At 39.5% G+C, this 144,179-nt stretch overlaps 7 protein-coding genes across 8 annotated transcripts in view; 4 read left to right on the plus strand and 3 right to left on the minus strand.

Annotated features, from left to right (window-relative positions):
* Window positions 1–391: 391 nt before the first annotated feature.
* On the minus strand, window positions 392–5,911 carry LOC135481828 (ribulose-phosphate 3-epimerase-like). Its single transcript, XM_064761553.1, has 5 exons — window positions 5,669–5,911; window positions 4,451–4,558; window positions 3,518–3,652; window positions 2,843–2,929; window positions 392–1,193 (listed from the first exon to the last, which is right to left on the minus strand). Exons 1-5 carry the CDS (start codon window positions 5,909–5,911, stop codon window positions 1,071–1,073), a joined length of 696 nt encoding a protein of 231 aa, XP_064617623.1. The 3' UTR covers window positions 392–1,070.
* A 1,257-nt stretch (window positions 5,912–7,168) lies between these two features.
* Window positions 7,169–20,849, plus strand: LOC135461670 (IQ calmodulin-binding motif-containing protein 1-like). The gene is made up of 14 exons (XM_064738860.1): window positions 7,169–7,340; window positions 8,208–8,367; window positions 8,666–8,798; window positions 10,042–10,141; window positions 10,813–10,912; window positions 11,558–11,653; window positions 12,311–12,385; window positions 13,117–13,225; window positions 13,634–13,743; window positions 14,341–14,483; window positions 14,919–15,067; window positions 15,417–15,548; window positions 18,991–19,147; window positions 19,414–20,849. Exons 1-14 carry the CDS (start codon window positions 7,229–7,231, stop codon window positions 19,602–19,604), a joined length of 1,767 nt encoding a protein of 588 aa, XP_064594930.1. The 5' UTR covers window positions 7,169–7,228; the 3' UTR covers window positions 19,605–20,849.
* Window positions 20,850–20,879: 30 nt separating this feature from the next.
* On the minus strand, window positions 20,880–28,017 carry LOC135461671 (zinc phosphodiesterase ELAC protein 1-like). The gene is made up of 10 exons (XM_064738862.1): window positions 28,002–28,017; window positions 27,606–27,708; window positions 27,220–27,338; window positions 25,695–25,889; window positions 25,114–25,208; window positions 24,520–24,615; window positions 24,288–24,387; window positions 23,771–23,951; window positions 22,353–22,447; window positions 20,880–21,025 (listed from the first exon to the last, which is right to left on the minus strand). The coding sequence occupies exons 2-10, from the start codon at window positions 27,694–27,696 to the stop codon at window positions 20,909–20,911; spliced, it is 1,089 nt and encodes a 362-aa protein (XP_064594932.1). The 5' UTR covers window positions 27,697–27,708; window positions 28,002–28,017; the 3' UTR covers window positions 20,880–20,908.
* A 10,679-nt stretch (window positions 28,018–38,696) lies between these two features.
* LOC135474677 (N-chimaerin-like) lies at window positions 38,697–60,115 on the plus strand. 2 transcript variants are annotated; one of them, XM_064754234.1, is made up of 12 exons: window positions 38,697–39,201; window positions 46,050–46,105; window positions 46,551–46,582; window positions 49,286–49,402; window positions 50,654–50,942; window positions 51,646–51,714; window positions 53,808–53,892; window positions 55,035–55,208; window positions 55,643–55,720; window positions 55,951–56,094; window positions 56,426–56,537; window positions 57,237–60,115. In XM_064754234.1, exons 1-12 carry the CDS (start codon window positions 39,048–39,050, stop codon window positions 57,421–57,423), a joined length of 1,497 nt encoding a protein of 498 aa, XP_064610304.1. In that variant the 5' UTR covers window positions 38,697–39,047; the 3' UTR covers window positions 57,424–60,115. The 2 variants fall into 2 exon arrangements, with proteins under 2 accessions (XP_064610304.1, XP_064610312.1); XM_064754242.1 differs by lacking the exon at window positions 46,551–46,582.
* Window positions 60,116–60,481: 366 nt separating this feature from the next.
* Window positions 60,482–100,713, minus strand: LOC135464482 (angiotensin-converting enzyme-like). Its single transcript, XM_064741910.1, has 26 exons — window positions 100,449–100,713; window positions 93,427–93,588; window positions 92,875–92,959; window positions 92,314–92,457; window positions 91,793–91,984; window positions 90,976–91,070; window positions 89,161–89,333; window positions 87,709–87,833; window positions 86,352–86,450; window positions 85,691–85,835; window positions 85,157–85,255; window positions 84,571–84,696; window positions 83,959–84,214; window positions 77,388–77,600; window positions 71,506–71,667; window positions 70,291–70,375; window positions 69,231–69,374; window positions 68,702–68,893; window positions 68,074–68,168; window positions 67,164–67,336; window positions 66,251–66,375; window positions 65,891–65,989; window positions 63,716–63,860; window positions 63,298–63,396; window positions 62,197–62,319; window positions 60,482–60,902 (listed from the first exon to the last, which is right to left on the minus strand). The coding sequence occupies exons 1-26, from the start codon at window positions 100,650–100,652 to the stop codon at window positions 60,638–60,640; spliced, it is 3,825 nt and encodes a 1,274-aa protein (XP_064597980.1). The 5' UTR covers window positions 100,653–100,713; the 3' UTR covers window positions 60,482–60,637.
* An 18,794-nt stretch (window positions 100,714–119,507) lies between these two features.
* Window positions 119,508–122,379, plus strand: LOC135464493 (homeobox protein engrailed-1a-like). Its single transcript, XM_064741922.1, has 3 exons — window positions 119,508–120,074; window positions 120,131–120,209; window positions 122,054–122,379. Exons 1-3 carry the CDS (start codon window positions 119,508–119,510, stop codon window positions 122,377–122,379), a joined length of 972 nt encoding a protein of 323 aa, XP_064597992.1.
* Window positions 122,380–141,476: 19,097 nt separating this feature from the next.
* The window catches only part of LOC135464504 (homeobox protein engrailed-1-B-like), a 4,825-nt gene continuing 2,122 nt past the window's right edge, over window positions 141,477–144,179 (plus strand). Inside the window, exon 1 of the mRNA XM_064741932.1 lies at window positions 141,477–141,954. Coding sequence (XP_064598002.1) covers window positions 141,477–141,954 — 478 coding nt within the window. The remainder of the gene's footprint in view (window positions 141,955–144,179) is intronic.

Consider the following 144,179-nt stretch of genomic DNA (forward strand, 5'->3'; position numbering starts at 1 on the left):
TCCTTTCCTTGTAGCATACCGGCCTACACAAACATGTATGATACTTTGTCAGATGTAAAAAAATACTCTTGGATGTTTTTCTTGGATGCTAACAATTTCCTTTCACTTCTTTCCTCTAATAGGTTGTACTCAAGCAAGTTCTTGTACATAATGCAATAGGTACCAAATCCCTATGCTTTGAAGAAGTAAATAACCCTTGATATATTTACTGCTCACGTTTCAGTCTTGTATTTGAAATGCTGGGGGCTTTAAGGTCATTCTGTGATCATTTTGTAGATGCTTTCTGTCTGTTGCAAATACTGCTTCACTTATCTACAGCTGCACAGATATATATATATATATATATATATATATATATATATAAGGTGTACATTTTGACTTAAATGTGATTATGGTGAATTGAATTTGTTTTCTTGAATGAATTTCTCAAAATGCTATGTATATTCCTTTCTTTCTTCCAAATTCTGCACACAGAACATGATAATTTCCAGTTATCCTTCTGATATAGATGTTCTGGTAACCATAAAACTATCATGAACCTTAAATCAACCCTTACAGAAATCACTCCTCAGAGATTTAAAAAATAAAGATGTGATGCCATCAAGGGAAGATAACTGTGGGCATCATTCCCCCTAACAGTGCTTGGCAAACTGATAAATATACACAAGTTCTGTCATGTTAACCAGTGCTAATCCTGAGAATAATTCTGTTCGTGCTCAATTTTTCTATTATTTCATGTCCAAATTTATGCACTTTTAGAATTTCAATTTGGTGCCAATTTCAGGATTTCCTGTAACTTTTCTTGAGCTACTTGCTTGTCGCATGATCAAAGCTGCCACTCAGGTATCAGCTACACCAGCAAGTGCTGGATTCGACAACGTAACCTCATTGTACATGTGCAGATCAGTTACTACCATGTATGAATCTCGAAAAGTTGCAGAGCTATACAGCAGAACTATACAGCAGAATGACAAAACCTGCCATGAGTCTGCACTCCCCGGAATGGAAGTATTATAATTTCATATTCATACATGTACACATTTAATACAACTCTGAAAGTTCTCCATGAGTCATCGCTCTACCAATGGCTTGGGCATTGCCTCCTCCACCACCTGCCGCATCATGCGGATTGTCTCCTTAGGGTCATCACTCATAACCACAGCACTCCCGGACACAATTACGTTAGCACCGGCCTGTAAATACAGTCAGGGGGTTCCACATAACAGTCTCAAAAACAGGTAATAAGAAACAGAAGGTAGACTTTGTCAAACTACTATCCTGTACTTGACCTCAAATTCTGTCCTTAACTATGTTACTCATCTGGCCTCATTCTGTTTTGAATGAGTGCGTCCTAGTGATTGAAAGACATGTTCCGCTCTGCCATGACCACTCCCAAAACCTGAATGATCTATTTCTATACTAAAGGTACATGTACAAGATGTACTGTCAGACACCAGCTGATGTCAGCATAACTCATAATAAACATGTAGTGTTAGCTGATATCAGCATAACTCATGATGAACATGTAGTTCCAGCTGATGTCAGCATAACTCATGATAAACATGCAGTTTCAGCTGATGTCAGCCTAACTCATAATAACAATGTAGTTTCAGCTGATGTCAGCATAACTCATGATAAACATGTAGTGTTAGCTGAGGTCAGCAAAACTCATGATAAACATGTAGTGTCAGCTGACGTCAGCATAACTCATAATAACCATGTAGTGTTAGCTGATGTCAGCATACCTCATGATAAACATGTAGTGTTAGCTGATATCAGCATAACTCATGATAAACATGTAGTTTCAGCTGATGTCAGCCTAACTCATAATAAACATGTAGTGTTAGCTGATGTCAGCCTAACTCATAATAACCATGTAGTGTCAGCTGACGTCAGCATAACTCATAATAAACATGTAGTGTTAGCTGACATCAGCATAACTCATGATAACCATGTAGTGTTAACTGATGTCAGCATAACTCATGATAAACATGTAGTGTTGGCTGATGTCAGCAAAACTCATGATAAACATGTTGTGTCAGCTGATGTCAGCCTAACTCATAATAAACATGTTGTGTCAGCTGACGTCAGCATAACTCATAATAAACATGTAGTGTTAGCTGACATCAGCATAACTCATGATAACCATGTAGTGTTAACTGATGTCAGCATAACTCATGATAAACATGTAGTGTCAGCTGATGTCAGCATAACTCATGATAAACATGTAGTGTCAGCTGATGTCAGCACAACTCATGATAAACATGTAGAGTTAGCTGATGTCAGCATAACTTATGATAACCATGTAGTGTTAACTGATGTCAGCATAACTCATGATAACCATGTAGTGTCAGCTGGGGTCAGCAAAACTCATGATAAACATGTAGTGTTAGCTGATGTCAGCATAACTCATGATAAACATGTAGTGTCAGATGATGTCAGCATAACTCATGATAACCATGTAGTGTTAGCTGATGTCAGCATAACTCATGATAACCATGTAGTGTTAGCTGATGTCAGCATAACTCATGATAAACATGTAGTGTCAGCTGATGTCAGCATAACTCATGATAAACATGTAGTGTCAGCTGATGTCAGCATAACTCATGATAAACATGTAGTGTCAGCTGATGTCAGCAAAACTCATGATAAACATGTAGTGTTAGCTGATGTCAGCATAACTTATGATAACCATGTAGTGTTAACTGATGTCAGCATAACTCATGATAACCATGTAGTGTCAGCTGGGGTCAGCCAAACTCATGATAAACATGTAGTGTTGGCTGATGTCAGCAAAACTCATGATAAACATGTAGTGCCAGCTGATGTAAGTAAACCTCACCTCAGCACACTGATGAATAGTTTTGGGACCAACTCCTCCATCCACTTCTATGTCTAATGTTCGAAAGTTTTCTCGTAGATACCGAACCTACCGAAGAAAAGAAATAAAAGAGAAACATTTTTAATATTTAAAGGCTTTATCCTGAAATTAGATCAATGCGAAGACACTAGACAGCAGTGTGACAGCGCTGTGATTTGTAAATTTAATGTTGTCTATGTCCCTGACAAAACTTTCATTATGAATAATACAAGAGAAAATGAACAAATTAATGCTTATTTTTTGTAATATTCCACTGTTAATGGGACTAAAAACAATGCACACTGGGATCCTATTCTACTGCACCTTAATTTCCAGCAAACATTTATTTATTTATTTATTTGATTGGTGTTTTACGCCGTACTCAAGAACATTTCACTTATACGACGGAGACCAGCATTATGGTGGGAGCAAACCGGGCAGAGCCCAGTGGAAACCCATGACCATCCACAGGTTGCTGGCAGACCAGACCTTCCCATGTACGACCAGAGAGGAAGACAGCATGGGCTGGACTTGAACACACAGCGACCACATTGGTGAGAGGCTCCTGGGTCATTACGCTGCCCTAGCGTGCTAACCAACTGAGCCACTCAAGCAAATATGAATACTACACTAAGATCAGTGGAGAATGTCAGTTACCTTTGGCATCATATCTTCCATGAATTTCTGACCCCCAAAGCCAGGCTCCACTGTCATGATGATTACCCAGTCTACTTCCTTCAGTAAGGGCAACAGACTCTCCACAGGGGTACCAGGCTTAATCCCCACCCCAGCCTACCGAAGACAAACAAACATTGATTTATTCAGTAATATTCGCATACACAGTCATTATTACCAGTTACAGTAAGTTGGTTGGCAATTTGTTTGCCATAAAAGTATACATCCGTTTGTTGGATGAAGTGAGAAAACCGTGAATCGGTTCAAATTACACATGGCTAAACGAATTAACAAATATTAAACGAATTTCTCTCTCGAAAAGTTACTATTACAACACATTTAAGCAAACAAGACAGTTCTGAAAATGCAATAATGTTGATAAGTTGAGGTGACTCATACCTTTAAACATCAAATGTGGAGGTATGATGATTTATGTGATTGGCATGGTATTAAACACTATACTGATTTTTTTCTCTCCTACAACTGGAGTTTTTTGACTGAGGAAACTGGGTTTCCCACAGCATATCAGTCCATGCAGTTACCAGTACCACACAGACTTCCTGACTTAAAGCCACAGCATGGGTTGTATTAAAGACTGCAATTTTATTTTTAAGGTGTTGATCATCAAAACGTAAAAAATCAGATGTACCTTCAATTATGAAATGTAACACATGACAAGTATTAATACAGTATGCATGAAGTGGTGTTCTCCATGTGTGTTATAGATTACCGGTGGATCAGCCTATAACATACATTTAGTACTGAGGAAATTGTTTGCTTTTATCTTTTGTTCCTGCACTTGAATGGCAACCATCTAAATTATGGGTGGAGCAAACAAGACTGAGCCTTGTGGGGAAGCATTACTATTTTGCCGAGTACATAACAAGATAAACATATACACTATGTTAATCATACCCTCATTCCCGCTTCCTTGATCTTGCGAATGCATGTCATTGGGTCATCTGAGCCCTCAATATGGAAGGTGTAGAGATCTGCCCCTGCATCAGCCATCCCTTCAACCCACTACAAACAAATACATGTAAGTCAAAGTCTTACACCTGACATACTAAGTAACACATATTTAAATAAGTAACTTCGCAAGAAAGCCAGTATGTAGGTTTCCTTGAAATTGCTTTTTAACATAAGCTACTGTCAAAGTGAAGTTCACAAAGTCAAGTGTAGTTAAACTAGATAGACTCTATGCGCTGTTTTAAATTTCTGACTTTTGTTACTATTAATTACAGTGTCTTGATACAATGCTTTAACCTACGTCATGCCGTTAACACTAGTACTGAAAACCTTTGATTCATCAAACTTTATTAATATTATGATCTGTTCACTGGGCACTGTAACCATATATTTTTGAGTAAAAATAAAATCAAGACAGAGTATAAACTGTCATTCAGTGAAAGCTACTTCATATCGTACAGTCTTCTCCTTTCCCTTTAATACATTACCTTTTGTCAGAACTGAAAGCTGGATACATTCAATAATTAATGATTCCAGGACGAATCTGCTGCTATTTTTAGATATCTTTTCTCTTGCTCTTTAGTACCGCTGTTTTTTTTTTTGTTTTTTTTTGTTTTTTTTCCTTTTTTTTTCTGCTTGTTATTCTGTTGCGGAAGTTTCAATTTTCTTTCCATGAATAAATTGGTGTGTGTTTTTCAGGAAACTGAGTGTTATAAGGCACAAGTAGTGAAAAATCCTGTTTCACCAAGCTTTCACCTTGGGGTTGTTTTGGTTTTTGTTCAGATTTGGAAATCACATAAAGTAAATGGAAAAATAACTGTGGATTGTGCCTAACTAAAGCTAAATGATCTCCTCCTCATTTAACATTCTGACATTTACCCTGTAGATCTACTGACCGCATGAATGTCAGAAATATAAAATATGGAAGTAGTACATGTAACGTGGTTGAATTAAACTGACCAGCTGGTGTCGTAATTTGACAGCAAAGGGAGACAATCGACGAATTCTTTTTAAGTTCTGGCATCTAATCACAAGCATCTTTTAACCCATTTTAAACATAAGCTTATGCTCCAATCCAATAAGGCGGCATATAACAATTGGTGTTCTTTTTCCAGATACGCGATGGCAATGATACGCGCCTGAAAACAGTATAGATGTCTTTACCTTTTCCGGGTTGTTTACCATCATGTGCATTTCAAAGTACACACCCGGTAATTTGGGTCGCAAACATTTCACGACAGGATGACCAAATGTTAAATTCGGAACAAAATGACCGTCCATGACATCAAGATGCAGGAAATCCGATCCAGAGTCCATCATTCGCTGACATTCTGAGGCCAAATTCGACAGATCAGCGTTGAGAATAGATGGACCAATTTTGCAGCACGTTCCAGTGGGGGCCGCCATATTGAAACAAGCGCGAAACAAGCGCCCCATTAAAAATTTACCCTAGGTCCTTTATCCACTTTTCATCATTTGGAAGGAACTGACGAGTCTAATTTAGGGGCTCCATGCCACAACATATCTATTTCACATTGTCTGCTATAGAGTATATCATTTCATTTGCATTTCATTTTGCATGCTGCACATGGTATAATCAAATCACTGATTTCCTTGCTCTCTATCCTTCCATTTGTTGTTACAAAGCCTTTTCTAATATAATTTTATTTACTCAAGTTTTATGGTGAAGTAGAAGAGAAGAGAGTAAAATAGACTGATGTTATGTATGTCTGTATAGGCCCATACGATTAATGTACATGCATGTTATACTGAAAGTTGTTCTATTATATATCCAGCTTAATAAACATTTTGTTTTGCTTTCCAATTTGTATTATTTACCTGTATTATTATATGTGGAAATGACCATTGTTTATATAATTAAGTATTTTGTTAATTTTAGCCCACCCAAGTCATATGAATAAATATACTTAGAAATGCATATTGTGGTAAATTTTTTAAAAATAAATTTACTTTTAACTTCCAAATGGATTTAATTTCTACTGTCACTCTTATATGTCTGCGAGGATTTTAAAGTTGTGTCAGACTTAAGCTTAATTTTTAATCTGGGAGTTATTGACGAGAAAATATTGTGTGGCCTGTTCTTGATATAATTCAGTACCCGGTACATGTTACTGAGTCTTATGCGCTTATCAGCAAGAGGTATTATAGCTGAAACAGGCTACCCAATGACATGTACATAAAAAACATTCTTTGTGGGGAATGAAACATTCAGTTTTGTTGTTCTTGAATCATTCAATTTTTGAAACTTAAGTATGTTTAAAATAATTATATTCCTCACTAAATGTTTCAGCTTTTAATGACTGTGGTGCAAATTTTACAGTCGTTTGTATCATTTTCGATACATCGCTTATTCAATTTACAAGGGGCGGCAACTGCGATTGTGACAAATCCTACCTAGGTGATTTTTCCACCAGGGTATCGAATTTTCCAGAGATGTAGTCACAACGGTTTCGCATTATAAAAATGCCTTAAATAACAAATATGTGTTTACCCTACAAGAAAATGTGATGAATCATTCAATTTTTTTGTAATTATTTTGCGATTTCTGGTGACAAAAGTAAATGCTGATGGCAATGATTTAATACGAAACTATAATAAATTTGACAGTACAGGAACCACGGAGACGAAAGCGCAAAGTGTGAAACGAGGTGCATTTATGTTCTTCAATGCACCATCCGAAATGAGACCGAGAACAGCATAAAAATGACCGATACACGGAGCCCTGATAAGCGGGACAAGCGGATCGTGGCTTTAGCTGCAGGTGTAACTGAAGCTCAAGACCGCAAAATCCCACAGGTTTTACTGGGCCTTGAAGGTGAGTATGCATGAATGGAGTGCTGCCAATTCGTGCTTGTCTCAACTTGCTGACAACTGACATGCTGAACGCAGAGTGATTTCCTCTCGCGGCCCCTGGCACTGTGTGACAGTTTACGTCATGACATTAGTTCATAAGTCCTTGATTAAAATGGCTATTTCCTCAAACGCACTCGCATGTAGTAGTGCAACGTTGATGTCTATTTCAAACAGATATCAAAAATTGTTGAAAAAATAGACCTCAGCTGTTAATTTAATTGAACTATCGATGTAGCAGTCAGTTACGGTATTCTAAATAAGAAACTAAGCTGTTAAATAATTAAAATTTACAACTCATATAAACAGCCAAACAGCTGAGTTTTGCAGCTTATAAAGTTTCATCTACTACAGGGCCCTGGAAGTATCATATTTGAAGGATATGGAAACATCTAACTTGGCCCTACCATAATTGTTTCTCTACAAGAGTCAAATCTTTAGGAAACACAAGGCATAGGCTCAAATCCAGCCTTCGACATGAATTTGTAGGTTTCTGTGCTCTCATTTTTCATGGGTCCTCGGTGGCAGTAAATCAGTAGGCCTATAGGCCTACTGTATCCATCAGTATATTGTTCACAGATGTATGTGTTTGTCATGTATTATGTTTGTCTCATATGTGGGAAAGTTCATCTGATGATCAGTAAGGGGCATTCCGGCTTCCTCCATTGTGTGAACGAAAAGTTCTTCAATTTTTGAGCAGTGAGATATAGGTTTGGTTTCAATTCCTTTAGAAGACAATGCTAATCTAAGGAGCAAGTTACTCCTCGTATCACATAGAGTGTTAGGGTTTATTACTGTACATGTATGAATGTGTATGTGTTTTACTTTGCAGAAATCCTTGTCTCTGTAGAAGGGACAAATGAGGCTGTGAAGATCAAGGAAGATGTATGGAAGCTGGACCTGCTGCCTGTACTATTACTGGTGCTGAAGAAAGATTACAGTCTGACTCCTGGAGGATGGAGGACAGCGTCTCGACTTGCCAGTACCCTGAGGTGAGATGATTTCAGTTGTCAGATCAGATCAATGCTGAGGAAACGGTAGAGGGCTACAAAGTGTGCCAATAGTGAACTTGTGGCACTGCACTGTGTACACATGCACCGTTGAGCCTGGCTGGTTCTGATACTGGTTTTCTGTAGAAGGGAAGTACAAAAAACAGATTTAACAATCTTTGTTAGAATAAAATAGTAGGGAATATTTTGTACGAATTTTGAAAAATGATATAAAAACTGTATTTTTAATATTATTGGTATATGATACTGTGTGAGTGTGTTATGTTTATTGTGGTTTCAGCCGTGTCTGCTGTGGTCTTCACCCACACACCTCAGAGGAGTACTACAACAGACAACTGCCTACAGCAATAGACAACATGTACATCATAGCTCGCAGAGTTCAGGCCAGGTTCAGCCAAATTCCACACAACATGGTGAGTCAAATTCACTAACACTACACGATTTTTCACCTGTAATTAATGTTCAAATCCCACACAACATGGGTAGTCAGATTCAGTAACAATACACGATTTACCACCTGTAATTAATGTTCAAATCCAACACAACACAGCGAGTCAGATTCACCACCTGTAATTAATGTTCAAATCCAACACAACATGGGTAGTCAGATTCACTGACAATACAAGATTCACCACCTGTAATTAATGTTCAAATCCAACACAACATGGGTAGTCAGATTCACTGACAATACACAATTTACCACCTGTAATTAATGTTCAAATTCAACACAACATGGGTAGTCAGATTCACTGACAATACAAGATTCACCACCTGTAATTAATGTTCAAATCCAACACAACATGGGTAGTCAGATTCACTGACAATACAAGATTCACCACCTGTAATTAATGTTCAAATCCAACACAACATGGGTAGTCAGATTCACTGACAATACGCGATTTACCACCTGTAATTAATGTTCAAATCCAACACAACATGGGTAGTCAGATTCACTAACAATACACGATTTTCCAAGAATTTACAGTTTACCACCTCTAATTAATGCTGCGTGCAAGTCCCTTCATTTTGGTGACTTTCCCTACAAGAACATTAGTACATTGTAACTTTTATATACGTGTAGGTTCAAGTGTAGTTCAGCATCGTTTACATGGAGCTGGAGGATGTCCTATAAATAATAGTGATGTACCAGGCCCTACTACATTCTTAAATTGGGGGCACTAACATTGATTTGGGGCCATGCTATGGCTGATCAACATTTTGCCAAATCTAATGTTTGAGGAAACTTGGAATAAGTAAGAGTAGATGTCGTGTGGTGTACACATGGAGTGGAGTTCAGCCACAAGGACCAAAGCTCCTAAAAAATGTATGAGAATCAAAACAGTGAAGTGCCCTCAACTGCCGATTCCACCCACTGCCCTTCGGAGGCTAGATCAGGCCCTATGTACAGAAAACAGTAATTGACGACTGTGTGACTGAACAATGTGTAATCTGGAGCACGTGTCATGAAACACACAGAGCATAATGTACAGTGTAACTACTGACAAAGACATTGTAATGGTAGTTTTAGTTATGTCAGCTTTGTCAGACAAACCTAGTGCAGGAATTCATTTCTGGACACAGTTTTAGGTAATTGTATATGTATATGTATATGTCTAAACGTGAAATTGTCTGACATTTCCCTGTTTCATTTGCCAGGCTATTGCTCATGGGAAAAGCGAGCTGTTATCAGATTTCCGCTCTGTCCTAGACTCAATGCTGCTTCTCTACACTGCCCACCATCACTTGCGAAACCATGGTAAGAGTTCTCTCCCTTTTATGCCTATAGTCATAACTGTGTTACATTGTTATGTTAAAGAACTGGAGTATTATTTATGTACATTATGCATTGATGATCATCACTATATTATCCCAGACGAGCCACCCTTAGTATGGCCAAACAAAATTTGAAACTCCTGCATGGCTACAACCTACAACATGCTTGGGGCTATTGAGGTGACTTTCAGTCTCTGTTTCAAGCTGTTCTTTTCTAACTGCCTAATTGTGGAGAGTAATGATTTACGAAACGACACCAGGAACTTCTGAAAGGTTCTCACACTTTCAGAGGAAGTAATTTTTGATTTTGAAGCGATCATGCTCCTCGTCATAGCGTGGAGTGTCTGGGATAGTACACCCAAAAGCCAGCTAGCTGCAGTAATACTATGACATTGACCAAGACATTCCATCATTCTGGTTTCCATGCAATAATCCACACATTCACAGTTTGACTAGCACATGTACAAATTTCAAATCTTGTATGTTTTATACTAACATGTATGGCTAAAGAATTCTAGTTAATTGATTTACTGAATGACATGAACAGCTAAAATAATTCTGAAGAAATGCATTTTGATGATGTCAGCATGTGTAATTAAATCAGCATAGGAGAAATGTGAAGAATGAGACATTCTGAATTTCCAACTGTTTCAGTCATCCAGTCACCCTGGTTACTTCAGCTGTTGATCAGTGATGATATAGAGACAGTGGTCATTGTTATGAATTTCCTGACGGGCTTAGTGAGGACCAACAGGTAATGAGCTTCTGACATGTACATGCCACAGACCACAAACCACAAAGGTGGACTCCTGTCTGTTCTCACACATTGGTCTGTGTGGATGTCTCTTTTTCAGAATCTTCCAGGCAATGAAATCTTTCTTATTCTTTGGTGCGCATTGGAACCCATTCTGATTTAGATTCTGACCATATGTGAAAAGATCTGCTAGCAACCTGTGAATGATTGTGGGTTTCAGCTTAATGCTGGCCAGTAGTCTTGAGTATGATGTAAGACACTAATCAGATAAATAAATAAATTCAGATTTGCAGTACATATATCTGTACGTGTACATCTAACATGCCTTCTTCATATTTTGTGCAGGACTGACATGCTACGTCATTAAATGTATGCAAATAATATACATGTCTGCAGTCTGAGCTCATTGTGTGCAAATGTCGGTCAAAGAAAGTGTAGCGTCATCACATATGTGTTGTTACACAACAAAGGCAACATTGTTAATGTCACAACGTATGTTAGGTCTTGTACAACAAAAATTGAAAATGTAAAGAATATCTATTAGATGTACTACAGCAGGAAGCCTTAAATAGTAACATCGTAGTCAGACCACAGTTACAGCAGGACTACTTTTCCACCTTTGATGCATAATTTTCTTTGTTGTAGTGATGTTCTGAGAGACCTCCCAGAGAAATTCCGGCAAAACATCATCGATGAGCTGATCTATAAATTATCTGTGAACAGAGACCCAACAATAGGAGGGTAAGACAAACAAAACAATATAACATTGTGCTTTACAAACCAGCAAGTTGTAGGTCCATATGGCATCTCTTGTAAGGGTTCTCCCTCTTCAGAGACATGTACTCAACTGCCAAGCTCAAGACTATTATTCATTTTCTGTCCGTCTACTTTGATTGCCCAACGGTTAGAGCATCTGCCTCAAAGTCCTGGGATCAGACCCTGGTCTTCAAGCATTGGTACTTCTTGCTGCCTCGCTTGTCACTGGGCCCTGACAGCATACGACAAGGAAACAGGACTGGTTGGTCCTTCAAGAGTATTAGTTTTATGCTACAACATTTAGATGGTTTTTAATCCTCAAGAAGGTAGACTGACATGTAAGTTTGTGTTTATATTTGATCCTCGTGCTCATTTTGCTATTAAAGCCGACCATCGTTCTTGCGTAAGCTGATTGCCCCTGACTGATGAGGTTCCTGGCTCAAATCCACTGGCTAGATTTAGAAGTTAAGAGCTTTGCCAGGTACATCTACCTGTGAGAGGGTGAGGGTTTAGCATGAGCAGTACTGCTTCTTCCACAGATATCACAAATATACCCAACTACTGCACTACTAGGTCTCGGTGAATTAAGCTTTCAACACCATTTACATACATAAAAAGTTTTGTTATATTTTCTGATTTCAGAGCTGCCATGAAATGTGTGCTGAGATTGTGTAACTTCTACAAACCTCTGGTTGAGTTTTTGTGTGTCAGATACAGGTAACTTGCCACTGATGCATTTGATATGTGAAGCCAGCTTTATGTCAGCCATGATTGATGAGGAGCTATTGTTTATAATTGAACATACATACAGCAAATGAAGAGACCAACCTAGTATTTGTACAAACATGTATTTAAGAATTAATTTGGGGAATGAATTAACGACAAAAATATCCACCACACAAGCCTTATTTAATGAACTGAGTTTGATGTGTTTTATAAACATAAGTGTAGCCTTGTGTAAAGGCTGTAGAAGTGCAGCAAGGAACACTTGCTCTAACTAGTTGAATAAATCATGTCATTTTCACAAAATTCTCTGTATTTGTGCATCATATGAATTTTGCCTGACACACCTGACACTAACTGCTATACATGTATATGCTAATTGCTAGGGCACATGAGATAGAGGTTCAAACCTTAGACAGGGAATTTGTAAATTTCCCTGCTCTCTTGCTTGGGTGCAGTGATGACAATAAGCAGGGATAATGAGGCTCCTGTTGCTATTTGCGCCCTCTAATGTTGGTTGAAAACCACTGGCCTTCCACCAATATGGCAGGCATATCTGGCTAAGGTTGGTGGGTCCCTTCACCCATATAACTGACAACCATTGTGTAAGCGAAAAATTCTTAAGTATTGCATTAAAGCAAGATCAAAGTAAATATAGTACATACATATGCATCAGTTCTAACTCCTTTCAAGACGTTGGCTGTCTATTTGTTGGTGTACTATAGGGGGCTGAGACCTCTGCTCACCAAATGGACAGGAAAGGGATTTGGGCTGGAGCTGAAGGAATTACTCATGCTTCTGGAATCTGGCAGTTCAGAGCGGGCTGAAATGGAAGTATGTGATTTAACGTTTAATCAGAGTTAATGTGGAGATGAAGAGCAGTGCCATTGTTTGGAACCAAGAGAAGAAGTGAATTTGACAGCCTTTTTGGTTCAGCCATCTCTATCAAAAGAAAGAAATTTGCCAAAAAGCACTTCAATTTAAAACAAACTCCAGAACTAGGCAGACATTGTCATTTTCTGGAGACAATTATGGTTGCAATGTACCATCCAAACATTATTATATTTTCAGATCTGGTATTAGCATTACACAGGAGTCTAAAGCTTTTTAGTTGATATCGTAACTTTGCAAGATTCAAATCATATAAGTTTTGAAGGAAAATCAGGCAAAGACCTGTACATGTGGATATTAGTGTCGGGAATATAAGTGTGAAAGGTTCATTATTTTTATCTTTCCCCACAGCGATTTCACAGAGCAGCCACGACCATTCAGGCTTTGTGGAAAGGTGTTCTGACGAGGAGAAAGCTGAAGAAGGCAGACAGGTCATTTGCCAAGTTTCAGAGAAGTTTCAGGTAGGTCAAGGTGGCAGGGCCCACACAGCATTGAAGGAAGGACACTTTCTCTGAACAAACTATACATTAGCTTCAGTCCACATTTTTCTTCTTTTATGCAGGTATGTGATAGCTGCATGTAACTTATTTCTTTCAGTTATAAGTCTTGTTATATAAATACTTTAATATGTTAAAGGTGAACATATCAAGGTGAACATATTACCCATGCATATAAAGCCTGATAAAATATTTTAAAACCTGGCCCCGGGATCACTAAGTGATCTTTAATAGACTTAAGTCGAAATTTTAGTCATTAAACTTGGTGTGCTCCTTTCCGTTAATTTGGCTGAAATTTGTTTTACAGTAACTTACCCAGAATTTGTCAAGCAATATTTTGACCTAGTTACGTAAGAAATAACAGTTTTCATGTGATTTGAAGTTTTGACTTAAGTCTAAGATAGCTTTGTATTCCGGAGCTTGTACATAACGGTGTTAATTTGAAACAAGATGATCAGTGGCCAACTTCAGTATTGCTGTGCCCTACTGGGTAATCTAATCTTGTGTACAATCTAACCCACTACATGCCCCTGGCCTGAAATGTGAGTTTTCTGACCACAGGCAGAAGCTGGAGACCACAGAGCGGAGGAAGGAAGAGGAGAAGATGGAGAAAGAGCTGGAGGAGCAGCTGTTAGCTAACAGAAGAAAAATCATGAGGGATTTCCATGAGAAAAGACTGCACTTAATAGAGATCTTACCTCCACGTATGTACTCCTTTGAGATAGTAGCTTAATTTCATTTATTTGATTGATTGATTGATTGGTGTTTTCTTATGGTGTACTTCAGACCTAAGGATTGTCATGAGTTTCCGCTGGACACTGCCTGGGTTCCTCCCACCACAATGCTGGCCGTCGTCTGTTAGTGAAATATGTTTGAATATGGCATAAAACACCAGTCAGATGTGTATGCGTTACTCCAATCAGTAGGTGTTGCAGATAAATATCCCTGTTAGGATTTATATGTAGGTTAAAAAAAAGTTAAAACACCAACATGCTGAAAGTTTTCAAACTAAAGTCCAAGTGTGTGGTAAAATAAGATGAACTTAGATCAGATTCAAGGCCAGAACAGTGGACAACATGGGAGTTCAAGTCCTCACATGAATACTGAAATAGTTTATCATCATTCCCATATGTTGACAGAGATGTTACAAGGTTATATGGAGAAGGAGAATACCCAGGCTGCAATTAGGATCCAGAAAACTTGGCGGGGTCATCGAGAGAGGCTGAGGAGAGAGGACCGGCGAGACCTTGCCACACGTTCACGGGCTGCAGTCTTAATACAGAGGACGGTCAGTAAACAGGCCTCTGTACTCCTTAACACGGTCACTGCTGAGAGAGGCTTAAGTTGAAGAGAATGTAACGATATCTTTGGGAGATAAAAAAGGGACTGTCATTCTAAAATCTTGCTCAGAAATATGACATGTGATTTATGTGATTTATTACATACATGCACTCTGTAAATAAACTGTGAATATTTGTTACTTAAGTACATGTTGTTTCTCTTGTATTCCTATTCTTGTGTTGTAAACTGAAGTGAGGTAAATTGAACGGAAGGGAGGTAACTCCAAAGTTCTTCCCAGATAATTTTTCAGCAATAATGAAGTCATCTTCAATACTGATCATGTCAATCACATACAGGTACGCCGGTGGCTTGAGAGGCTGGACAAAAGACGGAGAGATACGTCCAGATTTCAGAAGCCACCAGGGCTGACCGATGAGCGACGAGTGCAGTTACAGCAGGTTATTTTGGAGAGACGAGAAAGTAACCCAGTAAGTGTAGCCCACACATTTCAGGTTTTATAACTTTCAGGTTACTTAGTGATTGGATGCGGAAATATATGGTGTAACCTCATATCCATTTTCCCTGTATATACTAAATAAATTAATAGGTAAGATTTCGTGTTCGGGCTATAGCTCCCAACTGTTTTATGCATACGGTTTTCAGCTTTGGTGGATACACACGTGCACAGATGATGATGATGTCGCGACTCACATTTGTCCATTTGCACGGTAGTCATGGTTACCAGATTGGCATTTTCCCTATATATACTACATCAATAAATATGATTTCATGTTCGGCCTATAACTGCAACTGTTTTCTGCGTGGAAATTTAATTTTTAGTCGGTACATACATCCTGTTACGGTATTGAAAACAGCAACAGAAAACAGACTCAGTGACTCAATATTACAATGTAAACAATGCTTTATATATAAAATGAGACGTACAGTTTTACAGACAGTTCAACAACAACAACATAAAAAAACATACACATCAGTATTACCGGTCTTTAAAAGTTTCCAGTTCACCTTTGCATCCCAAGGAACGTTTTCCAGGAGATCCAACGTAAAGACCATGGGATAAACACACAATTCACATAAGTCACAAATTGTCCCAGTCAGGTACTTCGCTAGGTTAGCGAACGCGAACACAGTACACAGGTTACACAGAACTGGAACAGTCAAGTCTTTGAATGACGTCACACCCGCAGAGCACAACACAGGGTAAATCCAGGCATAGAGGTATCCACTTTAGAACAGTCACAGCTCCCGCAGAAACTCACAAACGAGCCGTTCAGAGACGTAGAGTAATGTCACCTTGTGGCAGAACGAACGTCCTTTGCAAAACTGAAAACTTCAGTTTAGAGTCCGTGACGACCTTGTCGGTCAGGTGAGGTCAGCGTGTTAAACAAATTACACAGTCAACACTGTATAATCATAATAAAGATCCGAACACCAATAAACGTGACTTCCGCAGAAATTCACTTAAACCAGACATCAGTACAACCGTGGTACACAAACGGTGCCGGCATAGAAATCTGTCCTCCCAAACGAAACTGGCATCACCAGCTCATATCAATATAATGGACTCGATACGAGAGCGTCGCACACTCTCCTGGCTCCCAGTGGATGCAGCAAAATTACCTCCTCTCTGCACGGAAAACACGGCTTATATACGTTCCAGGTGGATTCAACTATTCTTAAACACAGAATTAACAGCCAATGAAATAAACAAAGCATTGAACAAGGTGCTTTCGATCCGGTCCGCGCTGTACACATATAACAGGGTCCGCAGACTAACAGTACATGAAAACGTTAAATAGTCATACATAACAATCCACAGATGATGATGTGTTGCGACTCACATTTGTCCATTTCCACGGTTGTCATGATAGCCAGATAACCATTTTCATTGTATATGTATACGATATAAATAGACATGATTTTGTGTTCAGGCTATAACTCTAACTGTTTTCTGCAGAGAGTTTTCAGTTTTGTTAGACACATTTGTCCACTTGTGTGGTTTGTCATGGTAACCACATATGGTAAATGACATAAAGTTTCACTCTGTGACTCCCAAAGAGTATCCCAGGATTCATTGTGTTGATCTTGGTGTTTAGTGACTGAGCGCCGCGGGAAAGCATCAGGAGTAGTTAGGGGATTATACTGACAGTTCAAGAATGTAATGAACAAGCTCGCGCTTCACTGAGCAGTTAGTCTATGCTCCAACCACTAATAGTTCATGTTTTAATCATAATAATTTTAGTACATGCACTTCGCAACAGGTTGTTTGTTTTTTATCATTATTTTGTGATAAATGGGAATTTGAGAGAAAAGTGTGACTACCCAGTACCCTTGTGCATGTGGAGTGTCGTGTCAAATAACCGTTTTTAAACTGCAGGGCTCTCCGTATACAAAGCTGTAGTAGAAGTTAGCACACCGCGAATCCATACCTGCTAACTAGGCCTACGATCAGACAAGATGAAGATGTTCAATGGTAATCAAAGCAACATCTACACACGTGCAATTGCATGGCAGGAGTTAAGCATTTCTTGTTTATGCTGGTGTCATTTTGTCATTTGGTGTCAACTTCCTCCCATATTTTGTAAACCTGAAGTTACATAATATTCAATCGAGTCCCCTCAAATGAAATTTTAGTCATACAGATTGGTTATACCTACATGTAGACACATGTACACACCACTTACAATCATAGGACTCGAAATTTCCACGTATGTTTTCTGTGTTTAATGGAAGTTCCCCATTTAAAAACGTAGGAAAATAAACTCTTGTGGAATAGGAGGACAGTTCCAACTGTATGTGTAGACTGACATACTAAATTGGAAGCACATGAACATGGGAAGCTGTTGATTTTTCTCATTGAAATTCGTTTTTAGCTAAATGCATCTGTACACATATCTGTTGCATAATGAGGGCTCTCGGCAGACAACTGTTCACCAGATAATGGTGTGAGGTGAATTCAACCCAGGCCTAACCCAAATAATCGTTTTTTCTGCAGTGTATATTGTGCATGTACATTCCTTGTTTAGCGTGGTCATGCTTTCAAACAGTGTTTTGAATTTAAAGGTTTGTAATAGACATCGCCTGTCTTAATACTTTCTTCTATTTCATTCATGAGTATATTTATGAGATGTACATGTAGGCCTAATACTCAGGAGACCTGCACACCTCACTGTCAGTGACTTGACTCCATGTGGCAAGGATTAGCAACCAGAGCTACTAAGTTCCATGCAGGGTAATGAAATGGGCAGGGAGCTGATCACTGTCTTCTGTCATCTTGTCGTCAACTCAGATCGTGCGAAAGTAAACTACAATAACTCTTCAGCAAAGCTTCGGGTCATTTATCATATCTATCATCAACACCCATGAAGATTCCCCTCAACAGATATACTCACCATAATGCTGCTGGTATTCATCAAACATTCCAAACAAATGCATTTGTTAGGGCGTATGTTGTGTTAACCTGAACTCTTGTTTATGTATTGTAGGGATGTGTCCAGCAGAAAGATAGCTTTGCGAATGTGTGCTCTTTGATGTTGTTTTAAAAAAAAACAAATGTTTATAATGATATCAAAATCTTGTTTACAAATTAACTACAGTGTATCACATTAAACATCAGCTTTCAAACTGTTGTAAGTCAGTAATGCTTTGAGTTACTTGAAGTACATGTAACTGTTAGATTGAGTTCTTTATTTGAACATGTAAATGGTAAATAACCTAAAATTTCGCCATGATTAAATTGCATCTTTTTCCTGATTACTGAGGAGAGTGTTTTCAGTTTCTTTCCAAGATAGGATGATGTCCTGGTAGGAAAATATGGGTTTCATTACCAAAAGGAATATTTTGTGACATTTATTTGCCTTTAAAAATGTGATTCTATTTTACCGTATGTTGCTTCCTGCTGTATTTCAGCCCAAACCACGAACCCGTGAAGAGCAGGAGAGTTTACACCGGACAGCCCAGGAATTGATGGCTCGTTACTACATAGGCTGTAAACTAACACGAGGGAAGCATCAGCAGAGAGAGGCCCTGTTGGCCAGGCTGGAGACCGATTCAGAACTTCTCATGTGTAAGTACTATGTCAACAACCACTTGTTCAATATCAGTCAAGTCTTGCTGAAGATTTAACCATCGGTAATCAAGTAGAATGCATGAAGTACTGGTCAACTGGTGTTAGTAAAATGTGACTCCACAGCATGGTGTTCCAGTGAGGCAGCACTATGCATATGTTGGCATTGGGTCCAACCTATTACATTTATGGCATGAGATGATAATTTCTACGTGTATGTAAAACCATCTGTTATTTCATGATTCTCTCATACCTCGTGTTGACAGATGCCCCTCCCCTGAAGGACCTGACAGACAAGGATGTGGACATGTTTTCCAGCAGATCTGTTCCCGTGGCTGCGAGGGCGCAGCAGGCACACAAGGAGGAGCTACGACTGCTCCGTCAGCCCTGGTGGAGGAAGTTAGGAGATGAGTACCAGGACCAGCTGTATGAGGAAGAACAAGACCTGTTGTTCTGATGTATGAGGGGTGTAGGACAAAGACTTACAAATGTTGTACCAAAAACCTCTGGAGCAGGACCTGTCGTTCTGATGTATGAGGGATGTAGGACAAAGTCTTACGAATGTTGCACCAAAAACCTCTCGAGCAGGACCTGTCGTTCTGATGTATGAGGGGTGTAGAACAAAGACTTACAAATGTTGTACCAAAAACCTCTTGAGCAGGACCTGTCGTTCTGATGTATGAGGGGTGTAGAACAAAGACTTACAAATGTTGTACCAAAAACCTCTGGAGCAGGACCCGCTGTTCTGATGTATGAGGGGCGTAAAACAGTAAGGTCACGAATGTTGTACCCCAAATCTGAAGAGCAGTACCGGTTGTTCTGGTGTCTGAGGGGTGTAAAACAAAGAGCTCACGAATGTTGTGGTACCAGCAACCTGAGGAGCAGGAGCTGTTGTTCTCATGTAAGACGGGCGTAAAACAGTCAGGTCACGAATGTTGTACCCTAAACCTGAAGAGCAGTACCGGTTGTTCAGGTGTCTGAGGGGTGTAAAACAAAGAGCTCATGAATGTTGTGGTACCAGAAACCTGAGGAGTATGACCTGTTGTTCTGATGTATGAGGGGTGTAAAACAAAGACATACGGATGCTGTGGTACCAAAATCCTGAGGAGCAGGAGCTGTTGTTCTGACATCTGAGGGGCATAAAACAAAGACTTATGAATGTTGTGGTACCAGAGTCCTGAAGAACAGGACCTGCTGTTTTGACGTATGAGGGGTGTAGAACAAAGACCTTGTGTTATGGGATTGGTTCCAGAAAGATGAAGAGTATGTGGGGCATGAAACAGATTCCTAAGTTATAAATGTATAGGTGTAAGGGCTTTTTAAGGCTAGACAGACTGATCTTGTATAGAAGCAGGGGAGAGAACTTCTAAATACAACTTATTTGTTTGAAAAGAAAAGTTCAATACATGTCCAGTGGTATGTCCACAGCTAACTGTGTAAAAAAAAAAAAAATTTCCATCTGATTTTCACCAAGATTAATGTGACCATAGTTAAAACCAAAACACCAGAGAAAGACCATGCCGTCCAGTTTTACTTGTAACTTGTGGATAATTATTTTATTGTACACATGCTATATAAATGAATATAAATATATGTACATGTATGTATATTTCATGTTACATTTTTTATACCTGTATATAAATGTATACTATTACCTGAAGATGTATAGGCTTTGAGTCATACACAGTCTTGTAACTTTAACACCATTTCAGCATCTTATGTTGGTGTCCTAACATTGGACTATGAACTCACAGAGAAGGCTCATGCTTTTCTAGGAGGAATAGGAATGGTCAGGAAGTCCTCTGCACATATGACTTTACCCTTCCCCAACACAGCCTCTGCCTGCTCCAGTAACACTGACACTGACTTGTCGTCTTTCTGTCAACAGATCATAATGACACTGATAATGCTGTGATGCTAAACCATGTCCAAAACATACACCATCTGTTTATTTTTCTTTCACAACATTTTTTTTATCACACTTTTGGAACTTGACTTTTAATGTATTGTACTTATAAGTATTGAAAAAAACATTAAGTTCTGCATTCTGCTTTTGAGTATTATTACAAATATAACAGGAAAAGACATCAATGGTTACAAGCTGTGCCTGTATCAAAAGTTTTCATGCATAAAGTAAGCATGATACATGAAGTCCCAAACCCAAGTTTCCTGGAAAGTCGTGAAAGTAGGTGTGTGAGTGGAATAATGCAAATGGACTGACGCACTAATACTCAAATGGATCAGCTGATGTACTCAAATCAGGAAATCTGGGAAACATATATTTGACAGTTGTTTAACATTATCCTGAAGAATTCTTACACGCCCCCGCCATTAGGCAGAGCGTATTATGCTATAACGATTTTGTCCGTCCGTATTTGTGTCTAGGCTATATCTTCAATTGCTTTCCACGGAGAGTTTAACTTTTTTAGTGTTCGCGCTACAACTCCAACTGTTTTCTGCACAGAGTTTTCATTTTTGGTGGATACATACATACACAGAAGATGATGTGTCGCATTTGTTCATTTCTGTGGCTGTCATGGTAACCAAATAACCATTTACCTTATATATACTATTAAAGATAGATTTTATGTGCGGTCTATAACTCCAACTGTTTTCCGTGTAGAGTTTTCAGTTTTGGTGGATACATACATACAAAAATGATGATGTGTCGTGACTCACATTTGTCCATTTCCACAGTTGCCATTGTTACCAGATGGCCATTTCCCTATGTATACTCACCACAATGCTGCTGGTATTCTTTTATACATTTCAAACAAATGCAGTTGTTGGGGCGTATGTTGTGTTTACCTGAACACTTGTTTGCTTATGTTATGGTGGTCACTTTTTATTCGTGGAGTGCCTGGGGTAAACCACTGACCTTTTGGTGAGTTACTTACAAACTTTGCCTCAAGCTACATGTATGTACTTGCCACCTGTTATAAAGTTGATACAAAATGTACAAATAACACGCAGCATGAGTATTCACATGTCTCACTGACGATATCTCGGTCTCGTATATACAGTGATTGATACTTCACAAAAAGTGCTTTCTTCGTGGCTTGTCTTGTGTAACCTACTTTGGTAGCTTCCTTGTGTTTATTATCATATCAACTCCATGGCACCAACTTTTGTAAGATTAAAGTATGTATAATGAAAAAGAACCATGATGCATTTCTTTAATCTTGGCCGACACCAATACATGTACCTCTGTCACTGCCCCCAGAGGTTTATATCTCTGACTGTAGTGAGTCAGCACCAGCTTTCCCACATTCAAAGACTTCCCCAATACTGCTGCCATTTCTGTAATTAACAAATGTAAAATAAAGCAAAGATCACAAAACTGAAGTGTAGAGCTATGGTGCAAAAGATATATCATGATGAAATATGTCAGACTTCAATTTCAACATACATGTATACATGACATGTAAATTACTAAAAAGGTGATGCTACATTTTTCCCTCGCTATGTTGCTCCTCAATATACCAATATGATATCGCTTATAGCACAGTCAGTGGCCTGATGGGAAAATCCCTATAATCCCTATTAAATACATAATGCCATAAGTGCCCTCACGACTGAACAACATCTATCAAAACCATTAGTTTTCCCCTGCTTTTATTTTGACAATAAGTTAAGAAATCATATGCAATGACTCCATGATTTAATTCATAGTTTGTATTCGATGGTAGAACAAAATCTACTAGTATTAACACATTACTTTTCTGTTTGTTCCTCCAGCGAATGCAAACTAGATCATGTAGTCACTGCTCTTGGTTTCTTTTACAACCCACTGACACCAACATAGGCCCAAACAAAAATGGGCATGTCTTGAAGAAAAGTGAAGATGTCTGGCTGGAGTTCAGGCATGGCACCAAGAAAATGACTTACATCTTAGTTGTTCCTAAATGTGTCTTCATGTAACTCTTTTAATTAATTCAGTGTGTATCTACCTATTTAAAGTTAGCTGTGCGAGTGAGACACTGAAGATGGACTGATGCACTCATACTTACATTTGTAAATGGTACTCAATTCAGGACAGTTTTTCACAAGTCCACCAGTAATTCCAACATCATTAACGTCATTAGATGTGTGTACATGTACTGTGCCTTCTTGTGGTAGGGCTAGTCCATGCTGCCAAAGTGCTGCCGTTAATGAAGTATCATGCCGAAGACACCAGACTTAAAGTCTTTAGTATGACCCTACCTGGGTTAGTATCACCAAACAGATATAGATCTCTGCACTGTTATTTTCCATCTAGTTCAAATGTATCATAATTTTGTCTGTCTGGAGAGAAGTAAAACCTTTTGACCAGTATTACCACTCACCACCCCAAAGGTTACCAATGTTATGACTTAACTTCCAGCAATAACAGCTCAAAAAAATGGTGGTCATGCTAGTTGGATTTTGGAAGTAGACAGGCTGCATGTCACTATGGTTGTATGACAGGAACCTACACAACAATTTGTAGGGGATAATTGTTGTTGGGGATATATTTTGGTCGTTGAAGTTTACCAATTACTGCATAAATATTGAGGAAAATCAATGCGCTTGTTAAACCTTCAAGTCCAATAAGGGGAGTTAATGCAGTGTTGTTTACACATGTTGTAAAATGGATCTGTGTACCTGGAGTAGAGTGTCCATTCTGTAAGGCCTGTGCTAAAAGTTCATTCTCTAGAGTGGCTTCATGGACGAGCACGTCAGCATTGAGCCCCACAGACATGAGCTGTGAGGAGTCAGCTGTGTCTCCCATGATAATGACCTTTCTCCCAGGCCTTGGAGGGCCCAACACGTCCTCTGGTCTTACCTGTTGACAGGTGAAATCTAAGGTATTCTCAACACTGATTTTTCCAGATGAAACGAAAAGACAAATTCAAGGACTTGCACACCAATGATACATCTTTCAAAAACTTTTTGAGGCATTCCTTTAATAAGCTCATATATAATATGTTTACATTCATAGATAAGGCTATGAAAGTATAGACTACTTCCTCTTCCATTATAAAGTTTTGTACAAGACGTATTTACCACTGCACTTTGCACAGAAACCTGGAAGTACAATTATTATCTCATAAGAAGTTACAAGTACAGTGAACTATAACACAAAACTGGAATGGTGCCAAGAATACAAAGTAAACATTACCTCTTCACCTGTTGGGGACATAATTGTCTCCCCTGATTTTATCTTCCCATACAGAGGCCCTGGTGGAACACCCATTGACCTTAACATAGCATCGTTGAGCCTGTGAAGACAAATGCTAAGGCATTTATACTCTTTATTCCCATCTGGTGTATTCATTTTCCTACTTTTTCATCAATATAAATATCCGGCATTTCTGTAATATAACAGCATAACAGAATCACACAGTACTCACTTTCCTTGGGTTGGTTTTTCTTCAACACAAAATCCAAAAGATGGGATTCGATGTTTCAGCCAGACTGCTTTCACAACAAAACGGTCATCTTCGATCCTACAACAGTAAAACAACATGCACAATGATTCCAATATGATAAATGATAAGACACTATAAAGTCATATACTGGTAACAAAAACTTAGTCAAGAATCTCAGTAATAATAGTAACTAAACTACATGTACGTTGCATGTATTTGTTGTTCAGGTCTTAGGTATTCTAATATGTATATCTATACAGCCTGCTGTAAAAAACAGTAGGGGTGTTTTGCTTCATAGGGTACTGATGCGATGACGAAACATTCCCATAGTGTTATTGTGCTTTACATGTACATATAGTACTTTTATTGAGCCACTTGATACCAAATTTAACAAATTTGTTATCCAGCCCATAAGAGTTCCTGAACAATGTGGCTTTAATTTTTATTTGACATGGATGCTCAGGGTATGGTGTAAGTAACACCTGTACTTTGTTCGAGTGAGCTAATATAAATAGCTAATTTGTATGTAAGTCTTATTGGCACAAAATATTGTTGCTCCTCCTGATTAAAGCTCACAGGTTCCAAACACCTTTCTCATCCGGAGAGATCTGCTGACCTGGGTGTTCGTTGGGGTGGAGACTGCCTTCAGCATCATGGTTCACAGTCCAAGTCTACAAAAGACAACTCTGCTAGTACACAGGTATGCAGTATGTGACCCACAGTGTATGTGCGTGATACTAGTCGAGTGTAGTCTCCTCCACTAAACTTATTTGTCAGCTCTCCATCATAATGGTTGTTTACAGAATTTTTTGTTTTGATTTTTTTTTTTTTCGTCTGTAACGTACATAGGCCAATACATATTTTGACTCTCCAGAGATCTCCCTTTGTAATGTGAGGAAATGATATTGCCACATGGCCAAACTGAAAACGTCCTTATTACGTGCTGAGGTAAAACTGTAGCTGGAATTTTCAAGCCATTTAAAAGACAAATGGAAAGACAAAATGAAATGTTGTTAAAATGAAAGAATTATAACAGTGCAAAACATGCACCCTGTATTAGTAACTGTGGCCTACCTAACAATGCCAAGTGATGGCATGACAATTGGGACACTGTCATTCCTCCACCACAGGTGGGTATTAAGACTACAAGCACTTACATTCCACTCAGCAGGCAGCTGTTCCTCCACAACCTGCAGCTCATGTACCACGTAATTATAGGTGAGTTCAGACCGTGACAACTGCAGGCTACAGCGAATGAATCGACGTAAACCATGAGGTCCATAGAGCTCTAACTGACCGGTTTTCTGGTTGTTCTGACTTACAGTACACATCAATCCTGGCAAACCAAACATCTACAAATACAGGAAAAGAAGTTAATCTGAAAAAAACAAACATCTACAAATACAATTGAACAAATCAATCCTGGCAAACCAAACATCTATAAATACAAGAGTACACATCAAGACTGCCAAACCAAACATCCACAAATACAGAAAAACACATAAATCCTGGAAAACCGAACATCTACAAATACTCTTACATGTAACACATGACATACCAAACCATTTACACATCAACTCCAGTAAACCAATACAAAAAACAGTACACAACAACTGTTGCAATCTACACATCCACAAGTTTTACACAACAGTAGGTCTGCACATCAGCCCCTGGAAACCAGAGTTGTACAAACACAAAAGTATATATCAGTCTTGGATGATTTGGCATATTCTACACAAATAAAGCAGAACATATCCATTGTGTCCTCTCCATTAAGCCAAACATCTGCAAATTTAGAAAGGACATGTATTAAAAGGTACAAAACTTGGTTAGTAGTTAAACAAAACAAGTAATTATTGATATGGTGGGGCCTCTGTGGCCTTGTGGTTAGTGTGGTAGCGCAGCACAACGACCCATGACCCAAGAGCATATCCCACCAAATCTGATCGGTGTCAGTTCAAGCACATGCTGTGGAAAGGTCTGCCAGAAACGGATAGTCATGGGTTTTTCCCAGGCTTCCTCCCACTATACTGCTGGCTGCCCCCATACAGGAATGAATGAATGAATGCTTGGGGTTTTATGTTGTGCTTAACAATTTTTCAGTCATATGACGATGAAGAGTTATTAGGTGTGTGTACATATAATGTGTCTTCTTGTGGCAGGGTGAGGCCACCAAAATGCTGCCACCACTGAAACATTATGCCGAAGACACCAGACAACCCACCCAGTCAAATTACACTGACACCATGACAACCTGTTTCCCTGCTCTAAACCATCTGTGCTGAGTGCCAAGCTAGGCAGCAACAAGAACCGTTTTTAAAAGCTTTGATCCTGACTCCAAGGCAAATGGCCTAACCATTAGACCACCGAAGGTGAAATACTCTCATGTACAGAATAAAACACCAATCAAACAAATTATTGTCATAAATGCAAAAATGCTGTAAAGTAAATATTAAACCCCTTAACTATTTATTCTTGTTACAAGCACAGGAGAACCTAGAAAACAATAAGATGACACAAAAGTGGAGTGACAGTTGTTGAGCTTTGTCAGATATTTTGGTCATGAGTTTCTAGACCCAGATATAGAGCAGCACTGAGCCGATGATCATTTCCATGAAGTGAAAGAAGCAACAAATGTTTAGCTTACAACACTACTCTTGATGTATTTTCTATCATACTCACATGGTCACCATGGAGATGTGTGATGAATATCTTGTTGACCTTGCTGGCCTTCAATAAGCTTCTCATTAGCTGAATCTGGGAGCCTTCACCACAGTCAAACAGCCAGATCGATCCATCCTCTGTAAATAAGCAATAAACTCTTAATGTAGTCACTGTAATTTCGTTTCATTTCTTAAATTGCAGTTATTCCTGTAATCAAGATTTGTGCAACTCTTGGTATATATCAGCGTATGAGAGACAAACCGGGCAAGAAAAGAAGGCCTGAAAAAAGGCCAGTACATACTTATTGAACGAAAATACTAGTGAATTACTTTAAAGCCGGTGTTTAAAACCTGTCAGTAAAATTAGTTGCGATATACCGCTGGTTCATAAGGTCTCAGTCTCACCGTGTTTGAGGGCAGTACAAGAAACTCCTCTGGTTGGAGACGGGTAGGCGGAGGCTGTGCCCAAAAATGTCAGGTCCATGCTTGACATCATTACTGATAAGCCCTGGAATTTTAAATAATTAATGTCAGTAAATAAAGAATTAATGAAGAGGGCCGTAATCATGTAATGTTGACATATTTCACTGTCACTGTTAGCAGGCCTGTATCGTTGATACATGCAAGCAGCGCTTTAGATATCAATCATAATTACACACTATTAATGATTGCGTGTTACTGCGTTGTCGCATATCTTTATGTCGCGACAGAGAAACAATAAAACACTCACACTGACGTTTGCATTTGAAATTGAGTTATTTATCAGACTTTCTTGGTGTAAAAGTATTTAAATAATCCTACCGCATTTTCAACCACTTTCAGCCTTCAGCTGACATGCTAGAAGAGCTATTCAAGGGGAGGTAATGCATTTGCCCAGCGCAAACGACCCTTGGCTACCCCAAAAATTTATCAGGCAAGACGGTATCATCGAAATTAGAGAGTTTGATGGTCTTTATGTGCACGATTTACATGGGTCATATTTTTCTCTTACAGCCCCCCTCCTCCACCCAAAGCACCCCTACATGCAGGCCATATTTTCAAGTTGAGCCTGGCGCATTTTTGCTAAACTCACGTCTATGGGCGTTGGCCTAGTCGGGAGATTAGTTTTCATATTAGGGAAGTTTTATGTCAGCCTACCGTTTTGCATGTAAAAGCTGGCGTAAAGCCTAAATTCATTTAGGTGCAGGCTTCAAAATTTTGCACTTTCAAAGCTCGACTGGCCATGAAATACTAAAATTCAATTACAATATATATTCTATGGGCTATGCGGTGACCCACTTAATTTTGGATTAGGCCTTGCCGGGAGTAGGCCTACAATTAGGCGTGGCACTCTACATGTAGGTCTACTCACGTGCCATATCATACATACTAAGTATATACCCTCTAGGACTGGGCTAGTGTAGGCCCATTCATGTACAATGACAAATGTACAGTGTAAGACATTTTGCGATATCATGTGAGGCGAGGAGAAATAATCCACGCACATATATAGGCCTATATAGGCCAATCGACAGGGTAGGCTGACTATATTTAATTGTTTGAAAATAATATTTTGTGTATGGTAACGTCAGTATGAAATATAGGCCTACGTTTCACAGTTTTTGAAATTATATGGACTACATTCATGAGGGATAACGCTGGTGATCAAGGTAATGTCGACCAGCAAAATAGAGGGTCTGCGTGGCTCAGTTGGTTAGCGGGCAGCAACTTGCGGATGTTTCCCCCAAGCTCTACCCGGTTTTCACCCACCATAATGCTGGCCGCCGTCGTATAAGTGAAATATTCTTGTTCGGCGTAAAACACCAACCAAATAAATAAAATAAATAAACCAACAAAATATGCATTTATGGGCGCCACGCCGTCGTAATAGGCGTTATTGAAGATACCATTTCTGTATTCATTTCACTGTGGTATGTTTAACGCTACCCTTAAGGACATTTCCGATAAACCTAGATATATGTACAGTATAGCGACGTTGGTGAGGTTAAGTTTATATACATGTCCAAACCACCGCCATGAATCATGGAAGTCCATAATTAATTCGTAAACCTCTTAATTCAAGGTCACAACCGACTCAACAAGAGCTGGCTTCTATATAGCTCGTACATTTGTCGAAGGCCAATCGTCTGTAGTGACAACAACTCTATCTTCGTCTTAATGATCCAGCGAGAACCTCCGTCATTATATGAGTACAGAGACTTTAGATGGCAAACAGGTATAGTATATCTACATGAATCGCTACACTTGGTGGGTCCCCAATTCATAAACCAGACTGTATGGCGCCGTATATAGGCCTAGATGAATGTGGAATAGATTTATCAGTATCACATATAGATTATTTATCAATAATTTCCCGCATCCAAATGATCTCATTTGTTTAAGGACTAACTTTGTTCGTTGTTTTTTTTTTTAAATAATAATAGATGAACTTAATAGGTATTGTGCCTTGCAGTCTCTCAAAGTGTTTAAATATATACAGTCAGTAAAGCATTCTTTGTTTCGCTGATAATATTCACACAAAATAATTATACATTTATATATAGTGTGCACGACGCTATAGCGTAGAGTTCTCTTGAAAACAACATAATTTTCACGTGTAAATCTACCTAAATTAAGTCATTGGATGAAACCATTAATTTGTATCCACGCAATCAAGTGACTGTTGGCTTATTCACATTAGCTGTTCTGCAAATCAAACTGCCTCAGTGTGTCGGGTAACAGTGAGTCTGAGTGCGACAAATATTATAGTAAGCCATATATGAACAAGCATTTGCGAGTTTAATACTCAAATACGAGTCATGCAACAAAGTGACATATAAAAAATCAATAGACTGTGACAGTTGCAATCGTTGAGTCCTGTTATTCCCCTGGTCGCTGGGTGCGGACCGATTCTCGCGGCACGGGGAACCCAGAGAGCGTGGGAGGGGAGTGATATTTACCCCCAAACTGCAAGCTCTTTTGTAAAAGCAGAATGTTGGCCATTTAGAAACACGCTGGCGCAGTTTCCGGTGAATAATTATGTCTCAGTGCCTAAGAAAGACATCACCAAGGTTACGCTTTTGTTAATTACGTTTAATCACGTGACTTGCCAGCTGTGGGGTACCCGACTTGTGTTGCTGAGGGCCGTTGTTTTTGAGAAGGCGGCCAGAGCAGTGAATAATGAGATGGTTCACTGAGAGTTCAACGAGACCCAAATAAAGCCTGAGAGCAGGACACGATTCATTATACAACAGTGTTCAAGGCTTGCCAATCCAAGCCTGTTTGCAGAACACTGCTTTCTGCGCCATTTTAATTCAAAACCCCATTCGAAATACACTGCAGCCTGGATAGGCCACATCCTCATTGTCACGAGCATTCATACATTTTGCCTTGAACAATGGTCAAAACTGCTAACATATACCTCAAAATATTTCAGAAAGTCACATCTACAGCTTATATTCCTTAATGTGGTTTGTGTCATGGTTGCATGCTATTCTGAACGAAATCCTATAACGCCGCTGGTTAACGAAACAATGTAATAAGAAGCTATACCCTTTATGGGAAGCAGAATGCAATGTAAGAAAAACTAACCCACAGCTTTTAGAATAACTTCTAATTATTCAACTGGACAAGGGTCAAGCAATAATATCGAAGCATTAATTCACAATTACAGGAATCGGCTTGAGTAAGGGTACGGTATTTTTTCTTGATTAGCTCCAGCACAAAACGTTGTTTCTAGAGAGCAATATTCTCGGAAACAGGACGCTTTGAAGAATGGACTTATTAATAATTATAGATTCATATATTCTTTTTCTCATGGCGAGGTACCAAACTTTATTGGCTTCCAAGAAATCATAAATCACCGGCTTATTGATGTATTCAGACTGTGGAACGGAATGCCAAGTCTCCAGAAAACCCAGATAATCTGATGGAAAAACTGTACTTATTGGACTTCGTGGGTTAACTGTACTCCATAGACCTGGATATACGATATAAACACAACGAAGAGATTTTCATTCAATGGCTCGGTGTTTAAACGTTTGTACTTTCTGCTAAATCAAACCGGAATATACTCGTGTGTGAATATATTAATGGCCACTGCCCACTTGTTCTGCCAGAATTATACACAATTAGCCAGCTCATTAGTATCCTGACTGTTAGCTCAATAAAACATTTCTCTCATAAATGTTTCTCCGTTATATCGTCTCTGTTTTGTAAAAGGAGTCAGCAATATATTTTCGCTGAAGGAGGGGATAAAGAATGGATTTTAAATGGCTGATGTAATAGATTAGGCAATCCAGGCTATATCCAACCTCAGTTGAATTTTAGGTATGCCAGTTTTATTCAAGCGTGATCAAAGATTAAAGGTTTAACCCACGGGAAACCCTGTCTCCACTGTCAGCCAATCAGCATCGATTCTGTGTATCCCTTGAAGTAGATATAGGCTGATAGTAATTTTCTACGATTTCCCTTACGATATTTGCCCTTTGGGTATATTTTGGCTAATGTATAACCCACGCTGTGTTCCTGGCTACGTTCTTAGTGTATTTTCCATTGAATGTACAGGTCACGAACAGAAAGGTAGCGTGTCTAATGTCGGATGTGTATTTTTACGAATGTACATGTACTATATATGCATATAGGTTATAAAAATGTCACTTAATAAGGAAACCCCTACATGTCTTAGGGTAGTATGGTAAATTTTGCCACGAATGTACATGCAATGGATGGAGGATTTACTCTGTGGGCTACAACAGGATTTGAACTCAGGTCTGAGATTTATATGCTGCGGCCAGCATAAAAATTGCTCAACACTTTCACCCTTAATGTCAAATCACGCCCTACTCTCTGGGCAAAAGAACATTCGGGGCATAGAAAACGTAACAAAGTTTTACTCTTGGTGCAATGCATTGTAATGTAAATTCATTACTGTTTACTATTACTATAAAAAATGAAGAGCAAAATTATGAGGACATCATGCTTAAGTGCTGGGAAATTGGTTGCTGTAATTATAACGATTTATTAATTTATTTATTTATTTATTTATTTAACTGGTCTTTAACACCGTACTCAAAAACTGACATCCACGAAGGTTAGTTAAGATCACATCGCCGTCGATCGCTTGTAAACAAGGTCCCAATGGATAATGAGAACAAGGAATCTAGAATCCCTTGTCCTTCAGATGTACATATACATATGTGGACCAGGGATATATATATTAATAATGATTTATTTTATTTATTTGATTGGTGTTTTACGTCGTACTCAAGAATATTTCATTTATACGGCGGCGGCCAGCATGATGGTAGGAGGAAACCGGGCAGAGCCTGGGAGAAACCCACGACCATTCGGAGGTTCTGCCAGGCTATTAATAATGAACAGTTGATAACAATATGGTTCATTAAACGGTAACCCACTTTCGGACTACATGTATATATACCAGGTGGTGTGTCGTGTATAGAACTGTTTCGCACACTGTATTGGAATATTGTTAATTATGATCAATCACACTCGCTCATTCCCAACCACTTTATGCAGTATGTAGACATATACAGACAGAAACAATGCGTTTTGAGGCTGCACACCAGCCCCATCCCCAATAGCCTGACCCACATATATTTAGCCTCTATTTATATAATGATAAATTATGTGTTTATGTATTAACTAACGAAATGAAATGCTCTGTACCACAGTCAGAAGGAAATAGGCCCAAATGTACCAGAGGGGGTGGAGGCTATTAAAAAAAATGCTGCAGTTCACGTGAAGGTGGGGAATTTCTTTCAAAGTTACAAGGTACAGTTCAAGGGAGTAAATTCGCTGCAGGCTGCCTACGCGCATGTCGTAAACATGCCTTTATGTTAACGTTCAAACTTTCTGTGATTGTATTTCACTTTTCTTAGATGACAAAGGGCTGATTTGTCAACAAAGTTGACTAATTCCTGTGGTTCGGTGTAAACTTTATAGTTTGTAAAATATCATCTTGCACACGCTATGCAACTCTCCCTTTAAATCCGTTCTAAGAGTGATGACAGATTGAATTGTCGCCGATCAAATTAATCCTTAATCAGGAGTGAATTTATCCCTAAGATCAATGAAAATGCAATCCGTCATCCTCCGGTAACAAATTTAAGGGAAGATACTATATATAGAAAACACTCATTCAACGTATACCCTGTACTAAAATGGTTCCAAAATTGAAAGCGTGTCATATACTAGTCTTGCTACATGAAGGTCTTCTGAAGGTATATTCCTATGTTTTCATCCAATGAAAATCTCAAAAATGACAACACTATTTCTATGCGAGGTGAATCCAATTTAAAGCTAATCAAAATGGTTCATGCCAGCCTACATGGCCTTGCCTGCAAGGATACATCAACTCAGTCAACGTGTAGGTGGTAGCAATGTGCCTAAATGTGACTCTTTCCGGCGAAATCAATACTATACTCAGTGGGACTGACTAAGACGTTGATCTATAGCCAGTTACAGTCACGTGTGCAATCAGTTTAATTTCAATATTATGTACTTATTTCATTTACTGATTCAATTAAGCCATTTTGATATGCCATCTATATGTTTATACTTCATATTCAGGAATATTTCACTCAGATGACAGTGGTCAAGTTTAAGGTTTAACCCGCCAGAGCCGAATGAATCCACCGAATAATTTCTTACAACTTGTTCCCCTGATGTTAGGCTGCAGACGAGTCACGCGGCGAGAGCTGGATTGGAACACGCAAGCAAACTTGGGACCAGATCAAAAACTTAGCAAAGACATTAAAAATGGTACTTGTTACTGCCTCTCTTGTTGCTCAAGAACTTGAGATTAGAGTAAGGAAACAGGCCAGGTTGGCTCGTTGTCAATATAGTGCGATTGGGTGGGATGTCACCATGTGTCTTCGGTATGATACTTCACTGGCGCCAGCACTTTGGCGGCATGAACTCGCTCTACAAGTGGAGGATACAGTATTATGAGTATGTGTACACACACTCAGTGACTCCTCCTCGCCATATGTGAATGAAAACTTGTCACGACGTAAAAACCCAAGCATACATACATACTGCTCGGACAAAGATATCGCGGTGTCCTTGCGGCAATAAGTGGTTGATGGTGCTCTGGTGTGGTCTTGCATGAAGTACCCAGATCACTTATCTCCCACCAGTATAACATGTCACTCAAGAGACAGTCAACCAGTAACCGGTTATCGGTCAGTGCTTTATTCCAGGTACTCTGGTCTTCTTCCCCTATAAAACTGTACGCCATCTTGTAAGTGAAAACTTCTTAAGTAGGCCCTCAGGACGTTAAAAATAATCAAATTAATAAAGACAATGGTTACTTCCTGACATTGCGCGTATATAGCGGCTTGAGTTAATGTTTTACTGACTGACTTAAAAACAATATCCCCAAGTAGGCTCACAGTATTCTTTGACTTGGATAAACTTGGACCACTTCCAGTCTTTATCAACCATGAATGTGCTTTTATACAATGGGAAAAAGTAGAATCATAATGGAAATCGGAATTCCCGGTGGACATGTACATTATACAACGATCTAATGTTACCTAGATCTCTTTTCTGGATAAAAGGTATATATACATAGGAGTCCCCGTTGGTAGCGACTGTACATACATCAGTAACCAGTCATTCCTTACGTATGTCAGCTTTTGCGTTCAGACAGGTATATGCCCTGGTGATATATACGTTTACCTTTAAATATGTTTATGTTACTAATGGCGGGTTATATTTCATATCTCTGAAGCGGCATATATTCTCAAACTAGGTCTGATTTCATATCGTTATGCTTGACAAACGACCGGTTCGGTGGTGGCGCCAAGGATTGATTACTTATTACGTCATCTTATCGTTGACAATCTGTTTATCTTTTGCATTGTACATAAGCCACATAGTTGATATAATTAGCTTACTCTTCAGAAATATCGGAGACTTGGCGCTGCGCCATAACGCTCATCCATCCATTCATTCAGTTTATATTTCTGAATACCACAATAAATATATCAGAAATCGATACGAAATTGATATATACGTTGTCCGTATGTACGTATGTATGTATTTTCCTTCACATTCTTTACCGTACTTAGCACTTTAAAAATGTACCTGGCATTTTGCATAGTTAGTAATCAGAAAATGATATTATCAGAATACGAATTAAACAGTGAATTAATGTAGAGCACTAAGTGCCTATTTGTTCTAGTCCGTTACTATGTGATAAAAAGCCCCAATCGGCAGTTTACGCCATGTTTTATCGCTTGTGTGAGATTTCGCTAAATTAGCGCCTATTGTGAAATAGATTCATTTGTCACCCGGTATTATTTATCTTCTTATGCTAATATGGCGGCCCCATAACCCAAACCAACTAATTAAGCCTATTTATCGAGAGGCTAGCACTGGAATAATTACACAGCGGTACTTGGTGGCTTTTTACAAGGAAATACACTGGGAAATTGCGACTCTGGTTCTTTTATTACCAGATGGGGATTAGGGTTTTTATGCTATGGTAACCCACAGTGAGGGTATAATTTGTCCATCTACAATACAATTGTTAACAGACTACACGAGTGGATTGGGAGTGCAGAATCAGCATAAAAACAGCAACCTCCTACGGCTCTGTTAACAAGCTTTACGCCATTTCTTTCCCACATTGCTCGGACATAGCTGTTAATCCTTAGCAGTATTCCGACAAAGACCCTTTGACAAAGGCTGACCTCGATCAACTGTTAATCGGTGGACAGATCGCCGGATTATTATTCCTCATGTCTTTGGCTGAATGGGTGAAACAATTAACGTCCGGTATAGCGGTTTTGGGGGGCATTCCAGTAAGGAGTCGGCCTAGTCACGACTCCGGCCACACTCGTATTGTCCTGTGTTTGCCCACTGATGACGTCCTATATCGATACGGCTAGTCACCCAGCGACCTTTTACTCGCCAGCACGCGCGGGACATTGTAAACAAACTGAAACGCTATATAATCGTTCCTTGATACCAGAATAGAACGGGTTTGCCATGTGAATTCTGACGGAAGCATCTGTTACTAATTGCCCGAAGAATACATGAAGCAACAATGCTATAACCAGCACAAAATGCATATTTTCTAAACGGCTTGGTGTTCAGCGGTTGTTAACTCATTTTGACTCATTTAACTCATAAACTCATTTTGACTCATTTAACTCATAAACTCATTTTGCTTCATTTAACTCATAAACTTATTTTGCTGGCACCAATTCAGAATATAATTACGTCACCATTACCATGGTGATCTAGCAACTGTTTCTCATACGCTGTAATAATTCGTGGTGCTGTCCATGCTGCTAGATGCATATTCTTTTCGGGTTCACAGACTGGAGATTTCTGTTGTAGTTCCACTGCCAAGTTCCCTAATCATGATATCGTAGGGTCCTTCCCAAGACGCTGCCCCAGTCGGCGTTAGAGCTGTGGCAATTGAACCAGGGGTAATCTCTCAGCTAATGTAATAATTCTAACACTGCAGAGTCCATCTTCGATGATTCATTCCCTAATAACCATGTCTTGTACGATTTTTTTTTTGAGAAGTGCAATATTCTTGATTCTCTGGTTCTGATAGGCATCACTCCGCCCACAGACCTAATCAGCGTTAACCCTTAGTTTCAAGAGCGCACGCCACTTTGGTCAAACAAGGTGGTAGTTGTTCAAAAGTGGGGTTTTAGTGTCACTGGTCGGAAGTCACTCTCTGTGTCGACATTTTACCAAACTGGACATTTGGTGCATATAACCAGTTAGGTAGTCCCATTGGACGCACGGTCCAATAATGAGACATGCATCGTTTATAACAAGCAGGACTCTCCATCAATTTACCATAGTTAACAATACAATTAGAGGAGAATGGCTTTGACGCGCACTCATTTTGCGCAGAGACTTCAGTAGCACCTACCAGATTTTGACATGCAGAATTGCATTAACATTCTATAGATTAGTTATTAATTCATATTTTATTCTAATACTTAATTAACAACAGCCGCGGGCCTAATTGGAGCAAGCAAACAAGGGCTCAATTGTGTTTTGTTCTTTGAAGAGACAAACCATGTGCTGGAAACCTGTTATGAGTTTTTTCATTTGCTTGCGGTAAAATGCAGCTGCACAACGGAAGATGGATTTATTGCAAGTAGTTAGAAGATGCTCAGCATGTATACTCCATATCAAGTTACGTCATTAACGAACTATCTGTTATGACATGGTATTTGTCTTGTGTGTTGGGGTATCGGCCTCTGATAAATGGCAGAGCTCAGCTGTACAATTACAACTAGGGAAATAGTTCCTCGGTCAGCGATAAATGCAAGTGCCAATTCTCTTCAGCTATAAAATATCATCAGCGGGCTTTTCTCGTCCGCTGACCTCTTTGCGTTGATTTGCCTTTATTGCTATGATTTATGTAACTTCTCGGCTTCCAAGCAGCGCTAGGAACGCTTCCATGGCGTGACTCCAGCTTTCAGAGCTGGCAATTTATAAGAGTTAGATGGAATCTATGGGCCCTTTCGCATCCTGGGATACTAACTGTTGACCCAGCTCTAGTATTCGCTTCTCTAGCCCCTCGGTCCCTTAACCCATTTATATTTTAGCTGTGATTGATGTCCGGGGTTTAATTCATCTAACCCCTTTGATCCGTTTAGTCCTCCCACGTACACGAGATTCCCCTAAACATTTCCTCGTCCAGAATTACAACGTGCTAATGACAATCTTAATCGTGTCCCCCTCGGGGCGTATTTTGAACTCAGGCATCCCTTCAGTGTATACCACGAACACAGCATGTCACAACAAACACACGGGAAACCCAGTCTGACCATCTTACTTATGCCAACATGTGCATGTAGGTCAGAAACCCAATTTCTTGATCGTGACATCATTACACGTGTGTATTAAGTGCGCCCCTGTTGAAAGTGACTCAGATTCACACACATTATGTTGCGCAAATTCCCAAGTATTTCAGCATATATTTCGTCTTACTAATCAGCTGACTTAATGTCCGTGTGTATGACTGACGTTGTGGTATGTCTATATGTATACACTACCGTATCAATATATAGCCTACACCCATAACCTTGTGACTCGATTCGGTTTTACTGGTCACGGATGGATGATATTAAACAGAGCGTGGTTTGAGTGACATACAGAGACAATGACTAACAACACCTGCTTGACTGCATGTTGTGCTATTTTAGGCATATTCACTGTACATTATTTATACATGCACATTAACCGCGACATACGTCAGCTCTCCTTATTAAATCGCTCCTAACACATACAGTTAAATGCGCACTTTTGCATAATTCGATCGTAATCCGAAAATTCTCATTATGCATTTATTTATTCCTCTGAAGATCCTGGTGTCGGTATGGACGGTTATCAATACAGCACTGATACTTAGACAGGTCCGTCACCTGAACTGGATGCACGCTCTGCCAGAGTATTGACATTAGCTATTTAGCTTCCTCTAACAGGCGGTCGGCGATCAGCTGCTTGCTGGCTCTCCCTCATTTGTGACTGACGTCCAGGCTGTCCGCCATCAACAGCCTGTACACGGACCAGGCCTCCCTACCCTGCTGTTGGCAATGACGACTTCCATGTGCGGTTTGATTTATGGTCGTGTTACTATAATTGTACCGGATGGATTTCGCCATACGACTTAGTATGATCAGTTGATATGCGCACAAGGAATCACGAACACAAGAGTCATCTGAGCAAAACGAGAAACGACATTCTGTACACACACTCCTGTACACGGATCTGAAATTACAACATCGCAGACCGTGATATAACGTGTTGGGAACATAACACTGGATATGAAGAGAAACAGATTTGTCGGAGGAGATAACTAGAGCGATGAAAAGCCCCTGCATACGACGACAAGGCATGATTATGGATGTGGAGGACGAGACAGACCAAAGCGATGATTATGACTATATGGGATATGATTACACGACGCTTAATGAGGATGCTGCCTTCGCCAACACCATACCGTCCTGGAACTTGTACTGTAAGTAAACACATTAGGCTACTGTGTATAACCCGGTGGACGATAGACCTGTGGCCTGACAGTAGGGGATATGGAACGTAGTCTCCATATACTGTTCACCATACTGTATACAGTTGACCCAGATGGCAATGTCATCCGACTGTGGACGACCTCATTTTGTTAAATTATGGAATTATGAATTGTGTGACCTGATATAGTATATAGCAGGATATAATGTGTTCTCTATATGTTATGTATGTGTGATAGAGCAACGCCTGTAACGGTCACCCTATTCTATACACTGTATGTATTGTTATGAAAGCATATATAGGCGTATAGTCTGTAGTGTCCGGTAAACAAGTAACACATTCATGAAGCCGCCATATACACAGTGTTATTCAGGGTTATTGATTCCCTACCCAGTGGTGTCATTAGTTTGAAATTCGTCTTTCCTCGTCGATAAAATTTGGCAATTTATTTTCAGTGGTGCTATTCCATTTAAATGGTAAACCTCCCCCTAAACGCTGGGGTTATTGTCCAGAAGCTATGCGATTCTTGTATATAGCATTGCCATGACAGTTCGCATGGCAGTAGCAGCTGTATTGTATAACAGATTTTGTCAATACACTGCGCTGTAAAATACGACTTCTAGCTAGGTCAATCGGGCTCTATTTTCAAACTCCATTGAGAGAAGAAATCAATTTTGGGGCCGCGGATGGGGTGTTCTTTCAGCTAGATTACATTTGCTGCTTCATTCCTCACTTAGTCCGCCTGGCTTGTCAGGGGGCGTTGTTCCCAAACCGTATTGCTTGTAAATCAATGAATGTAGAATGAGATGGGCTAACGTTTTCTTGGCAGTACGCATATTTTACTTCCTTTTTTGGTAGATTTTACAGACGACGCTCTATACCCTCGCGACAAGCTGATATGACAGAAGACACGGGCTTTTTTTAAACAACCTGATCAATAATTTCATTTGTTCGAGAGATTGGGCGGTGGAGGTTGTGGCCAGCTGATCATCAAGTATATCAGCTGAGCAAGGGAAAGGGAGAGATAGTCCATGGGCCAAAGCCCAAAATTTCCCAATTTGGTATCACCCAGGGTGGCGAAATCTCCGTGCTGTTTTTCATGATAATCCTTGAGACGTTTTTTCTGCTTTACTGCTGGGATAGTGTGCGCGCATTTCATCCCTAAAGAGCGAATATCTTGAGATCTATCAAACAACGTTTTGGGTGAAATGCTCTGGATGTAGGTGTTGTATCCCTACAAAATCTTCCACAAGTAATAGTTACAAGATAATCACAATCATGTTTGGATAGTACAGTCAAGTCTTTGTCAGTGTGTTTGATAATGCTGCTGAACTAGCAGGCATGTTACTTTACAGAAATTTGTCCATGTTCAAGTCCCGTTGACTGATGTCCACCTCCCGTGGTAGGATGTTCCGCGAACCTAATCTTCTCGCAATATCAAGGATTCAGAGTCATCAAAACAATGGATGATGCCTGGCAGCTCCATTTGCATAGCAGTGTCTTCATCAACGAATGATATTTCCATTAATTAAGAAATAATTTGCTTCAGGGTCCATTCAGTTAATGCATTTATGGCTCTGTACAAGTATGTATGTGCATTTTTATGTTGTAATTAAGCATTCTGCATTTATCAGGTTTCCAAAAACTTATGTGACATCACTGTTGACAATATCGTCAGAAAAAGCAAATGAAGTATCCAGTGTTTAAAGGCAATTTACTAGGTTGTGGAAATTTAAAAAAAAGTATTTCGTCTGACATATAATAGTGTTTCTTTTTCTCTGTTTTGGTCTTAAATCTCAAAGTAGACATTTACACTCTGCCAAGAGTATTACGGAATAATTTAGTCCCTAATCTTAGTATTTGGCGGTACTTGCAATTACCGGTGTTGTTAACTGAGAGTCAAAAAATCTGATCAAAGCTTTGCTCTGGCATTATAGTTTTCGACATGTAGATCACATGTAAGGAAATGACACGAACGTTTACTTACCTGAGCAAATCTATCTTATCTCCGAATTATAATAGGTGTAAATAAAAGAGCTACACAGCTAGGGATATAAACTGTTGATAAACTGTTATCAACCCAGCTGAAAACCAAGCAAATTATACATGTAAATGTACAGATCAACTGAATATTCAGCTAATAAGGTACATGAAACACCCACAAAATGTGGACTGCTCAATTTTCTTTGCTTCCTAAACAATCCCAACCACCCTTTTAAATTGGTCTTACTAACTGAGAGTCCACGACATATTGTTTCTCTTGCTTTTTCTAATTTGTGCCACGCCTTATGAGGTGATTTTTCATTTTATCAAAATATGCGATAAAGCTACCATTGCAGAAAGGCTTTCATGTCTTAATTTACTTCTGCTGACCCTATAAACATGTTTGTACCACTTAGGTTTGGCCACTTCAGGTGCTATCAATGTCATGTCTGGTCCACGGACTAAGAGCGTGTGCCAAGGAGAGAGCGTGTGACACAAAGCCTAACCCAAACAAGTGGTTCAGTATTGGTGCAACGCTTCTGTGTAATGGATGGGTCCCGGGTCAACTGGATCTCTGAGTAACCCCTCCCTGAACCCGGTCATCGCAGATACATGTACACATACAGCTATACTAATATACACAATAATGCCAGGAGCCAACTGAGACGGATTCCAGCTAATCGATTGACACCTTTCTCAAACGGTGCATGTACATCGCTGGCAATGCGAGTTGGGATACTAACCAGCTGCATTAGACATGTCCGCGGATCTAGATAAACGTATGGGGTCACTATTACTAACCGCACAGCTGGGTTAGAGACATCCGTAAATCGTGATATCCTTACTGGTCACTACTGTTTATCTTTCAGCAGGGTTAAAAACATGCATACGTCGTGACAACCGCTCTGGTCACTATTGTATATCACACTGTTGGGTTAGAGACATCTACTTATCGTGACACGCGCTCTGGTCACTGTTGTATATGACACTGTTCAATTAGAGACACCCACACTGGCCACTCTTGTATATCACACAGCTGGGTTAGACATTCATACATCGTGGTACCCACACTGTCCACCATTGTACATCACACATCGGGGTTATAGGCATCTGTATATCGTGACTCCCACACTGCCCACTATTGTATATCACACTGTTGGGTAAAACATCCATATATCGTGGTACCCACACTGGCCACTATCGTATATCACACAGCAGGGTTAGGGACATCTGTACATCGTGACTCCCATACTGCTCACTACTGTATAAAACACTGTTTGGTTAGAGACACCCGTCCATCATGACACATGCACTGGTCACTATTGTATATTATACAGCTGGATTAGAGACATCCGTATACCATGACACCCGCAGTGGTCACTATTATATATCACACTGTTGGGTTATAGACATCCGTATGTCATGACACTTGCGTTTGTCAGAATGGTATATTATTCCGTTACACCGGATGCCTTGGTATATCGAGACACCCACACTAGTGAATGTGGTATATCACAGTGGTGTCCAGTGCCAATTGACTGATTAAGCATTAAGGCTCGCTTTATGAATCTCTCGCCACACTGCGCCAAACTCATTTATCATGGTAGGGTATCCCTTCACTATTTGGTGGTATGGAAATTAGGGGTGGTTCGATTTTCAATCGCTTTGTAAAACAGGCCGCAACTACACAATGTATATCCTCTAATCAGTAGACCCATAGGTTGTATTTATTTATTTATTTATTTATTTATTTATCTGATTGGTGTTTTACGTCGTACTTCCCTATAGGTTGTAAGGCATTCTGTTGGCAAAATGAAAATGATGAAATCTTGCCCATCGTGTTAATATCTGTGCCTGTGAAATGCATCATTCAGCACACCTATGCTTATATGATGCCTAAATGTCCTGAAAGATGGATAAGTGCATAATTTAGATGGAACAGCAAAAAATACAATGCACAGACTTGGTCAGATTTTGCGGCATTTGGGCTGAGAATTTCCATAGCCGATGCAGTCTTACACTTCATTTATCGGTGATACAGGGCACACCCCATTGCCCTTCCACAAGAGTGATTAAATTAGTGCTTGCAATTTCTGTATGTCATCTCTGACTGTTTGCATGGCTTTCATGAGGCAGTTAAGAGAAATGCAGGTAAAGAATCTGAAGCATGTATGATTATTCAGCGCCTTAATCATATTATATCTAACCTAATTAATGCAGCATTATTAATCGCGAAGATATAGGTTACTACACTGGGCGTATATAGAATGGTGTTCGATAATAGGTTTGAAGTGAAAGATCAGAAGAGAACAATCCGACGTTCACGGTATTCCGTTTAGGTCATAAACATTATTAGTGTGTTTAGTTCTTAAACATGAAGAACATTCGGTGACCGTAACTAAAGGTAATGGCCCATATGCCTATATCCACAGAACAACCTTTAACGACGTGCTATGTCGGCCTATCATTCAGCCAGGCTTTCTTCTTTGGTTCTGCAAGGATCCATATGCCCACCAGAACGTTGCTCATGACAGATACTCTGATTTCAATCAATAATTGAATGTACAGAATGCATGATATCGTACAGGTGAAAGGTGGAGCGAAGTAGCCTGAACACCGATAAAATCGGCATGTGTGTTAAACTTAGTGATATGCATACATGCACCAATGAATCAATGTTATTGATTTTATTTCAACATAAGTCATGTTGAAATCGTAGTTTCGAACACTTTTATTAAACATCTAACAAACCAAACTTAACTTAAGGATCTAACTTAACCCATATCCGGATGTGTTCAAGACATCAGAATACATCCTGGTTCATATTAAGCACTGTTTACATTCTTGTATACACTATCTACTTCCTTCAGAACTATGAGCCCTATGCACGTGCATAATTATATGTTCTCAAGGGTCAGATAATTTATCCTTCTGACCATACAACTCGCCTGTAGACTACTACTAAGTTGCATCTTCGACGATACACTTTATATAGAGAAGCTGTTTAGGTGATAAGTGTTGTGGAATCCAGTACAGACGTCTGATATTTATACATGATGATGTCTAAACTATTATCTGTGGAGATACAAATGTCTCTTCTCCGACTTTGTTGTCTATGTCATGCGCTCCGTATTTGGAAGACGTGACATTTCCTGTTTTCAATTTCTGGCAGTTGTCTGTGTAAACATATACAGTATGGCTGAAATATTTCCGATGTGGCGTTAATCGATAATCATGACAAGTTCATGCCATTTCAGACAGATTCAATCACTAATGTTATAGCTGCTTTTGTTAACTTATTACCTATGATTTGTTAACTTGATATCTGAATAAAGTTTCAATGGTTTATTCTGACAATGTTATTTCATTTGATAGCGGTACATATGCGATAAACAGATCAAAGTGTCTCGTCTTTGTCATTTTTAGAGCTGACTAAAGCTCAAGCACTGCTACAGGCTTTGACTTTTACATATACTCTTTATTAATGAGGTGTGCTATTGTTCATAATAATGTGTGTAACTGGGCAATTTATAGATAAAGAATAATAACGCGTCTGCTTCTAAGTCCCCCAAGTTGGTCAGTAGGGACATGTATATGCACCTGAGCACATGTACAGCTTTTAACGCTGGTCTCAAAACACCACACTTTGGCAGCTGTGACTGTCAGCTGTTTGAATTAGTGCATGTACCGGTACATACAAAGAACAGCTTGCATGGTGGCAGTTTCACTAGAGATTTTTTAGTTTATCGTAAATAAAAAGAAAATAACAAAACAATAATCATAAATAATATGATCGGTGACAGATAAAAATAGAATTTGATGTTTGTGAGGCACGTGCACGTATACAGTTATGTACAATGACGCATAGGAAGTAAGAGTTCTCGCACACAGTAAGAAGTCTACGACTATGTGCTAAGCCTCTTTGAAACACATATACAGGGAAGTTCAGTTGAGCCTCAACCACGAAGAAGTATAGTTCTCTGAGTTATATAAAAAAACCAACACATCATTAAATCTCTCACCGCCAGAAGTAGAATCAGAGGTTAGATGAGAGCAGATTCTTGTCGATTATGTTTTACAAATAAATACGAAGAAATTCATTTATGTTACATACTATATTGTGTAAATGTTGTTATAATTGTCCACGTATAAATCGATACATAGAGTTACATATTTCTGTTTTCCTTTATTTTCTGATTGTATTTCTGATTATTTAGGTGTTAATGTAACTGTTGAGATAGAAAACCCCAATCGGTTTTATTCCAGGCTGTTTTTTTTCTATACACTATTCATTTTCTGTAAAGAATATTATCCTAAAGGGAGTAGATGAAGTAATATACATACAGGAACATCAAGTGATATATGTTTATTTCAAATACTTGGATACAGAGGTGCTATCAGTAGCACATACATGTTTCAATGTTGTGAAAAAAGTAATCCAGCGATAATTACAGTAGAGAGTCTGTCTCAAGTTCACTGGTTCTACAATTAGAATGTATTCTCCGTAATCAAGAAAAAAGAGTTAATCTGAAAATGAAAAATCGTTGGCTATTACTGGGGCAATTATCTGATGAGAAAGTTTGACATTATCGAGCTCTCTGCAAAATCCATTTCCTCTTCACAGCAAATTAGCTGGCCAACTTAATCCTTATAACTCTGTTCTGTTAAATATTTGAATGTAAATTCTCTGCACGTACAGGATTTTTTGTTGAACAAAGTTCCGTAAAGTTTGATTAGCAATTCATGGCTACATGTTTTTCACTCATACCTTCTTGTGTTACATAACCCTTATTCTTGAAATTCCATGCGAGGCTGCTGGAATTCTAAATGGATGTTTTATTCCGTTTTATTTTTTAGTGTACTACCTACAGGTGGAGTCCCCAAAATCCAAACCGGTACTTTGCCCTGAAAAGGTATGTGTTCACACAAACTTCATCCCACCACTCAATGTCTGCAACGCTTACCTGTCCAGCTTTAGTAAGCTTAAGCACTGTTCGCCTGGACATGCCCAAGCCGGGTCCATCAGTACGCGCTCAGTTACTAGTATCTCTAAATAATAAATGCGCTCTACCAATCATTGAACAATGCCTTTTAACCGTAACCCTATCGGGGTACCTTTGTTGTGTATGAAGTAAAATTTAATTAATGGGTTAATGTCACAAGTGCTGACGACATGTATACTGTATGTCGTCTTGAATACGAATGTTTTAGTTTGTATAACTAAATATATTCGCAAAACTCACAAATGCTTTACTAATAGCTGCGTACATACGCTTAGCTCATCCATTTGCCGAGTGGCCAATGGATTAACTGTGTACAGTGTTCACAACTGACAATAATTCTGTTCTTATTCTTCAGTTTGAATGTAAACCTGCCCAGTACGGACTGGAGTAAGTGACAACGTTATTTTCTTTTAGCCTTCCTCAGGCAAACAGTGTATAACAAAATTACGAAACAAATCCATCATTTATTACTAGGAAGCCTATTTATCCGATGGAATGTCTAACGATGCAAGCAATGTACAGCTTTGTATGGTGGCTGACGCCCTTCTCTGCAGTTTTGTTTAGCAGTTTAGTGTCGCTTGATTTGAAGCTGTCAGTATCTGTTTGAGCACTTCACAGCATGTTAAACCTACATAAAGTCCTTTTGTAATTCAATATGGGCGTGACTGTATCATATTCAGTGTCATTTATTTACTTATTGCCGAGGGTAGGCCTATTCATAACTCAATGTCATCACTACGATGGCGGTTTTGCTTTTCTGTAGAAATGTATGAATGGATTTTATAGCAATAGTTGGTTCTATTCTGGTTGTAAGACAAGTGATGATGTGGTAACTGCTATCTGTTTGGCTGGTTGTAAGACAAGTGATGATATGGTGACTTCTATATGTATGGCTGGTTGTAAGACAGATGATGATGTGATGACTGCTATCTGTTTGGCTGGTTGTAAGGCAAGTGATGATGTGGTCAGTGCTATCTGTATGGCTGGTTGTAAGACAGGTGATGATATGGTGACTGCTATCTGTATGGCTGGTTGTAAGACAAGTGATGACGTGGTGACTGCTGGCTGGTTGTGCGACAATTGATGATGTGGTGACTGCTATCTGTATGGCTGGTTGTAAGACAGGTGATGATGTGGTGACTACTATCTGTATGGCTGGTTGTGCGACAAGTGATGATGTGGTGACTGCTACCTGTATGGCTGGTTATGAGACAAGTGATGATGTGGTGACTGCCATCTGTATGGCTGGTTGTGCGACAAGTGATGATGTGGTGACTACTATCTGTATGGCTGGTTGTGCGACAAGTGATGATATGGTGACTACTATCTGTATGGCTGGTTGTGAGACAAGTGATGATATGGTGACTGCTATCTGTTTGGCTGGTTGTGAGACAAGTGATGATGTGGTGACTGCTATCTGTTTGGCTGGTTGTGAGGCAAGTCATGATGTGGTTACTGCTATCTGTATGGGTGGTTGTAAGACAATTCATGATATGGTGACTGCTATCTGTATGGCTGGTTGTGCAACAAGTGATGATGTGGTGACTGCTATCTGTTTGGCTAATTGTGCGACAAGTGATGATGTGGTGACTGCTATCTGTTTGGCTGGTTGTGAGACAAGTGATGATGTGGTGACTGCTATCTGTATGGCTGGTTGTGAGACAAGGGATGATATGGTGACTGCTATCTGTTTGGCTGGTTGTGCGACAAGTGATGATGTGGTGACTGCTGGCTGGTTGTAAGACAATTGATGATATGGTGACTGCTATCTGTTTGGCTGGTTGTGCGACAGGTGATGATGTGGTGACTGCTATCTGTATGCCTCGTTGTGCGACAAGTGATGATGTGGTGACTGCTACTTGTAGGTGGCAATATAGTCATTTATCTACAATGCGCATAGCTCATAGATCCTGATTGCGTGATGAATGTTATCCATGTGTCTGAGAACAGTAATATATTCTTGAGCACCTTCAAGATATGGCATGAAAGTACAATCATTCTTGGTTTTAGACATACATAATCAACTTAAATTGAACATTTCGTGACTATACAATAGGGGCCTAAATGTTACTGCCCCAAGGGGTTAGGTTCCCACAAGCGGGAGTTTCGGGCTCTGTCATACAGTGCACGTAAGACAGATTAGTCTTCATAGATGTCTTGTCTATGGGACTGAGAGTACGTGAGAATGGGGTTGCAATTATCTGTGGGACTACACGTGCGTGATAATGGGATGACGGTTATCTGACGGACTGAGTCTACGTGATAATGAGGCAACGGTTATCTGTGGGTCTGAAAGTACGTGATAATGGGATGACTGTTATCTGTGAGACAAAGTAAATGATAATGAGGTGACTGTCACCTGTTGGATGACTGTTACCTGTTGTCTGTTGGGCTGCTAATTGTGGTGTGATAACGGCCATTTAGTTGTTGAATTAGTATGGGCATGGTGACTGGTGACTGAGTATTAATGATGTGCTTAGATATCTGTGCCTGCATGCGAGTAAGTGGTGATGTGGCGACTTTTATACATCACCACTTACTAATGTAACTAATAGTGTAACTAATATTGAGTTATGGCGTGGTTGTCGTTACACTTGACTGTGACTGAATATCGGTGATGCTAAGGCAACTGATGTACATGCTGCTGAGAGTCAGTGATGACGTGGTGACTGTCGCACATTTTACTGAGAGTCAGTGGTGATGTGATTACTATCGCACGTGTTGTTGATCGAGTCAGTAATGGTATGGTGACCATTAAACGTGTGGCTGAGTCAGTGATGGTGTGGCGACTGTTGCACGTGTTGTTGAGAGTCATTGATGATGTGACGACTGCTACACGTGTGATTGAGAGTCAGTGATGATGTGGTGACTGTTACACGTGTGACTGAGAATCGGAGATGATGTAGTGACTGTTGCATGGCGACGGGTGCACGCGTGATTGAGAGTCAGTGATGATGCGGCGACGGGTGCACGCGTGATTGAGAATCAGTGATGATGTAGCGACTCGTACACGTGTCATTGGGTGTCAATGATGATATATCACAACTGTTATTTGTGGTGTAAAGGGTAAAGGGTTATTTGTTGGCGCAGATATCACGGAAACTTGAGCCGAGACCAGGTAGAAGATCTGTTGTCTAAGGCGGGAGATGGTTCATTTCTTGTACGAGATAGTGAACATGGGGACGGGGAATACAGACTGGCAATCAGGTAAGGTCTCAATCACCTCAGTCTCTGGCATAAGTACATGTTGTGACGGACTTCCTTGTCTTATCACAGTCGTAAAATGAGACACCGTCAATTGCTTTGAAAAGTTGTCAATTGCACTGAAAGGTTGTGGGAGTATTGAATTTAATTTATGTCCTACTACGACCATGAATACGGCTTAAGTCACTGGACTGTGAATTACTTCCTGGAATATATAGAACAGTATCATTTTCGCTACAATATCGAGTTTCATGCGCTAATATGCTAACCCACCCAAGTGCCGTTACACAGTGGTAACATTTGGGAAAACACCGCCATAAGCTTCAAAGTCATGTGACTTATTTTTACAGCAAACCACAATTTTGACTGTATTTACGTGGTAATTATCTCGACATAAACTGTTTCACTATTACCGTTTAACAGATTTTTCTTTTGTTATTTTTGCTTCTGGCTACTTAGTTGCTCGAAGTTAAGCATCTCAATAGTTTACAGGTTTGATGCATTGTCTGTAGCGCAGGATATATAGTAGCCAGCTTCTGAAGTCATCATCTCCTGTATCTCAATATATCAACTATTATATTTCATAGGCGTGGATAGCATGTCTCCGATAGAGAACAGGTTCAAAACCGGTCTCCAGGGGAGGCTACTTTGAGAAAAACAGAAATTGTTTGCATTCGTTATAAATATATCCACAGATTAAGATCTAAATGGCTGAGCATTTCACTGAAGAAGTTTGGTTTAAGATCTAGCAGTCATATTATCTACGACCATTCTATGCAAATGAAAAAGAAGTAACTAACCAACATCATTGCCATCCTTAAAGCTGAGAAATCAGTTGGTAATGTCGGTGTGCTTGCTTTCTCTCACAACTATCGATGACCTGTTAAAAAGCTTGAGCTTGAGCGTTGGCCTTTTGAACTTTACTTTCTACTCTTTCATTCAATAGGTTTTGTCCAGTTTCCCTCTGACAGTTTATTGGATGGGAGGTTACATGAAACCTTTACAAAGGTTTCCCCGCCCGCCAGCCTTATCAGTTATTCACATGCAGCTAGCAAATAGAACTCCACTTACGAAACTCACGCCGTGGTATTAGTGTAATTTTTAAGAAATTCTTAAACCCCTATCGAAACAAAAAAATAAAAAAATAAATAAACCAAGTAATTGTCGGCAATGTTACAAATGCCTTGCAAATGTAGTAATTTTGCATGAGACACAGAACATGTTTTACGTTTGATTTCCGTTGTTCTTCTTCAGATTTGATGAAACTGTTCGTCACTTCAAACTGTTCTACGACGGCCAGCATTATGTGGGAGAGAAACGTTTCAATTCTCTGACGGACTTAGTCCAAGATGGCCTTATAACCTTTTATATAGAGGCCAAGGCAGGTTGTTACCTGGACGATATGGCGAATGAGACAGCGTACGCAAACTCACCGTTTGGAAAATTAACGACCCCTCAAGAGGGTCAGTTTAAAGAACTTCTGATGAGGACTGTCCGGAAGACGAAGAACATGATGGCGTTGTTAGGCGCAGTGTCGTGTAAAGTAAGAACGAGAATCTCTTTGAACGCACAATACTGAGTTGTACATGATGTTAGCAGTAGTCCAAAATGCATTAAAGGGTAAACGTTCTGTATGATGCCCAGAGATACTGTATGCGATCGTTTTGAAAATGCTTGTGTCAACGGCTGGATCTCCTGACACCGACGGTGTCTCAGCGCCGTCTCAGCGTCTGTTGTTTTGTGGAGGAGGTTGGCGTGGGGTGGGGGGGGGGGATTCGGTGGACATCATGTCATTGCCTATGTATCCGAGCATCTAAATCCCACGGTTTGACGAAAGAACATATTGTCCTATATCTTAGTGCCTGTAGCATCGGTCTTTGTTGTGGTATTACCCTCTGTGGCTCTACTCACTACATAGTACAGTATATTAACGTGACTCATGCATCTTATGCGCTTGAGAAAAATGATGAGCTTCACGAAATAGTAGAAAGAATCAACTTTCTACGGAACAACCAAATAAAGCCATTTTTGAAAATTACACTGAATAAAGGCTACACCATAAATATACAGATGATCAGGTTGTTCAGAATCGTATGTATTGTGGGAAGCACTTTACAGGTACTTGGTAGAAATAAAATCCGGAGCTATTTTATCGAAGCAAAGTGAGATATGCTTCAAACTATAAATGAAAGAATATATAGCAAAAGCAGTTACTTTTAGAAAGCATCTGTTTTTAACTTTTACAGGATGCCACTGACAGTTCGTGGATGGATGACTGTTCGTCGGAAGTGTATGAGAAGCCTCATCGGTTTAAGGTATTGTACCAAGATGGAGTAGTCCACCGTTTAATATTATGCAGTAGCCAGGGAATGAACTGTACAAAGCTAGGTAAAAATACTTTTCTAGGTTAGAAAAATAAAATCTATAGTTTAACTCCTCGTTGACATAAACTCTGTCAAAAAAGAAACGCAACCCCTGTCCTCGGATATCAAAAACTCGTTCGAATAAAGTTATTGTTTCCAAACTAAATTTTAGCCAAATGTAATGAAATTATACACGTTTTTAATGAAGATTACCATCCAAACAACTGCCTTTTCTCTCCTAAGTGTATTTTATTGCTTATTACGTCACAACGCATGGGGTGACCCTGTTGACTTCGCACACAGAACCATTCACCTGCAAATCATGTCAATGGCAGTTATAGTGTGGGGGTGTATAAAAGCCCATGTGCTTTCGTATTTTATTCATTCATTCGTCGACGAAAGGCAGTCGGTAAAATGCCGCGACTGAGTGCTGCCGACCGAAATATCGCCATTGGTCGTCTTCAAGCCGGAGAAAGTTTTTGTACTATTGCACGACACCTAAATGTTCAGAAAACAACGATATCCCGACTTTGGAGCCGTTACAACAACTTTAATTCGACCAACGATCGCCCGAGAAGTGGAAGGCCAAGAATCACGACCCCACTTCAAGATCGGTGCATCCGGGTCCTTCACCTGCGTAATCGGCATGCCCTACCAACCGTGACTGCCACACAAATACCAGGTTTGAGGAGAGTGTCGACTCAAACGATTAGGAACCGTCTGAAAGAAGCGGGTTTACGTGCCTGTAGACCAGTAGTTGGACCTGTACTACGCCCCTTACATCGACGCCTACGACTCAGGTGGTGCAACAACGTAAGGATATGGACTTTACAAAACTGGAGGCGCATCTGGTTTTCTGATGAATCCCGTTTTCTTTTGACACGTCACGACGGAAGACAGCGTGTGTATAGGAGACGTCATGAACGCTTTGCGCCCATCTGCGTCCGGCAGGTGGACAGATTTGGCGGAGGCAGTGTTATGGTTTGGGGAGCCATCTCGTACAACCAGAAATCAGACTTGGTGATCGTTCCAGGGAACCTGACAGCCCAACGTTACATCAACCACGTGTTACAGCCTCACCTTCTCCCGATTATTGACCGACAGACACAGCTTTTTCAACAGGACAACGCCAGGCCTCATACTGCACGTGCAACAATGAACTTTCTGCAGGATTCCAACGTCAATGTCTTGCCGTGGCCCTCTAAATCACCAGACCTCAACCCTATTGAACACCTGTGGGATACTCTAGATCGACACGTGCGTCAACGTCAGCCACCGCCACAGACGCTTCAACAGCTCGCCGTTGCGTTACAGGAGGAGTGGAGGGCCATTCCCCAGGAGAGAATCAGGCGTCTTATCCGTTCTTGCCGTGCAGTGATTGCAGCTCGTGGTGGTCATACGAGATACTGAGAAAGACGCCCCCTGGTGAGCAACTGGTGTCTGTGAGATGACTTTTGAAAAGACAGTTTTAAACATGACCATCTTGATTATTATTCTGCCAAATTTCTGACTTCTGTCTTCAATAAGAAAAAGTTGTGCCGTCCTAAAACTAAATATTAAAATCTCTAAAATACGGGTGTTGCGTTTCTTTTTTGACAGAGTTTATAAGGCTAATATTTGTAAAAATGGTATATTTATGGCATCTCTTGGTTTCCACATAAGCCTTACACTTTGTTACAAACTGTGTAGTTGACTGAAATTAAGTTAGTGATACATGGTTCGCTGGGGATTCCGACAGCGTTGAAATTAATCAAACTGCGATCAAATCATGATCTTATTTGCATACACAGCGGAGGTAAACTTCCGAAACTCCGCTCACCTTTAGCTTTTGTTTTTATGTGTAGAAAATGGAGGATAAATATCTATGCGACGAATATAGCTTAAATGCTGAAATGTTGCACTTGATAAAATAGAACCCTTTTTCATACTAAATTAGAGAAATGACTTTTATCAGAACTAAATGGTTGACACATTTAGGTAATAGTCGTTCGCATTTCCAGATGAAATGTCAAATATGAATCAATTAATGCCGCTGTCATTTGCAGACGAACACGTTCAAAGGGTTGCACTGGTGTGACTTGTGTGCCAACTTTCTCTGGGGTATCGTTCAGCAGGGAGTCAAATGTCAAGGTAATTATGATAACAACAACTTGGCAACCATCTTGAAGGGATGACACACCTGATGAGAGTTACACTATCCGCTTATAAAATGTGTCCGACGCCACCTCGTATGTAGATATTGAATGTTTTCACAAACTTCATTCACCCATCAGTGAACATTGACGGTTTCGGCAGCTGTATCCACCCAAATAATAGACAGTAAAAGTTGTCGTCTAACTCTCTCCACCCTTGTATACACAGTTAATGTTGTCGTCTAACTCTCTCCACCCATGTATAGACAGTAAACGTTGTCGTCTAACTCTCTCCACTCATGTATAGACAGTAAACGTTGTCGACTAACTCTCTCTACTCATGTATAGGCAGTAAACGTTGTCGTCTAACTCTCTCCACCCATGTATAGACAGTAAACGTTGTCGTCTAACTCTCTCTACTCATGTATAGGCAGTAAACGTTGTCGTCTAACTCTCTCCACCCATGTATAGACAGTAAACGTTGCCATCTAGCTCTCTCTCGACCCATTTGTAGACAGTAAACGTTGTCGTCTAACTCTTTCCACCCATGTATAGGCAGTAAACGTTGTCGTCTAACACTCTCCACCCATGTATAGACAGTAAACGTTGCCATCTAGCTCTCTCTCGACCCGTTTATAGACAGTAAACGTTGTCGTCTAACTCTCTCCACCCATGTATAGACAGTTCCTTTCTGTTGAGACATACCTGCCTAATTTAAATATATCTGTGCATGCAAATAAATTATTTTTGCAGTAAGTAAATCTGAGGGCATAAGGAACTATGTGAGCAAAGTTTCCACATCAAAGTATCCAGCTAATCGTCTTTGATATGATGGCATTTATAACCGAAAAAAAACATTACATTGTTATTATTATATTATAACACTTATGAAAGAAGGTCAAAAATACTCTCTATTTTTCCATGAACATCTAACATTCCAATCTCTATTTTTATGCAAATATCCATATTAACCAATGTGCTAGTCTAGTTTAATACAATCTGGTTTTTAAAAAGTGAGAGGCAAGAAAAATTTCACCATAGTCTATTTTATGGGTTGTCCAGGTGTGACAGTAAATATAACTTTGTGAATATAGCTGTTAAAATTGTCTTTCTAAACACAGCTTTATTGTGTGTTTTCAGATTGTGGTTTCAAAGCTCACGTGAAATGTGCCTTTATAGTTCCTAACAACTGCCTACCAAGTATGAAGTATGTAAAGAAGGTATTCGGAGTAGACTTGACAACTGTGTGTAAAGCCCAGAAAAACACAGTGCCCACAATAGTTCAAAAATGTATCGAGGAAATCGATGCTAAAGGTAAGAGGTAGCCCACAGACAGCGTGAATTATTGGGATATGGTAAAAATTGTACAAAGGCAAAATGTTACACCGCTTATCATACTATAAACAAAAGTACATCATGCTATAAATGTTTGTTTCTAAATTCGAATAAAGGGTCTTCCATAGCCTAATTGTTAGCGTGCTACCGCAGCACATTGACCCAGGAGCTCTGTCACCAATACGATCGCTTGGAGTTAAATTCCAGCCTATGTTGATTCCCTCTCCGCAGGTACCTGAGAAGGTCTTGCAGCAACCTGCGGATGGTATTGAGTTTAAATTCGATTACAATGTGTTTATTATTAAGCTATGCTCCCGACAAAACTATCTGTTAGCTCATTGTTTCAAATTTTATTTAACATTTTTAGCGGAGTCTTTGATTTTGATGAGTATTTGACCGTTTTTTGTTTTTAGGGCTGAATGAGATGGGTATATACAGAGTGGCTGGAGAGAGTTCGGATGTGGAGGCTATCAGGAAGGCGCATGACAGAGGTGAGACGCGCAGGTTCTCGAGTTTATTTTTGCAGTTAAACAACTCCACACTTCAACTCCACATTAAAATTTACAAGCGAAAACTTTACTGATAAGATTGTGATACATTTTATCTAAAGTATCATGCATGATTACATGGCCCTTAACGAAACTTAACGAAAAGACAACGTTAAAGTGATAATATTTTTGTATTGATACTTTTGTTATTAACAATAACCCTCAACTTGCAGACCGGAAATCCGGAGAAGTACCCAAGTTCAAAAGTTCCGGGGACCATATCCACACAGTAGCTAGTGTTCTCAAATTGTTCTTCCGAATGTTACCCATTCCGCTCATCACATTTCATGTTTATCCCAAGCTGCTAGCATCCACAAGTAAGTTTGCACGAAACTGTCAGTGGATCTAGGCATTTTGCATATTATTAAATTAGGCAATGTCATGAAAGCAATAAAACCATGATCTTGTTCCACAAAGCATGAAGACGTTGGTTAAGATAATCTTGCTAAACTACAGGTACCAAGGCTACAAATCTCTGTAACGCCATGCGCTATCATGTAATCCTTACACTGCCTGAATTGTAACTGACTGAATACCAAAATAAGCGACTCCGTGTTTTTTTTTCAACCTAACTCGGTCATCAGGATATGCCACAAATTGCAACACAAATTATGCCCATATTTATATCATCGTTGGTCATACTTGTAGCGCCCAAAACTCTATCTGGAAGCCGGCGAGTACAGCTGATGCGAGAGGCTCTGAAGGAGTTACCTGCCGCTCATTACCAGACCCTCAAGTACCTGATTGCCCATCTCAGCAGGTACATCCTTGTCAAACCAGTTGAAGTTTTTTTTAAAAAAAAGTGTTTATATTGTTGAAATGAAATGTTTGTCAAGATTCGCACATGTATACCTGTAATAAATGTCAGTAAGTTTCAGTTCTTAGTAGGTATTAATGTTTATACGGTCCAAAAGTTCTTGTACTTAACAACAAAGGTGACGTGAATTGAATACATACTTTTAACATCGGGCAGCAACAGATGGTTAAAGAGCTGGATGGGTGCAATGGTCAGGCCGTTGACCGGTGAGGTCGCGTGTTCAGATCCAGCTTTCACTGTTTCCAATGTGACTATGAGCCTGTAGGTTTGTCAGACATTTGGCGAAAGAAGGTGGTTTAGTCCAGGCACTCCAGGTTTCTCAACATATTAACCTCACTGCTGTCATTTAAATGAAAAATTCTAGAGGGCAGCGTTAAACACCAATGAAATACATACATAAATATCCGAGTAAAGTGGGGTGCGAAGCAATTTTAAGAATCATCAAAAATTTATACAATAATTTGAATTCAGTTAGATCAAATTATAACCTTTATCATAAGGTAAATAACCTTGTAAATGAGCAATATGTTTACACGGAATAAAATGATAGAACTGAATAAAAGAGAGATCAGATGTTGAAATCATGCGTCCTGTTTTTTCCCCACGTGCTAAGTCTCGTTCTCTGTTTGTGTGCTGTTATAGAGTGGAGCAGAGGAAGGAAGTGAACAAAATGTCTCCTGAAAACCTGGCTATAGTATTCGCCCCGACTATCATGAGGGCTAAGGACGTGGACGGGGACCCTTACTCTGCCTTCAGGAATCTGGAAGCCGAACACCGAGCCGTTACTTACCTCATTGTTTACCAAAGTAAAATATTCTGTGCGTCGTAAAAACGGTTATTGCTGCTGTAGTTCATATGTGAATAGGAGAATGCATCCAAGTTGCTGATGATCTGAAAAATCCGTGTTTAGCCCAGGTTGTATTTTATCGTGCAATTATACCTCCTCACGTCCTACCACCATAGCTCAAAAAGCTTATTTATTTATTCGCATAGCTGCATACCAGTACCAAGAAACTTTGTAAATCCTGAATTATTTGGGATTTTTTTTATCATTTCTATTGAATCTAACCTTCAAATCAGATCAGTTTTTTTTTCTATGGATAGCTGCTGCGATGAGAGACCCATTTTTGGACAGACGATTTTAAGTAGACTAAAACTGATCTTAAATATAGGGTGAACGTCACAGCAATACTGTCAGCCAGGGAGAGACAGGTGTAAACTGGGGAAGACAGCAGTGATTTTTATGAGAGGTCAAGTCTGGGACTTAATCGGCCTCAAACTACAACGAGTAGAATCTATGTGTATGAAGAAAACTGTGAATGGTAACTGTTCAACTGGCTTTAAAGTTTGTAACATGTTTTAATCTGTGATGGTTCTAATTTGAAACCAAGACGCTGTGCGACTGTAGCTTCCGCCTTTCTGTTGATGTAGAGAATATCTGTCTGTTCACACAATATATTTTACGATGAAAACGTGTAACAATCGGATGGTGTTATACCGATAAATGAACAGTACCTGAGCACATTTTATTTTCAGTGTGCATATTAATGCTCAATGAATTTACTATCATAGTTATGTTGTGGTGAAATCATTTTAACATGACGGAGAAACTATTTTCAAGGTTGACGGTACTTTAACTTTCATTGTATTCTTTTATGCTCAAGTGCAGTGAACAGGTGGTGTTGAACACATACCGTTGGTGAAAGACGTGGGATATAATAGTAAACATCGATCAATGATGTTTGTGAATATAGCAAATCTACTGTAAATATTGTTCCATGTTTAGCTCAATTTTTGGTCTTCTTAACGTATCCCTATGCATTATCTCCTCCATGATGGCTTAGTTCTGTGAGAACGATTTGGGATTTCCCCTCAGGTAGTTTGAGTGCCGAAACGAGAAAGGGGAATTCCCAGTACAACTGGCATGCCGGTAGAACTGTGATGGTCAGAGTAGGGAGCTGGCGACTGTGATGTATCTTTGCGATTCGCCGCTGGTTTCTTTGAGGGTTCAGTCCGTGTTTTTGTGAAGAGAAGGCAGAGTATTTTGTATTGCTCCTGACTCCATCTGTACTCAGTATTGTCTGTAGTGTTGGTCTCGTGTCAGGTTGTGTTTTTGCGAACCATGTGTGCCTTCACCATTAGACACTGGCCTGAGGTGCTGATTAGACCACAACACTCGTCCGAATAGTTTCAACTCACCAGGCACATTTCTACGTCTGTATATATTTTTTATATATTGTTAATCTTTTTTCTGCCTTTCCCCCACCGTGTATTGTTTCTGTACATTTCCTCAGTTTAACTCAAGAATCCAAATGGTAATAAGGCCTTAAACGTTATTTTAAGATCCAAAGCTCTACCATGTGTGAAAATGGTTATTGTCAATGAATTGAGGGGATTACGTATGAACGATGACAGCTGCACAACTTCGTATGGATTGTATGCATTCCCAGTGGAACTCTCTGTATTACATGTTTAAAGGTATTTCTGTTTATGTTAGAACCACTTACGACTCATTTGTCAAATTTGATGTGTGGAAAAAAAGACTCACTTAATAGATTCTAATGTTTGTACCTCCGGACTTTATGTTGAATACTTTTGATATTGTCAGTATTTTTCTAGTATTAGATCAGGGAGATCCCGTATCACCAGCCTTTCTATTGATATAAATTTGCTGCATGTATTATAAACCATTCATATATACGTCCTGATTGAGACTGTTTTACCGTTATGACTCTGTACCTTGTGTATATAAATATTTAGTGTAGCTAAATTGTTTGGCCATGACTGTGCCCTTAGGACATAAAATGACTTCCATATTATCGTTGCGGGTATGATGGTATAATTGATGGCGGTATAAGTTTTCCTTGGTCACTTACAGTTTCATTGGTTTTGTGAGAGTGGAAAACCTGCTAACCACGCAGTTTAGGCCCAGAGCGTACTTAAACTTTGTGGGTGTTGTCATCTCGATGTCATCACATTTTACCAGTTTAATCATTTAATACAAAGCTTGTATTTTCACAACAGGGATTGCGCTTTTGTATAAAGAACGCTTTCGTTGCAAAAACACATTAACTTTTCCAGTGCAAATGATATGACTGGTATCTTTTGTGTCTCGTAATTGCCGGTTTGTATCTGACGTATGAATTACTACGGTCTTTTTTTCTGAAAAAAAATCCTATACAAACAAGACACTTCTGAAATGCTCTGCTGTTGCTCGGGAAATTGTGGCGACAAAATGTCGAGCTTAGGTTTGTATCATTTCCCGTATGTAGTCGTAATGTACATGGCGTTACATAATTGAAATACAACTAAATAGATATGTATTTCCTCTGGGGACAGGTCACATGACAGTTTGATTGACAGGCGACTAGGTTGACCATCGGTAATGTTAGTAAACCTACAAATGTATGCCTACCATATTATGTTGTTTGCGCCCATGCCTGCGAACAAAGGACGCAAGGTGTTTGCCAGAGTTATCGTCCTTATATCGGAGTATAGATATCCAATAAAGTTTAGCGTTGTCAATGTTCCATGGTTTTGTGAGTTTATCGGTGATTCCTTCGTTGTTTGTGGTGTTAGGCACAAATGATTTCATCTCAAACAAATTATTTAATTTGCCATTGCTTTATTCCATTCGTATAAAATGAAAATGCATTTTAGAGTGGCGGCACTTTAGATACTAGTAGCTGGGAGAACCACGGAAAGTCTACCCCGTGAAGTCAGTGAGGCTATTATGGCTTAGTGGATAGAGAGACAATGTACCCCTGTCCCTCAGCCACAGCTGGCTAATCTTTTGAACTTTTGTCTGTACCAAAAACTTTTTTCGAACAAAAATATTGGACTGGCTTAAACAAATATATAATATAATCGTTTACTAGCAAGAAGACGGAGTTGACATTGACAACGCGAACGCGGGAATCTTTAAGATTTTATTCGACCAAAAAGAAATTTTCCAAAATTTGAATTGAATTCTATAAGGAATCGATTACTCATATTCGTACAATTTCTACCTAATGTATTAATTTACCCTTGTGAAAAAAGTATCAGACACGGCACATGTACCAGATTGTGATGAAAGGAAGGCTGTAAATGAGTGTGGTGCTGGCGCTGAGGAATCCCGCTCTCCCATACCCCGGGCAGCTGTCATCCCAACCTCCCTGATCACCCGCTTCAGCATTCCGTTCCTTTAACCACATGATAAGTGGCTCGAAATAATCCAACATAGGCTGGGCGTCCATCTTTGTCTGCCCTGTGAAGACCTGCATGGCGTCCTGCCACGGTTCGGACGAACCCATTCTCAACACGTCACTGAAGCAAGAGAAACGAGGAAGAGGATGGAAATTCACACAACGGTAATGAACAGAGGGTGGTTTAAAATGATTTGTCTAAACCATAATCTGCGCAGATTATCAATACCCCCGGTGACAAATTAAAGTGAACCATCACAAGTAATGTACAAAATTAAAGATCGATCGTACGGGTATTACTTTTTGCTTGATATTACACTATCTGACTCTGTGTATGACAGAATTTAACTCTGAAAAAAGGCTTCCAGCAATGCGAGCTTCGAACCAAAGACGTTCTGAGGAAGCACAGACACTACTTCTGGAAATGATCTGAAACCAGACCAGTCCCGGCCCAGGCTATTCAGTAGCCTGATTTGACGTAAGTCATGAGACATCAGTATGTCACTACCGAGCTAACAATGTACCGCTTTCAGTTGGTTTTTGGTTGATAAAAGACATGGACGCATTTCCAAGATTGATATTTGATGGATAAGAAGAAGGGAAAACGCGTTTATGATTGGACAAAATCAGATCAAAATGGTTGATGGACAGAAAGAACAGAAAACACCGGCGTGCTAGGTGCAGAATGGAATACTTCGAAAACCAGAGATGTATGATATGTCCACGTCCATGAAAGCTGCGGTTAAACAATTAATCCTGCATGCAGTGTGTATAGATTTTGTTTATTTAATATATTTGATTGCTTCATTGTTTTACTGCCCTATTCAAGAATGTTCCACTTATACGATTGCGGTGATTTCAATGTGAGATGGTTTCGGAGTGTCCGGGGTAATAATACATCGACCTTCAATCGTCCCTTCCTCTCCGGCCGTATGTGACAGGGCCTGCAGCAACCTGCGGATGGTCGTGGGTTTCCCTCGGGCTCTGCCCGGTTTCCGCCCACCATAATACTGGCCGCCATCGTATAAGTGAAATATTCTTGAGTACGGCGTAAAACACAATTCAAATAAATAAATAAATACAATTGTTCAGCTACAAGCAAACCTTCCCAAATGTGAATTAGGCCATATTGGTTGAGGCGATCTCCTGAGAACATTATGTAAGACCACACAAGAGTCTCCTCCTTGCGATTAAGTCCGTATGAATAATGTACGCCGGAAAATTCAGAGAATATTACTGAACCGACAATGTCGCTTTATAGCCATCCTACTAGGGACTTAGCTTCAAATATCAGGAATCTTTTTTTCCCTTTTCTTGAGGAATTCCTCTCGAAAATGTATCTCTCTCTGCTACCAGAACATGTATTGACGAATAAGACGAAACACATTTTGTTACAGATTCAACGATAGTCTCACCTCAGTAGATCTCCAGCTTGTTGAGACATGTAAATGTCACATTTATATAGTGGACCGGTTTGGTTGGCCTTCGCACACAGAGCTTTATGGAATTGGAACTGTATTATAGTACTGACAAAATACCTGCAAAGGAATAAAAGGCACGCGGATAGATTACCAATCTGAGTGATGAAAATGATTGATTGATAAAGGTGACAATGAACAATTGTTTCAAAGCGATTGCATGTACCTCACGTATAATAATAAACGTCATCATTAAATCGGAAGCTCATATATGTCCACAGACCCCCATTAGTTTTCCAAAAGCGACAATGTTAACGTTTAGCGCTGTAGCTCGGTCCCAAACATTCCGTGGCCAATAAGCTTTGGTGCACACCTGGCCCAGCCTGTGAGAAAGAAGCCATAAAAATCTTGACATAGGTTGACCGTCAAAATCTGGACCTTTCCATGCCGGCAACTGAAAGGGGTGCCTAGCAACACCAAGGGGACGTTACTCGCAGCCTGATCACCACCTGTCTCCTTGTTTCAAGCTTTCATCATTAAAACTCATACCTGCCCAAAGCTTAGACAATTCTATCATTTTGATACCAAGCATGCACCTGTACACCAAAAACGGCAGGCTGGCAGCAAAAAAAAAAAAAAAAAGACTTTGCACCATAAAATACACAGAATTACATTTGTAATTCGTAATTACAAGTTGTAATGGGGGATCTGTGTCCATATTAACATTTAACTAAACTATTCGCTTTCGACAGAGGTCTCGGTCAACCGTATTGTGATGTGAAATAGTAAAATGGAGTTATCTCCCCTCGTTCAATTTAACTTCAGATATGCTACACTGTATACTAGATCTACCAAATCGCATTATTTCCATTTATAAGACTGAATGTGTATCACTATAATATGTGTCGATGACCTCTGACTTGTAACCAACTAATATACTATCAAGATAAGACTTGGAATGAAGGTGTGTATCGATACTGTATACAAAGGTGTGTATCGATACTGTATACAAAGGTGTGTATCGATACTGTATACAAAGGTGTGTATCGATTCTGTATACATAGAGCCATACGCAAATATTAACACCTTTCTACTCACCTGATGTAGGGTGTGTTTGCGGGGATGTGGTATTTAGCCCCCGGGTCGAAATCATTCTCTGTCCTCTGGACGGGCGGAGAGATACCCTGGTACTTACATCTGTGGGTAGGTAAATACAGGAAGGGTGACAGATAACTAATGAGTTAAAGGGTACCTTAACTTAACACCTTAATAAATGCAAACTAGCGTAGATCCCATCAATACTCTCCAAGTAAATAGCTTAATTACTGTTTGGTCCTATTTCTAGGATAAGAAACATTGCCTGGCGATTACTGGAGAAACACGTCCAGGAAGAATCAAATCGTTAGGATTCATCGGGTTCAGTACAGATTTGTAAAAAATTTAGCAACAATGTTGACATTTATTCATATACGGAACGATGTACAATTGGCATACACAGACTTTGCTCTGTTACTACCTCAGTTGCCACCACTTGTCATTGTAGTTGGAGGCTGTTGTTTCTCCTTTGAACACACTCCATCGCCACTGATCAATTAGGTAGCCGAATGGCAGAAAGGCGATTTTGTCTAAGGCCATAGACATCAAGTAATTGGTGTAATATTCTGTCATTGAAAAAAGTAACATTAATTACATAGTTTCATGAACGATCTAACACAACAGAAGTACAAATGCGTGTGGACATATGAAATTCCTCTTGTCGATCGCAGTCTGTGGATGGCTAAATGCTGTGAAAGTCTTGCCAATTCTACTCTACTGGTTGTCTCTAAATATACATGTACAGCGCTCATTTTGATAATGGTGTTAAATAGTTGTTAGTGAAGCGTACATCACTGCCTTCTTTTATTCATGTAACAATTAACATTATCCATGATAAAGGCTGCGAAGGCTTTAGAAATACAGAATGCATTTTAACAGTACAATCGACAGTTTGGCGGAAGTGTCAGTTACTGAGGAGACACTGAGGTCGGTGGGCAATCCAGTTTTTTAGACCTATTAAACTGACCGTCATGGTATAATTAATAAAATTATTGAATATGTCATAAAAGTAGAATTAAAATAACTAAGTAGCTAAACAAACAAACGATCATTGAAAATGCTTCTAGCTGTCTGCTCACCTGTGGAATGGATATTTTCTATTTGTGACACTTTTGTGTGCATGCTTCTAGTTGTCTGCTGACCTGGGGAATGGACATTTTCTATTTGTGACACTTTTGTGTACATTCTTCTAGCTGTCTGCTCTCCAGGGAAATGTACATTTTCTATTTCTGAAACTTTTGTGTACATGCTTCTAGCTGTCTGCTGACCTGGGAAATGTACATTTTCTATTTGTGAACACTTTTGTGTATATGCTTCCAGCTGTCTACTGACCTGGGGAATGGATATTTTCTATTTGTGACACTTTTGTGTACACGCTTCTAGCTGTCTGCTGACCTGGGAAATGGACATCTTCTAATTCTGACACTTTTGTGTACATGTTTCTAGCTTTCTGCTGACCTGAGGAATGGACATTTTCTATTTGTGACACTTTTGTGTATATGTTTCTAGCTTTCTGCTGACCTGGGAAATGGGCATTTTCTATTTGTGAACACTTTTGAGTACATGCTTCTAGCTTTCTGCTGACCTGGGGAAAGGACATATTCTATTTTCTATTCTATTTGTGTACATGCTTCATTTTGTATTTTGTATTTGTGACACTTTTGTCTACATGTTTCTAGTTGTCTGCTCTCCTGGGGAATGGACATTTTCTATTTGTGACACTTTGGACATTTTCTATTTGTGACACTTTTTGTACATGCTTATAGCTGTCTGCTGACCTGGGAAATGTACATCTTCTCTTTGTGACACTTTGGGTATATGTTTCTGGCTTTCTGCTGACCTGGGGAATGGACATCTTCTATTTGTGACACTTTTGTGTATATGTTTCTAGCTGTCTGCTCACCTGGGAAATGGACATTTTCTAATTGTGAACACTTTTGAGTACATGCTTCCAGCTGTCTGCTCTCCTGGGGAATGGACATTTTCTATTTGTGACACTTTGGACATTTTCTATTTGTGACACTTTTGTGTACACGCTTCTAGCTGTCTGCTGACTTGAGGATTGGACATTTTCTATGTGTGACACTTTTATGTACATGAACTTAAAACAGATTGTGACGAGACGCATTACATCCATAAGCCAAAAAAATCAGTCTAGATTCACCATTTGCCATTCTCTGAGGAGTAACTACAGAGGAACAAAATGTGCAGCAGGCTGAACAAAAAAACAATCCATATTCGCTAATCAAATCAAATTTTCTGTATTTGCCAAGAATAGCTCAAATTATTGCCTTTCAGTGAATATCATTTACAGTGCTGACATGGTTCTAAACAGTGCTAACATGGTTCTAAGGTTTGACATAAACTATAAAGCTACCGCTTTATAAACATTAAGAACTTTATTACTGATTTCAAACGATAACAGGAGTACAAACAAGGCTGATATTTTGGATTTGCATAAGATTAGGTTGCACTGATGGATATTTTGCCAAAAATCCGTGGTATAGTCTTTTTAAGATTTTTCTACACTTATGTGATGACGAACAATAATGTACTGTAATGTCAAGTACGCTAATGTAGGGAACTTGTGACTCACCTTCGTCCTCTGTCGCGTTCTGCAAGAGTCCAATCTGTTGGAGGTGCGTGGGGGTACTCACAGACAGAGCTAACACGTCTCCGATAGCCTCGTGAAAACCTATAACGTAATCATTCATTGTAGTCATTATTGATGCTTGTAAAAGATTTTGCTTGATCGCGAATAGACAGTATTACATGCGCTGGTCAGGGTCAATGTGGCCAGGAAAGGGAAACCACTGCTCTTGGGTAGGTACCTGACAAACCTCCTGTACGAAATTTATAGTTGTGCTCGTCACTATTGAGACTGTAGTACACGATATTTGCGGTATGGTGTTTGATGAACGATCTGATAGAAGAAAGACACAGAAGGCCAACAGACCTGGGTTAGCTCCTTCCCTGAAGGGCATGGGCTGGTCGCTGTACTGCATGTAATACTGAATGTGACCCATTTCATGGTGGACGGTGACCAGGTCTTGCATTGTCACGTCAGTGCACATTTTAATCCTGAGTAAGAAACAACAAGTGTTGTAACGTAAAAGAATACAGGGGTTCGTAGAAAAGGATGACAACACAATGGCATAAGGCATCACAATGGCAGAATGGCATACTTATCAACTTTTGCTACGGGGGGGGGGGGGCGGTTGTGGAATATTATGCTGGTTGTATTCTTGAAGGTAAAATGAAACTAAAACCCAGTGCACAAATATATATACTCGATGATCTCATTTCCGACACAAGGATTCAAATTTGTCATACATAACAAACACCCACATGAATGGTATAATTCCTTACGTACTGTTCAGACAATGCTATTTAAATAAACAAAATGTTTGTGTCAAAGCCACCAGGAATTCCACAGCATCTGAAGTCGGGTTATACGGAAGCAAAAGATCAATAGATATATAAAATGAAGTCTGTCAAATAGGGTGGATTTTATATTCATTGGAATATCAATACACTGAAAATAAACTGTATAAAATAATTTCCTTCTTGATGGTGTTGATGAGAAAATCAAGCAATGAAACGCTCTATATATGATAACCTTGTTATAAAAAGCTTTCTGGTGTGGAGAAGAGATACAAGAAAAACAAACGTTCTTAATTTTTACATCTTTATGTTCCATTGCAGTTAAGATGTTCTAATGTCTCCAGGAACAACATATCAGTTATGAGAACGGAAGCTTACAACTGTATAGATGGAATTGAAGATGTAGAAATTGAGAAAGTTTCCTTCTGATAACATTTACATACAGTTGGACTGAAGGATTATTCTGTAGCCCGGGTTACATGTACCTAAAGTCTGAACCGTTGAAGAAGTCCCAGGCTGAGGCATGGCACACTACCTGTCGCCCATCATCTGGGCGCTCAATCATCGAGTTGTTCCAGAACTCCGCAGTCATCGGCATCAGGCCTAGCGATGTGAAGAATCCTTCTGCTGTTTGAAACATTTTGAGGGGCGTGTAGTTCTGAGAAGGATAAAGCCAACAAGATTGTTGTAGTAAGAATGTAACATTTGTTCTTCCTGTCACATTATGTGATGGCATGCACTGAAAGTCTTTAAGCTGTAGATTTCTTTGCTTAAGTTTTGGATTTGCCTTCTAAACCACACCACGATGGCCTATAATCAGACTACCAGTACTATAATGAGACAAGAAACAAGTAATCTTCAATCGTCAATTTTTTTGGTCAAAAATCTCAGATTCAACGATGGCAGGCTCCTACATGTTGAGCTAACACGTTAGCCACTAGCTCACGAAGTTTTAATGAAAATTTGGCCATAATCAAGGTAACATTAAAAAATTATGAACTGTGACTTCGCAGTTTTATAATTCTTATATACAGCTGATATGAATATCATGACGTCACGAAACAAATAAGATCCTTCAAGAGAAAAGCTGATTTCTATTGTTTCTGATCGGAAGACATTGCCAGAGCCAAAGTGAAATTTTCACCAATGTTGATGCAGGTAGAATTAAAACGGCGATAGGAACTTTAATCTCCCTTTTTCTCACAGATATCTGCATGTATATTCATAAAATCGTCGAAAAGTTGTGCGTTGGTTGGAATGGAATCTCAGGAGATTTATCAGTGATAATACTTCCCGCTCATTAATATTTTTCACATAGGTACATTTAGATTGAATGTTGGACGAAAATAGCATTACATATATTATTGAGGATTGTGACATTAACTGAGTACAGACCTTTTTTTTCATTTCGTCAGTCACATCCACGCTTTGTAAATCATAGGGCTCCACCATTGACAGGATATTCGTCCAATCCTGAGCCCACATATTTCCTACCAGTTGACAAAAGAGTGAGGCAACATATTTATGCTTTAGATATGCCGACAAGTATTGTTAGATCCAAACACATCAACATCTTTGACACAGTCAAGTAAAGTGGTATTGAAGGTTTGAAAATGGATAATCAGGTACCTTTCACAAATCAAGATGGCCATGCATGGAGTTGCGTTTCAAAAATGTATGTGAGGTGTTAGATAAGATCTACACTTTTATAAACTTGTGTTGTCAGGAATGAAACTTTTGTTAAAAAAAACAAGATATGGTATGTACAATGAATTTTATCTTACAAGTTGTCGTGAAAATAATATAATAAAAGAAAAGAAAAAAATTAAAGAATTTTGGAGGTGATATTTTACTAGAAACTGACTTTTTGAGATCTGACTTTCACCTAAGGTATGGATATAAGTATAAGCGTCAAGTCCGACATTCATATACCATTCGCAGTCCGTAAAAGGCGTTCCAAGTCGATAATCGCACGATCCATTTCCAAAACAACGCTTAACACTAACTATGTTGAGTAACTTACCAAGTAGATGAGCAGGTATATGGCCCGTCGTGGGGAAATTCTCGGGGCTGTACGTTTTCTTAAGCTCCCTCCTCACGTACTGATGAAGGCTGGTGTAAAACGGAAGGACTTTCTGCCACAAACCTTCAACATCCTTCTCAAATTCGTCACTCTCGTACCAGGATTTCCACCAAGCACCGGTGTCGACAAACCCTGCAAATTAAAGGTAAGTAAAAAAAGTAAATTACCAACGCTCCTGTCAGTTCTCTTTTCCAATGTACTCTGGACTTGCAGACTCGCCAAAACAATGGAAAACAGGGCAAAAAGCTATTTTGTACTGGAAACGTAAAATAACAATTAAGATTATAAAGGCTGGTATAGGTTATTCTGAACAGTAATTCTGCAAAATATGTGTAATCGCCCTGACATCGTTTGTATTATTACAGTCCAGTAAGTTTGGCCAAAAAGTGCGGACATTTTGTTTTCAGCGAGGACAAATCTTGAGAAAGATTTGCATCTTTAGCATTAGATTGCATATTTTTCATTTTACCATTCGCCTTGATGGCTTCATTACTAAGAGACACGAATTCTTCATAAGTTTTTCTCATTTTCTTCCCCGAAGCATCCCTCCAACCTTTCCAGGCATTTAGAAGTTCGTCATATTCCCGAGAGGTGGCCATCAGGCGAGTTAACCCTACATTGCAAAGAAATACAGAGAAACTTAGAACAATGCATCAACGGTGCTTTGTTTTGTAGCAATTTTAGATAACAGTGGCTGGAGCACTGTGGCCATTATTGATAACTACACGTACATCATATCCAGGCTAAGCATCTTGTCTTTATATTAACAGTTAAAGGGTACACAGTCTAGGGCTGACGACTCAGCCATGTTGGACGACTCCATCATTGATGAAGGAGTCTAGGTTGGTTTACTCATTAATAAAGCGTTTAGATGATGCTAATATTATCGGTGATTATATCTCCTGTGGTTACCCATTGATTGCATTATTATATCCACTGATGATGTTATGATAATCAATTTATCCATATGGTTGGTCATTATTTGGGTACTCAAGAGTCATTCATATTTACGACAGACACTGCATGGCCTTCGCCCTGCAGGTACCTCGCAATTCTGCTTAAAACTGTATTTATTTTCGATCACTTTCCATCGTTGTAACGCTATTTGCTGAGGTCGTACACCATAGATTCCTTATCTTTTCTATAAAACCTGGTACAACGGCTGTCGGGGCGATGAAAAGCAGCCATTGAGCCGCATAGGTGGTCTTAAAGATCACATGCTTTTACACACCAATATATATGGCATACACATTGGGAACGCTCACTGAAAATCTAAACTTCACATGTGCCACAGTTCATTAATCACTTTGTGAAGGCCGACGGTTTGTTCTGGGTTGCTTCAGCCATGACACAGTCCACTGAGGTATAATTTGAATGTTCTTCAGTACACGGTTAAACACCAATCAATCAATCAATTGATCAATCAGTCAAATAACCGACCAAGCAATACATCAATCTCCCATAGAATGTTGGTCTCATTCATGCCAAATATAGTGATGAAGAGCGTTTTATAGTTTACACAGCATTACCGGGTTCCAAATGCATGACGTCTCCACTGATGTTGACCGTGGCCTGGCTGTAGATGCCCTCCATTCTGGCCAAACTTTGCGCCAGCTGTCAATATATCAAGGTCATCGCTTAATTACATACTTTGTTACGAAACCCCGTCTTTAAACATTGTGTTATATTTTTTTAAAATGAATAGTCCACTTGAGAGCAGTCACATTTACTGTCATTCACTGTGAAGGATTTTGCTGGGTTTGGAGATATCGGTTTTCACGCCATTCGAAATTCGTCATTTGTACTCCATTTTCTGTACAGGGCACTTTGTGAGCTTGTGTTTTACCACTTGTTGTTTTTTTTTTTTCGAGACGTTATTTTAGAGTTTGTGTCGCTCATTGTCTCTTTGTGCGATTACGTACATTTCATCCCAGTTTACCCTGAAAGTGACTTTGTATATATTTCTGAGGTAACATACATCTACAGTTCGGCATCACAGACGCTACTTGGCAATCCGCCCGCCCTGAGAAGTTGCACATTCACAGGCAGTGTGGGAATAACGACTTTTCGGACTGAGAAATATTCACAGGCAGTGTTGGAATAACGACTTATCGGACTGAGATATATATATATATATATATATATATATATATATATATATATATATATATATATATATATATATATATATATATATATATATATATATATATATATATACAATAATATATGTATATTATTGTCGGTTGTATTATATGTCTATTTTCTTAAAATATATGTATTAAAGTCTATTGCTGATCTGAGAGTTAATCATGTGAGAGTCATCTGACTCTCATCTTTACTCTCCAATAGTGGTACCCTTACAACTTCTAATGATTCGTATGTGACAATCGTTTATGGCACGATGTGTTAATGTAATAAAAATTAATAAATGATATATCAGTGACTTAATCATATAATACAAACCCTGTTATGTGGTGTTTTGAACCATTTCTTTCTACCCTCAAACCGTACACATTAGACAGGTCAGCTTAAGCAAACGTTTTCTGAAGTCTATATATCGCGCTTAGGAAAAATTGGTTGGCATCATATGTAAACAATTCATAAGTTGTATCCTTTATTACATGCAAACGTATATCCTGTAAGATCCGCTCCTAGGGCAATATGACACTTTTATCGTGACAGAGAGGAAATAAAATTAATAAGAAACTCCGATGCAAAGCGAAGACTATACATATACATACTTGTTCTTGTTTTTGCTCATCCTGCAGGGCAGACGTGCCAACGTCTCTGATTTTGTTGAACAGTCGTTTTAATGTTTGATTCTGGAAATTCGCTGAATCAAACTTGGATGCATTTACACTTGCGGCTTTTTGAAACTGAGAAAATTTCAAACTTGCCGCTACCTGAAAGAAAAACGTCAAGATTGGTTATAATCAAAATAGCACGTTTTAAAGAAAATGACAACGGTATCAAGTAGTTCTGCTCAAATATATCCACTCACAATATCTATTTTGACATTCTGGCTGAATCGGTCGTTTAAGGTCTATCAAAGTAGATTCGTGTGAAAAGGATATTCATCTACATAAATTTTTACTAATTTACTTACGCTAGGCATTAATTTGTCTAAATTATTAGTAAATTCATAATAAGACCCAAGCATCCAACATCATTAGAAATATACAGCCTACGTAATAGTGGATGTTATACCAGTCAAGAGGCAATGCTTGCGTGATAACAGATATGTATATCTCACCACTAATCTACTTAATCAAACTAGGCAACCACCATATACGTCACTGTGCGACACCAAGTCATCCCTCAAACGACAACCCCACACGACATCAAGACAAACCCCATTTATACCGCTGCTCAACACCGCGTTAAAGGAGAAGAAAACTTTTTAAAATGACACTATGGGCTGAAAGGAGCCCATATTTTCTATCTGGTGGTGTCTGCTGCATAATTTTGCGGTTTTTCCTCGCCATACACATAAAGCCTGGAAACGGCAAAGCTGGCATAAATCGCTGAGTCCATCGTCCTCCATCTTTAACACCCTGTAATTTATGCAGGGGGTGTGTTGTCTCTCAGCCAATGAGAGTCGTTAAAACTGCCGGCTTGTTCGTGTAAACTCGGAGCCTACGTCCAACATTCCGGTCTCCCGATCGTCAAGCGGAAAACGAACTGTACTGTTCGCTGCCTTCTGGGAACAAGAGTTCTACCGGAAATGCACGAACTGCACTTCTGCAATTTCCGGCGGCAATTCTCCTCCTAACGCAGAAGATTTCAGGACTAGTTCTTACGCAAAATGGAGTCGCCCACAGCGGATTTTGGCGCTGACTTTATTTATAATTTACCAACTTGAGGTACATATTAGAATTTTTTACGGCATGCACCTGCGAAGAAATGCCTACCCTTTCCAATCGTATTTGTTTCATATTTAAATTTTCTTCTCCTTTAACCCTAAGCAACAACCCTGTACGACACCAAGTCAAACCCCATTTATGCTCCTTTTCTGTACACCGAGTCATCCGCGAGACACCTCTTCATGCGATATCAAATCAAACTCCATTTATGACGCTCTACACCGAGTTAACCAAAAGCGACACCATACAACACAAAATCATCTCAAGCGATTCACCTATATACGCAACCAGTCATTCCAAGCGATACCCCTGTATACGACACCAAGTCAAACTGCATTCATACCTTTGTACAGCACCAAGTCAAACCTCATTCATGCCTCTGTACAACACCAAATCATTCCAAGCACTACCCCTATGTACGGCTCCAAGTCACCCAAAGTGACACCCCTATATACAACACAAAATCATCTCAAGCGATACCCCTGTATACGACACTAAGTCAAACCTCATTCATGCCTCTGTACAACACCAAATCATTCCAAGCACTACCCCTATGTACGGCTCCAAGTCACCCAAAGTGACACCTCTATATACAACACAAAATCATCTCAAGCGATACCCCTGTATACGACACCAAGTCAAACCTCATTCATGCCTCTGTACAACACCAAATCATTCCAAGCACTACCCCTATGTACGGCTCCAAGTCATCCAAAGTGACACCTCTATATACAACACAAAATCATCTCAAGCGATACCCCTGTATACGACACTAAGTCAAACCTCATTCATGCCTCTGTACAACACCAAATCATTCCAAACACTACCCCTATGTACGGCTCCAAGTCATCCAAAGTGACACTCCTATATACAACACAAAATCATCTTAAGCGATACCCCTGTATACGACACCAAGTCAAACCTCATTCATGCCTCTGTAGAACACCAAATCATTCCAAGCACTACCCCTATGTACGGCTCCAAGTCACCCAAAGTGACTCCCCTATATACAACACAAAATCATCTCAAGCGATACCCTATATACGGCAACAAGTCGTATACCCCTGTATGGGACATAAAATCATCTCATTTATATACAACACAAAATTATACCCATATATACGGCAACAAGTCAACCGAAGCGATACCCCTATATACGACACCAAGTCAAACCCCATTTATGCCTCTGTACAACACCAAATCATTCCAAGCGATACCCTTATATACAACACCAAGCCAGCCATCCCAAGCGATACCCTACATATGACACCACGTCGAACCTCATTCATGTCTCTTCATTCCAAATTCTATCCAACGCCTTCTCCCTAAGTCCCTTCAGTTGTAATTTGAGCATAGTTCTCGTCTAACTATTAGTATGTACAAAGTGTCCAAAGTCCCTGGTACTCTGCTTCATAACTGTGTTTAATTCCGCTTAACCCGATCGTCTTGAAGTATATCTCCATGTTGGATATTTGAACTGTTGCAGTCTAAGTGCAGTTGAGATACATGTTTTGATTATTCACTGCTTACAAATTAGCATCGTAAACAAATTAGACACTGACTTCATTCATTCTACTAGAACATTCCTTGCGTCTTTCCAACATCGTTGGGGACTATTGACTGCTTTTCTGTCTTACTTTCGTACCTCATGTATTTTCCTTGGTTGCATGTGTTGAACGTTGTTTATGGGAATATGCATTACGATTATTGACCAGGAAAGTCCACTCTGGTTGACGGTTTGAATGTCTGTTTTGATTGCTAGATGCAGATGTGCAACTTAGGACACCAATCAAAACCCACAGACATCATCCCCAAGAAACACATCAAACCCCTGTCATGCCGATAGTGAGTTCATCCCAAAGTGTCAACATTTTAAACGAGACATCGATTTAAAATTTGACTATTATCAAAGATAAAGTGAACACGTTTCTAATGTTAGTGTACTTATACGTGTAATAATAAAAATGTAATAATAAAAATGTAATAATAAAAGTGATCGTGAAAGGCTTGTGGTTCGCGGGGCACACAAGGTCCGCGCTCAATTCGTTTCTCTGATCATTGGCGGAGTCTTGATGGTATACGTGAGACCCTTTAAACAGTCGTACTTTTCTTGTATATGATACAATTAAAGACGTACAGCATAGAGAGTAAAGCATACAGAGCAGTGACAACTGTGTTATAGCTGGCAAATCACACCTAACCGGTGAAAAACGGCTTCTTGTCAATTTACCTCACCTTGAGTTTTATTCTAACTGTTCATGTAAATACCTAAATAGTAGCAAATTACACGTCCCATAGCACCACAGTTTAAGCAGAATTGGGTAAAAACAATGCAGTGATGTTCTCATCACATTTAACATACACTAGCATTAAAACAATGTAAAGGGCATCGGGGATGACCACTTGTCTCCTTTAAAAGATTTTAAAAGAGGAAGTTGTAACTTCCTCTCCTGTCGTTCAGCATGAAGGGGATAGTGCAACGACTGGTTGACCCGTATCAGTATAATGGCTCGGGCGGGGCGGCTTACTTGCCTTCGGTAAGTCGTCTCAGTGAAGCAGCACTAAATAAAAGAGCGGTGGAAATCCGTCCTGCAACAAGGAGGCACATTACACGTACATGCACCCTAATGAGTCCTTCGTCGTCATATGACTGAAAAATTGTTGAGTACGACGGTAAACCCCAAGGACTCAATCACTCATATGATATATAACTCAAACACACAACTTAAACATAGCTCCAGCACTGCAGTTTTATTGTTATGTCTACGTCTTTCCATTCTGCTAACGGTATTCATAGTACAAAGGTAAACTTTCTCCCAACACTGAGGCCTGCTATGTTGGCGTGCTTCAACCGCCTGGTAAAACATTTAGTTATCGGCCAGCTTGAAATAAGCACTTCTGATAAGAGCTTGGCTGATAAAGCTATCTCACTGCTAAGAACTAAAACCGACATTTGTTTAATTTGTCGATAACGTCATCTGTATAGATAAAACACTTCGATCGGCCGTGCAGCTGCAGGTTATTTTAATAAACGTAGCAACCTGCAGAAGGTCGTTTGTTTCCCCCGGGGGTCTGCTTAATTTCCTCCAACCATAGTGCTGGCCACCGTCGTATATTTCCATGAGTTATTTATGTCCCCATCGTAAATTAACTGACCTCGCGTTTTAATGTCAGTATGCGTAAGCTGATATTTGTACATATGTATACTTACATAGAATGTTATCTTACTGTGCAACATCCAATTAAAATAATTAATAGTAATTCACAACAAAACTCCGCTGCATGCCACTATTTGTAATTTTAAATACGCCATACCAGTCAATATTTGTGACGCAGACATGTTTTTGTGAAATGTCCGACTTAGTGGTGTAGTTACGGTTTTCAATTTGTAATTTAGTAAAGAATGGCAACTCTTGTCTTTAATCAATGTTCCCCTTTTCATTTCGATCTCTTAATTCACCTATCTATTTCACTTCCATAGCCGTGAACCATGTAATCGAACTTCGTCTTCAAACAGCTAAGATGTCACACTTTTGATAAAAATAATGGATTCCAAATGCCTAATTCTTTTCTAAATCCACTCAGAATGTTATCCAACGCTTTTTAAACACAGAGAGATTTTGATAAAGTTTGATTAATAATCTAGGAGGCAGTGGACATTGCCCAGTGACTGTGATAAATGACAGGAGAACATACCCTGTTGACAGAAAATCAGTATGCAATTCGAGATTCAGATAAAATTAAAGCGCGAATTTACGTCATCTAACGCCTTGTCGTCTTTATTCACCTTCTTTTTGTATGGGAGTTAGAACTAGGATAGCTACCTACATGCATTAGGAAAGCGTGGTAGATCATTATGTTAACGACATAGTGAGAAATCATTGACAACGCGAGTATCGGGTCACATCGCAAACGTTTGCCATGCATGTACGACAGTTCATTTACACAACGTGTTCAACTTTATTTTGTTCGCGACTCGAGGTAGTCAGGCCACACCGACTCGATCTTGACCGACACACGCGACCCACACACGGGAAAGTTGATAGGCTCTCCGACTTGCTGATGGTGTCTCGCGGCATTATTTACACTGTGTTTCTATTCATGTGGCGACATCTTCTGATTTCGTCATAACCTTTATCTTCTGTTACTGTCAACACATTTTACACCAAAGAGCTAGGCTGGGTGAAGGCGATACATCATTTTGAGTAATTCTAAACCAATGACGTGTAATGTATTGCTGTTAATATCAATGTTTAATATTACTAATTAATTCAGTTTTAAGCCGTGGTGCTAGGAGGCGTAAAAGTTTCTACTATTTAAGTATTAATAAAATCAGTTAGAATGGAGTAAATAGACAAGAGGCCAAATTTACCTGTGGCTATTAGACAACTATCACATTGTCGGCGCTCTGGTTTTACTCTTCTTGCTGCAGTGTGATCATGTCTGCCACAGATCAAGTAGGCACTAAAACGGAAATACTGGAGAATTTTGGCCAAAAAGGCCAGCGCAAATGCAATTAGAATTTTTTTGAATAGTCCAAATTATTGCAGTTCACAATATACTAGCTTTATCTGTGCACTTTTCACCGCTCAAAATCGGAAATATATTTCCTAAAATAACTCTGATCGCATTTGAACTTTTTCAAACTTTGATGATTTTAATGATGATTTTAACAGTATGAATACCACAGGTACGAGTCGGATATTTAGCGAAAGATTTTTGTTCAGAAATCTATATATATATATATATATTAAACTTACCTGTGCCTGTTCGTTCTCCGGGGTCAGGTCAGTGTTGTATGCCCAGGAAGCCAGCACGTTCTCATTGGTGGCCACTTCCGCCAAAACGTTGTATTCCTCCGCATATCTCTCCGCCTGGGCCTCATCCTCAATAAGAGAGGAATCTGCAGATATGAGGGTACAGAGCCCGAGGAACAAAATTACCCAGGGGCACTCCATTCTTACCTCACTGTCAGTCGGTTGTCAAAGAACTGTGAAATTACACTCGCTTATACGGCCACCTCTCTCGAGCCCGTCGAGAAGAGCAAAGAGCGAATTGACGGCGATAACACGCGATATAGGACCATATGACACCTTCACTTAACCTAATATCAGATGTGCAAATCCTCTGCTTCGCAATGATATAAATGTAAAATGCTAACAACTATTTATCACACCTGCACTAATAATTTGCTTACATACACGGTGTCCAGTTTACTAATGTACTTACACAAGCAGTCAATAGGTTAAGACCGAACCAGGCTGTATATACACCAGGATGGCTGGACCCATAACTGTGTCAAACGCCCACTGAGACAACAACGTGACCCACATTCTGAAGGATATATAACATCTTTAATGTTGAACATGTTTGGTATAAAATATCACGTCGAACCAGCTATCATAAGACTTCTTAAATGTACCAAGTAGTTTTCTAGAACTTTCCTCGTAAATATCGGTCTATGTCTATCCACAGCATTAAGACTGCGTCATTTTCAAAGCTTGACAGTTACGAAGAAATGGATTCAGGACGTTTCGTGTAAATAATCCCGAATGGGAACTTGTCGAGTATTGAGTCATCTTATCTGATGCAATGACAGTATGTTTGACCTGCTGTACGGAATGTTTCTCCATGTGTAATAAAGACCTCGATGCAAGCATCAGGCCCTTGTCAAATGATGTCGCTTGCTCTAATCAAAATGTAGCCGCTTAGGCTACGACTTTAAGTCAGGATGTTTGTCAAGTAGATCAGCGGTTTATTCCGGACAATCTAGTTTCCCACAAATCTGACTGCCGTTATGGTGTAAAATTGTTAGGCACACCATTAAACATCAATCAGTCAGTGCAGTTACTGTGTGTTATACCCTAAGTAACTCATGATACACAGCTTCACCAATGATATATACTGGTTGTACAAGAGGACCTGTATAATGATGGATGTCACTTAAGTCTTTTAACTCTCCAGAGGCTCGTGATTCTGAAAATTAACAGACGAGAGTGATATCCATCGTAACACAGGGACTCAAGATACATAATCTGTCTCTCGCGCTACACAAATTTAACCCTTTTTTGGTCGTTTTTATACTGAACCGCGGAAGGGATACAGTTGTAATAATTCTTGTTTTTTGGCCGTCGAAAAAAGAGAATTTATTAACTAATATTTTTTCACGGGGGAAAGTAATACTTTCCTCCGTGTTAGTGATCTGGTCAGAAGTGGAGTTATTTAGAATGTAGCGTGCCCATTAGTTCACTAAGTCAGAGGAAAATACTTTACCCCGAGTTAGAAGAATTGTCCCCTACTTAGCCAATCTATCACAAAACACCGCTAGGGGTCGTAAGTCCGTAATACCCGTGTAACGATTATCTCCCCTTGACTGAGAGACTCGCCAACAACTGTGTGTGAGTGCTTCATGTAATCAGAATACAGTGTCCTATCATATGGTCCGATCAACTCCCATAATCTTGTTATTCATATTCATTCGGTAATGACAACCCACAAACATTATTTAGTCGTTCTGAATATGCTATATTTCCTTAATTATACATTTATGCCTCTCTTTTTCTATCATGCGTATCTACATCCTAAGGCCTACCTAGCTGACCTTGTCATTATATTTACGTTAGACCTGAGTCAAAATACATATAAATAAGCTTATCTCTGATAGTAGAATCTATCTAACAAGGACGTATATCAACAATGATGCAGTATGAAAGCTGCTCTGGGTCCGGAAGCAAGCGGTCATGCCACTGGCTAATTAACACGGGGATAAATCAGCCAACTCGGGGTAAAGTACTTTCCTCCAAAATAGTGAACCAATGGGCATGCTGCATTATAAATAACGCCACTTCTGATTGGATCACGTAAAAAATTTTAATTAATACATTCTCTCTCTTTTTTTTGGCCGTCGAAAAATGGAGAATAAAGAAACTAAATCAGCTAACTCCGGACAAAGTACTTCTCAAAGTACGACTAAGTGACCAATGAGAAACTATTATTTCAAATATTAGCATTTTGATTGGTTTATTAAATACTTTCCCCGAGTTAGCAGAATAGTTTTTTATTCTCCTTTTTTTCGACGGCCAAATAAATAAGAATTACAAAACTATCTCCCTTTCGCCGTTGCGTATTTTTAACATCTACGGATCGTTAAGAAGCGATGTCATTTTAAAGTTTTCAGTTTTAAACCATAGACCTCGAGTTCCCCTCAGACAATCCTGAGTGAGCAAGATGTTCGTTTAAATTCTCTCTGCTGATTATCACATCATCATGGTAACTCAAGAAGATGTCCCACTGGAAGCCCTTAAAAACCACTTGCCCTTTGATAGGTTCCAGGTCCATAACACAAACCAAATGGCATGCGGGTATACTCAGACAGGCTAAATTTCGTTATGAAAACTGTCTTCTGCTTGTCTCGCTCGTCAACGTCGATTTGGTGCTACGCACACATCAGGTCTAGTCGAAAGCAAGGTTGACCCACTAAGTGAATCTAAGCACTCATCTATCTTGGGCAACAGATATGTATCCTTTACCATTAGATCGTTGACTTTTCGATAATTCATTCACCATCTCACACCTCCATCCTTCGTGCGAACAAAAACCACGGAGTAGGCCCATTCGGATTTAGACGGCACATTGACGCCGGCATTTAGCAATTTTCTTAAATGACCTTCCTCCTCCCTTTGAAAGCCCAGTGGTGACCGTCTAACGGGTTGTTTACAGGCACGAGCTTCTTATGTGTCTGTGCGATGCTTTCTTGCTTGGAAATGACCCATTACACTGTTGGAGGTGGTTGCCTTTACGAGTGATTTCAAACTCTTCCTTACTTGGAAGGAAGTTCCGTTTTTGGCTTTTTGAATTTAAGGTGCCCTTAAGTCAATTTGCGCGATGGCCCGAGGAGCTTGCATAATACTACTGGCACTTCTGACACTCGAGTTGACGACATTGTGCCTGTTTCTGTTCCCAGAGCAGAAGCAAACAGGCATGATGTTCCTGTAGCTAATTGGATTCAAGGTTATACACGGAGCGAAATTGAACAGGCGCTGTTGGGTGATACAGACTTGAGCTCTGTATATTAATGGGTGTTGAGAATTTCCAGGCAAAGACAACATCGCAATAGAAGGCTCTGCTTGGTTGAACAAGGAGATTGAGAATAGTTGCGGGATGTAACTTTCAGAAGTGTGGGGAGAGTTACGAGGAGAAACTGATTCTAATGTGTCGAGTTGTCCCTATAATCAGCTAATCACTCCTGAACCTCCCCAACCAAAAGCGATCGATGACAACCGCACAAATTCACAAAATAAATACATTTGCGAGGCTACACCCACTGTGGTCGCCATCTCGTTCTGACAGTCGTACATACAATCACGTGATGGACAAAAATATGACCATTGAAGGGAGATAATACCTATAGCAATCACATAGTAACACTAGGCAGTCCAGTCGCCCATTTGGCTGGTTCCCTCCCATGACGTCAGATGGCGCTAATCGTTCGTTCTCGCAATTGATCAAAATGGTGGCAGACGGCTTACGGCCACAGTCAGCATAGTTTCGAAAATGTATTTATTTTGTGAATTTGTGGGGTTGTCATGGATCGTTTTTTGGGTTCTGCGAGGCCCAGAAGAGGTTTATGATTATGGGGACCACTCGGTTGACATCGAATTACGATTGGGAAGATTTAATGCAACTGTGAAGATGCGATAAAGGTGGCTTACCGTCGATCCGACACATTAGGAGCAGTTTCTCCCCGCAACTCTCCCAACACTTCGTGTTGCTTGATGTGAGAGTTACATTCCGCAACTATATTGAGAACGGCGTCTTGTTTGATGAGTGAATTGAATACAGATAGAATAAACGGTCACTGTAGCCGATGGATCCTAATGTCTTGAGGCCCACCATCACTGAAGTGTTTCACTGCCCACCATACTCTAGGGTGTATCAGGGTGTATCCAGTACACTTTAAAAGGTGAAGAACAAGTTTTTACACTTTTTGTTAGACAGTGTGGCTCACCGGAAAAGAATTCCAAGACGTCAAGCACCACAAATGTTTTATTGTAGTGCTGATTTGAACCGACTTCACATCGACATTCCTGTTCCCTTCCCAGAATCTAACTTTGGAAATAAGTACGTGCTAGCTGCTGTAGATCAGTTCACAAAATGGATGGAGGTCTACCCAATCCCTGGCCACCACTCGAAAGCTGCCGAGACACTTGTGAATGTGTTCTTTACCATTTTTGGTGTTCCGTTAAAGATCCACGGGGAGCAATTTTGAAGCGGCACTTTTCCAGGATATACGCAAGCTATTCCATATCACCAAAACCCGGACCACAGTCTGTGCAGAAGTACATTCCATACCTCCAATGGATACACACCAAACAGGCTTATACGATGCTGTTTTCCATATGTAGAGATGTTCAGGAATGACCTCCGCTGAGAAAGTTTAGAAGAACTGTTTCCTACTGGAAACCTCAGATGGTCCGGAAGACGGACGAGGCACAACACAGAACTCGGACACTGGTAAGAAATCGCCGGGTGAACAACAGAATGGAGAAGGCAGTATCGACGCTATGTACGAGGATCAAACATTCTCTGTCGCCATCGATAAAAACAACAACAGCAAACTCAGTATCTACTGCAGATCAGAAGACACAATCGGGAAGGCTTGTGAAGTCACGAAACGTGCTTTGTGAACTGTTTTTAATTTTTATTATAGCGCTGAATCCGCATTATTTGAACGAAATCTCGATCTTCTTCCTCAGTGTTAATGTTGTTAATTCTTACCATCCTCTTTGCTTATTACCGTTACTTGTGTGGTAAGTGGTACACATTCATACATCGTTTTTATTGAAATGACATTATCACACTTTTGGTTTGTCTTAAACTTAGTTCTTTGGTTCCTTAGTTGACATTAGCGTCTTACCAGTTGAAGTTTACAAATGTTCTATTTGAGAGGACTCAAATATTTGATAACGGGTGACTGCGTAACAAGATAACGCTATTGGTATCCGTATACCCCTCCTCAGTCTGGTATAGACTCTTCCTACACAAGTTCCACTCAGACCGCGCGGTACCGCCAGACGTCTCCGTTGTATTGTTGTATGTAGCCTAACGGTCAAGTATTGCACTCCCACGTGTATACAATAAACCTTTGCCTCTCTGCAATCAGTATTTCTAGATTTATTTATTTCCTTGTTTCATTGTTTTATTTATTTATTTGGTGTTTTACGCCGTACTCAAGAATATTTCACTTATAGGACGGCGGCCAGCATTATGGTGGGAGGAAACCGGGCAGAGCCCAGGGAAAACCCAAGACCATCCGCAGGTTGTTGACAGACCTTCCCACTTACATCGGGAGAGGAAGCCAGCATGAGCTGAACATTTCTAGATTGATATTCCTTTGTTAATAGATGTAAACCTTGGATTGTCAAGCAGTTCCCGTGATAATATGGCACCATTTCATCTCGCTGATACACTGTGTCATGGTATAAGCTGTTTGAAATGGTGTACACTACCACAGGCAGTTTTAGCGATGACATAACGTACATGTAAATTCGGCTAAAATAATATATTTATCATCATGAATATGTAGCTCACAGCTGTATTTTCTTCAGAAATCAAGTTATATTCCACGCAGTGTTATATGTGATATTAAACTTCATTCTTTGATCCACACCTTATTCATATTATTCTGACAAAGCTGTCATTGTAAATAATGAATAAAATATTGTACAGTGATATTGCTCTGGTGAAAGATGAAAAGGGTAACATTTACCTAACTTCACTGTGCAATAAATTATACTTATGATAGTAGATCAGCACTGGATCTAAATCAATTTATAATTATTTTCCTATAATAAGTCTATACAAACAGATCAGAATTATTTACAAAATATACGGTTTTTTAAGTACTTTGTAACCGATCGACATTGTATTACAAAAATCACCTATGGTCCATGACAGTTACGAAGCTACTCAGGTAAATGAGATCGCCGTCATTAAGCTATCGTTTTTAACTTTGCATATTTTTCCTTGATTGGTATTAATCAAAGCCAATACTATAACAACCCTCTTGTAATTAAACTATCGTATAAAAATATTGTACTGTTATATATCAAAGGTAGGCGATATGGAAAATTTCCAGGAGCTTTGAGCGAAGGAATTTTATCAGATCGCGTCTATATGTTTGAATTTTGAAGAATTACTTGACTTTATTATTAAATGAAAATTATGCAATGTATATGGTCAAAGTATCGCAGACACATGAGGGACATGCGAGGGCTTACGGTGGACACCTTCCAGCATAGTCGTGGCACTCACTGGAACTCAAAGTCCCACTGTCATCCTGATGACAAGAAGACAGCCCAAGAGTATAGCTGTGGACACTGACACAGATGTGGATGAGGCTCGAGTGAGATCCGGGCACTTTTCGTCCCAGCCCTTCTTATCGCCAGCTTTCTCATTCTCCGCTTTCAGCCAGTCTGTCAGTGGCTGGAAATAGTCCATCAATGGCTGCGCATTCATTTTTCGACTTCCGGTCATCATTTCCATTGCATCTGGCCAAGGCTTAGAAGATCCCAAGCTTAGTACTTGCCTGAAACCAACGTGAATACTTTTATTTACTTTAAGCACTTCTAAACGCTTGTCAAACTATTATAAATATATCGGAATTCTTGTCACACCACTTACATGAAATATAGGACCTGCTCACTTATCCGAACAATTTCTTAACTAAATAATATAACTATGAGTACATGAGGAAAGTATGTAGGGAAATGAATCTTTCATGGTAAATTTTAGCTGAAGCCGGAAAACGGAACGTCAGACACTGATATAGTAGTGTCTAGATCAACCCTTACTGTAGCATGATTTTGCCAAATATCTTTCTTTTTGCAAATACCGTCATGTCATGAAATCTGATACGATATTACGGACTCTTCTTCAACTTACGCCAGTTTATTTCCGGCTTCCTTTGACCTGTAGATGTCACATTCGTGCAGCGGTACAGACCCTTGCCCGGCCTCTTCACACAGAGCTTTGTGGAACTGGAACTGTATGACAAAACTCACGAAATATCTGTGGATGTAAACAACGTGAAGATAATAACCCTGTTCAGTTGAGTACTGAATTCAACACTGGATGGTTAATTTTATTGTTAAGTTTTGCCAGAGGCCTAAATATCGAAGATTTATGCAACATTGTGAAGGCACTTTCGGAAACAAAGCAGGCTCTGAAAGAAAATAGTTACCGCCTCTCATCACAGTTCTGATATTTTCGCAGCAAACAAACCTGAAAGCTGGAAGAAGTAACTATCCGATATAACACAGACACGAAAATCTTTTTTAAGAAAGTTGCATTCGTGAGCCATTATCTTAAAAAACCCTGTAAGAAAGTTGTTTCGACAAGTTGTGTAATGGAGCACACATAGTTTCCAGCCTAAAATGTACATAATTTATTAACGTTTTTGAATACAATAATACTCTGACAATGTGAAGTAGATTTGAGATCTAAATCTAGATGTAATGTCACATCTCACCTAATATATGGTGTATTTCCAGGGATATGGAACTTGGCACCTGGGTCAAAATCGTCTTCTGTCCGTTGTATCGGGGGAGAAACGCCCTGGTATTTACACCTATAGGAACAATGTCAAAATTACGATGGATTAGTTATGGAAAATGAATTGGATTATCTCCATATACAATTTCTACAATTTCTTAAGAAATGCTTTAATTCAATTTCCTGATAACACATATATCTAATGATGCATAGTATATATATATATATATATATATATATATATATATATATATATATATATATATATATATATATATATATATATATATATATATATATATATATAATCCTCCAGATTTTGTCACGTTATTTTTCTCACATCATCAATAGCATCATATTTGATCAATATATCATCAGTATGTACCGGTATTGTTTATTTCAGGTGTGTTTTCAGTAACATGGCGGCCACGATATTGCTGAAATATTTCCGACGTGGCGTTCAGTCATATTCATTCATTCAGCCGGTAGTTTCATAGCCGTTGAGTCGTACCTGAGTTCCCACCATTTCTGGTTGTAGCTAGCAGATGGTGTAGCACCACTGAATACCGACCAGCGCCACTGATCCATCAGGTAGCCGAAAGGTAGGAAGGCAATCTTCTCAAGAGCCATGCTCAGCAGGAAGTTTATATCGCTTTCTATAACAAACATCATGTAGATGAATTTATTTTCACAAGTAGACTCTACAGCTGTCTCTCTGTGTCCACCTAAAGTACGCAAGCATCGAGTAACATTACGCTCAGTATTCACCTACATCCGGGCAACATGTGATTCCTGCGGCACCTTGTTATCTTGTATGAAAGGTTAAACATACCAGCGATTTTTGTATCTTACCTAACCTTTTACACAGAGTGAGGGTCCGATCCAAGGAACATAACTGCCGTACATTTAATGACCTACCTTTCAGTAATATCTGAATGCCCGAGATTCGCTATCTTTGTAACCGTTACTCTAACGGTTTTCATTACAATTCGATAAAGCACATCTTTCCATTACACCTTACTACCGAGAAATACATGTTCAGAAACGGAAAATGTCTTCTCTGTCCATGGGGGTCAGGCGATTAACAGACTATTTGACGTACTTATTATTCGTAAAAAATAAAAATGAACAAAGAATGGTAGCATTGTATATTGTAATGTAATGTTCCTAACCTTCATCCTCTGTTACGTTGTCCAGTAAGCCAATCTCCTTCAGGTGTTTCGGGGTGCTGACTGACAGGGCCAGCACATCTCCCACAGCCTCGTGAAAACCTGAAATAACACAATTACACCAGGCTTTTCTATATGTATCACGTGCGCCAGTGATATGACTTTGTGGCGTGACGTCGATGCTTTATGTCAGGCTAAGACTTATCCCTAAAATTTATTATTTGTGGGAGTATTCTAAAATGGCAATTAACTAAAAAAATGTATAGTGCCGCTGGGCGTTGTGATGCGCGCAAATTTTGAAAATTTGAGGGTATCTGACAGGCAAGTAGTTACAATGTCAAAGCACAAAGTGATGTCACTGTTTTATTTTAACCTCACTACTTGAAAACCGCTGCACTTAGCTGCACTAAACATGTGACCGTTACCTGACGTACTGGGAGTGCTTGTATCTCCACATCAACCGGAAGTGAGTGTACCTCCGTAATAATGCTGATGTTGGTTAACGGATCATTACTAGACTGAAGAGGTAATACTAACCAATGAAGTGGGTATATTTTGACTTTAACTGTTAACATTATTCGGGAATACAAATAGATAGAATAAGTTTTTATGTTTATGTGGTTACAGCAGCTGAAAAAAAGGTTATATCTTACCAACGTTTACTTGTCTGTCAACTACTATAAGGAAACGTTATACGGGGATTTTGGTTGTATTTTGTGCACAAGTTAACCTGGGATAACAACAATGTTTTTAAATAACATGCCTAAACTTTATTTTTTTATTTATTTATTTGTTTATTTATTTGATTGGTTTTTCACGCTGTACTCAAGAATATTTCACTTTGTACCACGGCGGCCAACAATATGGTGGGAGGAAGCCACCATGAGCTGGACTTCAACTCACAGTGTGAAGCTCCTGGGCCATTGCGCCACCCTGGCGTGCTATTCCCCTCGGCCACGGAGGCCCTTGTCTAACCTTTCCACAGTATCACTATTATCATATTCACGGCTGAAATGAACATGGTACACAATAAAAAACTACACAGACTGACGCTCTAGGTTGGGCATATCACTGTAGATGTTATGAGGCAGTGATCGCTCATTACCTGGGTTCGCCCCTTCCCGGAATACCACTGGATGGTGAGCGTACTGCAGAAAGTATTCCACATGACCCATTTCATGATGGACCGTGATCAAGTCCTCCATTGTCACCTTAGTGCACTGTTTAATTCTGCGACAAAACAAGCGGCAGTGTTAATTGGGGAGCGTGTGCATATGTATAGATATATGAGCACCAACAATGCACAGTCTGCCGCTCCCTCCCTCGTAATGCCCCATATGTCATAACCATGCACGGTTACCTGGGTTGGCTCCACGGCGGAATGGCGTCGGTAGGTGCTTGTACTGTAGATAATACTCCACATGTCCCATCTCGTGGTGGACAGTGATCAGCTGGTCCATCGTCACCACTGTACACTGCTTTATCCTGTAAACATCTCATTATTCCATTCTACATTGTCCCTTATAAATCGTATAGGTTGTCCACAAAAGTGAAAAATAATGCATGCCTCAAAGAAAAGGCAATAGGCGATTGTGCCCCAAAATGGTTTAAATCATTTTTGTTTTTGTTTTACAAAAAAGTTTACAAGGTAAATTTATTCATAAAAAATTACCCTAATTAGACCCTATTTAATTAGATTTCATTACACAAAAATATCTGTTTCCAAACTGTTCTGTGTATAAATAGGGGAAATTCTTATGAAGGAAGTAATGTGACGTCACATCTCTAGGTCTGAAAATACTACTGTATTTTACCCTGTTATACATGCTTTTTGTAGCACTTAAAAAGTTCTAAAAAGACATAGATGAAAATAACTTCGGGAGATGTTTAAACCGGCCCATTGAATGACACTTACATCACATCGTCTATATTCTCTTAAATATAAGTTCTCAGATCACATAAGTAATCAATTCATAATGGTCTTTTCACAAGTATACCATACACCATGAATATGAAGAAGTAACAGCCGTTAGATGGAACACGAATTTTGCGTCCACAAGGCGGTATAAAGAATTTTTTTATTTGGAATAAAATTTTATGAAAATAACCTGGTCTTTGTGTTTATACTTTTGTACTTTCACTTTATCGCGTTTGCTATAATATGGTTTTACTGACACTCATATGTTAGGACTGAGTGTTCATCATTTTACCCTACATCTTCATTAAGGAAGAATCTTCATGTAGCATTCCCGTACGTGGGAAGGTCTTCCATCAACCAGTCGTGAGTTTCCCCCGGGCTCTGCCCGGTTTCCTCCCACCATAATGCTGGCCGCCGTCGCATAAGTGAAATATTATTGAGTACGGCGTAAATCACCAATCAAATAAATAAATACCTGTAGCATTGCGTAGAAGATACATGTATTCAATGTTTTCGTTGCTAAGACAATGTGCCTTCAAAACCAATGAACTACTCTCCAAAAAAATCCTTTAAATTTAATAGAAAGTCTGTTGTCTGTGTGATGTTACAATATGTTCTGTCAGCTTGACATATGTTACATATATATATATATATATATATATATATATATATATATATATATATATATATATCACATATTCTTTTAGTGGAACATGAAGTGTCCTTTGGACTAACATGGCGTTAGGTTGAATATGACGCAATATTATATTATGATAAAAGAAAACAGAATATACCCTCTAGCATCGGTTAGACAACAGCCTTCCTGTTTAAATTATCAGATTATTTTCCAGTGTAGAGTTGTTCAATGAGGCGTTGTTATCCGCTAGCGCCCACCTGAAGTCCTGCTGGTTGTAAAAGTCCCAGGCCGAGGCGTGACAGACAACTTCACGGCCGTCTGTTGGTTTCTCGAGCATAGAATGGTCCCAGAACTTCTGAGGCATTGGGATCAGTCCCAGCGAGGTGAAAAACTCCTCAGACACATTGAACATCCTCAAGGCGTCGTAACCCTAAATTCAAATATCCCAGTCATTTATGTAAGATGGCACGAAGACTGGGGTACATACAGTTTATACCATGCATACAAGAAAAGAGGTACATGATTGTGGTAAGGCAATTTATGAAATATATTATAGAAAAAAAATTGTGAGCATATTGAAAAATAAACATTCCAGATATACAAATGTTCAGAGAAAAACAAAAAATCATTATACAGAAAAAATCCAGCGAAATTAAGGTTGGGACCTAAACAACTCCCACATAAACAGATATGAAAAGCAGAGTGTTATTAGAAATGATGGGTTAAATTATCTCTGCACAAAAAGGTGTGGTCCAGTATTACAAGGTTTGGACGGAGAGTGTTCCTTGAATTTGCCGTTGCGGCCCAAACAAACAGGCAAAGTGAACCGCATTGTGCGGAAGATGTTGAAAGAAATTCGCTTGAGATATGTTATAAGTAAAGCATAAACAACTCTGCCTGGCCTAATCTAGGATACAAAAGGGTTAAGGACTTACATAGAAATAATTAGTACATATAATAATTTCTATTACTGATAAAGATAACAGCAACAAAGATCTGTACAGTGGAAACGGAACACAGTATGTCGTTGTGAGTCGATTCAGATGACAAAGAAAGGGTATTCAAAATACTGAAAGTAAGTTTTAAAGTGCAGGATGGTGGCTAGTTGCATTCTTTATGCAGAGAAATTCATGTGTTTTCATCAAAAATACACCTATGTTATATTCATCCATATGTTCAGTGGGCAATGGAGTTGACTAAAATCGACACGTTAGATATAGGAACAGCTGCAATCAAAACTCACCTGAGATACATGTTTCTTGATCAACCCCAACTGATCAACTATAGCATGGTGTATGATTTGGATACTGATTAAATTATATGACATATGTCCGGCAGTAATGAAAATTGTGGACTGTTCCTCTTTACATTACTTCGTTCAGGTATCTTTACGTATGTACATGTGTAGAGTTTCTTACATCGTCGATGGTGGCTTGCGTTAAACGTTGTTTTGGAAATTTATCTGCAATTTGTGACCCATAATATCTCGTATAGTTGACGATTGCTATACGAATAAGTAATGCAACCCATGGATCGTATATATGTACACGTATTGTTTAATATAGTAGTCGTCTCATTCAAGCATGTTTTCCAGATATCAAATACTTTCTTAAAATATTAAATCAAATACATCTTCTGGAATCCAAAATCTCATCAAAAAGGGAAATTCCAAGTGATTCACATCCACAAAGACTTCTATAAACACCAGCGGAGCTCCTACGTAGAAACATGCCTTAAAACAAAACTGTTTTTGTTCGAAAGAGTACCACGGAAAATTCCACAAAACAGACCATCTAGTTAATATTATGGTGCAGTTTAAAAACATCAAAACGGTAACGGTATAGATCGCTACGAGCAAGAAGTCTTATCCATAGGAACTAATCGAGATATGTTAGGACCGGCTCATTTTATATAAGAGAGATAAGTAAAATATTCTAAGAGAAATGTTTATAATGTTCATCACATCCAACACATTATATGAGAAATAAGTTTAAATGTTCCGTTGGACGGTTAATTCTTACGGTTAGCAGTTGCCAGGTTATTTATGGCAAAAGCAATAGCATGCCCCTTACCTGTTCCACCATAGCGTCTGTCACATCAACGCTCTCCTTGTCATATGGCTGCATTATATCCAACAAGTTATTCCACTGCTGTGCCCACATGTTTCCTAAAATTAAAACGCGCCATTCATTAACATACCATATGAACTTATGCAAGAAAGTTTGTTCCATCGTTTTATCTGCTTTTCTGCGCCGTTACTTTTCATATAAGTAGGTCTGCCTTAGGTCAGCCAGCAACCTACGGAAAATCGTGGGTTGTCCCTGGGCTCTGCCCGGAGTTCTTCTAACATAAAGCTGGACGTCGCCGTATAGAAGTGAAATATTCTTGAGTATGGCGCAAAACAGCCGTAAATAAATAAATAAATAAATGAATAAAATTTATCATACAGCCATTCTGGTCGTCCAGTCCTGGACGACCAGTTATGGATGCTGACATTACAGAAAACAATTTTCGTAACATTAGGATTGTTGCGTGACTGCAGATTGTCGCACTGCTCGACTGGTGTATAACTAAAAATCATCCAAATATAATATTTATACTGCATAAAGAAATCATACGATCATTCCTAGTTTTCATTTCAATTTTAATTGCATATTCAATTTTCATTTTGCATTTGAAATATTTGGGGACTAAACTTTTTCGTAAAATAATGAAATGGAGTTTTCTTCATAATAAACAGGAGCTATTTTGAAATTCACAAAACTTTCTTAACAAAACTTCTCCTCACTTTCACCGAGATGCCATTGTGATTTATGATAAAAGTTAGAAAAATTTTATCTACGAGATTTTGTGAACATTACCTGAATTTTGATGATATGCTGTGCTTACCCAATAAATGAGCAGGGATATGACCGGAAGACGGGAATTTGTCTGCGCCGTACACCTCCTTCAACTTCCGGCGAACGTAGATATGTAAGTTTTGGTATAGAGGACTGAGTTGCTTGTACAACTCCTCTAAATCCTGTATAAATGTTTGACTCTCATACCAGGAGCGCCAGTAATCGCCCGTGTCCGGATAACCTGATGATCACAGTGGAAAAAAACGTTAGTTTTCTTTATTATAAACTGGTTGATTGATTTTGGTTAGATAGCAGTGCTACACCCCAATGAATGATTTCATTTATCACACGCTTTTTTACTCCAAGAGTTTTATTTTATACGAATATGAAGGGTTTGACGAAAGCAAGCGAGAAAAGTTCTTTAGTTAAAATTTCTTGCAGCAGAGGTGATCAAGCTTTTATTTTTCAATGAATTATATTTTGTAGCGTTCCAGAAAGAACGTAAGGGCTGTAATACGAACAGGGATAAAAACAAACAAAACTGATTTTGAGAAATGTCACCTGACCTACCATTATCACTGATGGCTTCGTTGCTAAGGGTCACAAATTCCTCATACAGATTCTTCATTTTCTTTCCAGTAGCGTTTCTCCACCCCACCCATGCTATGAGGAGCTTAGTGTAATTACGTGATGACGCCAGCAGCTTGGTAAGTTCTAAAGGGGGCAAAACACCATAAACACTCCTAATTACATACATGTATATTAGGTATTTCTTGCCATAAAAAAGAGCCTGGTGGTGTTTTCGTTGTTCGTTTGCTGGTTTCAGAGTTATTGTTGATATCGACTTTAATTGTTTGAGTCAAATCACGTTTTGCTTGTCTTTATGTCCAAACGACGTGCTACCCAAAGTCTTTTGACAATTTGGAAAATCAAAACCTTTCTTTTTTCTTTTTCTATAGTACGGTAAGGTGAACACGAAGGTTTGGCATTGGTGCTTGGGTCATTTTGTATTGGCTACATGACTCGGGATTGGAATTGTGCATTACCAAATGAAATGGAGGATGTGTTGAATGATTGATTAATTCACTGTTTAACTGTTTGTTTTATTACTGATTAATTGATTGGTATTACCTGGATCAAGGGAATGTTCTTTGCCATCTATCATCACCTTTCCCGTACTGTAAATGTTTTCCATATCAGCGTTCACTTTTGACAACTGTTGTAAAGCAAAAATAAAACAGCGGAACTAAAATTCAGGAATGTCTTTGATACGTCTTCTTCTCTTTAATACAGTATATTTATTCACTTATTTATCTAATGGGTGTTTAGGCCGAACTAAAGAATATTTCGGCTACAAAACCCCGAACAGCATTATGGTGGGAGGAAATTGAGCATAGCCCGGAGGAAGCTCACCACAAAATATAATATAATCCGGTATCTATAACAAGCATCTATAACAAATTTATTACGAATAGCAGGCCCACAAAAATAGGCAGTATTGATACGTAACATGAATACATCGTGTATTTCGGGTATAAACTTTTGTAAATTCATTTTGTACATAACAGAGATTAACCCAATGCATAATTTTGTACTTAATGGAAATTACCCCTTTAGGGTGGTAAAATCCACAGGCCTTATTTCTTTGTGAGACAAGATGTTTTATAGAGGAAATATACCCACCCGCTCTAGCTTGTCGGGGTCTCGCATGGCGGCTGTACCAATGTCCTTGATTTTACTGAACAAACGCTTGAGGGTGGTATTAGTGAAAGCATTGTCATCAAACCTGGATGCATTCAAACTAGCTTCCTTATCAAACGCTGCGGCGGCCAAGGAGGCTTGGATCTACCAAAAGTAAACAAAAAAGAAAAGATAATACATGAAAATGTAACAGGAAGGGAGGTATTAAAACATTAGCCGATACGTGTAAATATTTGTTATTTATTCTTTTGATTGGTGTTTACGGCATATTCAAGAATATTTCATTTAACGACGACGGCCAGTATTATGATTGGAGGGAACCGGGCAGAAACAGGGGGAACCCACGGTCATCTGCAGGTTGCTGACAGACCTTCCCACTTACGACCGGAAAGGAAGCTAGCATGAGCTGTGCTTGAACTCATAGCGTCTACATGTAATTGCATACCAAAACCTAAATGTGCCCAGCAGTTATAATGAATACTTTAAATGTTAGCAGGCTTGTTCAAATGAAAACATTTTTGGTTAAAGTATATGTATTTATACAAATATAATTGAACGTCTCCCCGGTGTCCCATGGTTAAAGCACAGGTTCATTGTAAACCATCAATTGTTCATTGTAGGCCCTTGACAGTTGAGGATGCGTAGGTTGTGAGAAAGGCAGTGATTACTCCATCCATAAACCTCTCCACCTTTATAAAACTGGGCGTGGTGTTAAAACTAATCCAATATATAAACAAGCATAATTTGGCTCAGGCCATTCTTTTCACTTATTTACAAATATCTTGTGCGGGCTGTACCATAGGCTCTTTTTCCAGATCATATACAGTAAATCCAAATTTACCGCTGAAGGCAATTTGTCGAAAATGGAGAACAGGCAGAGGTTTATCTCAGCAAAGTTTCCACATATAAAATATTTCAAAATCAGTCAAATTCCAATCTTGGCGAACAGGTTAAAAACTGAAATACCCATGTACAACAGCATGTTTGTAAACTCAAACTTTGCTACAGCCCGTAACAACTTGACCTCTGCATGGAGTGGATAAATTGTGCAAGCCTATTTTGTCCTGGATTGGCATTTATATTGCTACAGCACGGTGTAAACAGACGAAGTGGCACAAAACAAACGCCTAGCAAAAAACCCGAAGAGTTTGAGGATATCTTACACGACCCTCTTCAGTACAGCCCTATAATCTGGTAATATATCAATCCTTAACGAACTTCAGAAGTACACTGTTAATAGTTGTCTAGTATGGGGCAAGTGAACAAACACTCAACAATATCGACGTTTGCGACTTATTGAGCTGTTCTGAGACAAAACTTCGTAATGGCTTGGTCAACCCAATATAAGTGAGTCATTTACTGCACCGTCACATGAGACAGTTGAATATAAGCGTCCGAAGACTTGCATACTAAACTCGTAAACCACGAAGGGTCTTTCTAACTCGAGTATTGTATGATCCAGTTGCATGAAACCCAATTATGTAAATAGTAACCTCAGTTAAGGTTTTATTCGAACTGTCCATCATTTTTATATGTGAAAGCTTGAATGACATAAACTCTCCTAGCATCATGGCAGAGCAGAAGTATGTAGGAAAACAGCAGTTGTGCTAACCGCAGTTTATTAGGCGTCACCGGCCAAGAGTTACTCAAAATACCGTGTTGTGATCACTTTTAATAAAAAAAATCACATGAAAACAATGCAAACGGATTGATCAGCAAGCAGAATCCTAGTTTATGCAGGAATACAATATAAAAGAGAAAAGCAATCATTAGTATTTAATGACTTCGAGATAATTAACTGCTCATGGCTTTCAAATCATATTTTAGACTCGTTGTCTGGGAATAATGTCCAGACCGAACACAAATATAGGTGTTTCTGCCTCAGCTGTGAATTCGAAACTACACGCTAGTATTAGAGTCAATAAGTTAGAACGAAATCATTGCATATGCTACAACTGGGGACATGCATACTCAAAATTAAAAACTATCCATCAACCGGTGACGTGTAATCAGCAAAGTTAATAAGCATTTATATAGTTTCTTACATCTGTATGTTGAATTCATTATTCCTATGCATGATGCATTAACCCACACTGCAGTGTCTTCCAATGTAGTTTGTACATTATATAGTTTACAACCTGCAGTCTGTATATCGAGTTTTCATAATGAGTTGTATTTTATTTAATGCTACATGTGGGGAAATTGTTTTTACTTTCACAAAGATTGTCTGACATGTTTCATTGTTGCTTAATTTAAATCTTTTGCATAGTAAATTTTAATCCCTGTAAACAATAGTGACAACGTTGTCATCTGCAATATGGGTCAGGACAAAACTTTATCTTGTTGAGCACGCATATTTGTAACCGTCATACGACCGGATATAACTGTCTGCCAGGGTCTTAATGAGATAACCAGAACCGCTAAGGGCATCTTGGTGAAACATATGTGTCTGTTTACATATAAAAAACATACTTTCAAGACAATGGAACGCGGAGACTCATTGGTTCGCTCAGATGACTGCGGGCAAATTCACACTATTACGAAAAGATGTGCACTGTGTTGTTCTTTTGTTTAAGTAGAAGGATTTGATTTATAAAAAAGTTCAATTGGTTGTTTCAACTGCCAACGTGGCCTGATGACCAATCCTCTGGTTACATAAAAGACAACGATGCAGAAAATGATAATGATACTTTTGTTTGTGCCAACGTCATCAAGGCCTTGTATGACGCAATTCAACCCGATTATAATTTGTTTGTTGTACGTTGTAAACATGTTATTCGGTAGCTATGTTTAGTTAAAGAAACGTTTCTGCCGCAGAATAAGACTTCTCATAACGATAGCTTCGTTATGTTCATACTGTGACTTGTACAACCCTCACCTGGCCAAGAGAAACGAATAAACTCTCATATATTATAGCATTGATAACTCAAAATATTTAGGGTCTCAGAAACAAATCGACAGTATGTTGAATGATTTGAATTTAGTTTTCCAAACAGATACCAAAATCAGGCTGCCATTATGTTAAAACGTTTGAAATAAATGGGTTGCCAAATTATTAAAAGATATGCAGTAAGTTTGCTAAATGGGATAGCATTCCAAAAAAAGCTGTCAGTATCTTAAATCATGTTAGGCTTGCACATCGGGAGGTCAGAAACAAGTTGCCATTATGTGAAATAAGGTGGGTTTGCTAAATAGAATGCCAGAAAAAATCTGGCAGGGTTTGAAATAAGTTAGATGTACTGAACTGGATAAAAGAAAAAAGATGACAGATGTGAAAATTATGATTATTTTCATGTGGTGCCAGAGTAGCTGCAATTATGTTAAAAGATGTGAAATAAGCCCGATTTACTAACTATAGATTCTGGTTTTACAAGTATTCAGTTTTCTTATCTTAAACATGGGCTCAACATATCTGCCTGCGTCTATCTGCGCAGAACGTAGAACAACTGGCCATGGTTGGTTGCGAACAATGGGCTTATATATCACCTGTGCGCTTATCATAAAATAGCTCTATAGACCTCATATATTACACTCAGTCGTACCATTTCGCGCGCTCACGCAGAAAAGAACATGATCAGAGTAAACATACTTGGCCAATATGGTGTCATTTATACGAGAAGACAAAGGAGAATAGTCTAAGTCTATGTGTAGATGATTTGTCACGTGTATAAACCTTGTTGCAGTGTGATCAGAGTTGGAGCAGTAACTCACCTAAGAGGGTCTGCGGGCTCATAAAAGCGCCACTCGGCATACATTAGCTCAGATACTCGCCAGCTATTATGTTTTCCGTTCCAAAGGTTAAAATTCTTTGTTATTCTCATGTTTGCCTACACCCTAACATCATTATCCTCCCAGTTATAGGATTTTGCTTCGTCAAAACGAGGAAACTGAACAGAACGTACATGAACAACGAGAATGAGCACAGAACGGCTTATTGTGTCCAGATTTTGTTAGTTAGGCTGTTCTGAATAAAAGGCTTTTTACAAGAGTAACTTAAAACTAAATGGCTAAATGAATGCTGCTTTCTATTTGTTGGAAGTTTGTTGGTAACATGTTTATTAATTGACTATATTTGTTTCACGTAATAACAATAATACTTTATCGTTGATAAGAGAATAAGTTTTCACTGCATACATAATTTATGGTAGTTCAGTATGCGAAATTTGAATAAAAACACGTTTAGGTTTAAGCCGGCTTCTTATCTTTGAAAAAAAGGTTTTATTATTAAGATATTATTAAGGTCACATATGCACGTTACTGTTTTCCCTATGGGAGTCGTATGACGATAGCGTTTTTGGATTTTATACCTGTATGTATCGCTTTTAATCTCCAAAAATTACTCACAAAGCTGTTGCTGCTTATCATTTAAAAAAAAAACACCCTCGTTAACAGCTAGATTCGAACATCCGATTTCATTGACAAACGGAATCTCATGTTCAACAAGCAATGGATTGGACAACCGAAATACCTCGAAAACTGATTGTTGTCAAACAGAAGCATTTAATAAAAAACAGCCTCTCTACCTTGTCATCAATAATATGAAATGAGGAAAGCGATCAACTACCAACGGTCGTTTGCCCACCTTCACGAACACGGTATTTTAGGGATTTATCCGTGTACTCGATTGGCGTTTAGGTAGCATTCAGAAAAATGTTGCCTATATATTATTGGCGTTTAGGAAGCATTCAGACAAGTGTTGCCTATAGATGACTGGCGTTTAGGTAGCATTCAGACAAACGTTCCCTATATATAATTGGCGTTTAGGTAGCATTCGGGCAAATGTTGCCAATAGACGATTGGCGTTTTGGTAGCATTCGGACAAATGTTGCCTATATATTGTTTTGGTAGCATTCAGACAAATGTTGCCTGTAGATGACTGCCGTTTAGGTAGCATTCAGACAAGTATTGTCTATCGATGACTGGCGTTTAGGTAGCATTCAGACAAATGTTGCCTATTGGCGTTTAGGCAGCATTTGGGCCAATGTTGCCAACATATGACTGGCGTTTTCGTAGCATTCGGGCAAATGTTGTCTATATATTATTTGCGTCTTGGTAGCATTCAGACAAATGTTGTCTACATATTATTGGCGGTTTAGGTAGCATTCAGACAAATGTTGCCTATAGATGACTGGCGTTTAGGTAGCATTCAGACAAATGTTGCCTACATATTATTGGCGGTTTAGGTAGCATTCGGGCAAATATTGCCAATAGATGATTGGCGTTTTGGTTGCATTTGAACAAATGTTGCCTATATATTGTTTTGGTAGCATTCAGACAAATGTTGCCTATATATTATTGGCGTTTAGGTAGCATTCGGGCAAATGTTGTCAATAGATGATTGGCCTTTAGGTAGAATTCAGACTAATGTTGCCTATATATTATTGGCGTTTATATAGCATTCAGGCAAATGTTGCCTATAGGTGATTGGCGTTTTGGTAGCATTCAGACAAATGTTGTCTATATATTATTGGCGTATAGGTAGCATTCAGACGAATGTGGCCTATACACGATTGGCGTTTAGGTAGCATTCAGGCAAATGTTAGCTGTAGAGTAACGGGTGAATTCATGAGCGTAATAAACCAGGTAGAGTCTAAAGAAAACCACCGAACCCGCTGATGTAAAATCGGCGACAAACCAGCGAGAGTTTCTTTGTTCGCCAAAATTGTTTTGAGCGCGACTCAAACCGGCTTCCGTACATTATTCTCCATAATACTTTCTTCATCTTCTTCATTTACTCAATAACAAATACAGCACGCTTGATGCATATACAGATTTTCTTATATGAATGTTGTAAGCGTTCAAAATACTCAATAGTGTTCAATATACATCGCAAGTCAGCGTACGTTCTAGCACCTCACATATCACATTCTGGGCATACTTAGTAAGGAGTTCAGATGTTCCAGTTTTTGACATAATTAAATCTATTTACACGATTTCCATAGGTGCCATAGAGTCGCGGAGAGGAATACAGGATGTTCTTTGTCAGAAGCGTATGCTCGCCTGGACCACATACATCTGCTAGGGTTTTATTGTAACTGTTTAAGTAAATGTTTAAAAAGTATCATCTAGCACATGTACCAGCGTCTATGTAGATTTAGGGTAAAACATATAGTCATGTTAAATACAGTATAAAAGACTGATCTCGTTAACGTCACATTTAATAAATTCTTTTCCTAAAGGAATATTTAAGCATTAAACCCAGTGCCGCATATTTTGCTTGTGGATGTGCGGCAAGTAATGCCATGTCTTGTTCGTGTCCCAGTGAGGTAACACATTAAGGCGTTTTACTCAATCGCATAGGGCATCCAACTGAAGTTATAAAGCTGTTTCACTATTTTCTTGCCCCAAGATGATAAATCTGTGCTTGTTTATGATAGTGGCTGTCAGTACATAAAACCTAACCCTATACTTAGGGTGATTTGATGTCGCAGGTCTTCTTCCTACAAAATCGTTTTCTTGTGGGGTTCTTTGATCGCGTCTAGTTAAAACTCCTCACAGCTTATTAAACTGGCTGACGACTACTATTATGTTTGCGTGCAATTATGTTTTGTTCGTTACTGCTGTAACTATGCCTGTGCGATGTCAGTCAGTATTGATGACTGACATCTCAAAACAAATTCCTTGTTTTAAAAACATACTGGCATAGTTTTTCTGCATATTTACACGCATAGTAAATGACATTTGAATTGACATCTTCTATAAATATTTGTGGGTTAGTTTTCCGTAACGTGAAAGAACAATTTTTTAGTTAAATTTGAGCCTGCTAATATATATACATACATGTATATAATGAACATTTAATAACTATTAGAAAACCAAATAGTGGCCAACAATAGGTAATCTTCTAGGTGACGTTTATGTCGGATAATAATGTTTCTTCTTAATCCACATGGGCCTGTCTTAATGGTGTTATATGAGTTATACCTCCATCTTTAGCCACGTGAGATATTTGTGGTATTAAAAACTTCGTGAACCATTGTGCAATATAGTTTACACGTAATTACCATTAAATTCTGGTTGTGGTCCGTCAAGTTGGTGTTGTAGTTCCAGGCCGCCAAACTGCTGGCATAATAGAACTCCTGTGCTTTAACATCGTATTCCTCGATCCAGTCCCAAGCCTGTGCCTCGTCCTTTATCTTAGCCGATAGAACTGCTGCCAGCGTGCAGGCTACAGCCAGCGACAACAACAACAACACACCTTGCCTCATCCTTATCTTAGCTAACACCTGTGGTACGACTGGAGCCTTACCCGACGGTGTTTGTCTGGTGGCTGTGTTACGGGATGTGCAGATGCTCCACCTCCCGCAGCCTGAATATATGAGTCAGCACGTAGCTTTATATATGATACCGCAAAGCACCTATTGTGTACATACTCACTTCATCAAAATTATGCACAAATGGGGTGAACAAGTGTAAATCCTCACCGCGTGATCGACAAGTGACAAGAAGGAGCTATACATACCTACAAGGGTGTATTTTATCCCCTGATATGCTTGACAGTGTAACTATGGAGACTATGTTTTGATACAGTCTACCTGACATTCGTGAAACTATGCAAGTTTACTGCGGTTAATATGCACAGGTCAGCATATAGGTTGCATAGTATTGATGGCCTTCTCCTGTGTGTTGAATTCATCCCAGGACACCATCCTGGAACATAGTCTGTAAATACGTGTGTGGAGGAATGGGGTGAATGACAAAAGTTAAGTTAAGATTTTGTGTCCCGCATGTGAAGACGGAGGATTGCCTATAGCCATAGTCCATGTTTCTGAAGATTATTATTTGTATGAAAATGTACTTATTATATGGTTTGTGGTGAGGATTATAATACCACATTCACGGTATTATAATCCTCACCACGGGTAGACCAGTGCCACTACTGTACAAGGGTTAACATAAGTTTTATTTTGTGTCATAGATAACACTTTAGTAATCCTCTATCCAATCCTTTTGGCTGCGAAACGCTTTCAGCAGGGGCAAAATAAAGATATTATTTGCTCACACAGTATACAACAAGAGGTGTACCGCATGTAAGGACATATTTGTTTTAAAAAAATATCATATAAACTATGAAAATGTCAAATAAAGGCTAATTCCTTTACTGTTTCACACGCTTATTCAATAATAAAATCCATAGTCGTGCGCGTTCCTTTCATCTTTCCTTTCATCGTTGGTAAAATCCTCAATTTACTCGATGAAAGTGGGTAAAACCATTGTTAACACATAGCTACACTCAGTCGTTACACTCAAACCAAGCCTCACATAAAAAACATTCAGATAATAAATAAATAAATAAACAAATAAATCAAACCAAGTCTCAGTACTACAACTGTTACTAGTATTAAACATGTGAAATAACATAATGTGTAGACAAGCAAAAAATGTAAGTTTTTAATCCTGCAGGTTCACTTCATTTCGGATTTCCTCATGATTTATCCACATAGGAAGTCCTATGTCATATGCAGCGGAAAAAACAACTGAGATCTCTGGTGTTTATTGTTTAACAACATATAAGTTAAAAACCTTTCAGTATGGCGTTAAGCAGCAATAAAAGAAACGAAAGAACATTCATTTATTTGACTGCATGGCATGAAAACATTGCTTTGTTTACCTATATACGACGGTGTTTATGGTTAGAGGAAACAGGGTGTCAGGAGTACATCACCGCCCTTCGCCAGGTATATGACAAACCTCCTAATTTAAGGCGGGAGTACATCACCGCCATTTGCCAGGTACATGACAAATCTCCTGACATAAGGTAGAAGTACATCACTGCCCTAAGGCAGGTACATGACAAACCTCCTAAATTAAGTCAGAAGTACATCACCGTCCTTCGCAGGGTACATGACAAACAGGTTCTCAGGAGTACATCACCGCCATTCGCCAGGTACATGATAAACCTCCTGACTTAAGGCAGGAGTACATTACCGCCTATTGTCAGGTACATGCCAAACCTCCTGACTTAAGGCAGGGGTACATCTCGGTCATTTGCCAGGTACATGACAAATCTCCTGACTTAAGGCAGGGATACATCTCGGTCATTTGCCAGGTACATGACAAATCTCCTGACATAAGGTAGGAGTACATCAACGCCCTTCTCCAGGTACATGACAAACCTCACGACTTAAGGCAGGAGTACATCACTGGGTCCGCCATATACATGACAAACCTCCTGACTAAAGGCAGGTGTACATCACCGCCATTGAAGAGGCACAAGACAAACAGGGTTTAAGGAATATATCACCGCCCTTTGCCACTTACATAACAAACCTCCTGACATAAGGCAGTACATCATCGCCCTTCGCCAGGTACATGACTAACCTCCTGACTTAATGCAGGAGCACATCACCGCCCTTCGCCAGGTACATGACGAACCTCCTGACTTAAGGCAGGAGTACATCACCGCCCTCAGCCAGGTACATGACAAACAAGGTGTCAGAAGTACATCACCCCCCTCTGACATGTACACAACTTAAGGCAGGAGACCATCAACGCACTTAGCCAGGTACATGACAAATCTCCTGAAGTAACACAGGAGTAGATCACCGCCGTTTGCTCGATACATGACAAACCTCCTGACTTAAGGCAGGTGTACGTCACCACCCTTCGCCAGGAACATGACAAACCTCCTGAAGTAACGCAGGTGTACGTCGCCGCCGTTTGCTCGGTACATGACAAACCTCCTGACGTAACGCAGGTGTACATCACCGCCGTTTGCTCGGTACATGACAAACCTCCTGAAGTAAGGCAGGTGTGCGTCACCGCCCTTCGCCAGGTACATGATAAACCTCATGAAGTAAGGCAGGAGTACATCAGCACCCTCCGCCAGGCACATGACAAACCTCCTGAAGTAAGGCAGGAGTACATCAGCACCCTCCGCCAGCTACATGACAAACCTCCTGAAGTAAGGCTGGAGTACATCAACACCCTCCGCCAGGTACACGACAAACCTCCTGAAGTAAGGCAGGAGTACGTCACCGCCCTCCGCCAGGTACACGATAAACCCCCTGAAGTAAGGCAGGAGTACATCAGCACCCTCCGCCAGGTACACGACAAACCTCCTGAAGTAAGGCAGCAGTACATCAGCACCCTCCGCCAGGCACATGACAAACCTCCTGAAGTAAGGCAGGAGTACATCAGCACCCTCCGCCAGGTACACGACAAACCTCTTAAAGTAAGGCAGGAGTACATCAGCACCCTCCGCCAGGTCCACGACAAACCTCCTGAAGTAAGGCAGGAGTACATCAGCACCCTCCGCCAGGTGCGTGACAAACCTCCTGAAGTAAGGCAGGAGTACATCAGCACCCTCCGCCAGGTGCGTGACAAACCTCCTGAAGTAAGGCAGGAGTACATCAGCACCCTCCGCCAGGTACATGACAAACCTCCTGAAGTAAGGCAGGAGTACATCAGCACCCTCCACAAGGTGCATGACAAACCTCCTGAAGTAAGGCAGGAGTACATCAGCACCCTCCGCCAGGTACATGACAAACCTCCTGAAGTAAGGCAGGAGTACATCAGCACCCTCCGCCAGTTACATGATAAACCTCCTGAAGTAAGGCATGTGTACGTCACCGCCCTTCGCCAGGTACATGACAAACCCCCTGAAGTAAGGCAGGAGTACATCAGCGCCCTGCGCCAGTTACACGACAAACCTCCTGAAGTAAGGCAGCAGTACATCAGCACCCTCCGCCAGGTACATGACGAACCTCCTGAAGTAAGGCAGGAGTACATCAGCACCCTCCGCCAGGTACACGACAAACCTCCTGAAGTAAGGCAGGAGTACATCAGCACCCTCCGCCAGGTGCAGGACAAACCGCCTGAAGTAAGGCAGGAGTACATCAGCACCCTCCGCCAGGTACATGACAAACCTCCTGAAGTAAGGCAGGAGTACATCAGCACCCTCCTCCACGTACACGACAAACCTCCTGAAGTAAGGCAGGAGTACATCAGCACCCTCCGCCAGGTACATGATAAACCTCCTGAAGTAAGGCAGGAGTACATCAGCACCCTCCGCCAGGTACATGACAAACCTCCTGAAGTAAGGCAAGAGTACATCAGCATCCTCCACCAGGTACATGACAAACCTCCTGAAGTAAGGCAGGAGTACATCAGCACCCTCCGCCAGGTACACGACAAACCTCCTGAAGTAAGGCAGTACGTCAGCACCCTCCGCCAGGTACATGACAAACCTCCTGAAGTAAGGCAGGTGTACGTCAGCACCCTCCGCCAGGTGCACGACAAACCTCCTGAAGTAAGGCAGGAGTACATCAGCACCCTCCGCCAGGTACACGACAAACCTCCTGAAGTAAGGCAGGAGTACATCAGCACCCTCCGCCAGGTACGACAAACCTCCTGAAGTAAGGCATGTGTACGTCACCGCCCTTCGCCAGGTACACGATAAACCCCCTGAAGTAAGGCAGGAGTACATCAGCACCCTCCGCCAGGTACACGACAAACCTCCTGAAGTAAGGCAGGAGTACATCAGCACCCTCCGCCAGGTACATGGCAAACCTCCTGAAGTAAGGCAGGAGTACATCAGCACCCTCCGCCAGGCACATGACAAACCTCCTGAAGTAAGGCAGCAGTACATCAGCACCCTTCGTCAGGTACATGACAAACCTCCTGAAGTAAGGCAGGAGTACATCAGCACCCTCCGCCAGCTACATGACAAACCTCCTGAAGTAAGGCAGCAGTACATCAGCACCCTCCGCCAGGTACACGACAAACCTCCTGAAGTAAGGCAGGAGTACATCAGCACCCTCCGCCAGGTGCACGACAAACCTCCTGAGGTAAGGCAGGAGTACATCAGCACCCTCCGCCAGGTACACGACAAACCTCCTGAAGTAAGGCAGGAGTACATCAGCACCCTCCGCCAGGTACACGACAAACCTCCTGAAGTAAGGCAGGAGTACATCAGCACCCTCCGCCAGGTACATGACAAACCTCCTGAAGTAAGGCAGGAGTACATTAGCACCCTCCGCCAGGTACACGACAAACCTCCTGAAGTAAGGCAGGAGTACGTCAGCACCCTCCGCCAGGTACATGACAAACCTCCTGAAGTAAGGCAGGAGTACATCAGCATCCTCCGCCAGGTACACGACAAGCCTCCTGAAGTAAGGCAGGAGTACATCAGCACCCTCCGCCAGGTACATAACAAACCTCATGAAGTAAGGCAGGAGTACATTAGCACCCTCCGCCAGGTACATGACAAACCTCATGAAGTAAGGCAGGAGTACATTAGCACCCTCCGCCAGGTACACGACAAACCTCCTGAAGTAAGGCAGGAGTACATCAGCACCCTCCGTCAGGTACATGACAAACCTCCTGAAGTAAGGCAGGTGTACGTTACCGCCCTTCGCCAGGTACACGATAAACCCCCTGAAGTAAGGCAGGAGTACATCAGCGCCCTCCGCCAGGTACACGACAAACCCCCTGAAGTAAGGCAGGAGTACATCAGCACCCTCCGCCAGGTACACGACAAACCTCCTGAAGTAAGGCAGGAGTACATCATCACCCTCCGCCAGGGACATGACAAACCTCCTGAAGTAAGGCAGGAGTACATCAGCACCCTCCGCCAGGTACACGACAAACCTCCTGAAGTAAGGCAGGAGTACATCAGCACCCTCCGTCAGGTACATGACAAACCCCCTGAAGTAAGGCAGGAGTACATCAGCACCCTATACCAGGTACACGACAAACCTCCTGAAGTAAGGCAGGAGTACATCAGCACCCTCCGCCAGGTGCATGACAGACCCCCTGAAGTAAGGCAGGAGTACATCAGCACCCTCCGCCAGGTACACGACAAACCTCCTGAAGTAAGGCAGGTGTACATCAGCACCCTCCGCCAGGTACACGACAAGCCTCCTGAAGTAAGGCAGGAGTACATCAGCACCCTCCGCCAGGTACATGACAAACCTCCTGAAGTAAGGCAGGAGTACATCAGCACCCTCCGCCATGTACACGACAAACCTCCTGAAGTAAGGCAGGAGTACATCAGCACCCTCCGCCAGGTCCACGACAAACCTCCTGAAGTAAGGCAGGAGTACATCAGCACCCTCCGCCAGGTACATGACAAACCTCCTGAAGTAAGGCAGGAGTACATCAGCACCCTCCGCCAGGTACATGACAAACCTCCTGAAGTAAGGATGGAGTACATCAGCACCCTCCGCCAGGTACATGACAAACCTCCTGAAGTAAGGCAGGAGTACATCAGCACCATCGCCAGTTACATGACAAACCTCCTGAAGTAAGGCAGGAGTACATCAGCACCCTCCGCCAGGTACACGACAAACCTCCTGACTTAAGGCTGCAGCAGAGGCGGCAGACTAGAACTAGAAAATATATATATGTAAAAAATACACCAGTTGGTGAAGCCAGTTGTATCTTGTGACCTGTATGTAAGACCTCAGTGAACCCCAGAGAGGACAAACCCTTCACCAGAGAGTTCGAGTGGTCAGATTTAGCACCATTTCTGGGCACTGCGTGGACTGTCCAGTTTCCTTTCCACGTGAGAAGACAATATGATTTCCTGTGGACAGTCCAGTTTCTGACGCATGCTGGTTTTGTTTTTGTTTTTTTTCACCTGTTTTGTTCTCTACCAACAAGGCATGCTGGTTTCTTGTGATCTGCCCGGTTTCCTTCCCGCTTTTCCCGACGTTGTGATTTCTTGTGGACTGTCTGATTTCCTTCTCATATGAATCGATGTGGTGATTTTCCCCGATGGCTTGTTTCTTGCTGGCCAACTGTGCCCCCCCCCCCCCCCCACTCTCCCCCGAACGGCCAGTCGTCGGCTCATTCGTCGTCTTTTTGATTTCTTATACGGCGTGTTAGTTTCCTTCATGCTGTGACCTTTTATATTGCGTGTATTGCACTTAGCATAGGTTATAAGAACAGAATTAATCACTGTTAACAAATCGAAAGTTCGATCATGGTACATGTATGTTCTTGCTAAATAAAAGATCCACAAGAGTAACTACTAGCAAGGATAATGAAGATGTATATATCAAATATAATTAAAGACGTACTGAAGAGAGAGTAAGGACAGAGCAGCGACGACAGTTGGTCACACGTAACCGGTGAAATGCAGTCTCTTGTCAATTTACTTCAGTCAGGGTTTTACTCTAACTGTTCATGTAAATGCATAAATAGTAGCATTTTACAAGCACCCTATCACCATGGTTTAAACAGAATTAGGTAAAGAAATATGCAGTGATGTTAACTGCATTTTATTTCACGTCACTGGTCCAGAATTACTCAAAATGCTGTGTTGCCATCACATTTAATGTACAATCACATTAAAACAATGGAAAACAGTTTTCTAAGTTGAGAATTTTTATACTGGCAGCAGTCATTCCACAATCTACATAATGTAGCTGTGGAAACTGTTATATAGAGAGAATTTTATAAACATATACACGGACCATCAATGGAAATATTTTGCTTCTCGAAAATAAGGCAGACTCATACAAGGAGAAGCAGTCAACAGTTTTCAGTGATGTTCGATAGACGCAAGGAATATTATAGGCGAATGAAAGAAATCAGTATTCAAATCATATATCATGCTAGTTTATAAGTTGTCGATAATCAAAATATGTATACATCCGACGTGGTGGTGAAATTCAACACGACGAAAACACGGCGCCAAAGCCACGGGTTAAGCATTTTGGCAGGCATGCATCCATTAATGTAGGCCTAATGGTCATTTCGTATCTTACTGGCGTAAAGCATATAAGAGTTGATAATTGCACGATCAATTGGTATGTGTATCAAAATTTTATTCTTACAGCCCTTGTTACCACACCTGCCCTCCGCTAAGGATTAAAAGAGTGTTTACAGAAGTTCGTCTTTGCCTAAGCTACACATGGACAATTAGACAGGATGGGGTTCTGGCTATCAACAAAAAGGTCATGTTTCATAGGTTACATGTTATCATTCCCAAATATCACACTGTCGTCCCAGCACTGGTTTTACTCTGTAGTCTTTTATTCTAAACGTACAAATAAAGGTGATTCGGATTGATATGAATGTATATTGCAAGGCGTGTAATACTTAATAAATCTCCACTAAACTCTTTCAAAGGGAATATGTCAGCTTAGGTGTATTTACATTACACTTAAAACGAAACTTCCTGACCACTTCTCAAGAACACTGCACTCAAATGTGACAGGGGTAAGTGCGGGTTTGTGAGTGCATGGAGGATTGTGGATGGGGCCTTGTAGAAACCACCGTCGTTCCTCTTGTAGCTTACATACCTTCTCACTTAGAGCCGCAACAAAACTACCGAGAACTGTCCACATACTTAAATACATTTGTACATTCTTTCAGGGAAGATATCAGCAGCCACAAATAAATTATAGACAACATTTATTTACTAATAGGCAACCACAAAGGACGTATCAGATAAAAAAATTGGGACGGCGTCAAGAAGAAAAGCAGTCAACAATTTTCAGTGGTGCTGGGGAAGTGTAAGTGTTCATGTTTACTTTAGCATGATGCTTTTATGAACAGTTGCCATCAGAGCGCATCTGAGATGCTTTAGAATATCTTCCCTGCATATTGAGTGTATCTCTCCCTGCTTATTGAGTGTTTCCCTCCTAAACGGTATTAGCTTTATTTTCTTTTTGTATATTATGTCTTCCTTTGAGAACTGGTGTTTTACGTTGTTTTGTAAGTGGGTCTTGTGATTAGGGACATGGAACGCCCATTCACGCTTTACGTTTTGATGCTTAATTTCATATGCGCGACCATTGGTAGAGCATCCGCTTCGGGAGTGGCAATCCTGGGTCGTGTCACACCTAAGAGCTTAAAAGAGGAAAGTTGTAACTTCCTCGCTTGGCGTTCAGCATGAAGGGACAGTGCAACGACTGGTCGTATAAGGTATAATGGCTCGGGCGGTGCGCCTTACTTGCCTTCGGTAAGGCGTTTCAGTGAAGCAGCACTAGATAAAAGAGCGGTGGAAATCCGTCCTGCAACAAGGAGGTACATTACATGCACTCTAAGGATTCCTTCGTCGTCATATGACTGAAAAATTGTCAAGTACGACGTTAAACACCAAGCACTCACTCACTCATATGCGCGATGTTCTTAAAATGGCGCGCTAGAGTAAAATAAAAAAAATAAAAAAATTACATATGACATTATTTTCATTTTATTATTCTGACTATTTTCTGTCCACGGTTTTCCTGGTATATAAAGCAAGCTTTTTCTTGTGCTGATTTGTTAGATGTTTATTGATATAATTTCTCTTTTTTCACTTCTGTACCTGTGGTAAGGAAAAATAGGTAGTTAAGATTTTTGTAGGACAAACTTTAAGTATGCTTTAAACCACATGTTTAGGAGACTGCTAGTCCAAATGCCTACAACAATACAATGTCTAAGTTTTTCCGGCTAATTAATGAAGTCCGGCTTTGAAACATAGTGGCGGAAGATGTGGCTAACAAGGGAGGCTACTCCTCTCTACAGTCGACAGATCACCAGCTGACATTGAGTTGTATACCCTGTGTCACCCAGAGGACTGGGCCTGGCATTCACCCACCACTCGGAAACGTGTAGGATATATTTATTAATTAATCGTAAAATTTTTAAGTTCATCTAATATATCAGATCTATTCACGCGCGTGGTATTATGCCTTATACCACTATGTTTAGAATGTTTTATAATAGAACTTATATTAACAATTCAAACTATGGTATCCTCTACTCGAAAATCTGACATCCGTGAAATAAGTGAAATATTTTTAAGTATGGCATTAAACATCTATGAAATAAAAAACATAAATGGCATGATCATCATTTTTATTTTTTAACAACTACTGCCAGGAATGAAGTTATTGCATTTCGTCTCCATGCTTGGATTCAAGGGTGGGTGGGGGGGTGGGGGACTAACACAATGCAGACAGTTTTCACTTCTTTCCAAAACAGACGAAATTTTCACATATTTAACTCTATGTACAAACTACCAATACATCGATTTATGATATTTCGCCACCGTGTAATGTATGTACAGCAGACATTCCCCCAGCCAGTCTGAGGTAAAATGTAGCATATAGTTTCATGAAATAAAACCATAAATTAAAAACTTTTTGTCTCTTATGAATATTTGATAATAATTTTTATTGTGTACTTGATCTAAGGAACTTGATCTATCCTTGTGTATCAATGTTCGAAATTATCCTAGTTCGTCGACTGATCGAAAGTCGGTACCATGGGAAACTTTTCGAACGCTGCGCATGTGCTTCGGGCCCTTCCGGTTGAATATTAATGAGGCAATATCGAGAGCGCTCTTTGTGTTGAATTCGAATAACGGCAGGTCTTCTCCGGGCTCGTACAAGCTACATACTCAAAGAACTTTTTTTTATTTTAACATGAGTGATTTAGTTTATGAACAGACTTTAAAACTTCGATAAGACGTCCACTCAGAATTGGTTTAAGATCCCAATTTTTGGCGAACATGTCGCTCATGGTAACTGTAGGCCTACATCATGTTTGATTTTTTGAAGGCAGCGTGTAGTAACCAGATACAGCCGACCTTCCCACGAATGCTAAGCGTCCCAGGTCCTCATGTAAACAATGAAAAGCTGTAGAAAAGGTTGATCCAGTGATATTAGCCACGTGCTTGTGAACCTTATATAACACCTGCGGGCTGACAGTTCTTACTGGTAATATACTATATACAGCTAGCATTGTCTAGCGTCAGAGACACTATCTTAATTGCAGCGTCTTAACATTGAATTCATATTAAAATCGAACTTGGTGCCAAAACAAACAAAATGAAATGAAATGAAAACTTAAATGTTTTATGGAGATGAATTTAAAGGTACGTTAAAAAATCCGTGTGTCAAGAAGTGAACCGTAATAATATTTAAAACAATAAATGTTAAAATCTAAAACAAACAATGATGGCAAATATTGATATCATCACGAAAGAAAGTTATCACATGTTAATTATATACTCAGAAAAGACGTTTAGTATGTATTTCTTTGTTAGAATAAAATTAAAACTCACGCACTGTGTTCTGACCCGATGTTATGTCCGTGTCCATGGCAAGATGGCACAGAACAATCTTCTATGCAGATATAAAATAGCAATGCAGCGATCCAATAACTGCATGTCCGGTTGTCTGAATATTTATTTATTTTTACCGCCAAACCCATTTTTTTAGTTACACCCATAATGGCGTTCAGTTTTTTGGCGCGGATTAGAGGAAGACTGGTCAAAAAGTATACATTTGGTTAGTTGCTGGCGACTTTTCTAACGTGTACATGTACAGATATACTAACCATACTGGTGGAAGAGAAAATGTCTTCAACGAAGGTTTGGCAACACGTACGGAAACTAGCATCGTCCACGGCTTTATGTCACCAAGGCCCAACAAACAGTGAGAGAGGCCGAATCCACCACCTCCGTGGCCGGAGTATGTCCTCTAGTTACTGGAATACAAGTACCTTAGTCACTCGACTCACGAGAAGTGTTGATTAATTTTAGTGAATAGACAAGTCGCATGAAAATTCAACTTGATATTCATTATATAAGCTAAATATAATAGCGTAAATAGGAACAATCTCTTAAACATGCCTTTCCCATAAAATAATAGTGGACGATTAAACCCTAGCAAACCTCAACAAAAACTTTATTAGAAACTGTTCCTCGTCTTCCTTTAAGTTCCGTCCCAATCTGTTGTACAACATTTGCTTTAAAATAAACGTAATATATAGAGAAAATAAAAACTGTCCAATATATACCGAAGTGCTCATACTGGCACATATAGGCAACTTTTATTCCTCCACATGTCGTCAGTGTGAGGGTTAATACATATGTATATCTCCATGCCTAGAGAGACGATTCCCTTTAATAATAAATGCAACGGCGAATATATCGCCTGGAAACATATAATGAAGATATATTGTACATGGTAAACTTTATAGGGGTTTTATTTTTTTGGTCTCACTTCTCCACACATCTATTTGTTTTATTTATTCATGTATCTTGATTGGTGATTATCACTGTGTTTAAAAATTTTCTTTTTTCTCTCTCTCGTTAACCAGGTCATTCTAATGGGGGAAAAAGTGACAATGAATCAAAAGAGTTTCTCGACTTGACAGACATTCACCAGTCTTGGAACAAACTGACAAACGGTGGGTTTGATCGCTTGACATCAAGATAGGAAAACCACTTTTACAGTGAAAACAGGACAGGGCGTTTCGAAACACTTTCGCGTATTGTGCACAAATCTACGCTAATCCCCTGAACAAAGTTTTGAATGAAGTTATAAACTTTCGTACCTCCCCAAAGTTCAACATGGACCTGATGACTTAGGTCGCGATTTCAAAACCCCATGACATTAAGTTTACACTGACTTGGCCGAGCTTCGGTGGTTTTACTCGTGTTAGCTAGTTTCGTTGTCCCATAAAGTTGACTGCCATCAAATAACAGAAACTAACAGACCTGCACTTACGGGGAGAGTAAAACTAGTAGACTGATAAATCAGTGGATCCAAACCCATACGGAAATGGCCGACCGCCACATCAGAAGCACCAATCGACCCGGCCAGAAATTGTGACTGTTATCGGAGCATCAGTGTTTATCATACAAGACTCATTAATCGCTTTGTCTCGCTCTGTCGCTCAACCACAGCAACTTTATATACAGAACATCAATCCTGAAGACCAACCACATACACATATTGAAATGTTGGGGACCCGCTTTCCGCATATCCACCTTACTGAGACCTGGGACTGTATGAATATACAGTATATACGATCCCCTTTATCTGTAAAAACGTCCTTCGGAAGAAACACATTTATAATTTTTAATTTGTATTTTTTTAAAGGAATTATCGATCTTTCAAAACTAACAAGACGCCTTTCTAGACTGTGTGAATTCTTCATAGTATGAAATGAGAACTCCACACAAATTCAGAATTTCAGAAAAATAACTAGATGGTCTAAATTTGTACTCATTAAACTCAAGGAAGAAAAAAACTTCCAAAATCATTTACTGAATAACTTACGTCATGATTACATACAGACATTGTCGCTACTGTTACAGAATATAACTTGTTGCAAGTGGAAAATAATTGATCACGTGCAAGGCTTATAAATAATAGTTTGTTTTAAGAAATACTTGATTATAGCATTGAAGGAATTTTCGCGCTTGCTCTCTTGTAACCTGTCTAGTATATGCTGTACGCCAAGACAAAAAGTACGTTGCAAAAAACATGTCTAATTGTAAATTATGGTATTTAAACTGTAAAATCAACGTTTAAGCTATATATAACAGGATGCTATGCCATACCGAGAAATAGGGAAGTAACACTACGCACTTCATTCAATGTATAAACATGCATATACCCTAGCTATAAAGGCTGTAGACTTGAACGACGACATTTTCCAGGCATTTAAATCTTGTTTATCTGTGTAACATAGTTTGCATATATAGGTTACTTTGTGTTCCTAAGGTCATCTTAGTAACATGTTATCTTTTGCTTTCACTATCTGTAAAAGCTCCAGTTTTATTTATATATAATTATTGTCTTAATTATTTTGTAATTACCCACTTTCCACTAGGCAATCTTCTATTAACAATATAAATAGGCAATGAGAACATACGATTATTGGCAAAGCCTTCGGGACACTAATTATAACACGAAAAGGTTTGGTGAGAAGATATCTATAGTCAGACCAAATATGCTAACCCACCATAGGCAATATACATGTCATATAGCTTCAGATCACAATTATAAGAATATCTAAATTAAACAAAACTGAAATCACTGCTTTGCACTCCTTGACGAGACTCAGATATTAAAATTTATTTATTTATTTATATGTACACACACACACACTTCCACTGGCTCCAGACAATTCTCTCTCTTTGTCAGTCTCTAAAAAAATTCAAACACGTATAATCCTGAACAGTTTTAATTTTTAACCAATTAAGATATTAAACTCTCACAAAAATAATCTGTTAAGTTTAACAGAAAGCCTGTTGTGTGTGTGATGCTAGAATACATTTTGTTATTGCAGCAGATTATTCTGTTAAATACAACACAAAAAGTCTATTAATTCCACATTACCATTCTATTAGACTAACAGGATATTATATTGAATATTACACAAAATTGAGTTATAATAACAGAGTACGTTCTTTTTCTGTTAAACTTAACAAATTAATTGTTCAGTGTATAGGACGGTTGTCAGTGAAGAATACTCCTCGGGATGCTTGCCGGGAAAATTCGCGACGAAGGCTTACTCTATAGCCCGGATATTAATGTGGTTAACGTTATACCTCTCAGCAGTCATTGTCTGGGTCTTTATCAGGACAGGCCGGACATGCATGTCGTGGTAAGAAGAGTTTCACATGCAGGGGGACATGTCTGTGTCATTGCCAGATGTAGCCGATATACATAGCATTCAAAGAAGGTATTGTTCAAATTACATATACAATATACGAAAATCTGTGCTCGGCGTCAAATATATAGTGTATCAGCCAATGAAATTATTACATATGCACGTTCAGTTTATAATGCTGGATGTAATATCCGGTATATACGTGGTGTTGGGTATATAGTGGCTCTCATCTTGCCAGTATACAGGCTGCTAATAGAGCTTGAAGGAAGAGAGAGTAGCTGATAAGATGGTTTCAGGAAGCCTCGGGAATTGTTCTGAATGTATCAACCACTGACAAGAAACGTCAGGAATGTGGCGAGAAAGACGAACGCCACGCGAGCTATCAATTTATCACGTCTTTATCAAAGTCATTAACAGGGATGTTGCCCGACCCATATGTGTGATAACCATAGACAGATTTCAGCGTTATCTAACAAAAGCATCCGTTACTCACTACACAGTTATATGACACCTACTGCAATATGTGTAAGTTGTAGCTAACATGTAATTCATATAGGGGTCTACGCGCGTTCACTTTTGTGGAAAAGTTTCTGGCCACGAGTCTCTAATCTGTCGGGATTTGTTCCTCTGGTCAGAGCCCGGATTCCTCCTATCATAATATTGGCTGCGGTCGTATAAATAAAATACTCTTGAGAATGGTGTAAAACACCAATCAAATAAATAGATAAATAAGTAAATATATTGATTTGAGGTATGCTTCATTTCTCCTATAAATAGTCCAACTGGTTTCCCACATTCACCATTTACTCACCGAATGGTTTTGCTGATAAGAACTGTATCTATTTCCTCTTATGCCAACGTGCTCTGTCTTTTACGGCTTTGATATGGCGAGTTCTTCTTTTTGGGGGGGTATACAAGTATCTATGAGCCTTAAACACATTGTAAACAAATACTCAAGGCCACTGATGGCCAAAAAAAAAAACCCAGACCGAAAATTCATAGTGAGTAATAAGCCAGGAGTTTTTAACTCGTCTTCTGAATTCAGACGATTGTTCTTTGCATCCACTAATGGAAGGCCAGTGACGACTTTTTTCTATGAGGGTTGTGGCAGTACTTAAACCCGCTTAATCGGGGCAAATTGAGCCAAGAAAAGGGCATGTTTTATTCATAATCCAATCGAGTCTTTTTACATTACTTTTTCATTGGGAAACGGAGCGAGCAAGCTGTAAAAGAATAGCCCGTCTAGCAGATCTGCCAACACCTACAGCGATTCTGCCTGATTGCTGACTACAAATGCACTGTCGGCAATTTCCAGAGAAGAATCATCGGCGGTCGAGAGAGGGCACAAAAGATTTATCCCACTTTATGACAGTGGTCTGCTAGTGAGCGCTGCATACACGGCCGGCCTACGGCGGGAAACCCGCGGTGACGTAAATCGAAAGCAACAAAGACAGATGAGAGAGCGCAAACAGAGATCATGTCTTTTTGTAGACGTGGCTAAATTAGCAATTAGGGGCCAGTCTGCTGTGTTTGACCAGGGTAGAGTTTGACCTTCACAAAAACACAACCTATAAACCAACACCACACGACTTCCAACAGAAGTCACTAAGATTTGCCAAAGTGATGAGGAAAATGTGGTTGACCCAAAAACAAAGCGGTAGACAGAAATTAACCCCAAAAGTTGTTCCACTGCAAAATTTTGACCTAATGAAGAGCTAAGCGTCTCGTCTTAAATTAAACTCACTAGCTCATGAATGATGTCATGGCTCCTGTTTTCACTTTACGACACGGCCTTTAAATTGAGGCGTTCCGAAAACATTTATTTAATTTTGTGCGGATTGTCACTTGTGTGTGGTTAGTCTCTTGTGTGTGGTCAGTTACTTGTGTGCGGTCTATTACTTTTGCGTGGTCAGTTACTTGTGTGGGGTCAGTTACTTGTGTTGGGTCAGTTACTTGTGTGCGGTCAGTTACTTGTATGCGGTCAGTTACTTGTGTGTGGTCGGGAACATACAGTCAGTTACAAGCGTGTTGTCGTGGTTTTCCAAACACTGTTCGTAATTCTACTCTAATTAGTTTATATAAGCTTTATTCTAGCTCGAGAAGAACGCTAACAACTACTCGTACAGTATTTGTAAATGAATATTGCGCACAGGTACCTGAAACCATAGTTTTTGATTAACAACAAAACGGTGCGAATGCAAAATGTTTTGTAGGCGTCAATTAAAAATATGTCGACCGTTTGTCTCTTTACAGTGTCTCGGTTTGTGGTTAGAACCACGGATTGATGCATTAAAACCGCCAAGGTACAGAGAATGTTTTGAAAACAATATCAGAGCCACAGAGTTTTAAAAAATGCAAGTCGAAATGCAGATATTCAACATAGTAGCTGGTATAAGAATGTTACAATTCGACAGTTAATCGTATCATATGGTGTCAATTAAAATGCAGTGAAATACGGTATCCCCCATGTTATCCACCAAATGTGAATCCGCTATCACATCGGCCAGTTGAGAACGTATTCCGCACATGTGCAAATGGCTTAAGTACGTGAGCTCTGTGCTCTAACGGTACACAGAGGTTAGCTTATCTGTCCTAACCGATACTGGACCAGTAACGTCCATCCGTGAGGCATTACCTCAAACGACAGCTTTCGCTTAAGTTATAAGCCTTACACAAGTTTCTATATTTCTTCCTCTGACAGAGTTCTTTTTATCAATGTATAACTCTGAACAAAGACAATTTACATGAAGATGGTGCAAGCATATAGGGTGAATATTTACCACTCATTTCCCCCAACTTCTGGTTCGAAAAAATATTATTACCATGGAGATATGCTCTTCAGATAAGTCCACTACATTAAATATGAATAACATTCGTATAGCTATAGAAACTTTAGATAATATTTAATCTTCATGTTAGTCCATTTTATTAATTTTCAAATAGCATTGAAATTTAATTCTCGGATGATTGTTTACAAGAAAAGTTACACAAAAAGAATTTGGTTTAATATAATACTAAAGCAGTTTGTACATGTGAGATTTAACCAATCTTTAGCTTTAAATTTCTGTTTTTTGTGTTAATTTTTCGATTTTGATTTTAATATTTACTTCTACATTATGAAAAAAGTAAGAACATCTGAAAACGTGAACGTTGTTTTAAAAGTCTTTTAGCAGTCGTTTTAGATAATATTTAAAGCATACATGATAAGGAATATTCTTGCAAATTTTCATTCCAATTATACCAAAGAGAGTTTATATATATATATATATATATATATATATATATATATATATATATATATATATATATATATATATATATATATATATATATGGCTTTGGGCTACATATCAGTCATACATACCAAATGCCACAAATCCATGATAACACCATAGCTTATATCATATTCATATCTAAGTAAATGCGATACATTTACGACAATTATTTATCCAAACTAGGCTTTCGGATATGAGATCATAGATAAAGTAAGACAAGTGCTCTACACAGTGCACCACGTGTTCGTGACATCTGCATATCGGTCTGTCAGTTTTGGAGTAGAAATGGTACTAAATATACAAAATGAAGACATTAAAATGCAATATTTAATGAACTCCACCCGAAGTAAAATCGCCTCCAGCGAGAAGCGCTGTAATATACATGTTTACAACCAGTATAGCTGCAGAAACACATCGTTTGTATACATCAGCCTGGTAAAAACTATTTGGTCAGTTCGAACTGCGATGTTTTATTTCTAGTTTTAGGTACCTTGGGGTTCCGCTCCACAGAGACTGCACTGATCGCCCCGTGACCCCAGGGGATATAAGACCTGCCCGAAATGAGCGGTCCGCTATCCCCGGGGCCTTGCAGTCAGTCATCTTCTATCACCGGGCTAGACACAGGGAATCCAGCCCCCTCTCAACCGTGTAATCGTCTTCAGGAAGAAAAGGTTCACCAGCAACACTTACAGCTATACACTTAAATTAATTATGAAATGATGAAAAAAGTGTGCAAGCCCAAATTAATTATGAAATGATGAAAAAAGTGTGCAAGTGGTAACCTGGTATGCTGGAGAAATAATATATGTTCAACTGGCATTAAGTCAGTCAGCGTCAAGTTCAGATATACGATGAACGATCACAACATAGGCGATGGTTATGCTTAATCTCTTCATGTTTTTTTTCCTAGGCTAGGTTATCTCTCAAGAAAGTTTCGCTCAATGCAAAACATGGTTTGTTTCGGTAGAATATAGCATGCACTAGTTGAGAAGCGTCCGGTGATATATGATCCCCTGATTAATGCTGGTTAACCATCTTTTCGGGTGTTTTCTGACCCGCAGGTAGCGTGAGTTTCTATAATCGCTAAGAGTTGAGCACACGTCCTGATTAGCCTGTGGTTAATCGTCTAACGCCGGCCTATGACAGCGGTTACACGCCAGGCGACTCGCCAGGCCACACTGATGGACAGTAATTAGCCACACACCCGCTCGCCCTCCGCCTCTAACAATACCAGTCATTGGTCGGAGGCGGGTGACGTCACACACGGTGGCCCCCGCCCACAGTATGCACGCGAGCAACGTTCTAATATGAAGAGTTCATCTCCAGACAAGCACACGTTCTCTTGTTCTGCTGTGCGTAACGATACTGTGACAGATCTAGGTTCTCCCCGGCGGGGTCACTACACGCAGCCTGCAAAGACGGTCTGGCGAAAGCCCTCGTGATGTCCGTAACGGAGAGAGACACTGGGGTCCTCACGCCCGAGTCAGGGGACGACTTCACGGAGAGACCCCCGAAATGTGACAGCCGTGAAAACATGCAGACTGACACTTGTCGACTGCGAACTACACCCGAGCCTTCTGCTATAAAGCTGGAACAACCAAGTCCTCAACCAGCCGTTGATGTGCACATGGGCATGAGGTTTACTAACTTTTTCATTGACGAGATTCTCAAACCTCACTTTGGAAAGGGAGATTCCTATCAAGACTCCCCTTTCACAAGTACTCTGAAATCGGAATGCAGTCTTCTGACGCAAAAGTTTTCCGGAATTATACACAGACCTATTCCCACTTTTACACAAACCCAACAAACAAACTCGGTACAGTCTACGGCGTTAGATCTGCGCAGAGATCGCCAGATTAAAAAAGACAAAACAAAAGTGGAGTGCACTGAGGCATCCAACAGAAGCCCTTCTCAGTGCGTTCGACAGGAAAAGACTGGGTCTCCCGTAGACATACTGCAGCCGTCGGTAGGAGAGACCGCACCCCGATCCCCGAGTCCCACATCCTCAGTCTCCTCATCCAGCACTTCCCTGAGTCGTCGCTCGTGTCACCCCAGGGGGGCCAGGTTGGAGAAAATGGTAAACCTAACTTACTGTGGCCGGCGTGGGTGTACTGTACTCGCTACTCAGACAGGCCATCTTCAGGTGAGTGCTCTATCTACATGTGTGTTACAGATGATATGAATGTTATGAAGATTTGAAGTGTTTCCAAAACATTGAAATTTGCTGCAAAAACTGAAAGGAGAGGTAGGACGGTGCCAACGTAATACAGCCCAGTTGTTCTCTGTATCAAATTTAAGAGTTCGCAACACATCAGTATCAATATAAAAAGTCGAAACTTAAAATATGTAAATGTTGGTAAAAGGACACACCTCCCTTGCAGTTCCTTTGCGCAATAGTAACATTTACCTTTAATCTGCTAAACAAAGTTATCTTCATTTACTGAATGCCAATAATGATCTCTAGTTATATACTACTAAAAGATGTTTGTATTCCAGCTGGTAATCTAAATACAAAATATTAGTACAGCATAAATCGAGTAAATTCAATTCAAAGTTATTTGATAATAAACATATTACATTAAAGAATATACATGTGCTCGTGTTAATACATTGGAAAAAGGAGGAAGTCTATGTACATGAATAGCTAAAATTACACACTACACCGGACAACAAATACACAGGGAAATGGCAATAAAACAGTTATTGATAGATTATAATATTTTTAACTTGTTGATAATTATACGTACGTAAATCATGGAAGTGTATATCTTTGGAATAGGCTGAGTATAGTCAGACAAAAATTGTGGAGAATTACAGCGAATCCCTACAAATTTACGTTTGTTATCGTTATGTACTATGACTAGTGTCATTATTACTATATTTATTTTATATTTAAGTGATAATTTCATATTTCTAAATACGCTTTTTTCTCCAAACCTTATGCATTTTTCTATAACCTTTCCCCTTAAACACAAATATTCCACATAAAAAATACCATGGTTGTTGTAGCATATGAGTCTCTGTAACTTTATAGTTACAAGAAAAACGAGACATAAACATTTGTACACTATTATCCAAGTTTATCCTCGGTTATTCTTGCATTGAATAGCATAGACAAAGTTTTAAGTCAATGGGTACTGTGAAAAACGGACGTCCTGAACTTCCGAATTAATTTGTTTTGAATTTACCGTTTAAATCACATAGAATTTGACATGCAGGAGTTGAACATCAACAGAAAATCAACGATGTAGTATTATCAATTATAAATGAAAACTGAGATAGCATACAAGATAACATTTAAGTCGCGTATTTCGTTGAACAGATGTACTTTCCGGGTGATGCGTACAGCGTCTTTGAGCTCGAGGCTTACGCATGCCTTACCTGGGGGATAATTCATGTTTATTTTAGTGAACTTGCGTATGAAATAGCAGCCTATTGTTTGCTTCAGTTCACAATTACCTCTGAGAAGACAATTCTCTCAATCTTTTATTCACGTGTGTAAATTCTTTTAACTGCTGCCTTTAAGTACAAAAACTGAGCGTGGCATTGCCCTTATGCCTGTTTCATCCCCTAATCCCCTAAAGATGTCTTTCGTGATTGTAAAGGTAGTTCCTAAATTTTGCTTCTTGCCCAAATGTACTTAAACTTCACATTAAACGTTTAAAGCTGGATTAAATCATTTATGCAGAATAATTCGCATTTTAAGACTTTAGCCTGAGAGCATGAAGACATCCGTCAGCTGGGTTAAGTTAAGGTAGTGCGTGCTGACAGTAGAACGATGCTGGCCCCTTGGGCCTCGTGTCTCCGCTCCCGTACCCACACTCGACACAAACACTCATGCTAATTAGCGCAATAGTAATTAAGACGTTTTTAACAGGCTACACTTTTTTCTTTAGAAAGTAAAATTATCATAATCACCGTATAAAGATAAAATGTAAAGCACACTTGATGTATTTCGCATAATTATTTGTTATCGTTTGACAACAGGTCCCCGGTCACGTAGAAACAGACGCCAGGATAAAGTAGTTCAGGAGAAGAGGCCTAGAACGGCGTTCAGCGCCAGTCAGTTAGACAGGCTGAAGAATGAGTTTGAACAGTCCAGGTACCTTACCGAGTCCAAAAGGCAAGACTTGGCCAGAGAACTGAATTTGAATGAATCCCAAATAAAAATCTGGTTTCAAAACAAGCGCGCCAAATTAAAGAAGGCAACTGGTGTCAGAAACGGTTTAGCGTTACATCTGATGGCACAGGGACTGTATAACCACTCTACGTCAGGCAAACGAGAAGAAGAGGAGATAGACGTTGAGAGCTGAACTCCGGGGAGTCCAGCGTAGTGATATCAGCACGGCGTGCGAAGCGCCTGACCAGTTGGATGCTGGATGCCGTAGCCACCCCAGAGGTTTTCTACACGACGCGGCAGACAGTGCCCCATAGCCCGGGATCCTTTTCCTCAACCATCAGGGGTCCGGCAGTGACACCTCATGTAACAGCATAACAGACGAGAAAGTTTATATCGCTGACAAACTTGCCTGAAACATTGTCTACGTACGTCTGATGAGCGAATGTAAACGATACGTCAGGACTCAGTCACTGGTGGAACTGACATGTCAGATATCGGCTACCCTCCTCAGCATGCTAAACGATGCTTAATTGTATTATGTTAAGGATATACCACCGAGGCTGTCTCCCACTGTTATAATTGTTCAACAACTCTCCCTGTGGAAACTCTTTTTTTCCTATACCCTATACATTGAGCTATGGGTGACATTTAAATTAATCAAGTCACCCCGATTTTAGGGACGTACTGAAAAGATTAGCTCTCAGCTTAAATGCTTGCTGTGTTGGCTGTCAGACATTTATGTATGGGCAGATGAAAAATGGAAAATTTTATGATGAACGCTAACAATTTCATCGTGACATACTCGCAAACAATGACAAGATTGTTGACCTAGCTGGGTTGTAAATACATCGATTTATTCACATAATGTTTGCACAAATCACTTTTAACTGTTTTGTATCAAAATTGGCCATGTCAACTGGCACTGGAATAAAATGCACATTATTTATATTAAACAAAAGCGTGTGTGTACAGATGCTCCAAAACATTTATTACGACCCATTTATTACATTGACAACCGTGCCTTTTTTTCTTACAACTGTTTCACACGCAGATGTTTTATTATTTTAGTGGTGGATGAAGTGGACGTTGTTTTCCAGGTGTTGTCTAAGATTTAAGGTAGATTAAGATAGTTTAAGAAGTCTAATCATCCATTGCTCAAGAAAACACTGACCAATTTGATTGGTCGTTAGACGCATTTATGCGGCAAAACAGATTCTGGCATTTAGCTGAACTTTGACAGAATCTGACAAGTCTAAAACTGGTACCATTCATTGATTGTTCAGTCTATAATTCGATCTTATAATCAGCAGGATTGAAAGAAAATAATGCCTTTAAGATAGTTTACATGTCAAATGGATATTTGCCATGGCGTATATCCTCAGGGTTGAGGTGAAGAAGACGGTTTCCGTGTATCTTGTCAAACTTCAGTGACAAGTGAGTGAATATTTACATACCTGGGGGCCGGAAGTGGTCCCAACACGATGAACTGCAGATTACAGGTGTAGCCTGGAGACCACGCACTTTCGATGACACCAACAAAATTGACAAGGCAAAAATCTGTGCATGTGTTTTATAACAGTGACCGCCAAAAGAACACGCCCGCATCGATGTTGTGGGAATTTTGACCAAATTTTATCTGTTGAATTTTTAATGAAATTAGTGACATGTAACAAGATTGTACCGATTCATAGTTCCCATGCTCTGGCTGTCAAAATGGCACAGCGTTTCCTGTGTTAAAGGTTTCACAGTGGTATTTAAATATCTTTTCGGCTAGCTGTATATAGTGGCGTATGAATGTCATAATTGACGTTCATATCTCATAATTTATATTTCACTGCATATTGCACTGATCGCAATCTCGGAATGGCTGTTCGCCATCTCTTAAGCTACATGTCACATAGTACATAAAAAAAATCGTATTCGACTTATGAATGAGAATCCATTGTAAGTTGGCCGGACTTCATGTTATCGTTAACTGTGAAGGTGAAAGAGCTTGACTTTATAGTGTGACTAAGTACTATGCTCTTTCTATAGCTTCATCGTGAATCTAGTTAAGGATTAGTGTGCAGATCTATTATTTATTCGTAATTGGGGGTCCTCCGTGGCGGAGCGGAGTTAGCACGCCAGCACGGCGCAATCACCCAGAAGCCTCCCACCAATGGGATCACTGTGAGTGCAAGTCCACCTCACGCTGGCTTCCTCTACGACCGTGCGTGAGAAGGTCTTGCAGCAACCTGCTGATGGTAGTTGGTTTCCCCCCGTCTCTGTCCGGTTTCCTCCCACCATAATGCTGGCTGCCTTCGTATTAGCGAAATATTTTTGAGTTCGACATAAAACACCATCCAAATAAATAAGATAAATATTTATTCATAATTATCTACCCCTGTATATATTGTGAAATTGAGTTTAAATAATATTAAAAAAAGGTAATATGGCACTTAAAATGACTAGATAACTTTACACATATTTCCGGCAAACACTCGGTAGTGTCCGCCGAATTACGTCATAGCAGTCCAATCTTTAGGAGCTGTCAGAGCTTCGCCATTTAGGTCAGAGTTTAAAAGCTACAAGAGTGACAACAAGCATATCGCATTTCTCCACCAATGGTTTGCTGTTCTGCATACGGTTGTGAAAACAGGTCCCCAAATTAGTTGATCTGTGGCGGCGTACAGTTGGAAGGTTCCGATCTGCGATTGACTGAGGTAGTTTGACAGTGGTGTCTCATTTATTGATCGTAAAATGCCAATTAAATTTCCCCATAGCATGGAAAGAAATAACTCCAATGGTAAATATTGTCCCTCTCCCCTCAACACCGCCATACCAAACCTCATGTTGTCTCTGTCAAAAGGAATTGACGAGAGTAAGCATCGGCACCTGAGTAAAATCATTCACAGAAATGCGGTGCTGATCTTGGGTTTGAGAACACAAAAAACCTTCCTCACAATGCACACAAAAATCGCATGGGTTGACGAGAAAGCATACGCGTACATGTGTGCAATAATGCTTTAATTTATTAATTAACTTTAATTGTAGACCGTTCTCATGACTATTTCGCTTATGTATATACGATGGTGGTTAGGTTTACAGGTAGAAGAAAACGTCGAATAGCAGTGATTTATAGTGGCGGCCCAACAGGAATGAGCTAGAGTTCAACAAGCGAGCTTCTTGGTCTAGCACTTTATTCGTCTTTGCAGTATAACCTCTTACAAACAAACGGGACAGCAAAGGCCCATCTAGGCTATAATAAATTTTACGGAAAAATATACTTGCGGATAATTAAGTTCACTTTTTGAGGCATACTGTATAGCACAATGTATATTTAACTGTATTAATGACATATAAGGAGGATAACTGTCAAAAGTATATACGGTTTTTCATGTCATGTTGTTCGTACAACGCGGTTATAGAAGATTCGGACACATTGTTACTTATTAATAGGACATAGACTTGGCTTGATATAATCGAACCTGAAAAATGAATTGCTCAGCGGTATACTTAACGTCAGGTTCGAGTTTTGATTTGGATTTTTTGCACTGACATATGGAAAGGATTTACATTGGCTTAAACACGTACCTATGAGCATGCAGCTTTAGTAACTATTTATATAAGAAGTCTTGATAGAATATGGTCTAGACACAGTGTGGGAAAAATAATCATTTTTCACGAAGAATATCTATGTTTTGATTATAAGTATCAACGGCATTTTAGAATAGCAAACACATAAGCAATTATTATTCGTCCCAGTTTGAACTTATTCTTCATTTTGCAATTTCACTGCTCAAGCGCTGCTAAAGGACAAGGGCGATTTTACAGGTGTCCACAGAATAACAGAAATATATATATATACGTCACATTTGAGTTTTATCATTTTAACTGTTAACTCCAAAATGGACGTTCATGTAGAAAAGAATTCAATACCAGATGAAGTAAAATATATGTAAATTTAGCAGTGTATATATGTAATGTTTTCTGTACTCCATGACGTTGTGTAACAGTTAACGGTATATCCTTGGTCGGTTATACATACCAACATTTTTGGGATATTCAGGTGTAAGAAACAAAACCCACAGGATTCTTTATACTATATCGTTGACACATTTTGTAAACGTTCCTTTCATTTGTTGTATCAGACAGAAAAAAGCTATGTTCTGAACGTTTATATCGAGTAATGTGGGTATCTACGTGTGACATGGAAGTGATTGTTTGGTATTATCACCCATCTTTAGTTATGCTGATTTTTATATGTACACAGCTCCCCGCCCTTTGTTTTATTCGTTATTCACCCCCCCCCCCCCACACGTCATATTATTGCTGTACTAATCACCCTATAAATACACGCTGTATGTTCCCTTTATTCTTAAATATGCAGAATGTCTCGGATTGAAACCTTTTGACATGCTAGTTTGTGTGTTATATATACCGACATTTGTTTTACCGGTATAGCTATGCGGCGAACACAGAAGTGGCAGATACATATCTCAGTAACGACATGAAAAAAATATTTGTTAAGATACACAATGCAGAGGAAATGGAGATCACTCGTCGCGTGGCGAAATCGTATGCATGAATTTAAAACTTATCAAGATGTTTCGAAACATTGGGTCACGTGGCTAAAAGAAAGAAGACTTCAGAAGAATGTAGACAGGAGGATTCCCCTTGGGTATATAGAGACGGGGAGGTTGGGGGAGGTGGGGCTTTGTCGATTAAACTATACTGAAGACAAAGTTGCGCAACACGTCTGCGCAGTTATAGTATATACCTTTAACATTTCAACGTTCAAGACTTTGATGTTTTCAAGTTTTGGGAATATAGAGTGTTGTGAAATCTTTTCAAGGCAAGAAAAAAGTGTGTATCACTCTTATTATATACATGACGAAAACATGTCACAATAAGTAATTTTATTTAAGTGTGGTTTAACACATTTAACTTAATCATGCAACGGTTTAGAAATATATATGATGTAATTTTCCATTCAAGCCTCTATACAATAAGAAAGGGTACCAGATGGAAAAAAGTTAGATACCCACTCTAACAAAAAGTATACCGATTACAACGCTATTCATGTTTACTGGTAATGTTTCCAGTTAGAGGCTAAGCGGCGTGTTGTTACAGTGAGGTATCATGCATGACTTGAATATATCGTTGGTGGACCTGCTTCATGTAAGGTGATGCAGTCATCGTCATAAACAGGGCGGAAATAATGTTGAGAACAACGTTAAACTTTCAAGGTATAATAAAACGATCGGATCGACTCTGGTATTCCATGGGTATATCTGCTTACTGCATTAAATGTCCAAACGCGGGAACGAAAAGTGGCCCTGGAATATGCTGCAAAATAGAAATAACAAACCAATGTAGACTACAATTTACTTAGGAGGAGTAATTTTTGTTTAGTTTAAGTCTACAGCTACTCAGAAGTGCTGGGAAAATTGGTATTAACTGTTAATTTGAATTGGAGTTGTGACTTGAGACCGTATATGCCAAGCATATAGAACATGTGTTTGTAGATTCGCATTCCTATCACACATCTGTCCTTCTCAAAGGCAAATTTTAATTTTTTCTGCAATGATCAATGAATTATGTCCTCTCCCAAATCTCACCTGACTGTACATTCCACCTGCTTTATTTGGTCGGTAGATTGGTGTTTGGAACATTGGCCTGTTCCTGTTTTCTTTGGCTATTTTATTCGCATTTGCACACAATTATTTTTCATAGATAAAAATATACTATTGTTTTCATAGTTTGCTCTGTGGAATTGCACATGTATGAAAAATTAGTAAATTTATGAAAATATGATGAACAGTTACTGTTTCGTACTAAACTGTATAGGATGAATGTAGAGTGATTTTCAAATATATTGAATAAATTCTGTGTTATATTCAAAGGTAAATATTTATCCTAGTTGAATGTAGCGGGATTTTGAAACATAATTAAATACATGTAATGTTGTAATATGTGAGTATTCTCGAAATAACATACATTCGTACAGAGAAATTGAAATAAACACGTGTTAATTTAATTCTTTTTCTACAGATTTATTTTTTCTCTCGTGTTTCATTACTTAAAATGCAATGTCTAGTTTCACGCTTAAATCTTGCATTTTTAGAATTTATTCTAATTATCTTCGAGTAAAAACGAATTGTCCTGCCACAGAGGAGATTTGGTGGTAATATCCTTTGTCGAGAATCTGTTAATATCAGGATCGCTATACGACAAACGACCGACAGAGGATATCCGGATCTGCATGACATCAATACCTTTCTGTGCTATGTAACCACGTATTTGTACGGCGTCAACTGTCTTCTTCCGTAAAAGGGTGAGAACAAAAACGAGGCTGACTCAAAATTGCTTTTACGATAAAACTACATGCATACTTATACATGCTTGTAAGTTTCCCAGGCTTGCTTTAGAGTTGTATTGTAAATTAAGCATTGCATCGTGTGAATGAAATTATGTACTTATATAAATTAGTACAAGTAAGTTTATATATAGAGCTAAACAGACTGAACCTGACGGGAGAGTCTGCACATTTATGTCGGGTTTAACCAAAGCACCACTCTGTATAATGATCTGACAATTTGTATCAGCTCAAACGAACAAATCATGGCTCACCATGTTCATTTTAATTCAGAAACATAATCCAAATTCAACCATTAAATTAAACCCCTCTGGTGTAAGAACTCTATATTATCATACTATGTTCCAATCCCTGATAACTAAAGATTTATACAAATCTAATAAAACATGTTATGCAATTAATATCTACAAAATGAATACCGTCCACAAAATGAATATTTGTAAGTCCTATACCACGTGATAGCTCTGCAACAGTTAAATCTGCAGATAGGATTTGTTATTTTGGCAAGTTCGCCATATTAAAAAAATTAATATCTACTCATTTTGACCTATTTTGACCTAGATAGAAATAACATATAACTTAGAATCATTACATTCATTCTTAACTGACATATCCGGTATATCGTTATGATTGATATCATAGTGCATGAATGATGTACACTAGTCGCATACATGCGCAATACGCGTACACACAATAATTCATTTCCGCCACGCGATAGATGGCCGATATAGACTGAAGGGTAGAGTGAAATTAAATTCTGGCAAACAGGGTCTACCCGACCAGTTATTTTCGTAAAGGAAATCAAATATGCCTTGGGCATTTTTGTGGAATTTCTGCATGACATTTGCAATTATAGATTTCGTACGTCCGCTTAGTAAATGAGGCGAAAGGATGTTCAGGCAAATTGAAGCCCGTATCTATGACGGAGATGTGAAGATACTAATCCTTACGCCGGGTAATCAACCGTTATAGACTGGATTTGTCTTAATTGTGTAAGTCAATTACGGAAATAAATCAGCATTCCCAAACGTAATGACAAAATTGTAACATACATCAGAATAGAAAAGACTTACAGCATAGATTCACATACCTGGTCATATGCATATATTAATTATTATATGTACTATTCATATTTATTACGTGTTTCTCAGATTATACAATAATCAAAAACACCAAAGCATTTAAAGAAAGTTTTACTCATGAGGCCGAAACCGGATTAGATATCCCTGACCGTTTTCATGCCCCCAAGATGGTTACTTTGTTCACCTTAATTCGTTGTTTAAACAAATAAAACGCACGAGTTAGTTTCTGATTATGCCTTATTCAGGAGTTATATGACTGGTGAGCTCAATTAGCTTAGACATTGTAAGACATCTGCTTGCTTATTGTCTATGCTTAACAAGTGACATCTGACATGCTTTGTAGATGGTATACAGAATGCCCATTTAGCAAATATTTACGGGGGTCTATAACTTCTTTGGCTTCATAAAAACGGTTTTATGTTTTTACCTATTTTGTCTGGTTAATATATACTCAAACCTCACTATGGTCGAATTTTTTGTGCTTTATACCATATGTATGACGTTAATGCTGAAAATGGTCCAGATGTTAACCATGTCGCCATCTTGGTTCTGCTGACATGGCGCGGGAAAAGAGCAAATCTGCAGGTCAGTTTTGTCTTGTGTCGGGGCCTCTGGGTGTCGTCTGATAACAATACCGGCTCATGTCAGCTTTGTGGAGGGGTGTCACAAAGACCGAGGGTCGAGCAGTTAATAGTCGACTAAGCGCTGCAATTGCCGACGACGTGAAACTTCTATTAAAGTAATAATAGCATGGGCTCGACTCTTGATCGCTGTCAGATAGCTGATGTTGATCCTCAATTAATTCACCCTACTAGCATCAGAACAAATTAACAGCTATTGAATTTCACTCTTGATTGACAACTGTCCAAAGCTCACGAGACAGGCGTGACAGTGGCCAATCAATGAGCACAAACATTATCTCACTGGATCTAATCGTATCTTATCACATCAGCTTCCTCTCGTAGGTGTTTATTTAGTACATGGAAAACTTTAAAAGTGTCCATCAGTCTTAAGAAATGTTAAACAGTCTTCATTCATCGCCAATTGAAACATATGAAACGAGGTTGCTCCGGTTGTCCCCTGACATGTCAAGATAGGAAGAAGCAACATCGAAGGGAGTCAGTAGTTACATTTGATTATAGCCAGGCCAGATTGATTACAACTCTGATTAGTTTCCTGTGGTTTACACGTGATACTAGCCTGCGTAATTTGTGGCCATATGTCCACTGTTGTCATTCTACACGCGAAATATACTGTACCAAAATGCATGTGCACATCTGTGCGTCACACGTGAGAAAGTTTGTCCAAAATTTGCCAAAAGTCCATGGTTTACGCCTAGCACTCCTCCTTCTCAAGTCGTCAAAATGACCGCCATCGTATAAGTGAAAACTTCTGAAGTAATGTGTTAAATTACCATCAAATAAATAAATACCACACCAAAATACTTTGTGAATTCATCGTTCCCCATATAGAATACTTGGATATATAAGCTATATACTAAGAACACAGCGATCTTCGTAAAACGTCAAAGAAGATGAACCTAACAAATCAGTTTTATGTACATGATGGCGCAAAGAAAACACGAGTGCCACTGTATGTGTCAGATAATTACTATTCTCTCTGGGAGCTTTCTATACACTGCAACCCATACATATGTGAAAATAATTTTGTCATTAGGCTGTCATTTTATTCTTGCTCTTTCAAAAAATACATGCTGCCGAAGGCGTGACAATATAAACAAACTTTGAATAGATTGCTTCATCAAATATTGAGAGAAACACATAGTTAGAGCATATTTGGTGTCATTGCTGAATTGAGCCTCTGCTGCTTATTTTATGGCTATAGATACTCTTAATTTCTCGTTGTGTAACTTTGCTAAGTCTTCTTAAATTAATTACCCAACTTTGATCTACAGCAGATTTTTAAAGTGAAAATCCAACTTGTGCATTATTTTTTGTGTTTTATTCATTCTTGCTTTTATTCTTTTTTTTGCAATAATTTTCTCAGTTACAGCTCACCCACACTGAAGATAAATACACTGTATATATAAGACGGACCCCTCATGCGGTAACTGTTAGCAGTCGTTTACACGTGTTTGCAGCACTATAGTACCGGCCCCAGGAAGCAAAGCCGTTCTAATCTATATCCCACATCACCGATCACATTGCAAAGTTTATTTCCGAATTTTCACGCCTGAACTGTTTGCACGTGGCAGAAAGATGCTGCAACCGGCTAGCGAAGTGATTTGCAGCGGATGTTTCTGTGACCTAAACACTGACCCACAACCTGTCCTACGCCGTCTGACATGGTAATTATATTCACAGAAATTGGAAAACATTTGTTTTACAACTGCCGGGGCTGGTTACAGCCGGGCGAAATGGAAGACATTTGTCCGTAATATAAACAGTAAGCGAATCCAGCGGCTGGATTATGTTTTCAGTATCAGCCGAACTTGTTCGGGGCATCATCAGACGGCTAATCACCTTAACAGATAACGCTTCAGAAGCGTAATTTACTCCTCTTTCCCATTGAACGATATTAATTAAACCTGGCCGGCTAACCAGTCCGTTGCCATAAGTTGTGTCATTTTGAATCTCTATCAGCCGTCATTCCGTTGGGGAGATATTGGCAACATACAACCCCTTAAGGCCAACTTACTATTCGCGGACATGAATCATATTGCCGTTACATTCGCCATATGTGTTCTAACAGATCTCCTGTTTTATGACATTGACATTAACTAAAGTGATAATATGATACATTACAACTTCTGAGATGTGGTGTGGACGAAAGTCTAGCATAATTGCAGTCAAAGACTTCAAGAATACACAATTATCTGTCAAAGGATCTTTCGCACTAAATTCATGTATTCATTCACTTACAACTGAGAAACAGATGGTTGTGCTTAGGTTCCTCGCAGCATGGGATACTCTAAATAATTAATATCGAATATTATAATTGAAATAATTTCCTGCCGGGAGTGTGAGCATCGGGGTTATGGGTTTGTGCTCGACACTTGGCAGGGTATGTGAGGGTCATCAAGCCCTGGGTGATGTAAGTGGACGATATGGAGGGAAGTTAACAGATCCCTTAGCCCTGTGTCTCTGCTAATTACCACTGGTTACAGATCTTTTGTACAAAGCAGATACATTAGTAAAAACTGGCCGAGAATCACACCTGCTCCATCTGGATGCTTCCCTGTTGAATTGCACCCATTCTATATTTCATCGTGTTTTTCTCTGTGGCGTTTATGGACGATAGCTCACTCACATGTAATGGGTCAAAACAGTTGACTTTGTCATTATGTCGCCATACAAACACTAATGGATTAGATCAAAAAATTGCGATCATTTCTTGCAGATAGATGTGAGGTAATTTTACTTTGTATAATTCAGTAACAAAAAACATCATGGTTCATGTTATGCGAAAAGAAAATATAAACAATGACCAACCAAAAAGTGGCATTTAGACAGAATCAACAGTACTACATAAAGAGAAAAACGACAGCAAATATAATTATTTCCTTGTACACAATTCCCATGTATAAGTTCATTCGAAACATTAACGCATACGCCTAAAGCGTAATAATGAACGAATTATCAAAACTGTTACGATACCGTGTATGATAGAAAAAGACAATATCTAAATGAACATTTGAATCACTCTAATTGTGTGTGCTCTAGAATACTCCCAAATTTAAATAAAATGGGATTTTAATGTATATATATATTTTTTTTTCGATGTCTATAGCATTATAATTGTTAATTTACAAATTGTCGTTAAGACATACGAAATAAACGTTTAGTGTATTCTCCTGAGGAGGAGGAATGGCACGGTTGTAGATTGAATACTGACAACCGTGGATGTTCTCCATGTAATATCCACACAGGTCCATGTACCTGTTTTCTCTGATGGATGTTCTCCATGTAATATCCACACAGGTCCTTGTACCCGTTTTCTCTGATGGATGTTCTCCATGTAATATCCACACAGGTCCTTGTACCTGTTTTCTCTGATGGATGTTCTCCATGTAATATCCACAAAGGTCCTTGTACCCGTTTTCTCTGATGGATGTTCTCCATGTAATATCCACAAAGGTCCTTGTACCCGTTTTCTCTGATGGATGTTCTCCATGTAATATCCACACAGGTCCTTGTACCTGTTTTCTCTGATGGATGTTCTCCATGTAATATCCACACAGGTCCTTGTACCCGTTTTCTCTGATGGATGTTCTCCATATAATATCCACAAAGGTAATTGTACCTGTTTTCTCTGTATATGCGGCAACTGAACCCTAAATATGGAAGAGAATAATTCCATGCAGGTGCAAGAGTGAAAATTCATTCTCTTCTCAGACTTAAAACAACCACACCCATAATGCAATTTGAACTATAGCAATTTTAAAATGGTGATAGGGCAACAAATCATAATCTTTCACATGTACATCTCATACTAATTATACACTGTACATGTTGTCTTTGGATTATACACTAAATCTAACGATCATCCAAATCATGGGATACAGATTGTTTGCAATATTCAAATACCCGTGGGAAGAGAACAAACTTGTGAAGAATTACTATTATGCATATCCTCAATCCTCCAAAGAACACTTGTCCCTAATTTCAGTCACAAGCACTGACCCGACTAAACCAGTGTTTGCTTACACTGTTCTCATGATGTGTTATTTAGTGCTCCTCAATTGTTAGGGTCCATTCAGGTGGCTACAGCATCTTTACTATAGAGTAAAACTGTCTATACAATTCGTGAATAAAGAAAGAATAAAAGGTGTTTTCAATTCTCCGCCCCATGGAGTCCAGAAGCTCCTAACACTGTTATTACCGCCTTACACTGAAGAGCGGTGTACATATATTTAGCAAACGAACGATCCGCATTGAGCTATCAAGTTGTCACGTCTTCGGCTGCACATTTCTGTTTGTGTGAAATTGACACTACGTCTTTACTCTGACAAACCATAACCTTTTTTCCGCAGAATCCACGGTTGACAGAGGTCGCTGTCAGTGGCCGATTACAGATTGCATACAATGGTCTAGCCGAGGCCGTGTGAGCCGAGTACTTATCATGCCCCAGCTGAAGGGGGTTGCTTGTGTTATTGAATTTTATCATCTATAAGCAATACGACCATTAAAGCGGCTCAATGGGCTTGTGGACATTGTTGGGGTTTAGGGATCATTGTCGGGTGATGAGGCGGTATATAATCACAGTAACAGGGACAGCCGTAACAGGGTTACTGGCTAGATGAGCTCATGGCTGCTGAACCGCGGGGTCGAGCGGAATTCTCAATGACTTGCCCCAGACAAAGAGGCTAAGTAAATGTAGAAGAAAAAGTGTAGCGGCATTGTCCACAGCCTGTAATTAGCCGGGATAAAGCGATGGGGCTAATCTACCGTGGTCATGGCCTTATCGCTTTCATCTCTCGCCATTTCTTTCTATTAAATTGGTTTAATTTATACAAATTATAGGCTAGATGCCATGAAGCGAATTGTCGGGCGGCGGGGGGCTGGTGCCCTCGCCCTTCCTTACTCCAGGTCCTAGTGACACTCACCTATAAGAGTCGGGCATTTTGAGAAACAGGATGGAAGACCATGTCCCGTCTGACAGTAGACTACCATGAAAGTAATAACAGGGCGAAAATTACTCTGTGGAAGAGTTCAAAGTTTAAGCGTACAATGTAGGCTTCAAGTATGACGAGGAATAATTGCTGTTTTAATAGTTTTAAATTATACAGTTGTCGAGCATCTGTAGACTATATATGAGTTTGAAAAACGCTTAACAACATTCCACCTATGGGGCACGTATATAATTTGAACATCAACGCTGGCTGTAACTATAATCTTAAAAAATGGACAACTCCAGAAAAACTCAGCTTTATATCTGTGTTACAAAGGCGAGGAAAGGGGTGAGGGTGCAGGATTCGAAGCATGACCCAGACGGGATGTCGTTTGCTTGATTACCTTGACCATATGCGCTCGACACCACCAGTGGCCTGTCACTACACGTGAAATCAATGGAGGATGGTATCATTTAAATAAACCACAGACAACGACTGAGTGTTTGTGCCGGCAAAAGGAAGTGCCCGGGGCTATGTAATAAAAGTTGTAAAGGTGCCAATGACCAATAATCAACCTAAGGCGTCTCGGTCAATCTGAAGCAGGCTAGGGATTAGTTGTGGGAATTAGAGTAACCGAGTTGGCGGACACCGGCTTTAACCTGTCAGACTCCATGTGTGCTGCTTCGTCTGTAACCCGACACCTTCTCCCATCTCACACTAATAATACACTCCCCTAAAACTAATTTAATTCCAACTTTTACCACTAGACTTTATTCTGAGAGGGGCGTTTTAACAGACTAAAATGGTCAGCAATCCCTGCACGGCAGAACCAGATGTTTCTCTATATAAATTCCCCGTCAAGAAAGACATGCATATGCCTTCATCCATGCTTCCTGTCATTGAGAAACCACATATATACGATACTACCTAATTGATTCTTAACCGGACTACATATGCATATTTACTTTACCATGTTAAAATTAATTTTTCTTACACTTTGAAATCAACTTTGATATCCAGCTCGCTGAATTATATAACATAAAGACTTACTTTCAACTTATTATGGACTTAATAACCGGTATGTGTATAAGCATGGAATATGATTACGATTGTTCTTGAATAAATAACCTTATCTTGTCAGATAGAAATCTTTAAAACAAAAGAGCCCCTTGTCCAAAAGTTTGTTAAAAGTTAAGCCATGCTTATATTCTAATACCAGCTCCTTCTTAATGGAAAACGAATGATAGTTTATTTCAGAAGATATTTAATACGGGGTTTGGCTAACAACTTTGAGCGACTGGACATCTGAAATATGGTTGAACAGATTGTCCCATAAAAGCGAATACATCGAGGCTCTATGTGTACGTTTATACAGGCACCCTAAAAATATTTCACGGTTAGTTGAAAGGAGTATATGATTTTATAAGATTTTCTTGCTCCCACTGCAATGAAGATGACAAGAGAAAAACATTGAGTTTATTTCGTATATATATAATCCAAGCGTCATGTCCGACCTTCGTATGCCACCCGTAAAACGAACATCCCAAGTTTATATAAGAACTATTATATTCCATTCCAAAGCAACCTAAAAACGCCAGTTCCAAAGGAATATATAACAAAAATATGTTAATACTAAGTAAAACTGACAAAGATTCAGTAATGCGGGGAAAACAATCGAGATTCTTGGTATAACATCCAATTAAATTTCAAACTCCAGGTCTAACACCTCTATAAGTACATCTCAGTATGTATTGCTACTGTTCGTACAAAAATACCCTGTTGATGTAATAAACATGGACGCATATACATGCCCCTCAGTCGTGGGTTAAGCGGGATTATAGATACTGGGCAAACAAACCGTGCCCTCGCGAGTGGATTAAGTTATAGGACAAGGAAACGTCGGAAGCACGTAACATAAAGCCACATCTCTCAGTAACAACTGTTGTGAACACAGACTGAAGTGAAATTATAACAAGATTGACAACTCATCTAGACGCACGTTTTCTTGGTTCCTTTGATGTTTCCCATGGTCAGTAATTTGTCTAGAATATGATATAGATTTTACAACCAGGAAACATCATTGTTTGTACTACTCAGAGAATTAATATGTGGAATGTCCAACTCGCCAAGATGTCAACACTCTTCTTAAAACTCCATTTATCTCCGTGCAGTAATCTTCGTTCTAAGCCAACCGTGGAAATATGGTGAAAGTAAAGAAGGCCTCAGAGCAAGTCAGTTAGAAAGCCAGATCTCGAATGCCAGTCACTGTACTATTCCACGACAGGGGCCCACAGGTCTTGCTCATTAAACGCAGTATCGAACGACATATATCAAGAGCCAACCATCAATATCATTCAGCAATTAAAAATAATTTAAGATGAATCGATCGTTGTTATTACGGGTATACAATAACGTTGGTTATCACAGGCGTTTATCGAACATGGATATCGGGTGTTATGTCCAATCGTGGATTGTACAGAAGAGTTTAACGGCACATTCAGTATTAAATTAATTTATAGGTCTATTTAATATTACGAGTATAAAAAATGCATTACAGTTTCTGAACTATATATCTGAACTCTGGAGACGAGTTCAACTCATACATAAAGCGTTTATGTACATCTCAATGGTGGTGAAATCTGATGGCACGAAACAGCCGTATGTATTGAGTTGTATTCCAACCAGCTGTACTCGGCAGTCGCGTGAAAAACGTCACTTGTTCAAAGTGAGGTATGGAGGACTTTCTGAAGAGTCAACGAGACTCTTAAGGGGTTTCAAGTGTCCCGAAACACTTGGGAACGTCTTTGGAGGGCATGGAGGTGTTTGAAGTCACAGTTCACTTAGGGCACCGTGGAATTACCGTAATTGTTTGCAACAAGAGCTCTAGATGAGTGTTGCTGACCACCAATGAGTCTAATAATTACTTTCTTTTTATATTTGATGTAGAATTTTTGCACCATCTTACTTTTCTATGTGTAGCTTACAGATAATTACAAATCCAGCTTGTCGGTGAACAAAATAATAATGGTATGTATATACAGACATAATTAATAGTTTCACTATACCTGTATGCCAAAAAATCATTACTAAAGATTTTCCTCTGTACCATTCATCAGAGTTAAAGGTAATTAAAATATAACAGTAAATCTCAAAATGATTGCACGTGTATGTGCATTGAATGTATTTACATGAAAGTTAGTGCCTGAAAAGGTGATCAGGCATGAATGACTTTCTATCCGATTTTAGTGAAAACTTACCACATCTTAAGGATATTGGCATTCCTTATTAGTGCATCAGGTTTGGTAAAACAGTCTTCACGCATACGCTACTAAAAATACTGATAATTTATAAATAAGTATAAAATGAAGAATTAAACTATAAATTTGTGCTACTCTTTACAATATTTATGTATTTGAGTGCATGCATTTCAACCTCGTCTGTTGTCGATAGATGTTTCTATATTTACATCGATGCACAAGATACTACGCTCGCTTTCTGCGGTGCCGTATCTACTAACGCTCGCTTTCTGCGGTGCCGTATTTACTAACCGCTGAATCAAGGACAGGCGCCGCATATACTCGCAGTCAAGAGAGACATCAACAAGGAAAAGTTATGAGGCCCATTTGCCCATCGCACCGAACAAAGTTCCTTTTTTTCTCCATCAATCGGTTGGTGGGGACTGAAGGAGGCGTTCACACTGCTCCCGTGTTTTCATGTCAAGGGGCAGTCAGCTTAATATGTAGAACAGCCGCAGGACAACAGCTGCTCTTCTCCCCTCCGCCATTTGTTACTAATGAACTATCAAATCACTTAGCACGCTAATTAAGTTATACTTCCTTCGACATTCAAACTTAGTTGTCCGAGTCTTTTACCCGCAGCTTAAAGTCAGAAATCTTATTTTTGTGTACAAATGGACGTTAACATTAATTCCTATATCCTCACCCAATTAACCAAGTTAATAAAGTACGTTGTAAGTGGAAAAATCTAAGAAGGATTGACCAACTACTATGAGCTGTTCATATATACTGTCATCAATTTTTTTTAAAAAATCATCCCAAAAGGAGTATGTTTCGCCATGACAGACATTACAGTAATAGAAACTGGGAGCCCGATGCCTAAAAGATATCTACGTGTCTGTCATGATGAAATGTCCCAGGTATAAAATAAAAGAAATATGTATACGTATATGTTATGGCTAAATCACAGGCAATACAACATAGCGCCTTGGATGTCGTAACAGTCATCGTGTAACACTTTCGGCAATTGCAGTAGATCTCCAATCAGTTTTCTTTGTTTGCTCATGACGTCAACTGATTTCAACATTATTACGGTCATGTAATACGGTGATGTCACCAAATATTTCTGCCTGTCCCAGTGCCAACATATTTATACTGTTGCTTTTCTGGGACGCCGTGCTTATTAATAAATGATACATCAGATGTAAATCTCCACCCAGGCACTGTATCATAGTGTCACTGGGACGACTATTGCTTGGCCTGCTAAGGTCTGCCAAGGCGTGCTGAGCTGAAAGCCAAAGTCTCTGGTCTTTTGGTAATAGTAGTGTTCCATCACTCTGAGCATAATTTTCGCTCTACACGAAGAATAACAGTAATAACGAAGCGGCAGTAACAAAAATGTTACAATGTCTGGGGAGACATACACTATATGTGAAAAGATTGTGATTGACGGCAACTCATGAATTATCAGAGTACACCATTTGGAGGCTGATTTAATTCATTTAACTAGAATATTCCTAGCGTCTTTCCATTAACATGTTTTTGATGCTTCTCTTTATAATAATCCGTAATAATTTATTACTTTATAACTTCAAAACGTTTTTCTTTGGAAATTGGTCTTGAGATTTTTTACCCTGGAACGTCCATCATAATAAGCGAATGTCTGTTTCGACGCCGTAGAATTTAGATAATGTATTTAGACGATGTGGACATCCAGAAAGTGACAAATTCTTGCGATTATAAACTGTCATTATGTTTAATAATTTAACATAATGGATCATAACATTCAGAAATAATGAACATTTTTCACTATACATATGCCAGCTATAGGTTTCTCTTACAATCCCCATGGATATAACGCTAGTGTATAACTGTGAAAGCATTCATGAGAGTGTATGATGAATCGCTGATCGGGATGTCATTCATGATCTGATGGATATTACATTCACAGATGATCAGGTGTGATCAAATTTATGGGCGTGTGAAAGGCACTAACGAGGTTTTCGGTAACCCATAAAACCTTTGGAATATAGTTATGCCACCAACGGCAAAATGGAATAATATATAAAAAGATTCCCAATGTTTACTGTATAGTCTACAGGTATTGACATTGTTGTTATAAGTTAAGCCTCGTATTATTAAGAACGAAAATAGAAATGAGTTACCTTCACCAAGTTAAACACGAGGAGGTCATTAAACCGCTATAAGCTATCTTTAATGTATAGACTCTGCTGACTTTAATGCCCTGTGTCCGGGTGAGAGGTTTGTTTTTCAGAAAACTAATTAAGTTGCAGATAAAGACAAAACAAACAGATGTGATGGAGTGGATTGTGTGGGTCGGAGTAGTGTGAGCAACAGCCCCTGCTCCCTGGCAAAGACAACCATGTACACCCTACAGCACTTGATTAATTCTCTCTGTTCAAAAAAAAAATCCTCCAGCGCGGTGTAGTGTGTCCTTACAAATACCTAACCCTCACAACAAACGGCCTCCAAAACTATTTATTTAGTCCCGCTAAAGTGAAGTGTCGGCTAATAGATAGTTTTCCTATCTACTATCTACAAAGAAAAACGCCAGTTGGCACAAAGAATTGGAAACGAGCTAATTAGATCACTGTTTATGTTTGTTGCAGGCCGAACTGAGCTGCTATAATGAAGTTTTCGACTGAGACTGCTGGTAAGTGACGCGCTAAATGACCCGTGTCAGGGCGGCGAGGGGCTGGTGTTGGCTGCTATTGGCGGAGAGCTCGCCTTGGCACAAACAGGCCTCGCCTTCAATCGGCCTATCTTCGGCTCCCTCCTCTCCGGTACGCGTAGCACCTATCATATAGACATAGTCGAGCAGTAGCCCGTGCATGACGTGCTTTACTGTTAGCAAACCGGATATTTATGCAAACGACACGGAGAATTTTTAAAAAGCAACCACGATGATTTAGCCGACGAATAAGGGTTGTCTTTGCGGAAGTTCTACATTCGTGTTTTTTTTCTCCATCCCTCAGTATCAACAACAGAGATTTCTGGTTTTCTGATGTGAATGAAGCAACAATGCTAGACGTCTTGGAACCGCACAGCAACAACAACAACAACAATGGGAGCGTGAACAGAGTCGCGGGACAAAGCGTGACCAATTTTACAATAGATCAAATTCTTCGGCCAGAGTTTGGCAAACGGGTCACAGGACACAGCTCAAATACAGGCCTTTTTCGGCCAAATTTGGCCATTTTCCCCAGACTTGTTGATTACTTTTCAGGAACCATTCCTTACCCGTTGCATGTGAGACCTGCAGACAAACGTGTTGCTAAGAGGTGTAAAGTAGAACCCGTAGAACTGACAAACACTGAGTATCAGTTTGGAGACACATCCAAGACTGCTTGTCAAGATACCGATTCTAAACCCATCCAAGGAAGCCCATCTACGCTAAAAACTTCATCCAGGCTACCTGAGACAATACCTGGCGGCGTGAAAAAAGACGACTGGCCAGCGTGGGTATACTGTACTCGTTACTCCGACCGCCCCTCATCAGGTGAGTGATTAATATCAACCTTAATGCGGCTATACAGCACCTAAAACATTAAATTACAGAAAAGAAAAACTTCATCATATTTAGGTCCTTTAGATCAGAATAGTTAAATAATATAATGTATCACATTGGGGATATGTAGTTGACACTTATACGGTCTATATATATTCACAGATTAGCTGATTTCCCGTGTCACAGTTAGGTATAATACACATGTCAAAACACATTGGGTCAATTTCGCGCATTACATATTAAGGCTTTGGTAATTAAAGTTTGGCCTGTATACAAAATCAATTGCGTGCATCAAGGTTATGTGCACCTTGCGGAAAAACAAAGTTCATCGTCTTCAAAGATGGCCATCTGTATTAATCACATATAATGGATTTTATTGCCAGCACATGTCCTTTGCCATGATAGTGAAATGAACATATAGCAGCTAAGTGACAAGCAGTTGTATAGATCACTCCAAATTATATGCAAACGTTACAGATAAACGTTTTTCTTGGTTGAAACTAAACAATTTTAATTGCGTTTTAATTATGAAAGCTGTGGCTGAATCCCAATCCATAAAGCTCCTTACTGTGTATTTTAATTACTAGAAAATGCCAAAACAAAGCCCATTGAGGGCTAATAATAAATAAAGAACCGTCTGTTTGTGTTGATATAATTCGTCTCCTCGGCTCATTATACACCAAACCATTTTTCATTAAAACTGGTGCAAAAAATGTTGCGGCGGAAAAGGAAGGTAGTGTATGGATAAAGATTTAACATAGACTGTTGAAACCACATGTAAAGTCGTTAAATTAAAATCACAATGTTTGGATTGCTGTCATTTGCTTCCACGCTTGCGGTTGAATAGTCCATTAGATGAAAGAGGTCAAATTGAATGCGGGGTAAAAAGCTCTCCTTACTTCGTACAGACAGTTAAAATTGAATAAATTAGAAAGGCAGGAAATGTAAACCTTTCCTTACGTCGACATGTATGTATATTCTGCACCGCAAGCATGCAGTTCTCTTATTCTGTATATGCGTACATTAGTGAAAGAAAATTGAGGTAGAGTAATACGAACAGAAATTTATCAGCATGTGCGATACACTTTGAGAGACTGAGGTAGATGATTTAATGACACACAAGTTATCGACTTGTGTGGTGAACTTGAAAATACTGAGACAGAATATAAATGTCCACAAGAAGTTATCAACACATGCATGCCGTACTAGACTAAGATAGAGTAGGCCTACATAAATGTCCAGGGAAAGTTATAAAAACGCGTGGTACACATTAAAAGACTGACCCATGTAGAGTAATGTCCAGATAATGCTATAAACCCGTGCGATACACTTGAAAAGACTGGCCCAGAGTAATGTCTAGATAGTGTTATCAACACATGATGTACGCTTGAAAAGACTGGCCCAGAGTAGTGTCTAGATAGTGTTATCAACACATGATGTACGCTTGAAAAGACTGGCCCAGAGTAATGTCTAGATAGTGTTATCAACACATGATGTACGCTTGAAAAGACTGGCCCAGAGTAATGTCTAGATAGTGTTATCAACACATGATGTACGCTTGAAAAGACTGGCCCAGAGTAATGTCTAGATAGTGTTATCAACACATGATGTACACCTGAAAGGACAGGCCCAGAGTAATGTCCAGATAGTGTTATCAACACATGATGTACACTTGAAAAGACTGAGTTTAATTATTAGTACAATTAATTTTTAATTGTATAAAAGCTCGTATAATTATTAATTGCTAAAGATATAAATTTTGATTTGCGCAGTTGAAGTTGTACGCAAATTAGTCGCGATCAGAGGTGTTGCTCCGTGGTTCTGATTCATACTTGTGTTAAAAATGCAGAATGTAAAAATAATCTGAATTCAGTTATTGAAAATGTGAGACATGATATGCCTCTGTAAAATGCAGTCTTGCAAATATTTGCATATATATATATATATATATGACCATGTGACAGGCAAGGACATTTTATTCAATTTCACCAGACCCACAAAAAGATTATATTTGTTCATTTTTCAGCGGTTTCAAAAATTCATATTCACTTTTCTGTTTCACATGATTTTACATTATTTTTCCCTGGTGATGTTTATTTGAGTTGGAACCCCAGAGCGCATATATCATTTCCCATTCCGAGTTTTGTTGTTGTTGTTCGGTCTTTTGTTTCATGAACTTAATGTTATTTAGTACTGATTCTCACAATTCGTGGCTG

This window comes from Liolophura sinensis, chromosome 1 (assembly GCF_032854445.1).
Source record: "Liolophura sinensis isolate JHLJ2023 chromosome 1, CUHK_Ljap_v2, whole genome shotgun sequence".
NCBI lineage: Eukaryota > Metazoa > Mollusca > Polyplacophora > Chitonida > Chitonidae > Liolophura > Liolophura sinensis.

Coding starts and splice junctions, on each gene's coding strand:
- LOC135461670 (XM_064738860.1), top strand. CDS start 7,229: ATGACCGATACACGGAGCCCTGATAAGCGGGACAAGCGGATCGTGGCT. Junction 10,142..10,812: donor CCATCACTTGCGAAACCATG/GTAAGAGTTCTC, acceptor CAACTGTTTCAG/TCATCCAGTCACCCTGGTTA. Junction 19,148..19,413: donor CGATTCAGAACTTCTCATGT/GTAAGTACTATG, acceptor TCGTGTTGACAG/ATGCCCCTCCCCTGAAGGAC.
- LOC135481828 (XM_064761553.1), bottom strand. CDS start 5,911: ATGGCGGCCCCCACTGGAACGTGCTGCAAAATTGGTCCATCTATTCTC. Junction 4,559..5,668: donor TGGTAAACAACCCGGAAAAG/GTAAAGACATCT, acceptor ATTTGTTTGTAG/TGGGTTGAAGGGATGGCTGA. Junction 3,653..4,450: donor TCAAGGAAGCGGGAATGAGG/GTATGATTAACA, acceptor TGTCTTCGGTAG/GCTGGGGTGGGGATTAAGCC.
- LOC135464493 (XM_064741922.1), top strand. CDS start 119,508: ATGTCCGTAACGGAGAGAGACACTGGGGTCCTCACGCCCGAGTCAGGG. Junction 120,075..120,130: donor CCCCGAGTCCCACATCCTCA/GTCTCCTCATCC, acceptor CAGGGGGGCCAG/GTTGGAGAAAATGGTAAACC. Junction 120,210..122,053: donor CTCAGACAGGCCATCTTCAG/GTGAGTGCTCTA, acceptor GTTTGACAACAG/GTCCCCGGTCACGTAGAAAC.
- LOC135464482 (XM_064741910.1), bottom strand. CDS start 100,652: ATGAGGCAAGGTGTGTTGTTGTTGTTGTCGCTGGCTGTAGCCTGCACG. Junction 68,169..68,701: donor TATACCTGCTCATCTACTTG/GTAAGTTACTCA, acceptor GTCAACTGGTAG/GAAATATGTGGGCTCAGGAT. Junction 65,990..66,250: donor CAGGGAAGGAGCTAACCCAG/GTCTGTTGGCCT, acceptor ATTACGTTATAG/GTTTTCACGAGGCTATCGGA.
- LOC135461671 (XM_064738862.1), bottom strand. CDS start 27,696: ATGATGTCAAGCATGGACCTGACATTTTTGGGCACAGCCTCCGCCTAC. Junction 25,890..27,219: donor CACATCTCCATGGTGACCAT/GTGAGTATGATA, acceptor CTGTATTTGTAG/ATGTTTGGTTTGCCAGGATT. Junction 23,952..24,287: donor TGTCCCCAACAGGTGAAGAG/GTAATGTTTACT, acceptor ACCTGTCAACAG/GTAAGACCAGAGGACGTGTT.
- LOC135474677 (XM_064754234.1), top strand. CDS start 39,048: ATGAAAAGCCCCTGCATACGACGACAAGGCATGATTATGGATGTGGAG. Junction 55,721..55,950: donor CAGGAAGGCGCATGACAGAG/GTGAGACGCGCA, acceptor CTCAACTTGCAG/ACCGGAAATCCGGAGAAGTA. Junction 56,538..57,236: donor CTGATTGCCCATCTCAGCAG/GTACATCCTTGT, acceptor GTGCTGTTATAG/AGTGGAGCAGAGGAAGGAAG.